The sequence below is a fragment of the Crinia signifera genome, chromosome 1, assembly GCF_055691185.1.
Source record: "Crinia signifera chromosome 1, ASM5569118v1, whole genome shotgun sequence".
In the NCBI taxonomy this organism is placed as follows: domain Eukaryota; kingdom Metazoa; phylum Chordata; class Amphibia; order Anura; family Myobatrachidae; genus Crinia; species Crinia signifera.
The window spans coordinates 152,218,645-152,340,540 of record NC_139217.1 but is presented as its reverse complement, the minus strand read 5'-3'; the positions used below and the strand labels follow the sequence as shown (position 1 = coordinate 152,340,540).

Sequence of the window (121,896 nt, the reverse complement as noted above, 5' to 3'; positions counted from 1 at the left end):
AATGCATCTCTCCTTATGGAAAGCATCATTTTTTGAAGGCTTATGTCTATACATAAAGGAAAAGCATTTCTGCATCTGTGGAACGCATTTCTTGTCCTTCCACCACTATGGAGCGCATTTGATCACTTCTGCTTCTGATGACAGACGCTGAAAGGATTCTAACATACTTAGGGCTGCCCTGTTGGATTGGGACTTAATATAACTATTGGGAGCAGAATCTGTGCCTTTCAAAAAGTATTGTTTTTCCTTAAATGTAATTTAAGATATTGAATTGCTTTTGATATTGATGTGGCGCTCTTTATTTTTGTTATTTCTTCTATGTTATGCCAAGTTTTTTCTCCCTGTACTGTTCCATTGTACGTGCTGCAAAACACTTGTGGCACCTTATAAATAAAATTATAATAATAATATGTATTTCGGATGGACTGGCCACTTCCGGCGGATGTCCCTCTGACAACTGGCAACCACCTGTCAATCACTTTCCAGCATTCAAAAAAGCTCCATGGAGATGGTGTCCTTAGCTTCTAATGAAGAACATTAAGGGTCCGAAAACACGTTTAAGCAACTAAGAATATTACCTCACTGTACCCTGTGGAGAGCCTGGGATATTTATTGCTGTCTGACATCTATTTGCTTTCTGGAGGAGCCGGTGCCCAATGTTTAAGCTGATAGCAAGTATTACTCTTTGCAGTCATCCATATTTCCAGTGTTTTATCATCACACCCGCTTAGGTGTTTCATGCTGTATTATACTTTTTCCATGTGAGTGTAGACCTGTAATAAAACCCTGTCTTTTAAACATACAGCGTTGCACGATTGTTCACTTTTGAGTTTCAAGAATACTTTGAGGTTATTATCAGTGCCAACCAGAGTGATCGACGTAGGACCATAGTGTCCATATCCTGCTATGTTTACTCCACAAAATATGTGATTGATATACCTCATTAAACACTCATGGTGTTTGTACAATCTATGTTTTTCTTTTTTTTTGAGTCTCTATCTAGAGTTTTTCGTGTGAATACTGGATTCCTCCTTTAATTACAGAATTTGCACATGTAAGAAGAGATTTCATTACTCTTTACTATTGTGGAATCGCTCAGTGTGACCCCATTTGTTTTTCTTGTACTTACCTCTAGACTTTGGTGAAAGGTTTATATTTGTTTTCACTAGAGCTGAACTCCACAGGTGGCGCTACCTCGGAGTGTTTGAAAAATTTGCATATGATTCCACAGAGGTGTCATGAGCCAAGTTTGACACCCATATCCTGAATCACCTGCATTTATTTATGTAGGGATGCCATTAGATATGGTGGTGCCCTCGACTTACAAAAAGCACTCCAGCTGTTATTGAACTATACAACATAGCATGCCCTGCAACAGTATTTGGCCATGCAAAAACGGTTGCAGCGAATGCTGGGATGTGTGGTTGAATAACAGCTGGATTGCCAAGGTTCTCTATCACTGACCTAGACAGTGTTGACCCTTTATACTATAACCATAATGCATATAGATACAGCAACACTGGCATTTTTTTATGGATGCTACACCCATGTCCTGAATACCCCTCCAGAGTCCAGTACTGACAGCAGCTGTGTAGAAATCACAGAGAAAATGGCGTGGCGGAGTTGCGCATGGGCAATGGTAAAATCAAAGGGTAAAATGGCTGCCGCACCAACATTTGTTAGACCTGCATTTTTCTGGATCCCTTAGAAACTAAGCTTTATTTCTTAACCATGTTTTTCCTTTTATGTCACCAGCTAGCCTCATCCATCTCTCAACCCCTGCACCTGTCATTGGAAATCTTAACCTATTTTTAACCTTTAACTACGTTATTATACAGTACTCCCATCTTATCAACATTATTGGGGTATGAACTTCGCATTTGTTATAATACAGTCTCCCAATTTGTGAAAGGTTTGGAATTTATATTGGTATAATTATTCCTGGTGCACACCTAAGCACTGGGCCACAAAGGCCACTCAGTGTGAAGTTCTTTATCTGAACTGCATATTGTTACATGCAGAAAACCTATACTGACAGGGAAAGGTGAGCCATGCGATCTAATTCCCTAAACGTTTCCATACAGTACGTTTTTCTGACCACTTGTAGAGTAGGGGAATGCAGTGCCCTGATTAATAGAGAACATATTCAAAAGTATCTGTATGCCAATTTTTTTTCAGGAAGGCATGAAGGCTGTTACGATCTTACACATGAGCCCCTCCATACAGTAGTAGACAAATGTAGATATCCAGAAACAGTGACAACCATTCATGTGACCATTCCCTAGTATTAATACATGCCGCAACATCAGCTATTGGAGAGCTAAATTAGAATATCTTTTTCTTAATACGTGGGGGGAAAAAAACAGTGAGAGTCCTGGCCAAGAGGATGAAAGGCTGTAAATATAGGGAACATCCTGTAGTAATTAAGATGGAGACTGTATTATACCTGAGGAGACTGCTAAATTATTTCACAAACATGATTACAATTTCTAATAAAGCCACCCCTTCAGACCCCACCCTTCAGGAACATTAATGAATCTTCAGAAGGAGCATCATAATTAAGTTGTTTTCCAAAAAATTAACCCCTCTATTTGTAGCATCAAGGTTCATAAATCCCCAGGTCGTTTTTGTTTCTCATGTAACGCCTAAGGTCTGTAGGGGTCCCCGTGTAGTCCATATGGGTATACACTTGTATTGACTGTCGGAATCCCGACTGTCGGGGAGCCGTCCGGCACCCACACTTATAAAGTGTAAATTTGCTCTTTGTGGAGCGATGAAGTGAATGGTAAAGAAATGGCCACAGTCACTAGTGGGAATCCCTACTTTAGTGGGTCTGATATACTGCTAGTGGGAGTTACACTAATTGTAGATATTATGCTTTTAGTGGGTCTTGTACTATAAGCGGATATTACACTACTAGAGAAAATGATGATAAATGCGTTCATTGGACATATGCACATCTTATTTTACCTGTGGGGTGCATGTTACTGTACGTGATTCAATAATTCAATTACTGTATATAAACCTAGTATCCAAACATTGTGTGTCTGTATCAGGAAAGATTTTTGCTTTCTCTTGTCTTGTAAGTTAGCTAAACATGTGCTACAGCAGAAAGCCAAGCAAAGGAAATACTGTTGTGTGTCTGTTTCTGATGCAGCTGTAGAAACAGAACTTTGTGTACCTCTGATTGTGCCTTAAGGTCACTCTGCACTCTCCCTAGCCAGATAAAATATTTGGCAGGAGTAAAGTGTCAGGAGAGAAAACATCCATTCTCTTCAGCCTAAGATGATCTCTTCAGAGAGCAGAAATTCAGCTGATTTCAGGGTAGATCTTGGACTTGGTTGGCAGGTACATACCACCTGAGAATATACTGGTTGTTATCAAGTATGTTTGATCCTAACTGGCATGTTTGGCACTATGAAAAAGTTGAAAAACCAGTTTATTTTGTCTAAATGTCACAACTTTAACATGATCTCAAATGGCTGTATTTTCCATAAACTTATGTACAAAGCTCAATTCATAACTTTCTGTCCCAAAGGATAAATCACTTGTTATAAAAGCACCTTTTTTTTTGTTTTAATTATATAAGAAGGTGATAAGGTTTGCTATATATATTGTAAATTGGATCTTTTTGTTGACCACATTAGTTTCCATTTGAGAAATTTGAGCTTTTCAATGCCAGTCAGCGAAGTTGCCAGCTGTCCCTAGCCAGTTATAGGATTTACGGATTAGTTCAGAGACATTTGTGTGCCTGTACATGGCCCTGTTTTTAATACTGAATGTAACAATCTTTTGTTTTCAACCATAGATGCAATGATGATAATATAAAGAATGCTTTTTGGCTATATAATTTAAATAGTACTTTAGAATCATATTAATTCAACTTGATTTTATGGGTATTGCAATGCTCCACAGTCTGCCAAGACAGATTTTCATAGCTATGGTATACTGATTCAGCAGCAGTTTGTCCATAGAAGCAATTATACTGTAAGACTTCTGAGAGTTGCAGTGAGACTCTGAGGATGTCCCCGGACTAATGCCCTGACTTCGTTGCCCCTGCCTGAGGTTGACAGTTGCGTGCAGTACTAGGCTTCACCTATAATAGCCGCGTTTGAAGGAGCTGGTTATGCCGGCAGGTCTTTGGAGGGGACTATGCAACTGCCAAAGCAGGAGGTCAGCAAGGGGAAATACTAGCTAAACCCCTACAACAGAACGGGGAAACCCCAGAGGCCTGAAGGGACCAACGATGCTCAGAAGATGAACTTATCAAGCACAAATGCAACAATGCACAACGGGTGTAATATAAGAAATATAATAAGGCAACAATGCACAACAGATGGTATGTAAGGAAAGCGGCAACAATGCACAACAGATGGTATATAAGAAAAGCAGCAACAATGCACAAGAGATGGTATATAAGAAATACTGAACAGAGTAACTACTGCAGGGGGAACCCCTGACTTATCTGGGAGATGGCTTAAGCTTGTAATTTCAATGAGCACTCAAAAATGGCACCAAACTCTAGGAAGGCTATCAGTAGCCAGAGCAGCACATTTCGTCATAGATGCATAAGTTGGGCATATCTATAGGCAGATCTCATGCAGTATTCAATATTTATATAAACAATTTCCTGTTTATTTAGATGAAATTTGGCTACTGATTGGCTGCCTAGATTTTGGCGACATTATTGAGTATATTAGGGTCCTAACTGACAGGTTAGGCTATTCTTTGGGCCTTGGATCTGTTTGCCATGTTATTACCAGTTGCACGCTTGCTTTTTCCTGAAGATGGTCTGGTTAGGACTGAAAAGTTAAGATTAAATTCACTCCGATGGTCTGGAATAAATTCATGGTCAGTTTTAAGTGCATTCTGTTGGTCTGATGAGTGCTCCTCTTTCTTTATATAGATTGGTAGATAGATATATGTATATATAGACTGATCTCTCTCTCTCTGTATATATATATATATATATATATATATATATATATATATATATATATGTATATGTAATTATATATATTCTGTATTTTTATCTATATTTGCAATCATGTAATTACCAATTTAAGTATACCTCTAGAAAAAGAAACCAGTTTTCATGATAAAGAAATTATGTCAATATACCTTTAAGATAGACATTGAACCACCCTTGTATTATTGCTAGATGAATTAACGTGACATATGAAATTGTATAAATTGTTTGTTATTTTTGTATTTTGTATTTTATATGTGCTATTTTATGAAATTATGTATATGTAATGATTAATGTATATTATATGTATTGGTGCTATAGCTAAATAGCTCAAGGGTGCTGCCTAATTGAAATGCCGTGCTAGATAGAAATAAATAGTATATATCTGAGTTTTCGTTTTTTAAAATGGCCGCCATGTGAACTGGGGACAAAATCACCCACAAAATGGCCGCAGTAACTACTATTAGATATACCATCTCAACGGAATAATCACTGTAATCAGTATGTCTAGCCTCTAGTGAGGAGAGAAAAACTCGGCACTCCCATAAGGCAGCGCTCGTAATGACGCGATGTTAACAAGCACCAATCAACACTGCTATAAATATGCATGAAGTCTGTGACTTAAACACACCCACTGACGAAGTCCCTATAGGACGAAACGCGTTTGGGCGGAGCTGAGAGGACGCTTGCTGTGACGCGGTGACGCTGTGACGCAGCGAGGTCCAGGAGCCAGGCTGGAGAGAGAAAAAACGTGTTTTCTGCCAATGCGGTGATATACTCTGTCATACTATGTTTTATGCGAAAACTGTGTTATAGCGATATAACACATCTACTCTTGTGAGTGTTTTTTACCCATCAGTAAAGGATTGTTGTTTTAAAATCTAAAATACTACACTATGGTGCGCCTCCTTTCTTTCTACTTTTCTATGCATACAGCTTGGGCTAGTTGGAAGAGCCATTTGTAAGGAGAGCAGCACAAGCCTGAAATAAATATCTCTGTTGCACGCAGCGGGCGTGCAGCGGCGGTGACGGGGCGGCGGCATCTCACGGCCGCACGTCCTCCCCGTCACAACGCCAGGCGGCCAGGTTGCCTAGCAACCGCAGACGCTCTGGCGGCCGGGCGCAGGGATAATGCGTCAGCCCGGCGCCTAGCAACCCGGGACGCCGGGGAGCTCAGGCAGCCGGAGGCGGCAGGTCCGTTGCCCAGCAACGGTGGACGCCGCCGGGGACAGCTACGGAAGCCTCCTGATTAGGAGACACAGGGGAGGAAGTCCTCCTGTCATCACAGCTGCCTCTCGTTCGGCTGGGCGGGCTGGGCTGTAGGTACTCCTTTATAAGGAGGCCAGCCCAGCATACCCCTGCCGGTTATAGCACCTGTCACTGTGGTTTCCGGTCTCCTTGCTGCCCAGCATTTGCAGTGTCCTGTCCTGTCTGTTCCCAGTCTGGGACCCCCCTCCGGTCCGCGTGAGTACCCCTTTTTTGGGGGCCTGCTTTATTCTTTGACATTTGCTTCCCAGCCCTGGGATTATCCTTAGTTTTGGGGGCATCCTCTGTAGTTCTTAAGAGGTGCCCTGGGCCTTCGTCCCAGTTCAGTTCTCCTTGTAGGTGTCGTTCTATCGTCACCCCTTTTTTATCTTTCGTGTTGTGTGCCTTTTTTGTGTGGTGTATTTTTTGTGTATGCGACTCGGTCGCTGGTGGTTAGCGACTAGGTCGCTGGCGCTTAGCAGCGTAGCCAGGTTGGCAAGTTGCCTTTTTGTTAAAATACCAGTTAGGTCCCGTAGCTAGATCTCCTTTTGGCTGTACCCTTAGGAGGTCCCGGTTCCTTGTACCATCATAACTCCTGGCTGCACCGGAGCCAGGGCGGGCTTAACTCGCCCTTCCAAACGTGGCGGCTACAGGCGAAGCCTAGCTCCTGCAGGAACCGGTTACCTGGCTTTGGGGGTCAACAGAGGTAGAGTAGGGTTTCGCTGTGGCTGTCCTAAACAGCAGTCACGGCTGCGGGTTAACTCCCGAAACCATAACATTATAACCGGCCTTAAAAACATAGTCAAAGAGGGAGGGTTTAGTATTAGGGGATTGATTCTGTTAGAATTGTCCGCCTCGTGCCTCTCTGCTTTGGCTTCTTATCATGAATCCTACTCCATCTAATCCAGCCCAGGCCTTCGCCAACCAGCTACAGAACCTTACCCAGATGGTGCAGGATCTGTCCTTACGGGTAAAATCCCAAGAAGAGCTGGCTCAGGGTCCCTCAGTTCCGGCTCCCGAGCCTAAGATGAGCCTCCCGGACCGATTTTCCGGTAATCGGAAAGATTTCTTTAATTTTAAAGAAAGCTGTAAGCTTTATTTTCGTCTCAGGCCTAGGTCATCAGGTTCCGTGCAGCAACAGGTGGGATTGATCATATCATTGCTGCAGGGGGATCCACAAACCTGGGCCTTCGGGCTTAAACCCGACGATCCGGCCCTTCGATCAGTAGATGCCTTTTTTAAATCCTTAGGGTTACTATACGACGACCCTGATAGAGAGGCCTCAGCAGAAAGTCACCTGCGGGCCTTAAAACAAGGAAGGAATCCGGCGGAGGCATATTGCACGGAATTCCGCCGATGGTCCAACGACTGCGGTTGGAACGACCCGGCCTTGCGCAGTCAGTTCAGGCAGGGATTGTCGGAGGTAATCAAGGATAGCCTGATTCAATACCCCTCTCCCGACACTCTTGATAAGCTTATGGAGCTTTCCATTAAGATTGACCGTCGCCTTCGGGAACGAAAGTCAGAGAAAAGTTCTACTCTCCGACCCACCTCTCTCGGTTACGTGCCATCCGAAGAGGAAGAAGAGCCCATGCAGATAGGGGCCTTCCGAATTACTCCAGACGAGAGAGCCCGCAGGATGTCAGCAGGGCTTTGTCTCTATTGCGGCAGCAAGGGACATGTCTTGCGTACTTGCCCGAACAAACCGGGAAACGCACGGACCAAGTGAATTATGAGAGGGTTCATCTTGGTCTCCAGCTTATTTCCTCTCGTAATGCATTATTGGTACCAGCTTGTCTTAAGGTAGATAACATTGAACACCCCGTATCCATTTTTATTGATAGCGGGGCGGCTGGAAATTTTTTGGATATTTCTTTTGCCTCTAGGCTGGGAATTCCCCAGTTAGAGCTGGATAGAATGCTCATTATGCGGGGTCTGGATGGCGGCCCTCTTCCCAGTGGAACTATCACAAGCCAGACTCCACCATTGCTACTTCGTGTGGGAATTCTTCATGAGGAGACTATCTCCTTTTTCCTAACCTCTTGTTCCCTGGTCCCGGTGGTTCTAGGATACCCCTGGCTCAAGAACCACAATCCACATATTGATTGGCAAACAGGAGAGATTATACGTTGGGGCGATCAGTGTTTTGGGTCCTGCGTTAACTGCCCCATTCGGGCGGCGGCAGTTACCTTGGAGGGGATTCCCCCCAGTTATTTAGATTTTGCCGACGTATTCTCCAAAGGACAGGCAGAGGTATTACCGCCTCACCGTCCGTACGACTGTGCCATCGAACTTCTGCCAGAGGTACAATACCCGAAAGCCAGACTCTACTCATTGTCTGGTCCCGAGACTCGTTCCATGAACGAGTACATTCAAGAGAATCTGGATAGAGGGTTTATCAGACCATCTAAATCCCCTCTAAGCGCGGGGTTCTTCTTTGTTTCCAAAAAAGATGGGTCTTTAAGGCCCTGTATTGATTACAGGGCCCTCAATAAAATCACCGTAAAAAACACTTATCCCTTACCATTGATCTCGGTTCTCTTTGATCAGTTGCGCTCCGCCAAGATATTTTCCAAGATTGATCTTCAGGGAGCGTACAACCTCATACGTATTAGAGCCGGGGACGAGTGGAAGACAGCCTTTAGTACCCAAACAGGGCACTACGAGTATCTTGTGATGCCCTTTGGGTTATCCAATGCACCTGCTGTCTTCCAGGACTTTATCAACGATGTCCTCAGGGACTTTTTGGGGAGGTTTGCGGTCGTCTACTTGGACGATATTATGATTTATTCTAGTACCCTGGAAGAACATCGCGCCCAGGTACGTCAAGTCCTGCAAAAACTCCGCGAAAACCATCTTTTCGCCAAACTGGAGAAATGTGAATTCGAAGTGCCCGAGATATCCTTTTTAGGGTATATTATTTCTTCAGATGGTTTTCGCATGGAACCCAAAAAATTGCAGGCAGTCTTGGAATGGGTTCGTCCCTCCAATTTAAAGGCCATCCAGCGATTCTTAGGATTCGCAAATTATTACAGACGATTTATCCGGTCTTTTTCCGATGTAGTCGCTCCCATCGTGGCCCTCACAAAGAAGGGAGCGGATCCTTCCAATTGGACCCCGCAAGCGGAGCGGGCGTTTGTAGCACTGAAAGATGCTTTTGTGACAGCTCCCATCCTCAGACATCCAGATCCAGAGCAACCCTTTATCATTGAGGTTGACGCATCGGAGGTAGGAGCAGGTGCTGTGCTATCTCAGAAGGGTTCCAATTCCTCATTCCTCTTCCCATGTGCCTACATGTCCAGAAAATTCTCATCGGCAGAGGCCAACTACGATGTGGGTAATCGGGAGTTGCTGGCCATTAAGTGGGCCTTTGAGGAGTGGAGACACTGGTTGGAGGGAGCTAGCCACCAGACATTGGTCATTACTGACCATAAAAACCTGCAATATCTGGAGTCTGCCAAGCGTTTAAATGCCCCACAAGCCCGGTGGGCATTATTTTTCACACGCTTTAATTTTCTTATCTCTTATAGACCGGGATCAAAGAACATTCGCGCGGATGCCCTTTCCCGCAGTTTTATACCCAGACAAGAATCAAGGGTTTCCCCAGTGCCTATCCTTCCACCATCTGTTATCCATTCTGGTCTTACCCAGACCTTGAAGGATTCACTTCTCAGGGTTCCAGATGGGGCGCCCAGTCAGAAACCCGATGGGTGTCTGTTTGTTCCACAGGCCTTGAGAAGAGAAGTGTTGGCAGAATTTCATGAGAGTAGGATTGCAGGACATCAGGGGGTCAAAAAGACTTCGGAACTCCTCTCTCGCAGCGTCTGGTGGCCCGACATGGCTAGTGACACGAGGGACTTTGTTTTGTCATGCCCGGTATGTGCGAGGCATAAAATTCCCAGGATAACTCCGACGGGGCAATTGGTTCCATTGGCCATTCCGTCCAGACCATGGTCACATATTGCCATGGATTTTGTGGTTGATCTGCCCATGTCTCACGGGTTCCCGGTTATCCGGGTAGTCATTGACCGCTTCAGTAAAATGGCTCACTTTGTCCCATTGCCACAATTACCAACAGCTAGTGGTTTGGCCAAATTGTTCCTTCTCCATATCTTTAGGCTCCATGGTTTGCCTTCTGACATCGTGTCGGATCGAGGCCCTCAGTTTATTGCACGTTTTTGGAAGCACTTTTGTGCGGCACTTAAGATTAAACTGAGTCTAACCTCAGCCTACCATCCCCAATCCAATGGGGTAACGGAACGACTTAATCAGTCCTTGAAGCAGTATCTGCGCATGTTTGTTTCCAAGACTCAGAATGATTGGGCAGACTTTCTTCCCGTCGCGGAGTTTTCCTATAACAACGCGTATCATTCCTCTTCAAAGATGTCTTCGTTCTTTACTGTCTATGGGGTTCATCCCAAGGCTAATGCACTGGGCCCAGAGGGTCGTGTTGTCGCTTCTTCAACCACGGCCCGGCTCAGAGAGATATGGAGGCAAGTTCACTTAGCCCTCAAAGGAGCTGCCTTTCGGGAAAAAGTCTTTTCCGATCGTTCGAGACGGCCGTGCAATTTTAAGGTGGGTGATAGGGTGTGGTTATCGACCCGTAACATTAAACTTCGACAAGTGTCCGCCAAGTTTGGCCCGAAGTTTATTGGTCCATACACCATTATAAGGAGGGTCAACCCAGTAGCCTTTCGACTTCTTATCCCCAAATCTCTTAAAATTGCCAATACCTTCCATTCCTCGTTACTCAAACCAGCCATCTGCTCCAAGAAGTTTCCTCGGAGGATGGTGCAGGGTAGATCACCAGTGGATGTCCATGGTCACTCTGAATTTTTGGTGGAAAAAATCTTGGACTGCAAAGTGGTACGCGGGTCTCTCCGCTTTCTAGTCCATTGGAAAGGATATGGGCCGGAAGAAAGGTCCTGGGTCTCGGACGGGGATCTGCACGCCCCAAGACTCAAAGCAGAGTTCTTTCGGGAATTTCCCGATAAAGCTGCTTATAGGGGTTTGTTAACCCCTCCTCGAGGGGGGGGTACTGTTGCACGCAGCGGGCGTGCAGCGGCGGTGACGGGGCGGCGGCATCTCACGGCCGCACGTCCTCCCCGTCACAACGCCAGGCGGCCAGGTTGCCTAGCAACCGCAGACGCTCTGGCAGCCGGGCGCAGGGATAATGCGTCAGCCCGGCGCCTAGCAACCCGGGACGCCGGGGCGCTCAGGCAGCCGGAGGCGGCAGGTCCGTTGCCCAGCAACGGTGGACGCCGCCGGGGACAGCTACGGAAGCCTCCTGATTAGGAGACACAGGGGAGGAAGTCCTCCTGTCATCACAGCTGCCTCTCGTTCGGCTGGGCGGGCTGGGCTGTAGGTACTCCTTTATAAGGAGGCCAGCCCAGCATACCCCTGCCGGTTATAGCACCTGTCACTGTGGTTTCCGGTCTCCTTGCTGCCCAGCATTTGCAGTGTCCTGTCCTGTCTGTTCCCAGTCTGGGACCCCCCTCCGGTCCGCGTGAGTACCCCTTTTTTGGGGGCCTGCTTTATTCTTTGACATTTGCTTCCCAGCCCTGGGATTATCCTTAGTTTTGGGGGCATCCTCTGTAGTTCTTAAGAGGTGCCCTGGGCCTTCGTCCCAGTTCAGTTCTCCTTGTAGGTGTCGTTCTATCGTCACCCCTTTTTTATCTTTCGTGTTGTGTGCCTTTTTTGTGTGGTGTATTTTTTGTGTATGCGACTCGGTCGCTGGTGGTTAGCGACTAGGTCGCTGGCGCTTAGCAGCGTAGCCAGGTTGGCAAGTTGCCTTTTTGTTAAAATACCAGTTAGGTCCCGTAGCTAGATCTCCTTTTGGCTGTACCCTTAGGAGGTCCCGGTTCCTTGTACCATCATAACTCCTGGCTGCACCGGAGCCAGGGCGGGCTTAACTCGCCCTTCCAAACGTGGCGGCTACAGGCGAAGCCTAGCTCCTGCAGGAACCGGTTACCTGGCTTTGGGGGTCAACAGAGGTAGAGTAGGGTTTCGCTGTGGCTGTCCTAAACAGCAGTCACGGCTGCGGGTTAACTCCCGAAACCATAACAATCTCCTGGATGATATTTGTGATCTACAGACGATCAGCTCTTTAAGGATACTCTTTGTTGCATATATATATATATATATATATATTATTTTGGAATATTAACAGACACAAATGTTTTGGGAAATATTGGATGGATTAAATTTATTTTTTGCTTCAATTTGTTTTAGCTAGGGATTCTTGGGCTACAAAAAAAAAAAAAAAACCACCGGTGAGACATCTGCCAAACATTATATATGCATTTTACTGAAATTATATGCACCTGTTTTACTGTATTGTATGATATTTTACCATCAGTGGTTATGATAGCTTTCTGCCGGGAAATTGGTAGTAGGAAAATTTATGTCTGTGTGCCAAACGATGAATGTCATTTACATACACTATTTTCTAAAGCCAATATCCATGGACAGAGTAATTGTAATTTGCAGCACGCAACATCCTAAGGTCCTAACTGTTATAAAATAAATTCTCCTTTCTTGTACTTTGTGTTTTTACTGTATAAAGGTAATCAAAAATATAGAATGATGGTGCATATTAATTTGTCTAATAAGCAAGATACTCAAGTCCAGTGTAAGCTGCTGACAGTACATGGAACACAAAGCAGAGTTATTTACTGTGGCACAGTTGTAGAAGACTTTTGGCCACACAGCAATTGTGTTAATCCAAGAAATATACAGGTTTCCCTATAATGAAGGAAAATGGGCAGTTGCCTCAGGCAGAATGTTCTGGAAACAATATGGTGTGGCAAAATATACAGCTATAGTAATAATAAAAAAATGCTCTTTTACAAAAGGTAGCAAGCTGGGGGAGGAAGAAGGAGGACATTGTCAGCAAAGCCACAGGTTGTTACACAGTAAACGACATTGCATGAGCAGAAGAGCAGACAAGTAGACTGTAGGAGTCATGTTCAGAAGCAGAGGTTGGTACAGTATACTGTAATAGAGCCACAAAAGAAGATTAGCAGCCTAGGTAAACATGGAAGATATAGTCAATGATCAAGATTGCAGCATTACAAAAAGGAAGCACCAGAACTAAGGTACAAGGCAGAAGCAGTGGTCTATTAAACAGCATGTAGCTCTTGGAAGGATCAAGTGCTGCAACGTGGGTCAGGTTTTGTTAAATAGGCTAAAGGCAGGTAGCAAGATGTGGTAATGAACAACTGATGGATTTGAACATGAGCAAAACAAATAAAGTAAGTAAACCTGTATCTGGAACAAACCATGTGTCAGGAACCTCAGTTCTCACACTGCTCGTGCCTTACCAGCGCACTGGTATATTCTGTGCAGCAGATCATCTGCTGGCCTGCTCTGTGGCTACTGGTATGATGTCTATATGTTGCAGTCCCGTGTGGATGCCTGTTACCCATCACCCCTGCAATGTCCAAGAGACATGGGTTCCACCATGATACCCTGGATCACCTGACCTCTGGAAACCTGTCCTCTGACACACCTGTCCTCTGACTCCAGCTTAGTCACATGATCTAGGTAAATGCAGGTATTCTTTTATCTGGTCTTGTGCATGCTGCTGCAAGCTACAGTCAATTAGCATCCATCTGGTAAGGGGGGGTTATAAGCCTGCCTCCCAGAATGTTCCTTGCCTTGAGCAACTTGTTCCAATGTAAGTTCTCCAGCATCAGCTCCCAAGGCTCCTAGCATTCTCCAGAGTTCCAGAAACCAGTGTCCTATTATTCTGTCTACCTTGTTACTTACCTGCTGCCAGACACTCCCGCTGGTAGCATCTCCAGTGTTCTAGTCTTCTGTGCCCATCAGGATATCTACACAGGCTCCCTATACCATCGGTTTCCAGACCAACTCTACCATTGGCTCCCAGACCAGACCATAATTTCCCAGACTACCTACTGTAGCTTCCAGTTTCCTGCACCCTCCACTGGCTCACCCAGGTCACTACTATGAACACAATCAGACAAGTTCATGACACCATGTTGCAAAAGGCACAAATGCATTTATCGTTTTTGCATGCATGGTAAACACTGACTGCTTTTGTATAAATGTTTATTGCAACTCTGCAATTTAGACTTCTGAAATCTAAATTTCTCAGTGTAAATTCATTTTTCCAAGTTGAACATTTACAATACTTGGGGCTGGATGTAAGGATGCCCGAGTTGTCAGGAGGTGTGGGTTCCCAACCAAACTCAGATTTTTTTTTAAAGCAGCAATCATTTGCACGGCATTGTTTGCCTATTTAATGTTGCCACTTTAAATGTCCGAGTTAAGCCGGGAACCCACATCTCCTGTTAACTCGGGCATCCAGGCTCTTGGTCTTTTTTGCTTCACTTCCAACTCAGGATCAGCCGCATTGTGTTTCTTTTTAGTCCTTGCTCCAGATACAGGGGATAGCAGAGAAGTTATAAGTTTCCGCAGACCAGTAGAAGTGGCTCTACATACTCAGAAGAAGAGACAAAGGACAGGGTACTGTCATCAAATTTTGTGGGGCATCTTGACCCATTGCCATATACAGTATCTGGAAATTAGGGTACCAATCATAGAAGCAACCCATTGGTCCCTAGTTAACTTGGTCAGTAGTTAACTTTATTTTTAAACATAAAAAAGAGACACAGGGACACTGGCTAACTGCATTCATGGGCACTCAGTTAACTGTTGCCTTGAGCTGATATTAAATAGTGGTTGAGTTGGTCAATCAGATTGGCCAACCTAGTGTTTCCCCAGTATCCCAATTCCAAGATTTATAAGAATAGAATCACTAGAAATGTATATAGAAGGGGGTATTCAATACTCAACAATTGGCACAATTTGCCATTCTAGAATGGCAAATTGCTTTCATCTTCAAGTGTTGCCATACACCCCATAAAGATGCATAGGAAAACATCAGAGCTACCGGCATTACCTTATATGTGAAAATGTGGCAGCTGTTGGAAAACTGTAAAACACATTGTGATGATTTTAATTCTCAAGAAAATCCATAAAAAAAATAAAGAAATAACACAAAGACTGCATACAAAGGATAGAATAGTCTTTATTTGTATATAATTAGGTATGAGCAGGGCCGGCTCTACCATTAGGCAGCTTTGGGCATCTGCCTAGGGCACCGGGATCTGGTGGGGCTCCACCAAGTCTGCAAATCAAAAAATCAAGGATGTCTATGAGGATCCTTGCTGTACTTAATACAGGTGGCGGCTGTGGAACCTCTTAGACCTCACCTCCATACTTTCCCTTGAGACATACTTCCCTACATTGCTGCCCCCTCCTTCTTGTACTCTGTTATGGGTGGCAAAGTGGAGGGTGCAGAAGGCCTCCAGGGAAAGCAGGGGACTTGTCCACCTTCCCGGGGGGGCTGGGAGGACCATATAATTTTTTTGGGGGGAGGGGGTTTGAAGTTTTGCCTAGGGTGCTGAGAAGCCTTACACCGGCCCTGGGTATGAGGGACATGTGCATGCATCTGACTGTGTAATGTTTAAAAAAAAATCCAATAAAGATCAATTGCTCTCCACCACTGAAAAAAGACGTGATACTAAAATTTTTAATTTTAATATGTACACTTTACAGGAGGAATCACTTTTGAAAAACTTGACCTTAATAGTAAATCAAACACATGTAAAACTTTGTAAATTAGAAAGCTGTCCCTGAGAAAAAGATTTAATTCGTAAAAATATTATAATATTTCATAATAGTTATAATATTTTATAATTATAATATTACAAACACTAGAGTCTGTAAAACAAAATCTTTACACCCCAACAGATCAGATAATGTTGTTTAGAAACTTTCATTAAGTTATTCCAGAATAGGAAGCCACATATCTTAATAATGGTAATAAAACATTGCCCACTTTCTGTGTATTGCCTAAAAATACGGATGCAGTTAATTCTCTAGATCAGCCTGTAGCAAGAAGAGATATTTTTTTGGATGAACATTCAGAAGAAATTATTTTCTACTATACATTTGATCCAGGCTGGTTTCTTCTGGTTTAAAGATACATTTTATATACCAGACATTGGTACGGCAGTGGGCATCTGATATGATTTCCATTAAGCCATTATCTGAGGTCATTTTAGTGGCTGCTTTTGTGTTGTTTGTGTAAACGCTCCTCCTAAAATGGTCGTCTACATCACATAGTCAAAATGATGACAAATACTTGTATTAAAGCATTTGACATGTTTTTTTGTGTCCCCTATGGTTTACTTCTCTTTTGAAAAAAGAAAAGAAAAACAATACAGGAATTTTGGATAACGGATTATTCCGTATTTTGGAATATTTTTATATTTCAATGATGTATCTTGAGGTATCTTGCATTTATGATGTATAAACACATAAACCACATTAAATTCACACAAATATATTTTATTTGTTCAAAAAACAAGGTTTCAGAACATGAAACAAAGGGCCTTATTCTGCTTGGTGCGGTCCGTTCCGAATTCTTTCGTAAATGACCGAACGCATCCGTTTGGACGGACTCTCTAAGAAGAGGGAGTGTCTTCGGACTACATCCAAACGTGCGTGCGCGGTGGGAATACAAAGATTGTGCACGGTCTTACAGCGTCCGAAAGGACGGGAAGCTGGCCGTATGCACCGATTCGGTGTATTTTCGCAAACCTCACTACTCTATTCGGAACTCATACATCTGCAACATGACACACTTATGCAATTAGCCAACCTCATAAAAAATGGATTATTTTTAAATGTAATCAATTAATTCCTAATTGATATTTAAACACATTACTAGCACTTTAGATTAACCCTTACATTATGTTAAGTGGTATTAATTCATTGTTGCCCCTTTACCTGTCTTAGTGGTTCCAATTGAACCTGTGAAAAGAGTGTAATTAATCACTAATGAGTAGAGGAGTGGATTGTATTGTGGTCAGCTGAGAGTGCTTCAGGTGCGGGAGTACTAATTGGGTGAACCGAATGCCCAGCGCATGAACAAGTGCTCTCCACAAACTGAAAGTGGAGACGGACTAGTGAAGCTGCAGCCTACCTCAGTGGCGTAAGTTCATACCAGGTGCCCGGAGGCGACAAAGATTTTAGTGCCCCCCCCCACACATACACACAACTACACATACATAGCATAATTGACCCCCAGATCTACAGACAGTACCTGCGACCCATAGATAGCATTGGTTACCCCCCCCCCATACACTACAGATAGTATTGATGGCTCCCAGATCCTACAGACAGCACCTGTGACCCCCAGACACTACAGATAGCATTACAGTCACACACATGCATGCATACATACATACATACATCTATGCATAATTAACTCACATATATAAATAGTCAAACACATGTATGCATACATATACAGTCACACCTACAGTATGCACACATTTATACAGTATAATAGTTACACACACACGCACACACAGATATATACATAGATACAGTTACACTCACCATGCTGCCGAAGGTCCTGCCGTTTAGCCCTGCCCCCTTTTCGGACTGCTGCTCTGGAGCCTGCTACTGGCTGTTTCAGAAAACTCTTGGGAGGCTGGGGAAGGGGTTGAGCTGAGATAACCAGCTCCAGCTCCTTCCTGATCTGGCTGCTGCAAAAACTAAAAGTAAACGGAGCTTCCAGCAGCAAGGGCTGCTAGGAGCTGTACGAGTTTACTTTCAGTTTCATCTCCTGCAGTGTAGTGTGTCACCATGACCCGGCTGCTGCTGCTGCAGGTCAGATTACTTGTCCTGTCATCCAATAGTTGTGGGCAGCGCTGGCTCCTTCTCTCCTCTCCTGTGACAACTGCAGCAGCGGGTGGTTACCGCTCACTGCAGAAGTCAATCACAGGCTCTTGGTGTCGGCTCCTCTGTGCCCCCCCTAGTGGCTAATGCCCGGCGGCCAATGTCTCCATTGCCTCCGGGAGTTACGCCACTGGCCTACCTAGTGAACTGTGGCAGGCTGGCTCCTGGCTGAAGTCTGCAGGTAATGTGTGCAGAGACTGGGGACAAGTGAATAAGGGTGTGTGTGACATATACTGTGAGGGAGTAGTGCGCTGTGTGTGAGAATGCAGTGAGGGGAAGTGAGGGGAACAAGGGGCCTGATTCAGGATCGTTCACTAAGTAGCAATGTTTTGCTGCTTAGCAAGTGGAACACCGCCTGCCGAACCCCTGTATAATGTGAATAGGGTCAGTTTGTGCTGTGTAATGTGAATATGGATCACTACAAACTGTGTAATGGGAACGCCCAGTAGGCGTGATGAACACGCCCCTCCAATGGTGCACCCCCTAAGGAAATGGGCTGCGCACGCCTATGTATACAGATAAAAAATATATATACAGACAGAGTTCATAGATACAGAAATTATGATGGTACTTTGTACAGTTATGAGTATACACATGAAGAGATATATTCAATTAAAAAACAGGGCAATTTCTAAGCCTTCATTGAGACCCTCCGGGCTCAATGCATTTAGAGCATATATCCAATATGACTCTCGTTTAAGAAGCAGCTTGTATTTATTGCCACCTCTTATATCTAGTTTGATTTGTTCTAAAGCCATAAATTGCATGCCTCTCGGGTCACTATTATGGTACCTTTCGAAGTGGCAGGGCACACTGTGGTTGGACACTTTGTTTTTAATGTTGCGATAGTGTTCTAAGATTCTAATCTTAAGAACACTGTAGAGTTTTATTTTAGGGATCATATATCTCTCTTATCCCAATAATGGTTATTGAGATTGAAATATTATATAAAATATATTTATTATATCTGGTATTGATATAATAACATATATATTTGACATCTGCAATTATATTCTAATAGACCTTACAATACAATATGCAGAGTACTTGTCATAATTTGATTCCCCAAATATGAGAGTTCGAGACTTGTAATTTTAGCTCCAATTGGAGGATTTTATTTATAGGCAAAACAAACCATACAAAATACATTAACACAGTAATTTATGTATATGCTATTATATATATATATTTATATACGCCTCCTTGCTTATATTACATAAAACGACATTAAACAATTGACAGACAGACTGCTACAATACTGACATAACTTATACCTATACCCATAAATGAACATTCATAACTACCATATTTACTGTTAGTCTCTCACTCCAGCCCATTGCTTTTGGTTCCGTTCTCTTTCCTGCTTGTGTCTCACATCTCTCCTCCTGACTCACTGAATGGGTTTCTTGCTGACTGTCCGGTGTGTCTGTGAGTGAATGTCTACTCTATCTCTCTCCTTATATCCCAAATACATGGATTGAAGTTCCCTGTTCTCATGACGTTATTGAATTTATGGATGCTAATGGTGACAGGGTCTCCTGCTTGTCTGGACGCTAGTGGTAATCTCCATTGCGAGATTTCCTCCCTGTGCATCAATCTATTTTACACTCCTGTTGTCAAAATACAACAGTGTCCTGTCTGTCCTGCAATGTAACTTGGATGATGTACTAGCAGTCTACATTCTCCAGATGGCTGGGGTCTGGCCCATAGTGTATACATTGCTTAATTAATAAATATAGATATATCTGGGGAGGGTAACAACACTCTACTGTATCTGCTTAATAGTATGCCTTAGACATTTTGTCTCCTAAATGAATTCAGTTGCATTTGATATGTTACAAAGTGGTCATTCATATTATTTAGTAAACCCAAAAGCTATACTACGATGTCTAAACATTAAACTCTGATATCCTAATTATTAAGCTATTCCTATTTTTATATACACATACATAATATATACTATGGTTAAAATCACATTACATTAATGATGGTATAAAACAATATCTATATGCCTATATGGTAACAGTCCCCCGCTTGTGACCATGAGAAATTATTTTGATTGGTCACACAGTAAAATACCATACTTGCTTCATATATATTTCCAAACTTTCTTTTTCAAACTATCCTAAACATAAATTAACCATTGGTATGAAATATCCTTAATTTAATTAACCTATTTTACCCTATAATAACTAAATTTGACCAGGACAGAAGTTATTTATATTCAGTATTCATGAGGAAAATATTTTCATTGCTACAGACAGTTATATGCCATGCCACAGCTTGCCTTGTCGATCTTGTTTGGTCGATGTGTGAGGACACTTTCCTTGTACTGTTGCTCACAGTGATTTCCTGGCTGAGGGCTGTCACTTGTGTGGGTTGCAGTTCTTGGAGACACTTTACATTTGCAGTATGGTGGACGTAGAAGTAGAATTCTTCTTCGAGGCTGTTGACTTGCTTGACATGTTGCTTTACATGTATAGAGGGAATGTGTGTGGCCCTTGGAGTGCTGTGGTCTTGATAAATTTCTTCACCACAGTTTTGAAAAACACAGGGCCTTTGATAAGCCTCATTGATGCAGTCCTTAGCAAGTTTGCTTTGTATGTCCTTTACGATTATCGCTGTGATCGTGACAAGTGTCCTTGTGCGTCCTTTAAGATTATCGCGCTGCAATCATGATAAGTGTCCATGTCTCTCTTTAACCCCAACCTCGTTGTGTTGAATAAAACAGTTTGTGACGTTGAATACAGCAGTTGAAACTTTAACCAAGTATTTTTGCTTTACTTGTTGATAAGAACATTTATCTTCAGGCATTGGCAGGTAAATGTCTGGGGTAGATTCTAAAGGATCCACTCCGTTTATACTAAATTTCCTCACTGAATAATAATTTACCATTCAGTCTCTGATCTCTTACCTACCTTCCTATATACTATCTTATCTTAAACTAAAATAACCATACACCAGCTAAATCCAATAACTAACAATAATATTTTGATTTGACATACCTATGACAACATCCTATCAATACATATTTTGATTTAACGTATCTATGACAACATCCTATCAATACAACAAATGACCCTTATTTTGCTTCAAACAAATATTAAATATCTGTTAAGAATGGGTTTGGCTATATCTGATTCCTTCCAGTGTTGTGTGATATGCAGCCATGTGCATATACAATAACTACAATATTCCATCTATGCTATTATTCATTCTCTTAGACTTGGTTAAGTCTGTATTAAGAGATTGGTCCATCTCAACAACTAACAAAACGTTTCTCTTTTACAATTTGATGTAAGGCATACCATTCTTTGTCTGATATTTAAATTAGTTTGAAGCTTTTTAAGAAGGAAGCGTATATATAATCAGCATATATTCATAAGAAGAAGATGAAAAAAAGCATACAATATTTACAAGGTATATACAGTTACATAAGAATGAAGATCATATGTGTAAATTGATCGGCAATTAAAAATGTATGTACAAAAGGATTCTGCATACTTGGTGGTGAGAATGATGCACACTGTAAATGGAATGTGCATGTGTCACAGTGTCCTGACAAACAAACAAACAATGATTGCTGTAGTGAGGGGGTTAATGAACTTCTCCTGAAGAAGAGAAAAGGGGATTTTGTCCATGTGTCCAGAAAACAAATAATAGTTGCTGTAGTTAAACCTTTTCCTTCTCTGAAGGACTGAAGAAAGAAAAATAAACTAATTAAAAAAAAAGTCCTTTGATTTTTGTCCATGTGACAGTTTTTGGATTCTCCTTAGCTTAGGCCACAGATACTGGCTGTGCAGGAGACTGTCTGTTTGCATAATTGCAGCAATAAAAGGGTTAGTAGAACTTGTTCTTTGGTGTGAATTGGAGCTTTGTTTGGGGTTTTGTATCCATTATTATTGAAGCTGCTTGTGCAGAACTTGTAACCTAAAATTGAAACAAAAAGAAATACAATTACTATTATTGCTATTTCCATACTTTTGTGGCATTGCTGCTATATCTTTTGTGCTATCTACTAGTCCAACATTGCTGGCCATGTTTTCTGGTTTGTACCATTTCTCTCCTCTATGTAATCTTTGCTGCAGGTATGATGCAGGTTACATTTAATCTGGATCTTGTATCCATTTAAACATGTGGCAGTTCCTTACACCACCCAATAACTAGATTTAATCTATAAAGTAAATGAACAATACTCCCTGTTGTCATTGCCATGATGCATCCTATCTTGATTTGCTTTTGGTGGTCCTGCGGGTCTCTTCAGTCTGGAAACTTGGAGCTTCTGAAAAATATACTTGTGGGGCGAAAAACTGGTTAGTCTGTGCCATATATGCTTGGTATGACTCGGAGCTTCATGTTTGACCAAACCTAAAATAAAATGGTTAGGACTCCAGGACATATAAACCTTCTCATCCTGGTGATGCTTTTTAGCATTCCTGTACTTCTGTGTGGTGTTCACAGATTGACAATCTGCATGTGGTCTCTCTAAGAGATTGTGGACATTTGCTCCACCACTAGATGTCTCTAACTGCTGTGTGGGGGTTACAGAGATAGTGGAACCTTTTGTGTGATCATGCATGCTCAAATTCATGCCATTGCTCAGCTCAGACATATTTGTGGCTGAATACATTTGCTCATTTAATTCTGTGACAACTTTACCTACAATTGGAGTTTGTGTATACAAGGTTATTGCCAGTTCCCTTTTCCCTGAGGGCAACACAAGTTTCTTTGTCACAATAGGGACTATGAGAGTGGATTCTGCAGAATCACTCTCCTTCTCATTGTACTGATCTCCCCCCTTAATCAAAACAGTGCAGGGGATATCTCTCATTGCTCCTGCCTTATTTGCGGTAATGTGCGCTTTGAGGATAGGTACATCGTACACAGTATTACGTTCTCTCTCTATTACAGAGCCCTGATTAGCATCTGTGACCATTTCAGACTTTGTAGTCTGTTTGTGAATGAGCCCCTCTGTGGTCTCATCCCTGCTCCTAACACCTTTGCTGGGTGCTTCTGTGATCCCTTCATGAGAGATCTGGACAGTTTGTTCACAATCTGCCAGAAAATTTACTTTTGTCTCAGAATTCTTCTGAGTACACTTCTTAACCTTTAGGGATTTTAAGAAGGAATGCACCTTTGCATTAATTTTCAGGCATGCGCTCTTAAGACGTGAACCTGATTTCTCTTTACATTCCTGCTTAACTTCTAAAGTCGCTGCTCTGTGCATTTTCCTAAATGTTACAGCAACTCTTTGCATTTTCAACATTGCACTTATTTTACAATGCTGTATTTATACTTTTGTACACAAGATATCCTCCCAATGAGAGTGTCCGGATTCTCAAAGTTAACTCTAATATCTGGTACTAATTATCATTTATTTGGAAATGCTCATTTCCATTCTATTTTATTCTAGGCCTTACAATTATCATGTGCCTATTTAGTAACATACCCCACTGTGATCTTGCAATGTGTCAGCAGGCTAACCAGCCTTTGTGCTGAACCTAGTAAATGTAGTATTAGTTAAAAATGTTTCTGAATAATGCCATATTATCAATATCTAAGCGTGCACTCCCAGATAATGGTAACAATGGAATATCAGTTCTGTTTCACTAATACGTTATTCTAGGTCTACAAACAATGCAAGATAAAAATACACAATAGTATTACGTTTTCCTAGATACATCCTCACTGTGATTCTGTAGGTTAGGTAGCCAGCTTCACGCATCTGCTACTCCTTATAAATATTATAATCATACAATCAGATACCAAAATGTACAAGTCCTGCTGCGGTCGCCATTGTAGAGTTTTATTTTAGGGATCATATATCTCTCTTATCCCAATAATGGTTATTGAGATTGAAATATTATATAAAATATATTTATTATATCTGGTATTGATATAATAACATATATATTTGACATCTGCAATTATATTCTAATAGACCTTACAATACAATATGCAGAGTACTTGTCATAATTTGATTCCCCAAATATGAGAGTTCGAGACTTGTAATTTTAGCTCCAATTGGAGGATTTTATTTATAGGCAAAACAAACCATACAAAATACATTAACACAGTAATTTATGTATATGCTATTATATATATATATTTATATACGCCTCCTTGCTTATATTACATAAAACGACATTAAACAATTGACAGACAGACTGCTACAATACTGACATAACTTATACCTATACCCATAAATGAACATTCATAACTACCATATTTACTGTTAGTCTCTCACTCCAGCCCATTGCTTTTGGTTCCGTTCTCTTTCCTGCTTGTGTCTCACATCTCTCCTCCTGACTCACTGAATGGGTTTCTTGCTGACTGTCCGGTGTGTCTGTGAGTGAATGTGAGTGAATGTCTACTCTATCTCTCTCCTTATATCCCAAATACATGGATTGAAGTTCCCTGTTCTCATGACGTTATTGAATTTATGGATGCTAATGGTGACAGGGTCTCCTGCTTGTCTGGACGCTAGTGGTAATCTCCATTGCGAGATTTCCTCCCTGTGCATCAATCTATTTTACACTCCTGTTGTCAAAATACAACAGTGTCCTGTCTGTCCTGCAATGTAACTTGGATGATGTACTAGCAGTCTACATTCTCCAGATGGCTGGGGTCTGGCCCATAGTGTATACATTGCTTAATTAATAAATATAGATATATCTGGGGAGGGTAACAACACTCTACTGTATCTGCTTAATAGTATGCCTTAGACATTTTGTCTCCTAAATGAATTCAGTTGCATTTGATATGTTACAAAGTGGTCATTCATATTATTTAGTAAACCCAAAAGCTATACTACGATGTCTAAACATTAAACTCTGATATCCTAATTATTAAGCTATTCCTATTTTTATATACACATACATAATATATACTATGGTTAAAATCACATTACATTAATGATGGTATAAAACAATATCTATATGCCTATATGGTAACAACACGTTTAGTCTGTCCAACATATTTTTTCCCGCATGGGCAGATTAAGAGGTAGACTGTGTAGTCAGAATTACAGTTTAAAAAACTGTCGACACTCAGCTCCTTGCCACTTCTATCTACAATAGATTTTGTGCCTTTCATTCCAAACTGGCACATCTTACACCTGCCACAAGTGTAAAAACCTTTAAGTGACATGACTGAGGATGATAATTGCGGCAGACTAGTTGCGGCATTTTCTATAGATAAGAGACTAGGAGACGGTTTAGTTGCGGCATTTTCTATAGATAAGAGACTAGGAGACAGTTTAGTTCGCAATGTTTTAGCTCTCCTAAACACTAATTCTGGGCGGTCTCCCAAAGCTTTACCCAAAATAGGATCCATCTTGATGATGGGCCAGTGTTTATTCAAGATGGTTCTTATTTCATTGCTTCTGACATTAAATTGGGTCGTGAAAGGACAGAACATGGATTTTTTCTCCATTTTTTGGCGGTATTGTATGTTCTGACTTCTGTCCAAAGCACGACACTTCTCTTTGGCATCATCTATCAGTTGCAATGGATACCTTTTCTCTCTAAAACGAGTACAATAAATTTCTGCCTGATCTTCAAATTGCTGTATTGTAGTACAATTGCGCCGTACTCTTAGGAGTTGCGAATAAGGCAGGTTGGACTTCCATTTTGTCAAGTGGCAGCTAGTAAACTCCAAATAATTGTTACTGTCAACTTTCTTAATATAAGTACATGTATCCACTCCTTTGGACCCCTCCTTGGAGGTTAGTGTAAGGTCCAAAAATTCGATACTCCTTTTTGCGAATTTATATGTAAAACTTAAATTGAAGGTATTGACATGAAGATACTCAACAAACTTTAAAAACAATTCTTCAGGCCCCGCCCATATTAGCACTATGTCGTCAATATAGCGTTTATAGACGGTCAGGTGTTAGGCAAAGGGGTTATTCTTGTAGATATGCTCCTCTTCCCACTCCCCGAGATAGAGGTTGGCGAACTCCGGGGCACAAATTGTGCCCATCGCCGTCCCGCATGACTGTATATAAAATTGGCCCAGAAAGGTAAAATAGTTATATTCCAAGACAAATTTCAAACATTTTAGAATAAAATTCCTTTTCTCTCTTGAAATGGTCACATCTCGCTCCAACACTGCAGCGATACAACTCAAACCTTTAGCATGGGGGATGGAGGTATATAGGGAATTGATATCCACTGTACCCCAATTCCATCCATCCTCCCATTCAATGGTATCCACTAATTGTAAAACTGACATAGAGTCTTTAATATATGATTTCAACTTGGGCACATACACATTTAAACACAAGTCCACATATTCAGATAATCGTGAAGTCAGTGAATCGATCACCGATACAATGGGGCGGCCAGGGGGTGCGGTCTGATTCTTATGTATCTTAGGAATATAATATATTGTTGCAATACGGGGTTGATCATGATTTAGATAATCAAACTCTTGTTTTGTTATTACTCCCTCTCTCAATCCTTCACACAAAATATCAGAAAGATCCACTAGGAATTCCTTAGTAGGATCCCTTAAAAGGGGTCTATACGAAACTGGATCTCCCAAGAGTCTCATCATTTCAGTGACATAATCTTCCCTATTCAAAAGAACCAGACCGCCCCCCTTATCTGCTTGCTTAATAATTAGTTGTTTGTTATTAAACAATTCCTTTAACGCCTTATTTTCATCGATTGTTAAATTATGTTCCCTTATTTTTACATCTTCACGTAACTGTTCAAAATCATTTTTAACAAGTTGAAAGAACATGTCTATGTTTGGCCCACGAGATTCTACGGGATCAAAGGTACTAGGCCTTTTTAATCCCGATGTGTTCGGCACCAAGTCTTGTGTAGTCGACACCGAATCTTATGTGGTCGACATGTTGATTTCAGTTACCTGCTTTTCAATCCTGCTGGCTTTGTCTCATGCTGCTGACAAGCTCTAATGTCACAATATGCATGTATTTCAGTTAACTGCTGGTCAATCCTGCTGGCTTTGTCTCATGCTGCTGACAAGCTCTGTATAGTTGAACTGTGCTGTGAGATCTGAGCTCAGCTAATTAGTTACACCTGGTGAACCTCTCTTGCTGGGAAGCTCTGTGTAAACTGAGCATGCTCAGCCCATTGATTAATTCACCTGTGAGTTCCCTGTGCTTCCTATAAAAGGCAGTCTCTGGCAGAAAGAAAGCTGCCAGAGTATAGGTTCACACCAGCTCCAGCGTTCCGGTGCCTCGTCCTATTCCAGACTTCTGATTATAGCATCTGACCTCGGCTTGTTCCTGACCATTCTCTTGCCTGATCCTCCGGTACCGTGTCCAGTGATTCCTGTGTATGACCTTGGCTTGTTCTGTGACCATCCTCCTGCCTGCTCCCTGTGTACCGCATCCTGTGCCTTCCTGTGTATGACCCGGCCTGACTCTGACTAATCATTGCTGCATCCATTGGTATCATTTCTGTCCACCTGTTACTAACCCGGCTTGAAGTTTGTGACAGAATACTCTGGCCCAACTGGAATATGGATGCTGTTAGTGGCATGTCTCATAAAGAACTCCTGGAACACCTGCTGGTCCGGGTTGACAAGCAAGGACAGTACCAAGCTCTGATTATGCAAAGCTTGCAAACTCTGCAGCAGCAATTGGACCTCGCTCCACCCTCTCCAACACCAGTGATTTCTGATCCGGAGTCCATTAGGGTGCCTCGTCTGCTAATACAGCAGTTGCAGGAGCTGCTGTCTAACGTCCTCACCCTTGTCACCAAACTGCTCGGCGAGTCTACTGTGGGCTTGGTGCCTGCAGAACCCTCAGATTCCACTCCGGGTACCCCATTGGCAAATACATCTGTGCCCTTTAAGGACAAGTACGTGAGTCGGCCTCGTCCCCAGTTGTCAGATGAGGAACGCCAGCAACGCAGGTCCTTAAATTTATGTTTTTATTGTGGAGGCCAGGACCATTTGATTGGGGATTGCTCCCTCCGAGAGGCCAGGAATAAGGTTATTGCTTCTGTGCCCACTCAGGAAGAGTTTCATGGCTATCACTGGGGTCCAAGAACCAAGATATTTTTACCTAAAACAAGTAAAATTTTGATCCAGGCCCCGAGTAAGGGTCCACAGTCTTCATTTCCAGCCCCAGGAGGGGGCGTCTCAGAATGTCACAAGCCTCAGGAGGGGAATCCGAGTATCAAGACCCGAGATGAAAGTCCAAGTATCAAACCCAAAGATGGTATTCTCTCTAGCCAGCCCCAGATGGGGGTCCTGTCAGTTCAGCCCAAGGAGGGGCTTCCGAGTATTGTGCTCCAGGAGGAGCTTCCGAGTGTCTTGCCCAAAGAGGGGGATCAAAGTGTTTCACCCCAAGTGGACTCTCACAGTGTCGAGTTCCGAGAGGGGTCTCAGAATGGCGAGCCCCAAGAAGGGGTACAGAGTCTTTTTCCTCAGAAGGGGTCTCGGAAGGTAATTTTCCAGGAGGGTTCTCAAATTCTCAAGCCGCAGAACGGGGTTCAGAGTGTCGTGCACCAGGAGGGGTCTCAGACTGTCAGACTCCAAGCAGGGTCTCAGAGGACCACACCCCAAACAGGGTCTCTGAGCATTGCGCCCCAGGAGGGTTTCCCGAGCACTGCACCCCAAGAGGGGTCTCTGAAAGTGGTACCCCAAAAAGGGTCTCTGAGTACACTACCCCAAGAGGAAACTCAGAGAGTTGCACCCCAAAAGGATCCTCTGGTCGCCACACCCCAGGAAGGGTCTCTGAGTGTGGCTTCCCAGGTTAGGCCACTGAGCACTTTGCCTCAAGAAGGGGCTCTATATATCACCCCAGAAGGGGGTTACGAGTCAATCGCCCCAGAAGGGGGTTCCGAGTCAATCGCCCCAGAAGGGGGTTCAGAGTCAATCGCCCCAGAAGGGGGTTCCGAGTCAATCGCCCCAGAAGGGGGTTCCGAGTCTACCGCCCCAGAAGGGGGTTCAGAGTCTGTCACCCCAAGTGGGGGTTCCGAGTTTGTCACCCCAGGTGGGGGTTCCGAGTTAATCACCCAAGAAGGGGATTCTGAATCAGTCACCCCAGAAGGAGGTTCCAAGTCCAGCACCCCAAGTAGGGGTTCCGAGCCAATCACCCCAGATGGGGGTTCCGAGTCCTTCACTCCAGACGGGAGTTCCGAGTATGTCACCACTGGTGGGGGTTCCAAGTCTGTCACTCCCAGTAGAGATCCATCTGCCCTTGCCTTCGGGCATGAGGACCCATCTGCCCTTGCCTCCGGGCATGAGGACCTATGTGCCACGGCCTCCGGGCTTGTCTCCGTGGCCTCCGGGCTTGTCTCCGTGGCCTCCGGGCTTGTCTCCGTGGCCTCCGGGCTTGTCTCCGTGGCCTCCGGGTCTGTCTCCGCGGCCTCCGGGCCTGTCTCCGCGGCCTCCGGGCCTGTCTCCGCGGCCTCCGGGCCAGTCTCCGCGGCCTCCGGGCCAGTCTCCGCGGCCTCCGGGCCAGTCTCCGCGGCCTACGGGCCAGTCTCCAAGGTCTCCAGGTCTTCCTCCGTAGCCTCCGGACCTGTCTCCAGTACCATCAGGGTCTCTAAGGTTCCAATACCTGCCATTCAGGAAGATTTACCTGCCTTGCTGGAAGTCCCTACCCTACCCAAACTGTCCTCCCAGTCCATTCTTCAGGGGAATCCAGTTCAATTAGATCCATCTAAAGAGCCTCGGTTCGTCCAATTTGATGAAGATCTCAGCCATTTCCAAGCCCTAGCAGACTATTATTTAGATGCTATGAACTCTGATCCATCCTCTGGGGTTAATTTGGCAAACATTGTCAAGTACTTAGTGTTGTCATTCAAGGGAGAAGCCATGGAGTGGGTTAGTCCACTCATTGAGACTCATGATCCCAGGCTAAAAGACCTAATTTCTTTTTCCAGGGCTGTGGTTGAAAGATTTGGACCAAAGACTCCTGGTGAGAGGTCTATCCTTTCTGCACCTGAGGTCAGTCAGAGTGGTGAGTCAGCTAGACTACATTCTAAAATTCCCAGAGTATCTCCAAAATTTTTTTTGAGACACGACTCCTTGGATTTAAGAGGTGGAGTTATATGTGTAGGTTCTTCCAAGTTGGTGGTGGATCCTCAAGAACTCCCTACACTGATCATGGACAAGGATTCAAGTTCAGAGTGTGGCTCAGATCATGATGTCACTGCTTTGTTGGGACGTCCAATATTCTCTACTGCCCGTTTTGTAGAGCCAAAGGCCACATCTCAATCAACCAAATCCAAACGATCTTCCAAAAAGACGAAGCACCGCAGACGACCCTAAAAAATTCCTTGTGGGGTGTTCGGAGCCCACCCCTAGAGGGGGGAGGTAATGTCACAATATGCAGGTATTTCAGTTACCTGCTGGTCAATCCTGCTGGCTTTGTCTCATGCTGCTGACAAGCTCTAATGTCACAATATGCATGTATTTCAGTTAACTGCTGGTCAATCCTGCTGGCTTTGTCTCATGCTGCTGACAAGCTCTGTATAGTTGAACTGTGCTGTGAGATCTGAGCTCAGCTAATTAGTTACACCTGGTGAACCTCTCTTGCTGGGAAGCTCTGTGTAAACTGAGCATGCTCAGCCCATTGATTAATTCACCTGTGAGTTCCCTGTGCTTCCTATAAAAGGCAGTCTCTGGCAGAAAGAAAGCTGCCAGAGTATAGGTTCACACCAGCTCCAGCGTTCCAGTGCCTTGTCCTATTCCAGACTTCTGATTATAGCATCTGACCTCGGCTTGTTCCTGACCATTCTCTTGCCTGATCCTCCGGTACCGTGTCCAGTGATTCCTGTGTATGACCTTGGCTTGTTCTGTGACCATCCTCCTGCCTGCTCCCTGTGTACCGCATCCTGTGCCTTCCTGTGTATGACCGGGCCTGACTCTGACTAATCATTGCTGCATCCATTGGTATCATTTCTGTCCACCTGTTACTAACCCGGCTTGACGACCACGCTCCATATTCCACAAGCTACCACCACTCATACGGTGAACCTGACCAGGGGGCCGCGACTGACGTGTCGGGTGCCGCAGAAGCCCATATCCCGCTTGGAGGGGTCACTGGCAGAAAACCCCCGGCACGGTTAGACTCCGCGCCTCTGTGTCAGGTCTAGCCAATCCCCGAGTGGTAGTGCACCCCAAGTTTGTGACAGTAAGGTGGCGAATGTACAAATTAAGGTCTACATATAATGTAAACTTATTGACCCCTGCAGCAGGTGAGAATGTGAGACCTTTCTTTAAAAGTTGTAATTGAGTATCCGTTAGACTGATATCTGACAAATTAAATGTGCCTGTTACCTCATCTGTAACTAATTGAGGGTTCTCTTTTTGAAAATGGGTGGTCTTTCTCCCTCTTTCCCCCCTTCTTCTCGATTTCTTTTCCCCCAACGATTGGGTGAGGACGTCTCTCCTGTCTGGCCTCTCTGGCGCTGGACTAAAAAACTGTCAGAATCTGAATTTTTAGATTGTCTCAGTGGCCAAACTTTGATTTGCCGTGTGAGTGGGTATAAGGAGGCGGTGAGCCAGCGCTAGGCCAGCCCTCTGATGAAGTTGATACGAAACGCGTAGGGGCGTGGCCTAGCGCAGGAGAACACCACCATTTGCTGTGTCGCTGTCTGTCCGGGAACGGAGTGTAACCGGCTCCAGCTTTCAGGTGCTTGCACCGCATACATGCTGTTTGACCGCGATGATTAAGAACCGCCACCGTTGGTACGTGTACCCATTCCTCTGTTTTATGTCTTATGTCTAAATAAACCTTTTAAACGGATTTCACGCACTATCAAGCGCACATCTCTATTTTTCTAGAAATCTCCTACCTGCTGGATACAGGTTAATTTACCCCATAGGAGACGGAGCTGCTGGGACTAATATCCTAAGTGCTATACTGAGACTGTCCTAAGAAGGATTGGACGATTGGTGTCGGACATTTAAGGTTTTATTTCTGGACATTTCTGCATTTTGTTCAGCGCATTGTTCTATTTCTCTTGCAATATATATATATATATATATATATATATATATATATATATAAAGAAAAATGACAAGTGTGAGCAGCGCTGTTAATTAGAGTCCAAAATGTCTGTAAGAAAGTCCAAAGTCAAACTTTAGCAAGGATGACCGATATTGTGCACCAAGTCCAGGTTAATGAACTGCAGCAACCTCTCTTAGGGGGGGCATCCAGGGTCAGGATGAAACAAATATCTAAAATAAACAGGAGAGAGAGGTGCGCCTCATAGTGCAGATCAATGGATATTTATTAAAGAGTTAAAACACTCCAGGTAAAAAACACAGTTGCTCGTACCATGAATTAAAACGCTGTGGACTGATTACCACATGATATAACACGTTACCCACGGCAAACAGCTCCTCTGGAACCACGAAGTCCTTAGTAGCATGTATCGCTGCAGACACTGGGTTGTGCCGCAGAAACCAGCAGACGGTTGGACGAAGGGACACCAGAACAGGAGAGAAGACGGGACGTGATGGAAAGCGGGTATCACAGGCCACGCCCTAACGCGTTTCGTCAGAGACTTTGTCAGAGGGCGTGGCTCTGTGACTACCCGATTTGAATATAACAGGACAACAACCAATGAAAACACAGTGGGTGTCTGACATCACTAAAGGTGTACACAATATAGTAACGTGCTGATTAGCAACAAGTGCATGAATGGAAACAAATGAATTCAATGCACCCTTTCTTTTACATAGTACTGGCGTATTACGACGGGCTGGAGTGATATATATCATGTCACAATCCTGTATGCATATACAATTTTGAACAAAACAATTAAGAACATGATTTAAAACATGTATAATAAAAAAATATATATATATGTGCAAAAAAAGGCGCACATGAAATATCATTAAAACAATACAAAACAGAAAGACATAATATACATTAAAAAAGGTGAATAAGTAAAAGATGTTTATCAATAAAATAAGGACATATAAGCAGTGAATTAATTGAGGAAAGGAGTTATTTCATAACCCTCATTTAATCCGTATGGGGTTAAGGTATTTAATTTAAGAATCCAATAAGTTTCTCTACGTGTAAGCAACTTATCCCTATCGCCTCCCCTTTTGGGGATAGGAATTTGTTCTATGGCTCGGATCTTCATACAGCCAGGGTCACTATTGTGAAAGTTTTTGAAGTGCCGGGGAATGCTGTGGTTAAGAAGTCCATTCTTTATGTTACGCTGGTGTTCGAGGGCACGGATCTTAAATGCCCTCTTGGTTTTACCCACGTAATGTAGGTCACAACTGCAGGATATGATGTAAACCACATAAGTGGAATTACAATTAAGAAATTGATGGGGTTTAATAAGGGACAATTTGGGATTACTAAGATCTGTCCCCTTTGCAATATGTTTACAAATCTTGCAGTTATTGCAAGGAAAACACCCCTTAATATCCAAAAAGGTGTTAGAAACAACAGTATTGGTTGGTTCCAGCTGACTTTTGGCAATCATATTTTTTAATGTCTTTGCCTTCTTGAACACAATACTGGGTTTATTAGGCAATTGTTTACCCAATACAGGGTCTAGTTTAAGTATATGCCAATTTTTATCTAAGATGGTCTTAATTTCTTTTTCTTTAGAATTAAATTGGGTAACAAACAAACAGTCATTTCTTTTAACCACAGGTTCAGATGAAGTTTTATATTCCAAAAGGTCTGTGCGTTCTAAAGCTCTTGCTCTCTCGCGTGCACGAGTTACAGTATTTTTAGGATACCCTCTTTCATCAAATCTAGAGGTGTAAACCTCAGCCTGGGAATCATACATGGATATATTAGAACAATTACGCCTCAGGCGGATGAACTGCGAAAATGGAATATTTTCCTTCCAAGATTTGAGATGGCAGCTCTCAAATTGCAGGTAACTATTAGAGTCTACGGGTTTAAAGAATGTAGAAGTCTCAATAGAAGTAACCTCAGGGAAGTTCTCCACATTTAGAAAGAGATCCAAAAATTCAATATTTTTCTTGTTAAATTTATGGGTAAATGTGAGATTATAAGTATTACAATTGAGAACATCGACAAAGGAATTGAATGATGATTCATCGCCATCCCATATAACGATGATATCATCAATATACCTTTTAAACAATTTCACATTCCTTAGCAAGTCAGGGGTCAGGGTATTCTTCTCCCAGTCACCCATGTAGAGATTGGCCAGACTTGGGGCACAAATCGTCCCCATCGCCGTGCCCCAAGTCTGGAGGTACCAATCACCCAGAAACTCAAAATAGTTAAAATGCAACACAAAAAAATGCAACACAAATCTTAAACAATCACAAATAAAGTGTTTTCATTGGTTGTTGTCCTGTTATATTCAAATCGGGTAGTCACAGAGCCACACCCTCTGACGAAGTCTCTGACGAAACGCGTTAGGGCGTGGCCTGTGATACCCGCTTTCCATCACGTCCCGTCTTCTCTCCTGTTCTGGTGTCCCTTCGTCCAACCGTCTGCTGGTTTCTGCGGCACAACCCAGTGTCTGCAGCGATACATGCTACTAAGGACTTCGTGGTTCCAGAGGAGCTGTTTGCCATGGGTAACGTGTTATATCATGTGGTAATCAGTCCACAGCGTTTTAATTCATGGTACGAGCAACTGTGTTTTTTACCTGGAGTGTTTTAACTCTTTAATAAATATCCATTGATCTGCACTATGAGGCGCACCTCTCTCTCCTGTTTATTTTAGATATTTGTTTCATCCTGACCCTGGATGCCCCCCCTAAGAGAGGTTGCTGCAGTTCATTAACCTGGACTTGGTGCACAATATCAGTCATCCTTGCTAAAGTTTGACTTTGGACTTTCTTACAGACATTTTGGACTCTAATTAACAGCGCTGCTCACACTTGTCATTTTTCTTTGTGTTTGTTCTGTTGGGTCATTTGTGTGAGTTCAGCAGCTGTTTGACTGCCTCAATCTCAGCATAATTATGTGGAGACATGGTGATTTAAACACTGTTAGATCACAGGAGTGCAGTCGTATTTTTAATGAGTCAAACAATGTGTTTATTCCTTCTGCCGACCAGCCCAATCAGGCTGATCTTATAGGTAATTTAGAAAAGTTACATATAAAAGAAGCCAAACTTTGGTGGGACCTTAAGAGTCTAAATAATTATATTGAGTGTAAACGAATCCCACGTGGGCTCCGCTTATTGAAAACTCCTACTATAGGTTCAGAAAACGAACAGTTTTTAAAAGACTGGAACCACATCCTAGATGAGTGTTCCCTAGAGCTCATGAGATTGCTAGTATCTGAAAAGACTAAACTTTTTAAAGAGACAGAGAGACAATTACAGGTCATAGCTGTTGATTTAGAAAAAAATTTGGACAAAGAAAAAATTTTAGCAGCAAAAACATCGATTGAGAAAAAAGTATCGATAATAGAATCCAAAGTTATCGAAACTAAACAGAAAAAATTTCTGCGTGATAAATCTGATTATGAGCAAAATATTGTTCGCACTTGGTCTCAAAATAGAGATACTATCCAAAATAAGAGTGAGATACCCCCTGTAACTCCCCGCACAATTAGACCTAATAATAAAAATGGTGGTCCGAGAGATAATCACTATATAAGGAATGATACTCATAATATACAAAATAAACATTATGATTATGGATATCAACATCAGCGCAGGGGTTATTTTAACCAGCGTAGAGAGTATAATAATTCTAATGATTATTATCCCCGGAACAGTCATAATTAGAGACAGGATTATATGCATTTGCATATTTGCATATGCATTTGCATATTTTTCCCATTCTCACTGGTTATTGCATATTTTACCTAAAATCTAGTGATGCTGCATATTTTAGGCCCCGTCCTCTTCCCACCCGCGAGTCACAGCACTGCTTTGCCCTGCTGCTGCTGCTGGCCAGGTAGTGGTAGAGTGTGCAGGCTGGGGCAATATGTGTGCAGAGTGGGGAACCTTGGATGTACGCTATGTCTGACACTGCTCTAGGTTGCCAATCAATGTTGATAAAAGTCAGTCAGGACAGATGCCATTACGAAGCTCCTGAACCTTTGCCTGTCCCTGCCCTGGGACTTTACACCAAGAGACAGACTTCTGCAGCAGAGGAGGCGGGCAGAAGGGTAGTAACATCACGCGGTTGCGGAGAAAATGCTGTGTCACAGTGAGTATGCGGCGCAGGGAGGAAGCCTTCCACTGCGCCGCCCTCACACGCTATGCTGACATTTGATCCATCGGCGCTGGAGATGAGGGTCCGTGCAGTTGATGCAAGAAGAGCTTTGGACGCTGCAGTCTGCTGTAGCAGCTAGCATACTGACATCTGCAGATGCTGTGGGCCTATTTTTTAGGTTTATTTGCAACTAATTGTTTTCTGATTTTTAAATAAATAAGTTAAAAATTACTTTTTATTATTATTTAATGTAGCATATTTTAACACTTTTAATGCATATTTTAAGTATTTTTCATGCATATTTGCATGCATATTTCAAGCTTTTTTTGTTGCATATAATCCTGTCTCTAGTCATAATAATGACCGGTACAATACCAAAAACCCTGATGGATGGACAGTAGTACGTCCCAAAAATAGAAATAATAGAAATCCCAATATGAGGGACCGCAGACAAAAATTTTGGAATCAACCTGTCTTTGACGAACCACATGGATTCGTTCATGATAATCGCTTTGAGCGACTTTATTCTAAAGATGGTGAAAATGATCAGCATTTTTTAGATCCAAAACATCAAATACTAAAAAATTTACCCAGAACCCCAATAAGCATCAAAAGAAGATTAGGGGAGGGAGGGGATAAGGAGCTTCCACTAAGAGAAGCAAAGATCAGAGTGTTATAAACACTATAATTCCTGTTACTGATAAGGTCTTGGATAATAGTGGGATTTATAATCTTTCTAAAAAAATACTCACTCCCGTTGAAAAATCACTTCTTATGAAGGGTCTTTCTTTTGCACCTTCAACTCTTCCTAATAAGGTCGACCTCCAGATAGATTTAAATCTTTTTGTTAGGAAGTTGACGCTCAAACGTCATTTTCTCAAAAAAGATGGAGAAACTAATTCGATGGTAGACAAGCCTCCAAATATCGATAATTCTGGCCTCAAACTTAAGTCTACTTTTTATCCGCTTGAATCGAAGGGCCCATATCTGGATATGTTTTCTGAATTAGTTAAGAAATATCTTGATAAAATCGATAACACTAAGAATAATCCCTCAAATCTTACTTTCAAAGAAAGGGGTGCCTTAAAAGATTTGATGAGTGATTCATCTATAGTAATTAAAAATGCCGATAAAGGCGGTGGCATTGCTATAATGGATCGTGAATATTATGTCACTGAAGCATATAATTTATTATTAGATGATGTTTCATATAGAAAACTTGACAATGATCCTACACAAATGTATATAGCAGAATTGGAAGTATTGTTAAAGCGTGGTCTAAGTGAAAAAAACATTAACTTGGATGAATTTAAATACCTTTACAATACTACACCCTCATTTGCCACCTTTTACCATTTACCTAAGCTGCACAAGAATCGGGAACGCCCACCAGGGCGCCCGATTATTGCAGGTGTGGGGTCCTTGACCTCCAGGTTGTCTGAATACGTAGACACGTTTATTAAGACCTACGTGCCATCCTTAGACACCTTTGTGAAGGATTCCACACATATGCTTAAAATATTGGAAAACATCGAATGGCGTGCTGGGTTTGGTTTTGGTACAATCGATGTATCCTCTCTTTACACCAAGATCCCACACCAGAGGGGTATCGATGTTATTAATGATGTACTCACTAACAATAGTGGTTTATCTGATGTGAAAATCCAATTTATTTGTGATTGTTTAAGATTTGTGTTGCATTTTAACTATTTTGAGTTTCTGGGTGATTGGTACCTCCAGACTTGGGGCACGGCGATGGGGACGATTTGTGCCCCAAGTCTGGCCAATCTCTACATGGGTGACTGGGAGAAGAATACCCTGACCCCTGACTTGCTAAGGAATGTGAAATTGTTTAAAAGGTATATTGATGATATCATCGTTATATGGGATGGCGATGAATCATCATTCAATTCCTTTGTCGATGTTCTCAATTGTAATACTTATAATCTCACATTTACCCATAAATTTAACAAGAAAAATATTGAATTTTTGGATCTCTTTCTAAATGTGGAGAACTTCCCTGAGGTTACTTCTATTGAGACTTCTACATTCTTTAAACCCGTAGACTCTAATAGTTACCTGCAATTTGAGAGCTGCCATCTCAAATCTTGGAAGAAAAATATTCCATTTTCGCAGTTCATCCGCCTGAGGCGTAATTGTTCTAATATATCCATGTATGATTCCCAGGCTGAGGTTTACACCTCTAGATTTGATGAAAGAGGGTATCCTAAAAATACTGTAACTCGTGCACGCGAGAGAGCAAGAGCTTTAGAACGCACAGACCTTTTGGAATATAAAACTTCATCTGAACCTGTGGTTAAAAGAAATGACTGTTTGTTTGTTACCCAATTTAATTCTAAAGAAAAAGAAATTAAGACCATCTTAGATAAAAATTGGCATATACTCAAACTAGACCCTGTATTGGGTAAACAATTGCCTAATAAACCCAGTATTGTGTTCAAGAAGGCAAAGACATTAAAAAATATGATTGCCAAAAGTCAGCTGGAACCAACCAATACTGTTGTTTCTAACACCTTTTTGAATATTAAGGGGTGTTTTCCTTGCAATAACTGCAAGATTTGTAAACATATTGCAAAGGGGACAGATCTTAGTAATCCCAAATTGTCCCTTATTAAACCCCATCAATTTCTTAATTGTAATTCCACTTATGTGGTTTACATCATATCCTGCAGTTGTGACCTACATTACGTGGGTAAAACCAAGAGGGCATTTAAGATCCGTGCCCTCGAACACCAGCGTAACATAAAGAATGGACTTCTTAACCACAGCATTCCCCGGCACTTCAAAAACTTTCACAATAGTGACCCTGGCTGTATGAAGATCCGAGCCATAGAACAAATTCCTATCCCCAAAAGGGGAGGCGATAGGGATAAGTTGCTTACACGTAGAGAAACTTATTGGATTCTTAAATTAAATACCTTAACCCCATACGGATTAAATGAGGGTTATGAAATAACTCCTTTCCTCAATTAATTCACTGCTTATATGTCCTTATTTTATTGATAAACATCTTTTACTTATTCACCTTTTTTAATGTATATTATGTCTTTCTGTTTTGTATTGTTTTAATGATATTTCATGTGCGCCTTTTTTTGCACATATATATATATTTTTTTATTATACATGTTTTAAATCATGTTCTTAATTGTTTTGTTCAAAATTGTATATGCATACAGGATTGTGACATGATATATATCACTCCAGCCCGTCGTAATACGCCAGTACTATGTAAAAGAAAGGGTGCATTGAATTCATTTGTTTCCATTCATGCACTTGTTGCTAATCAGCACGTTACTATATTGTGTACACCTTTAGTGATGTCAGACACCCACTGTGTTTTCATTGGTTGTTGTCCTGTTATATTCAAATCGGGTAGTCACAGAGCCACGCCCTCTGACGAAGTCTCTGACGAAACGCGTTAGGGCGTGGCCTGTGATACCCGCTTTCCATCACGTCCCGTCTTCTCTCCTGTTCTGGTGTCCCTTCGTCCAACCGTCTGCTGGTTTCTGCAGCACAACCCAGTGTCTGCAGCGATACATGCTACTAAGGACTTTGTGGTTCCAGAGGAGCTGTTTGCCGTGGGTAACGTGTTATATCATGTGGTAATCAGTCCAAAGCGTTTTAATTCATGGTACGAGCAACTGTGTTTTTTACCTGGAGTGTTTTAACTCTTTAATAAATATCCATTGATCTGCACTATGAGGCGCACCTCTCTCTCCTGTTTATTTTAGATATATATATATATGTTTGAAAAATAAGGCTTTTACTAGCACAGCAAATATTTTTCAGCTTTCCCAGTGAACGTTGTCTCTTTGTGTATTGTCACCCACTTGCTGTGTCGTGTAAGATTTCCTATTAAACCTTTTTTATTACTTTTTTCTTAAACAGGTTTTTCTAATCTTGATATACAAAACAGTTACTGGAAGTTTCTGACCCATGCAGAGATTGAACTGGGAGTAAACCTATGAAAATGTCAGGTAATTGCTTCCAAACTCACTGAGATGTTTTAAATAAAGTTTGTGATGTAAATGATAAAGGGAGGTTTATAGCACTAAAAGCCAATTAACCTATTCTTCATGGAATCGTTTAAGCATGCATGCAAATATAGCACAGAATAGTGAATGTGTGATCGATTTGTAAAACAAAAATAAAAATCTCAGTTTATATTTACTAAATTTGTGCAATTATCAGAGCCAAACAGCAGGATTTACTATATTTGTAGTTTGGAGACAGAAAACTGAAATTGATTCTGGTGTGTGTCAGTTTGTTAAGTCCAAAATCACATGTTTATTATAAGAAACCGCATTGGGTTTACATCAAAAAGATGTTTTAAAAAAGAAACTCATCTGTGTTTAAAATGTTTAATTGGCTCTCAAAGCATGCAGGATTGTGTCCTCACAAATTCTACTGCACCTAATTTCCTATGATCTATGATCAGTGGGCAGGGGAGATTGGGGAAAGGAGAATTGCATTAAGGTGCCCATATACGTTACAATTATTGTATACAATATTGTATACAATATCGCATCTCGGTTTTGCGATGAGATGAGATCTAGTACAAAAAGTATGTGCTGCACATATGTTTTGTACTAGATCTTATCTCATCGCAAAACCGAGATGCGATGAGATGCGATATTGTATGCAATAATTGTAACCTTTATGGGCACCTTAAGGACATGGATACTGATAAGGGAGTTCTGAGGGGCTGGACATCAGAGTTTTAAAACAAAATTACAAAAAAGTAATGCTTAAAAGGATTCGGTATGAAATCCCGACGGTCAAAATCCCGACGGTCATAATACCGACAGCAATTGACAGAAAGTCAAAATCCCGACATGGTCAAAATCCCGACATTTAAAATCCCGACATGGTCAAAATACCGACAAGGTCAAAATACCGACATTTAAAATCCCGACAAGTTCAAAATACCGACACATAGAATGTAGACAGGTGAAAAAGTCAACATGACTTTCGGGCGACAGCTCGCGAGGTCGATATGGGCTTTTCACAGTTTTTTTTACCTGAATGTCGACACAGTCGACATGGACACAGTTGGAAGTCAACCGCAGCCCCTCGCATAGCTCGCTGCGCTCGCAATGCTTCGGGCACGGTGCCTCGCTACGCTCGGCACACTATTTTATTCTCCCACCACGCCCTAGTGGATGGTAGGGCATGAAATACCGCCTGTCGGCACATGTCGGGTCAAGAAACAGTGAAAAACCCATGTCGACCTCGCGGCCTGTCGCCCGAAAGTCATGTTGACTTTTTCACCTGTCTACATTCTATGTGTCGGTATTTTGAACTTGTCGGGATTTTAAATGTCGGTATTTTGACCTTGTCGGTATTTTGACCATGTCGGGATTTTAAATGTCGGGATTTTGACCATGTCGGGATTTTGACTTTCTGTCAATTGCTGTCGGTATTTTGACCGTCGGGATTTTGACCGTCGGGATTTTGACTGCATCCCGCTTAAAACATATCTATAATTATACTTTTCTGTGCCTTTAAAAAAAAAAAATTTAAACAAAACTGTCAAATTAAATATATTATTTATTGTCAAATTTCGTTCAGCTTAAAGTTGAAAAATGTGCCTAATAGTAGTGTTCACATTTCATATTATGCAACACAGTATTATTCCAGTCTATATGCCTCAGTCCTTTTATGAACCGCAGTAGTGCCTTATTCATATTATGTCACATTGCGGAGCTGCCAGTCAGTGCCATATTTAATATATAGTTATTAGGCACAACCTATTTGAAAATTGCCAATTGCCAGTATACTGTAATAGTAAAATGAGAGGGAGGAATAGAGAAAGGGAGGGAGGGAAAGAGAAAGGGATGGAAGGTAAGAGAGAGAGAAAGGGAGGTAAAGAGGGAGAAACTAAGCAAATAGGAGGGAGAGAGAGAAAGAGAAAGGGCGGGAGAGCAGAGAGAGAGGGAGGGCAGAAAAAGAGTAGGGCAGAAAGAGAGGAGTGCAGAGAGATGGAGATGCGCAGAGAGGGAGAGAAAGAGATCGCTTCTGTGATCTGCTGACCCCCCAAGGCCATTTGTGGCTCTCCATGACCCCCCCACCACTGCGATTCGTGGTTCCCCTGTGACCCCTCCTCCCATGATTCAGAACTTCCTGTGCTTCACAACCCCCTATGACCCCCCTCCCACTATCTGTGACCCACTCTCTGGCAATTTGCGCCCCCCCCCCCCACTGTGACCTGCGAGGGGAAGATACCGTACTGTCCACAGCAGGTGCCACCCCTAGGCATGTGGCTTACAGGCCTAGTAGGAAATCAGGCCCTGCTCCCTGCTGTCAGGACACATTATTCAGTAGAGTTCCCCCAATTCACATTATGACATAGTGTTCTAAGTTTATATTGTACCACATTACAGTGCTCCAGTTTATATTATGTAATGTTCTAATGTTCTTTAGTTAACTGTATCCCACATTACAAGGTACAGCGATGTAACTAGACCAGTGGCTCTCAAACTCGGTCCTCAGGACCCCCCACAGTTCACGTTTTCTTGGTCACCCGACAATTGTATTCATTACTGACTGAGGTGAGGAGACCTGTAAAACAAGCACTGTATGGGAACCCTTTGAACTAGACTTTGAGAACTTGTGAACTAGATATATTCTAGGCCAGAAGGCAAAAGTTTATGCAGCACCCAATAGTAGAAAATGTATATAACACATGTAACTTCATCAGGGAAGGGGCCTCATAGTAGCTGCACTCCTTGCACCTATGGTAGCTACGCCCTTGAATTGCACAGATATTAATCACATATGTACAGTACTAACATATGCAATTATTAACACAAAGGGAAAGCTGCCCCTTGTCATCAGTGCCATTCTCTGGGCTTTGTGTACTGGGAGTCCATCTAGGCATGCACAGAAGAACATGGCGGCTGAGGTGGATGCTGGGAGGAATCTGATTGGAACCCTCTTAGCTAGGAATGCAGAAAAAATCCCATGGCATAACCCTCCACGTGAGAGCCCTGGTGTCCAGGTAGTGTTTCATATTTTACAAATTAGAGCCACAGAGCCATTTTTAAGTTTAGGATGGCTGCACCAGTAAGTGCATTATTACCATGTGCCCTGGTGCTGGCTAATATTAGTGAGAGTGAGGCAACAGGTGTCAGTCCGACATCAGAGGAGGAGCGAGGAAGAGCTCCTGAAGATAGAAGATGCTTGAGAAAGTCCTAGTGGGAAGTGGCCATGCAACAGAATTTAAAGGCCACTGCCCCCAGATGAAGATGCCAGAAGAATGCCATGGATAGTAACCATGCAATAGAACTTAAAGGTCACCACCCGCAGGTGATTATCAAAGAGTAAGACTTCCTCCCCAGGGCTTGCAGCATTGGCGCCTTCTTCTTTCATCTTCTCCCCTGGCAGCCATGCAAAAGAGCTTACACAGCACTGCACCCCAGATGAAGATAGAAAGGGATGCCACCAATGCATCATAACTCTCACTGCCCATGTTACATCTGCCCCACCTGCAATGCAGCATGGTTTTGCCCATTTTGAGAATAAATGTGTCATGCGATCAGGTCTAAATTTGGCCCAATAACAGTGATTGGCTGCCAGCAGAGTAACAGCCTGGTTGGTATAGCTATGATGTTACACATAAGTGTATAATGGGTGTTACATTTTCTTTTTAAGGCATTCAAAATGTCAACAAATCGATTTAAATAGGCTGAAAAATGTAAGATTGGGAACATGCCATAGATTTTTTCCTCTGCAGTGTTTAGATTCACACATTTTATAAAAATGGTTTATAGATTCCTGGTTGATTCATGAGATGCAGACAATTCCAGACAACACAGAGATACCTATAAGAAAGCCACCACCTGCTGCTGAACATGGGGCACTACAGCAGACACAGCATGAAGCCCCTCCACCTTCCACCACCAAACATGATTGTAACTTCTGTAGCATCCAAAGGGACTTCAAGAATTCCCCAAACCAGCCAAATCTGCAAATTACTGCCAGATTATCAAGGGATATATGATACCAGAGCATTCAAACAAGTGCAGACGCAGTTGTATAGCAAATCCCGAGGAGAGACTGGACATATATTTAGTATAAATGACTGGGGCTCTAAAGATCTTATCTGAGTCTGTCAGTGAACTTTACTTGAATTATATTGCTTCTGTCTTCCAGTTACACGAAGATTTATTACTACTTGTGCCTCCTTTTTCATTGTTGGCAGCACATCAGCAACATCTGGGTCAGTTATTCCTCCAATGTCTACACCAGGGTGGCAGAGGTATAGGGTAAACTAGGGACATCCCTAGACAACCGTGCTGTAAAATAAGGAAAATTATATAGTCTATGTGTATTTTGTTGTTGTGTATTTCTTAACAGAACTAGTAATAATAACCAATGAGCGTTGTACAGACTTCTGTACTGTACATCTTAACTATTGCTGGATTATTATTTTGTCTGGCTTACTAGCAAGCCTCTGTCTGTTCCCCACATCCCTTCTAGTATCACGCCCTGCATCCTCATTGTCTACAGGAACATGTATATGTCTTTTCTGTATAAGCCAAGTTGTGCAGTAAGCAACATGTAATAGGTACAGAGTATCAGCCACCTTTAAAGGGACACAAAGAGACTCAACCTCATTCATCATGGTATTTGAACTTCTTTAATAGTTTATAGGTCTACTGTATAACCTCCTTAGAGGTAACTTGTGCCCTTGTAAATTTGGGCAAAGCAGGAGCATGTGGATTTAATTACTTGAAATAAAACCAATAGTTTACAAACTTAAATCTTAAATCATGGCACCTTATATTATTAGCATTTGTTCATGGCATCCTTAGGCTAAAGTTTCCTGTTGACAAATTCAAAAAGTGTTCAATTAAGTTAATTGTGTTTACATGTCACCTGTAGTGTCAGTTATGTGGTGGTGGTCCAGATTGTGCTTCTGTTTGTCCATAGATTATATCATTGGCAGCCTCCACCGCTAGTACATTTGATTTGGTCCTGGATCACCATATATTGCAATTAATGCATGTGAAATATATAACAAATTGAGTGTCAGGTGATGTTTGTTATTAAATGCCCATTATCTAACTCTCAGGCATTCCCCCTCTCTCATATTCTTTTAACTGGATTGACTAGCATGACATTATCCCGGATAGCCCGCTGCCACGCTCATGGTGTCACACTAAGAGAGTCATAATCATTATAATGGATAATTATCAGGCACAGGACATTGGGATTCCTGAGAGATTATAGAAATCTAACTTCTGCTTATGATTGTTAAGGTGCATACACATGGAAAAATGTAGCAAATGATACAATCTTGTTAACGATTTCCTTAGAACTGGACAAACGATTTGGTCAATCTTTAACGATGCTGGAGTGGAGTGGGAGACAGTCAATCAGCTTTACCAAATTGTTCATCGTGCATACATATTAAATGATTGATACACATTGTTAAAGATTCATCTATGATCTTTTTGCATGCAGGAAAGACCATAGACCTCTACCAATGACCAGCGGGTACGCGCATCGGCATCAATATCGTTCATGCACACGGAACAATTTGAGCGATTGGTAGTTTCAGTCAGTCAGGAATGCCCAGATCTTTTGCCAAATCTATCCATGTGTACGCACTTTAACTCTTCTCTGTAAAAGCAGTATGGATGCAGCAGCTCTTTCAGTACGCTTAACACTGCAGTAAAATTCAAAATGTCACCTGTTTAATGCCTAACACTTGTGAACACACAAATTAAATGATCCTATTATTAACATGATGTGTAACACACTTAATAATTTGTGCAGCCAAGAAATTTCATAGGAGCGTGATATTAAAGGGTAATAATCATCCCTGCTCTTATAATTCAGGAAGTTTCTGAGGCAAAACTATTTTTCATGGCCGTCATAGCCAAGCACGGTCTAAGGAGCTGGACTTGTAAAACCTTTTACTTTTAATTATAGCTCTATTAACACATTTATCCTTTTTAATATGACTTGCAGTTGCTAGCATGTTACAACAGTCAGTGGCCTCCTACAGTGTACACTGACATGAGCAAACAGACTGACAAGTATCGACAGCTTGGTAATGGCTTGTTGAAAACAGAAAATCCAACAAAACCTCCACATTGTTTGTGCATCTTATTATCCTTTGATGTTGCTAACTGATACCAGCATTTTGTCGCTGAGCAGTGTAGCATATGACAGTTATTTTCAGTAAAACTGTTTTCCACTATACAGTGTTTCCATATATATGGACATATATATGTCTATTGATTTATTGCAGAGCTAAGGACATCAAAAACAGATGCACATGAATGTTGTTATTGTTAAAGAAAATAGAAACATTTATATTATACATTCTGAATATGATGGACCGATAGGTATTTTTTTCATACAATATAGACACTGGTTGTGAAGGGAATATAACAATTGTAAAGCACAACGCAATCTGCTGCGCTGAATAAGAAACTATAAATAAATAGCTGGAAGTGTAAAGAGCAATAAGTAAGGTGTTCTGCACTAGACTGGTGTAAAGCTGCTTAGTTAAAAAGAACAATAATAAAAAAGGTATATGTAAAAAAAATTGCTCTATAGTTAAAGTAAGCATCAAGTAACAATTTATAGTAAAATACATTAATTTAAGTAGCAATAAGATTATATATGGGAGTGGGTATAAATCCACAGCAGGAGTCCATAGGTCAAGCTGGTAGTTCTAAAAAGGGTGTCCCAAACTAGCCCTACTTTTTTGTCTTGGGTGGGCCTTGGGCATCCCTCTTCACGATAGATGAAAATACGTAGACATCAATGGAGTCAAATGCTTTCTGTAGTGCAGGGGAATTGTCCTGACTAGTTTCTGCTGATGCCACCTTGTAATAATACCCCTTTTCCACTAGCCAAAATAACCTGGGATTTTGCGTTGGGACGCGCATTGACCAGTTGTTTTTGCTAGTGGAAACGCAAATCCCACGTCCACAGACCCGTTATTCCAACCCAGGTGATTTTTTTTTTAATTGGTGGAAGTGCCAGTTTGAACCATTTGCTTCTCACAATCACTTCTCTTTTTTCACAGTAAGTAATAGACCAAATAGGAATATTTTTTGTCAGGTGGGCATATTCTAATACCAGAGATAGGGGCACAATCCAAAAGAGAAAGAGAGAGATAGAGAGAGAGAGAAAACAGCATAGGAAACCACTTCCTGTTGATGTCATATTTATTTAGAGGTTCAGGAACTGATTTCCTGCTGGTTCCTGTTGAAAATTAGCACTGACCAGACCTATGTGAGTGATTGAGCTTGTGTGTACATGGCCACTTTTAATGACATGCCTGAGGCACTCCCATAAGATGGACCATCTCCTTATGGGCCTTATTCTGGTTCACTCTTACAGGCATATTCCTTCTCAAATGGACAAAACCATGTGCACTGCAGGTGGGGCAAATGTAAATTGTGCAGAGAGAATTAGATTTGGGTTGGGTTTTACTTCAAAGTGAGATCTATATTGCAGTGTAAAAATAAAGCAGTCAGTATTTTCCCTGCACAGACAAAATAAGTCACCCAAATCTAATTCTCTCTGCACATGTTACATCTGTCACACCTGCAGTGCACATGGTTTTGTCCATTTGAGAAGGAACGTGAACCAGAATAAGGTCCAATTTGAGCTAAGACACCTCCCTGTCACTGCTCAGGAACGTACAATTATTTGTGCTTGCCTCTCCAATAGTATTACTGCAACTCTATACAAACACAATCAGGATGTATGCGCAGTGGCAAAATATTGATCTACTACATTTGATATCCACTCCCACGGATGAGTACTCCACACACCAATGCAAGAAGGTACTGAACTTCTCAAAAAATGCAAGTCATGGATCACGTGAATGTAACGGATCACATTCATATGCTCGTCTGGCCTGTCCTGTAAGTAGCAGGCTGCAAATATGCAGAAACCCACCAGCCAATTATCGTAGGACCTGAATGCCTCTATACCGTCTTTCGCCTTAGCTTCCTTAAAAGCTTTTTTTTAATCATCCGTCAAGCTGAACAGGTCTATGAAATCGCCCTTCTCAATCTTCACCCTACAACTCTCCCTCAAGCCTCGCAACACTGCGGTGTAATCACAGTGCACTACCCCAGGAAGGTTCCGCCTCTTTCTTTCCCTATGCGAAAGCATTGCCACCTTCCAGCACTTAGTGCGGCAAGCCTTCCTCCCCGCTTCCTTCCTGGCGTATTTGGCAGCACTCTTACGGGCCTTAGCAGCACTACCCACGTCTGACAGCGGAGGAAGGCCTTCAACGTTTTCCTTGTCCTCTTCAATAGGCTCGTCCTCAGTTATTACATGCCCTGACAGCCTAGAGACCCCGCGGGACTGCCTCCGTGTAGCAGACCGCCTCTGAACCCTAGGTGCAGGGCCAGCCACAGAAGCCTGTCCCCCATCGATCAGGGCCACTGTGGACCCCATATCCCTTAGGGCCCTTGCAAATTGGGAGCACCCGGGGACCTTGTTATCTATATCCCCACTGGCCTCCTGCCTACCAGCCCGGACCCCCTGGTCTGTTGGGGTAACCACCCTATTAGGGGAGCAAGGGCCCCTGCCACTGAGGACAGCACCACAGAGAGGAGGGTGGGGTCAAACCCAGAGGCGGCTGCCCTCACTGTGCAACCACTGTCAGACCCAGTGTAAGGGCCAGAGCGTCCATCGTGTCGGAAAGCCCGTCTGCCCCTTTGGCTGTCACCCCCATTTCTCTCAGCCACCCACCATCTCCCCAGTGCCTGAGGATCCCTTGCTCACCCTGTTACATCAGGTGATCACCGTGAGATGGTGCCGAAGCCCGCCTCCCACCGACCGCCGCCTGGGTCCTGAGCACGGCAGCGGCAGGCAGAGCAGGAGCCAATGTGGCCATCACTGCCACTGCCCACCCCCTCCCGGCCATGACAGGAGGCATAGGCTGCACCACCACAGCGCTGTGGACACGGCCGGACACCCTGTGCCCGCCGAGAGGCAGCCCCCCTCTACCCAGCGATCGCGGCCTAGTGGGCGCATGCGTGTCCACCGGAGCCACCATTTCACCCGCGGACACGGAGCGCCGAGCATGCTGACCGGGAGCTGGGCTAGGTGAGGCCGCCAACAGGGACACTAGCACCGGGCCATCTTACTCACCACTCAGGCCATCCTCTGCCACAAAGCGGGCGGGCGGCCAGGCGGAACGCCGCGGGCGGTTGGCCTTGCGGAACGCTGTGGGCTGGGGGATGCGAGCACCAGTTACCGGGACATTCTGCACAGCACACAGTATGTATTTATTAAGGGATGAAAATGCTAAGTTTTAGCTAAGTTTGCCAAGTGAGTGAGCTACTGTAAAACCTAGATAAGCCTGAGCAAGAGAGGACAGCCACTCATCAGAAATTTCTAGTAAAAAGAGGAAGGCTCCTCCTTTTCCTGCTTTGATATCTCAGCCAACACTGCCATCCCCTGCTTCCTTATTGAATGTCCGAGTCACATGCTTCCCAAGGTATACACAGCCTTGGATGTTTAACCCTCTCCATGCCTAATGCAGCTATTACGTTATTTTTAATGGTTTACCTGACGCTTGCACTGGACCATTAAATTACTGCAGCTGTTTTTTTATGGTTTACATTGTAACCACACCCAGTTTATATTGGGTTGCCCCCACCTTTGCATGACCTCATTATTGTGTGCCTGCAAACCTTGCACTTATGATGAGATTGCCTTAAAACTGGAAGAGCAAGCTTAAGTGTGGGATGCACTAACATCCGCAGACCTTTTCCGCCGCACATCGCCGCCTACCACATACATAATAATCACATATGTACTAACATATGCGATTATTATCACAAAGGACAGCTCTTGCATTAAGAGCTGCCTTTGCAACGCAGCCGGCGATGTGTGAGAGGGTCCCCCTTCCTCCTGTGCCCAGCTTCTCCTGCTGCAGGGCCAAAGTCTCTGCCGGTTCCTCCTCCCTGCACCCGGAAGTGGAAGTATGGGGCTGGGGAGGAGGAGGTCACTGGTCCGGGAAGCACAGCAGGAGGCTGTCCGGACACAGACGAGGGAGGATTGGGGGCGGGGGTCAATGCAGGGTGGCGAGAGTTGCTATAAGAAGCCCTTAGGCTTCTATGGGGTATCGCCAGTTTTTTCTGGTGATACCCCCGTCGCAGTAACCCGATTGGGTTTTAGTGCATTCCAAAATGCGGTAAAAACCCAATAATGGGGTTTGGTAATATCTGGGCGCCCGATTTTTTTCATTGCATCGCATCGAATCGCATGCAATATAGTGGCATACAATTCATGTGATGCGATTTTTCATTGTAAAGACCCGTATTTTAATTGTATAGTCACCCATGGGTGATTTTATACCCCCACTATCCAACTATGCATGGAGTTGATGTTTTATAGTGTGGCAAGCGCAGCGAGCCACCGAGCCCGAAGCCTGGCGAGCGCAGGGAGCCCTGCAAGGGGACGCAGAATACATGTAAAGTAATCCGCGTCCCCTCACGGGGCTCGCTGCGCTCGCCACGCTTCGGGCTTGGGGGCTAGCTGCGCTAGCCACACTATATAAAATCAACTCCATGCGTAGTTGGATAATGGGGGTATGAAATCACCCATGGTTGACTATACAATTAAAAATCTTGTCTTTACCATGAAAAATCGCATCGCATCGCATGCTTTAAGTAGTGGCATGCAATGAAAAATCGGGCGCCAAGATAATACACAAGTACCTGGGTTTTTTACCACATTTTTTCTTTAGTGCATTCTGCCCTATGTCTGAAAGTTTTGCAAAAGAGGTTCTCAAATAAGAACCCAGAATTTTGCAGAAGACAAAATCCCTTAGGGTGCCTGATGCAAGGTAGTGATTGTCTTGAAAAATAAAAATAAATTCTCAAAAACATATCATGTAGCCCAGCCGGAAATAATCTAAGTGATTCATGGCTAATCCACCAATATAACCAGTACTTGCTACTGTTAATAAAAAAAATTGCATAGAATTTCACAGATGTTGGAGTATCTTGAAAGCAACAAATCTTTCTCCTGTTCGATAGTCTTATCTGGGTAAGCAGTGGCAATTTTACCAGACGTTATGAGGCCATAACTCTTTCATTGCACAATAATTTGTGGGTGAATTTATATATTTTATTGTTAGAACGTATGGAATGTATGTCCGTTTTGGCACATTGTACACCATATTGAATACCTTTCTTCTATTGAATTGTTAAACTTCTCATATGTTTTACTATTTGCTGCATGCCATTGTTATGCACTTTACAGATGTATACACTTGGCAGACAGATTTTGTAATGATTTTACAAAGTGAGCTGTAAAAAGTCATATCCTAGCCCAGGACATTGATTCTCACTATTATGTAGTTGCTAGGAGACATGTGTCTAACACTGTGTGGAGGATACAATCACAGCTTTTTATGCATCCATAAAGTGATTACATTAGTGTTCATGAAACTTGGATAGATGAGAAATTAGAGTTCTATTGCCAAGCTAAACACCAAAACATGCGGAATGCCTGCAACAGGTGTCTTGGAATCCTGGAGCATAAGGTGTAACATAAACAGTACAAAATTAACACAATGTCAAAACACTATTTTAAAGGATAGCAATATTAAATAAAATAAAACTAATATATGAAAGAATTATCTGTAACATTCACAAATATCCGTGTAAAATCAAAGTCCGTGACAAAACTGAAGATTGCATAATATTTGTCAGTATTTCAAAGCATGAATATGAATACTGTATGAGGGGAAAAAAAAGTTTAACTTTTAACTTGTTCTTCATGACTCAGGGTTATAAAATAAAACCCTACAAATTCTATTTTCCAGTTTGGTCCTTGTAGGGTAAAAGCAAACAAAAGAAAGCACATCAATAAATTAAAGAACAATTACCTTTATTATAATTTTTTTGTTTTTCGTAGTGCACTGTGGGTCTGGTTCAGAGTCACATGCAGCTTCATCTACTGGAGGTCGTCTGTCTGCAACTTAATGCAAATGCCGCTATAAGCTACAGGTGTGTGGATTGGATTTCCTGAAATCCGAGCTGCTCTAAACTTTCGGGATCTGTGTCTTGAGTGTTCCCGCCAGACTTGGATTCCAGATCGAGGCAAAAGTCATACTCTAATCGTTGTAGTCTCGTGGGTTTTAAAATCTATTTTAGGGACCCGCGGAGGTGACTCGGCGCCATTTCACTCTGCTCATGCACGCTGCTGTATGCTGTGCTCTGCTGATTCAAGTGGTTCTGTGACTGTCCATACTCACCGCTAATACAAGTGGATGTTCTGTGTACAAGGCATGCTGCTGTATGATGGTTCAAGTGGCTTTGTACAGACTCTTAGAGGGAATGGTCTAGATGTGATATCCTCATTTGACTTATTTTCTTTGGTTCATCCTTGGGCTAAGTACTGTTTATCGATTGTATCCCTGAATGTTTTTTTTTTTCAATAAATGTTTGTCCAATCTTATTTTAAATGAGTTTATTTTGTCTGCCAACACCACTTCTAGTGCTGACACTGCACTTTTACACCTCACTGTGTACCCATAACATACAAATAATGTGGACTCTGCATGACATAGCTCACTGTGTACCCATAACGTACAATTATTGTGGACTCTCCAGGACATACCCCACTATGTATCTATAATGTACAAGTAATGTAAGTCTGCAGCTTGTTCCCAACTGTGTATCCATAGTGTACAAGTACTGTGACTCTCCAATCCATATACACTGGACGCCATATACACTCAGGTCTAGGAGAGTGAAGCGGCAGCACATCCTGGCTGCCTAGCTGACTGTCTGCCTGCTCACCGCCCACCTGCCTTCCCGCCATTCCAGCATCCAGTCCAGCATGTCTTGTCCAGTGATAGTGTGGTCTGCTGTATATACTAGTCCAGTCCAGTGAAAGTGCTGTATAGTCCAGTCCTGTGCCAGTGATACTGCTGTATAGTCCAGTCCAGTGAAAGTGCTGTATAGTCCAGTCCAGTGATACTGTGTGTGTAGTTCAGTCCGGTGATATTGCTGCATAAGTCCAGTCCAATGGCACTGACGTTAAAGTACATTGGTACTGCTGCATTAGTCCAGTAATATTGCTGTTAAAGTCCAGTGATAATGCTACTGTACATAAGTCCAGTCCAGTTATATTGCTGCTTAAGTCCAGTCCAGTGGCACTGAGGTTAAAGTCCATTGGTACTGCTGCATAAATCCAGTAATACTGCCGTTAAAGTCCAGTGATATTGCTGCATTAGTCCAGTCCAGTGATCCTGCCTTTAAAGATTATGGAGAACCAAACTTAGGAGGATAAACTAGTGAAAGAACAAGATCCACTTCCTCCTAGTGCTGAAGCTGCTGCCACTAGTCATAGTGACATAGAACATGAAATGCCATCAATGTCGTCTGGCAAGGCCGATGCCCAATGTCATCGTAGAGGGCATGTAAAATCCAATATGCCAAAGTTCAGTAATTTGAAGAAAAAAAAAATGTAAATCATTTGGGAAGCCAAAGCTTGCCAATATGTCATTTATGAGTGGCAAGGAACGGCTAAGGCCCTGGCCTATGTTCATCATAAATAGCGGTTCAGCTTCACATGACGATCTAAGAGAGTTATACTGTCATCAAAAACTGTGCCTTCTAAAGCTATGGTATCACAAATCCCCAAGGAGAGTCCAAGGGTGTTGGTGGTTGTGATGCCTGACCTTCCCATCACTGTACTGGAAGAGGTGGCTCCAGGGACACCTAAATCCCTTGATCCTGTTGTATCCAAGCACCTGTAAACCACACTAGCAAGTCACTCCTCATCAATTTCCTCCTTGATCCGGATCAGAGGTAAGGGGTGTACACATGGAGAACTTTTAACAGGAGATTTTGACTAGATAGTCAAAATCTCATAGAAGGTTAGCCAAAATCTCCCTATTTTTCTCCTGGTTAGTCAATATTGTCTAGCATAGATTGCTTAGCATAGATAGACTGTGCAGGCAAGGCAATTTTGACTAGATCATAGACTATCATTGCTTAGACAAAATCACTTAGTCAAAATCTCCAGTGCATCTAGCCAAAATCTCTCCCAAAATTGTTTAGTCAAAATTGATTAGTCAAAAATGTCCATTAGCCGAAAGCTCTCTGTGTGTACACCCCTGTAGTCTTACAGGACATGTCACCAGCATGATTGACTCCTCTTCTATCCGGCATTCCTCCAGAGGATCCTGCAGCGCTAACAGTCATTTGCGATGAGAACGAAGTACGACAGCAGTCATCCTGCAGCCATGACAACTCTGTTGGTGTTAGACATGCATCCAGTATACGCCATCAGTAGAGTGGGATTTAGACAAATTGATGGAGGTATTTTGTCCCCGGCACCAAATCCCATCTAGATTCCACTTTACTAAGCAAGCGATACTCAGGATGTACAGAGACGACCAAAACAGTTTCCTCAGTGCCTTCAAAAATGTGGTTGCACCCACTGTCCACTTAACCACGAACATGTGGATATGTGGTACAGGGCAAATTAAGGACTATATGACTGTGACAGCCCACTGGGTAGATGCATCGCCTTCCACAGCAACAGCATCTCTGAAATGCCAACTCCTTCCAAGGCAGGCTACGCTGTGTATTACCAGTTTTAGTAAGAGGCACAATGCTGACAACCTCTTAGAGAAACAGAGAGAAATCATTGCGGAGTGGCTTACCCCACTTAGACTCTCCTGGGGATTTGTGGTATCGGACAACGCCAGTAACATTGTGCGGGCATTACATATGTGCAATTTCCAACATGTGACACATTTTGCCCACACAATAAATTTGGTGGTGCAGCATTTTCTTAAAAGTGATGGGCATGCAGGAGATGCTTGCGGTAGCCCGCAAAATTGCAGAACACTTTGTCATTCTGCCACTGCCTGCCGAAGACTGGAGCACCATCAAAATCTCCTGCCCTGCCATCACCTGTAACAAGAGGTTGTGACGTGCTGGAACTCCACCCTCTATATGCTGCAGATGATGGAGGAGCAGCAAAAGGCCATTCAAGCCTACACAGCTACCTACAACATAGGCAAAGGATCGGGGATGCACCTGACTGCAGCCATTTGAACTTGCCACATGTGAAGTCAGTTTCGACACTGACTGCTTGAGTCAGGTAATTTCCCTGATCAAACAACAAATTTGTGCCTCACAGTGGCACTACTAGTAGTTATCCCACCAAATTTCTAAGCATTAGATACTTCCCTTTTGCAATGCTTGAGAGATGGTATGCTTTATTCTCTCTGAAACTCAAAATAGAGCAAAATAGTGCACAACAACGTCAGAAGAAAGGGAATGAATTTTTATTCCTCTATATGCACTCACATTTGATTTGAAATTGACAGCTTTGAGATCCTTTGATAGGACCAGTAACTTTGCTCAGGCTCCTCCCTTGTGCTTTATTTCATACACTCTGGGGAACTCAAAGCAACAGAACATCTTGGGAGGTGTCCGAAATGCGTTGGAAGGCTGCACTGGACCAGCTAAATAAAGGGTGGACTCTCATGCAGCATTACAAGTGGGACCATCCTGGGACTTTAACATCTATTTCCACCTTATGCCGGAGACAAAACATGGGGATTTACTATGTGAATTGCCTCTCATTCGTGATGCATTTAAAGAAACATGCTTCTTGTCACCATTATTTTTTATGACTGTGTAAAAAATAGATTAACATTATAATCCCCCCCAAGACCCAATAAGAGGTAGGTTACTATTACTGCTCTTTGCATTGTGAGAATGGTCAACTAACATCACTACTATCAGTGGTAATAAACAATTATAGTGCTCATTGTGTTTACTATAACTTAAATAAACAGGTCCCACATGGTAGCAGGGCCTGATTAAAAGGTCCAAGTGCCCTTTTTTTCTATCCAACTATTTTTATTGATTTTTTTTACATTTTAAATTACAAAAAATATTCAACCATGACAGAATGAAAGTAGTCTGTGGTCTCTTGATTAATTTGTAGAATACTCCTGGATTTAGTCATAGCACCAAAAAACATTACAGGATTACATAACTACACAACAGTGAGGGAGCCTATATGCCTAAAACCAATATTATATACAGTACCATAATGTATTAGTAACACAATAAAACAGTATCACATTTTTAGTGGGTCCATTTCTTACTCCCATCTCTGTGGATGGTGTAACTGAGGGGTAGATTTATTAAGCTCGGTGAAGTGATAAAGTGTCTGTTTTTTATCACTGGCCAATCAGCTCCTAACTGTGAAGTTACAGGCTTGGTTTGAAAAATGACAGGTAGGTATTGATTGGCCGGTGATAAAAACCAGACACTTTATCACTTCACCTAGCTTAATAAATCTACCCCTGAGTAACATAATAGGCAGAGCAGGTCCAACTTCTACGCAGATCTTTAGAAGGGAGACCAACCACCTATCCCATATTTTCTCAAATTTAGCCTCCACCTTAAGACATATGTATGTGAATTTTTGAAGGCCAACAACCTCATAAACCAGTATTATCTTTGCGTCAACATGGGGCCCGGCAAGGCCATCCATAATCAGAGACCTTTGCTAATGTGCATAGGTTGATGAAATACCGATGTGTTTATTTGTCTAAAGTGTCTTCTTCAAAAGCAGCCAGTGTGCATACTTGGGGGTAAAGACTTCCATGTGAAGCTTAGTGACCGCATCCCAAAATGATGAGATAACGGCCAAGACCACAGCATGTGCCAGAACATACCACTCAGCAAGCTGCACTTCAGGCATCTAGCATAATTTCTGCCTTCTATGCTCAGCATAGCCTCCAGGGTAATATACACCCTATGTAACACAAAAGGCTGGATTTGCTGACACCGAACTGTGGTTGCAATTACCCGTAGCCTGTCAGGGCAGCATCCCACACCTCCTGGGATAAAGGACCCATATATTTTTCATTGTAATCTAAGATGTGGAACATCATTATCATGAAGTGAGCTACAGTAAGATCGAGTAAATCATGGAAATGGAGTTTCTAGAGCCAAGTGAGATCATTAGTTTTTTAAGAAGCTAGACATGTATGCATGGGGGGGCACTTCGGAAATGAACCATACATGCGTGTCTGGGCTGAAAATAGTGGAAAAGATAATCAATAGGGATAGAAAAATGTACTTGTAGCTGTTGAAGTGTTTTAAAAACACCCTCCTGATACAGATGCCCAATAGTGAATACACCCCTTTTACCCAAAATGTCCCGCAATTGGATTCCAGATAATTCATGTAGCTATCAAGTATGGAATAAATTAGGCCTTAATTTAATTTCTCCCCTGTCACCTGCAAGGTGCCCCCCCCCCCCCCCCCCCTCAGTCCTAGCACCCTAGACTGCAGTCTAATGCTTAATCAGGCACTGCATGGTAGGCATAGCAGTTATTTGAGTACCATCTACAAATCTTGCCATTAGCTGTCACTCTGAACCCTAAAAAGAATTAGATTTTCTTTAAAACCATAGCAATTGATTTCTATGGATATATGGATTTGAGACAAGCAGTTGGTGTAAAGGGAAAGATCATTCTTGCCTGCCTTGTACATTTTGGCTGAGTGGTTTATTTTGCCAGTAATTAGGATATGTTAGCCAGTATGCTGGCTTCATGAACACTTGTACATTTTTATGACAACTAGCCTCATTAGCTGTGCTGGGAAAAGTACTTTTGCAAGTTGAAGATTATTTTACCATGTGTAATTCAAACTATAACATTTACAATTTAAGGCAAAAGTCAGTTTTTGTCATTTAGGTATCTCATGTTGCATTAGTTTATTTAACTATTGAAAAGCCCGGATATGCCATAAATGGAGTTTCCGATCTATGAATAAAAGGATAAAAATATAAACTATGGGACAATGAATAGTATAAACTTTCATGGAAGAACTAGATATTATATATTATTGATCCGTGTAAATATTTCACTTGGACATTTAAATGCTACATTCGTACTTAGTTTTCCACAGATTCTACAAGTTTCCGTTAAAATGATGCTTTGTTTTAGCGAAAGTTGAGTATGGATTCCAGTTTTATAATGTTTCTTTTTTTGGTAGAATTTAATGTTTATTATATTATTGTGCATTTTCCCCATATACATATTTTATTTTCTTTTTACTTAATACAGGGCAGTAAAGAAACAAAAAGTTGCCAGGAGTTAGGATCCCATATTATACAGTCCCAGAAATCCAACATTAGTGAACACAGTCACATTGATAGAAAATGTACAAGGAAGGGTACAGGATAGAGTAATACGCATATGTGATTCTCCTCCTTAGAGTGTAGCATTGGAGAGCTGTGACAGCATAGCCCAACATGTTCTGCACAATCACTTGAAACTGAAAATTTAAACCTAATTTGTGACGACCCTTGCCAATTAAATTCTTAAAGGGGTGAGTGGGAGCTTAAATCTTTCCTTCCTGACTAATGGATCCTAATATAAATACAAGGACTGCTCCAGTGGCACTTAGTATTGTTGGATAACTAAATAACTAAAGGCTAAGTGCATAGCTTAATATAACAGTGGGTACATTTAATATTTAGAATTATAAGCTATGGAAATGTAATTTTAAAATGATGCTATTAAGCTGGAATTTGGAATGTTATTATTACAGACATATTAGGTTTCATAACTAAGATTTGCATAAGAAAGACAGACAGACCTGTTGGTTTAAGATGACAAGCTAATTCCATAAATTATGTCAGAATAGGAAATTAGATGCAATACAGAAGCTGCATGACAGATCCATTTTGAACAGTAAAGATGGCCATACACATAAAAATGTATTGTCCAATCTGGCTGGTTAGAACAAAAATCTGGTAATATCTGAACATACCTCCCAACTTTGTGAAGTCATCGGGGGGGGTGACACCTGTGCATGGCAAAGGCGCGTGCCTGAAATGTGGGGTGTGGCCTGGTGACAAGGGGGCATGGCCTACACATTGCACCATTCTGTGAGGCCACACCCCCATTTTGCTGCTGTAGGTGCATGGCCAGAGGCTCTGTGAGCTTCTAGCCATGCCCCCAGCCCCTCTGGTTGTGGGAATAGATGCTGTGCACATGCGCACAGCGTCTATTCACCGCTGCTCTGCGGGTAACAGGGAGGACTCCCAACAGCCCCCCACCGCAGGACACTGCTGTCCATGGATGGGACACGGGAACGTTCCTAAAATATGGGATGTTCCCATGGAAAGCGGGACAGTTGGGAGGTATGTCTCAATGACCATTTTTGTCAGTTTCCAGCATTTCAAAGCAAATGGTCACCTATCAAGTGGTCCCATAGGATACCAGATTTTTGTTCCAACCAGCAAGATTGGACAATAAATCTTTAGGTGCATGGCGAGATTTACTTGTTTCTACAAATTAAACTATGCAAAAATGAGACATGGCAAAGGACATACATAATCATATAAACGAAATGCTAGATACAACTTCAGTCAATGAGTCTAGAATAGAGTATAATGTACAGTAACCACTTAGCTATAATTGCAGTCTATGAAACACATTAAATATTGTCATAGAAACAAGTCCTGAGGCACCATTAATACAAGAATTTGTGAAAATTAGACTTATTGATGATCATACAAGAAACTAATTTATGGCAACATACAAAGTAACCAGGGCCGCCACTAGTAATGTTGGGGCCCGGGACTGACCTTCAGCCCAAGCCCCCAGCGGCACCCCACCTCGTGCGCACCGGCACCCCCCCTCACGTGCCGGCACACCCCCCCCCTCGCGCGCTGGCACCCGCCTCCCCCCCAATTACTATTACTTACCAGCGGTGGCAGCAGCGCAGCATCTTTTCCCTCCGGGACTCGGGGCTCGGAGCACTCACTGCGCTCTGCATCCTAGGCTCGGTGCTCTGCAGGCTGCACTGTGTATTGTGCACGCCTGGCCGCCGGTGCCGGGGGGTGGGGGATTTGTGCGGGTGCGGGGGGGGGGGGTGTTTCGGGTGCTGTGTCACTGTGGGCAGCTGCCCGGGCTCTCCTAGAGGCCGGGGCCCGGGACAGCTGTACCCCTGGCACCCCCCTGTCGGTGGCCCTGAAAGTGACACGTGAATAGTTTAGATTATGTATATAAGAAAGTTAAAAACCACACATTACCTGCATTCATATGTAACAAAAACAAGTTGTAGTGACCTGGATCTCATATTCGCAGCAATTATGCCGCTAAAGCATAATTTCATAAAATAAGTAACTGCAAAGGCTCTAGATAACTAGAAATCATAAACAATGGCGCATGTGACCCTTTGGACTTACCTAAACCAGGAGGTAACAGATACAAGAGTGTCTTGCTGGTACTGCTTTTAAGTGGGTTTGACCTGGAACTTTAAACAACAATAATATTCAGTGAAAGTGTGACGTGGATACATGAAATAAAGAACAGAACCCTGTCTGAAATCAGACACTTGCTGTGTGAAGTAGCAATGACTGTTACCCACTTGCAATGCAGACTATTTCCCAGAAAGGAGATAAGCGCTTCATATGAACCTTGGCATTATGAGAAACCTATCATAATTTAATTGGAATGGGATCATTCGTCAGACTGCATTTAGGTCTACAGTCATTAGGTCGACCCCACTAGGTCGACTGGCAGGAAGGTCGACCTGACTTAAGGTCGACATGGGCCAAGGTCGACATGACTTAAGGTCGAATTTGCATAAAGGTCGACATGAGGAAGGTCGACTGGTCATAAGGTCGACATGGGTTTTTCACTGTTTTTTGATCCGATTGTCGACACAGTCGACATGGACACAGTTGGCAATGAGAATCGGACCCTCGCATCGCTCGCTTCGCTCGCAATGCTTCGGGCACGGTGCCTCGCTGCGCTCGGCACACTATTTTATTCTCCCACCACGCCCTAGTGGATGGTAGGGCATGAAATACCGCCTGTCGGCACATGTCGGCTCAAAAAACAGTGGAAAACCCATGTCGACCTTATGACCAGTCGACCTTCCTCATGTCGACCTTTATGCAAATTCGACCTTAAGTCATGTCGACCTTGGCCCATGTCGACCTTAAGTCAGGTCGACCTTCCTGCCAGTCGACCTAGTGGGGTCGACCTAATGACTGTAGACCTAAATGCAGTCTGACGAATGACCGCATCCCATTTAATTAGGGATGTGCACCGGCCACTTTTCGGGTTTTGGGTTCTGATTACCTTGAGGTTTTGGGTTCTAATGGGTTTTGGCAAAACACCTCCTAAGTGTTTTGTGTTTGGATTTTTTAGGTTTTGGCTTCTGATTTTTTTGTTAAAAACGCATAAAAACTGCTAAAATCGCAGAATTTTGGTTTTTTTTTTGCTCCTACGCTATATTAACCTCAATAACATTCATTTCCACTCATTTCAAGTCTATTCTGAACACCTCACACCTCACAATATTGTTTTAGGGCAAAAGGTTGCACCGAGGTAGCTGGATAACTATGCTAAGCCACACAAGTGTGCGGCACAAACACGTGGCTCATGTAAGAGTGACACTGCAGCGGTAGATACTTCAGTATTAGGCAGTGGGCCCCAGACCAGACGGTAGATATGGCAGTACTAGGCACCAGACAGGTAGATAAGACAGTACAAGGCACAAGACAGGTAGATACGTCAGCAATACTAGTATTGTGCACCAGCAGAATTGATATAATAATTAATTTTATATTAGGTACTGCTTGGCAGTGGCACTCAGTGGCACACGTCAGTGCACCAGCAGCATGGAATTATTTTTTACAGTCCCACACAGCACAAGTATTATTTTTAAATTAAATTAGATATAGCAGCCTAGTATGTACTAGGTAGGTACACTAGGTAGGCAGTAACACTGCCAGTGGCAACAGTGGACTGAGTAACTAATTAATACTGGCAGATTCAGTGCAGGCAGCACCAGTGGACTATATATATATAAATATAATATAATTAATTAATTATTAATATATAATATAATATTACAGGCACAGCACAGCACCAGATGTAGGCCCCAGCACAGAGGAGACAGTGGTACTACAGGTACACAGTTAGACTGTTCTCCTAAGCAGAGAGGAGAACAAACAGAGTACACAGCAGCACTGAGGGAGACAGCCCCAGCGAATAAAATAATTAATTACAGCACAGCACACCAGAGGTAGACCGCACAGACGAGACAGTAGTACTACAAGTACACAGTTAGACTACACAGCAGCACTGAGAGACAGCCCCAGCGATGAAAAAATATTGCATTCAAGGTCAAGCTTAAGTTTAAGCCCCAGCAGCAGCACCAACACACCCTCTCCCAACCCACTACTAGACTGGAGTGAAGATGGCGGGCGCAGCAGCCGCTATTTAAAGCCTCGCGAAATCCGGCGCCGGGAGATGACGTTCTGACCACGCGGACGGACCTGAGTCAGGCGGGAATCTCCGAGCGCTGCTCGGAAACCGGGCTCGTAATGATGACGTCCGTGGGGGCTCGGATCTCCGGAATCCGAGTCTGCACATCTCTAAATGTAATACATCAAAATGTTTGTGCCTGCTTCAGAAGCGGACACAGAAGTGTTCACATATGTGTCTAATGCCTTTCGCCCATATATGAGTATATGCAAATGCTGTTATAAAGTTCTCGCCTTGTGTATATCCATGCATCCCAATGTGCAAGGAATGAGATGCCCACTATCAGCCTCTGTACACTTTCAGTAGTAATAACGAGTGTTGTGTATTTAGATTAGGGATGTGCACCGGTCACTTTTCGTGTTTTGGGTTCTGATTACCTTGAGGTTTTGGCTTCTAATGGGTTTTGCCAAAACACCCCCTAAACGTTTTGTGTTTTTATATTTTTGGTTTTGGGTTCTGATTTATTTATTTTTTTAAAGCATAAAAACTGCTAAAATCGCAGAATTTTTTTTTTTTTTTTTTTGCTCCTACACTATATTAACCTCAATAACATTCATTTCCACTCATTTCCAGTCTATTCTGAACACCTCACACCTCACAATATTGTTTTTAGGGCAAAATGTTGCACCGAGGTAGCTGGATAACTATGCTAAGCCACACAAGTGTGCGGCACAAACATGTGGCTCATGTAAGAGTAGATACGGCAGTACTAGGCACCAGACAGGTAGATACGGCAGTACTAGGCACAAGACAGGTAGATACGGCAGTACTAGGCACAAGACAGGTAGATACGTCAGCAATACTAGTATATGTGCACCAGCAGAATTTATAATAATTATTTTTTTAAGTATTATTTTTTAATTAAATTATATATAGCAGACTAGTATGTAGTTGTACTAGGTAGGTACGCTTAGGCAGTAACACTGCCAGTGGCAACAGTGGACTGAGTAAATAATACTGGCAACCTCTATTCAAAGTATTCAATGCAGGCAGCACCAGTGGACTATATATAATTAAATTAATTAAGTGTTAATGATATAGCAGCCTAGTAGGTAGAGAAACTAAACTACTGGGTAAGTAGGCAGTAGCACTGCCAGTGGCCACCACAAAAGGTAGTTACACAGCACCAGTAGCAGACTATTATACACCAGCAGAATTTATAATAATTAATTGTATTATTATTAGGTACTGCTTGGCACTCAGTGGCGCACGTCAGTGCACTAGCAGCATGGACTTATTTTTTACAGTCACACACAGCACAAGTATTCTTTTTAAAGACACAGAACGCTGGCGACACTTAACCCTCTCGTATTTAGGACGAGCAAATTTGGTCAAAATGATCCTGTTTCCCAGAATATTATACCCATTACAATCCCTTCCAATTTTGCTAACCAAAAAAGACGCCTTATTTATTTATTTATTTATTAACAGTTTCTTATATAGCGCACACAGATTCCGCAGCGCTTTACAGAGCATAGTTATAATCAAAAACACATAACAAATTACATTACAAGACAGTTTAGGACAAGTACATGGTTAATATGGATAGTTGCACCAGGGGACAGGACACTGAAGCAATCATCAGGGTGGCAGTGGTTTATATATTCTAAGAAAGGCACATGAGGAGAGAGGGCCCTGCCCGTGAGAGCTTACATTCTAAAAAGGGGAGGGTTAGACAGACAGGGGTGACACAGAAGGGGAAGAAGTGGGCATAAACAGTAGGTTAGGATAAGAGATGGTCAGGTTTTATGCAGGAGGGTGGGAAGATGACAGCTTAGTCTTTGATATTTTAAGTCTAAAGAAGCGCTGAGTCATCCAAGAGTAGACAGCAGAGAGACAGTTGGAGATATGAGTGAGGATAGAGGGAGAGAGATCAGGAGAGGAGAGGTAGATTTCAGTGTTATCAGCATAGATGTGATAGCGGAAGTCGAGTGAGCACATAAGCTCACCCAGAGAGGACGTATAGAGAAAGAGAAGAAGAGGGCCAAGAATAAAATGTCGGGGGACACCTACTATCAATGGAGCAGGAGAGGTGAGGTCATTAGAGGTGCAGCTGGTCATTTTCAAAACTGACAGTGCAAGTACAAGCTTTAACAGTGATAGTAAAAGTTGTTTGCAGATGTAAAATGCTGATGTTATGGTTGAATTGCCAGATTAAGCAGCCAGGAGTAGTATGTTGTGTGACTCAAAGCAGACTTTGAGATTGATAAAATTATCCGCACATTCATTTGGAATGGTAAAAGGGCTAGAATTAGTATAGTCAAATTACAACAGCAAAGATCCAATGGTGGTGTTAACTTGCCTAACATAAGTTAATATAGTTATGCCTCTCACCTACGTTACCTCCGCGACTGGATACATGGAGAAAATATCTACTCCAATACTGCTCTAGAGGGTGCTTTCCTGACTGGTATCAATATTATCTCTTTTTTACATCTTCTTGATGAAGAAATTCCTGCACCAATTCGGGATAACCCACTCTTAATGACCACCCGAAAAGTGTGGCACATATTACGTCATAAACATACAATAAACTCCCATACATCATTATTCCTCCCCTTTGTAAGTAACCCTTCTTTCCAGAATGGGCTTGCTTGTACCCCTTCTCCTTATGGGACAGACAGGGTTTGAAAACTGTCAGGCAACTAATGGATTGTGAGACTAAAAAAACGCTACAGTTTGCACAGGCTGTGGAGAAATTCCCAATGCTAGAACCTTTCCCCATGGCTTATTTACAAGCCCAACACTATGTAGCTAGCCTCTCCAGGACACTTTCCCCGAAAGATTATAACAACCCACTGGATACATTATTAGCGACACCGAACCCCTCTTTCAAGGCGATTTCTGTGCATTACCTATTCCTCCATGTCCCCATCAATTACGAGACCCAGCAAACAGGATTAGCACAATGGAAAAGCCAATTCCCATCCCTTACCTTCAAAAAAATATTGCGAATATTTGATATGTCGGTTAAGCTAGTATCAGCAACATCTTATACAGTTATTTTTAAATGTACTCCACAAAACATATTTATCACCACACCGTAGATATCTTATGGGAACGCTAGCGAATCATTCCTGTCCTAGATGTGGCTCCCAAAGGGCAGACATATTCCACTGCTTGTGGGACTGCCCGATAATAAGGAGATTTTGGATCCAGGTTTGGAGATTCGTCAATCAACATCTAGTAAATTGCCTACCTCTGACACCTGAATGGGCGATATTCGGCATAACACCGGAACGTACTCGAATAGCATTGGGGGTCAAAAAGTTACTAATAATAATATCTGCAGCTGCAAAAAAATGCATCCTCCAATTATGGATTCAACCCAAAGCCCCCCCGTTTTCAATGTTTTTAGATAAATTGTCCCATATTTTTAGAATGGAGTGGTTGGAGGCTTCATTACAAAAAGAAAAATTTACGGAGAAATTTTTCGAAACGTGGGAAAGCTACATAGAGACCCTGTCAGATTCTATGAAGGAACAAATATGGAAGTGTTTCAAGAACACCCTGTGGTATGAAACACGAGTGTGTGCTCAGGACCCCCCATTATTACTTGCTGCATATGATGTGCTCCCTTAGTTGGGACTAGGAAGGGTATAGGCGCGGATCCAAAAGTACTACCTTACCTTTTATGCGTTATGTCAATTGTTTGTAACAAAAGACACTACTGCTAAATGTTTGTTTATTCTCTTTATGTAAAAATATATGTGATTGCAGATCATGATATACACAATGGAAACCCATTTACGATGCACATTTATTGTATGTCATGCTTCAATAAAGAAAAATATTGTTTATAAAAAAAAAGTATTCTTTTTAAATTAAATTATATATAGCAGCCTAGTATGTACTAGGTAGGTACACTTAGGCAGTAGCACTGCCAGTGGCAACAGTGGACTGAGTAACTAAATAATACTGGCAGATTCAGTGCAGGCAGCACCAGTGGACTATATAATATAATTAATTATTAATATAATATATAAAATTACAGCACAGCACCAGAGGTAGGCCCCAGCACAGAGGAGACAGTAGTACTACAAGTACACAGTTAGACTGTCCTCCTTGCTAGGGAGATCCCACCCTAAGCAGAGAGGAGTACAGAGTACACAGCAGCACTGAGGGAGACAGCCCCAGCGAATAAAATTATTACAGCACAGCAGCACACCAGAGGTAGACCACACAGAGGAGACAGTAGTACTACAAGTACACAGTTAGACTGTCCTCCTTGCTAGGGTGATCCCACCCTAAGCAGAGAGGAGAACAGAGTACACAGCAGCACTGAGAGAGACAGCCCCAGCGAATAAAGTATTGCGTTCAAGGTCAAGCTCAAGTTTAAGCCCCAGCAGCAGCACCAACACATCCTCTCCCAAACCACTACTAGACTGGAGTGAAGATGGCGGACGCGGCAGCCACTATTTAAAGACTCGCGAAATCCGGCGCCAGGCGATGACGTTCTGCCCACACGGACGGACCCGAGTCAGGCGGGAATCTCCGAGCGCTGCTCTGAACCGGGCTCGGAATGATGACATCCGTGGGGGCTCGGATCTCCGGAATCCGAGTCTGCACATCTCTAATTCAAATACATTATTGGTATGGCCTCCTACGTGAGCAGCAGAGCACCTGTGTATGTAACCACTTTTGCCAGCACACCCATAACACATATGATGGACCACTGCAAACCCACTTCCTTTTTAATACACTTCTCCCTGCATGCTCCTGAAATTACCATTGCAACTGTGGGGATGAACGAGCAGCCGTCAGAAGTCATTTGCTATGTCCCTCACCAGCAGTGGATATACCCCTCATTCAGGCCTTTTCGGGGCCAAACGTTTATATTCCTGAACAAAAATGCAGCAAGCGACTAATCCAAGCAGTAGAAAGTATTCTTGTTGTATTCAGTGAAAGGTCCAAATGGATTAAAGTCCTCCAAACGGAAATGTCCAAGGTGACTATAACCAATGTTTGGATTTTTGTGAAAGACCTGAGAAATTATGTCAGCTCTACAGCTAAATGTGCTCATACATTATAGCTGCAGTTGTGCCAAACAGCTCCCCATGGTCCATCAGGTCGCATGTGACTCTTCTAGAAATAAATCTTTTTTGCATCCTTTCCTGTGATCAGTCACACGTATACACAAGTGTGGCTTAGCAATTATCAGCTCATTCTCCTGGTGCATCCTCATTGCATCACATTGTGACTAAGATGCAATTTCAGGTAAGAAGATGCCTGGAGCATTAGCAGAGTTGCAAGGAACCTGGCAGATCACTGGTGCATTGAGAATAGCTACATGAGGACCCATATGTTGGTACCAAAGCGAAATTTTACACTAAAACAATATACCATGCTGTTTAGTTTGCCTTCTGATATCCCATATGAGAATACACAATCAAAAACTGGGAATATAGGGCCTGATTCAGTCACTTGTAATTTTGCAAAATGTATCAAAATCACAACTGCTGGTGCTAAAGTGGCAGGGCTCTATTGCTGTAATATCAGTGAACCAATGTTTTCATACCCATTCGCAAATATTACAACAATAGGGCTATTTAGCCCACAACAAAGATGGCCTCCGATACTTAAGTTAAACCCCCTCACTGGTGTTAATAAACCCAGCTAACGGACAATACCACTACACTCTCCCTAAAGAAGACCGAGGTGGGGAGACGGGACCCCAGCCCTCCGCACCACCACCCAGTGGACTCATTGATTGTGAACTCACCTCTCCCCAGCTGTGCCCCCCTCAGAGTTCTGCATATCCCAAGACTTTCTTTATCCATTAATACCCCCATAAATTTCCTTTTCTTTTGCATTTTCGTTATTTTCAGCTTTCTGCCAATGTTATATATCGACTTTGTGATAATTGGCACTGTGACCAGATTTTTTAGTTTATCGAGGAATTAAACACTTGATGCATACTGCATATTAGTACGTACCATTTATACCTCATTCCTACATATGGGTTATAACACACCAACTTCTTCAGTACATATTTGATCTAGAGTGCAGGTTTCCTTCATTTCTTGTTTTAAACTGTCGACTAAGTTCATATTTAGCATATTATTTAATAGTTAGAATTGCCTATCCTCAAAAAAAAATAATAATAATTTCCCAAGCAATATGGATATTTCATATAACTGTACTGAATTGGTATATGGTTGATGTACATAGGCTTTTCATTGTATATTTTTTTTTTCATGCATCTTAGCTACAATATTCTTTATGTTAAATTTCTATTCTTTTTACAGTTTTCCAGCTGCTGTGGAAAATATTTAGGCACTAAGCTCATCCAATATAAATATGTCAAAAGCCAAGACTTATAACAATACATTCTAAGCCTTTGGTAATAACAGGTAAATAAACACACGTTTACTGGGAATCTTTTTGTACATATCAACATTTTTCACATATTTAAACTTGAAATAATTAGTTTGTAAATGAAAACACATGCAAAACGTGACCACATTCCTCTCAAGAGGAAAAAAAAAAGATTTTAAGGAAAATGTGCTGAATACATTCTATACTTTAATAATTTTTCCCCAGATGTACTGTTAAGAAGCTAATTAAGATGCAGTTTAAGAAAGAAGCTTTTAATAATCCTTCTCACTCTCACCTTCTGATGTCGGTATCGCAGAGCCGTTCACATCCTTTTTTCTGTAATCATTTGTATTTTCAGTCTATTGGTCTATCCTGCCTGCCTGTAATAAGAGGTTATTTTGTGCTTTTCCTCAATTTCTCTTATTATACTAAATAATACTGGCATTCTTCTCACAGAATAAATGGGTGAACATTAGACACCAACATGACTGCACACATCCTTCCCAGTACAGAAGCAACTATAACCCATTTTGTTTCTCTGGTAGATACTGTAGGTAAGTACTTAGGCGGGTGGTCCTTGGCTGACCAAATACAAAGGTATTACCATTATTCCTCCCCATGTAGACTACTGCTGTAATGAATGACCCCTAGCTCCTCTCTGGTGGACCCTTCCTTTCACACAAAGCAATGCCACCAGCATTTCTACACATTGTGGCTGTGCAGTCTGGGTGCAGGACAGGGTAGTTGATCAGAATCGTTAAGTGGAGATGAAGGTATGATCGTTTTAATAAAGGAAAGGCTAGAATCAAGAGGCTAGTATGATTGGGTTTTATAAGTAAAAGGTTAATAAACTTGCATATATTTATTGTTATCAAATGAATAATATGATATGTTTGACTGTCGAACTGGAGACACAGAATGGGTGATTGTGGCTTCCTAATGTTCAGAGTAGGGTTCCTATGATAAAAGACAGGTCCATGTGTTTTTCATTGCATCCACGAGCATACCAGATTGTTGGGTGCATTCAGGGCTGGATTAAAGAAGTCGGTGCATTACTGGGAGTTGACTAAATCCCATGAGACTTTGTACAGAGGTTGAGAGGTTTGTGCTGAGCTCTGCTTGATGGAGCTCCTCATATGCTTCTCAGGCCCATGGAGGAAAGCAGCAGAGGTCTTGTCATGGGAGGGTTTTTAATCAGAGGCAACGCTGAGCCTGTCAGGGCTCCTACAGAGTAAGGTACAGAGGGACATACTGTACAGAGGTTTTTCATGTGGTAATATATATATATATATATATATATATATATATATATATATATATATATATATATATATATATATAAGTATATGAAATGGGCACTCACCAGGGTCTTAAATTCAGCAAAAAAATGTATTCATGAAATGATAATACATCCGACGTGACGTGACGTTTCGATCAAAGGATCGTCATCAGGAAAATAACAACACAGGTAGCAGGTATCATTTCCAACAACAGGCAACCTGGTATCCATCCATGGAGGAGATACAACTGTATAGCCTCACCGGGCCAGTTTAAATACCCTCAAACAGGAAGTTATCACTGCACTTCCTGGTGCAACATCATAAACGGTACAATCTCGTGTATATACATATAGAAGGGATAAGGCAATCTGCTAACATAAGCAATAAACCATAAACAGCGGATTGTACCACAGTGTAAAAAGAAAACAACAATTGTCAGTAAAAGCGCTGTTTAGCGCTAATCGCTCAAGTCCCGCTAGACCGGAAGTAGAACTTGCGTTCCACCGGTCCGTATAGCGGAAGACTTCCGCGTGTCAGGACTCTCAACCTCTTAGACGCTAGACCGGAAGTAGAACTTGCGTTCCACCGGTACTAGCGATGGGGAACTTCCGCGTTCCATTAGGCACGTAATGCGCAGCGGTGTAAACACCAGAGGCTCTATATACATTCCAGCGGGTCAAATAGACACAGCATCAAGTGTCTCATCAAAGTAGTGGGTGACCACATGAGTCAATGGAAAAACAATCCGCGGGGAGCGAGGGATAATAAGCAATTGGAATGATGTTTGGGTATATATAAACCAGCCCGGGTGGCCTCACTAATACTGGCACAATACAAGAAAATAAACAAATAAATTTGTCCATATATCACCACTTGTTGATATACAGGACAAGTAAACAAAAATACATAAAAATTCATATACATAGCATCTATAATGAAAAAGTGACATATAAGTCCAAAAAATATGTACAAAGTGTATTTGTCTTAAATGATTTATATATTGTTTGTTTTTATAATTTTTATAATTTTATAATTTTATAATGTTTTGATATTTTAAAAAAAAATTTAAAAAGTTTTTTGATGTGCAAAATACCCCAAAGGGGTCATCAAAAATTGGCACCACATAGGTGGATATTTTATAGAAATAATATCAATGTGAGACAAGTGTATCGTAATCACAGAGTATTAGCAAAATCAAATTAATATAAATATAAATATAAATATAAAGAATGACCTGGAGACACCGAATCCAACCTCAAAAGTAAAAAAATCAAAACCAAGGCAACTGGAAAAATAACCATAAAAATGAAAAAACGGGAAAAGGGTATCAGAAGTTATTATCGCAAAAAAATGGACAATGGATTCGCCTCATTCAGGCCTTTAGGGGCAATGGTGCCCAGCTCAAAGATCCATTTGGCTTCTCTTTTTCTGAGCATGGTATCCCTGTCACCTCCTCTCACGGGCTTGGGGATATGGTCTATCAGCATGCATCGGAGGCTGGCCACACTATGGCCCATTTTAGCAAAATGCTTAGCGACGGGTTTGTCCGAATTTTTTGCGACAATCGCCGCCCTAATAGTGGTCCTATGATTGGCCATCCTCTCCCGCTTAGTCAGGCCCACATAATACAGCCCGCATGGGCAAATAAGGATGTATATTACGTAATCCATTCTGCAGTGGAGCCGATGTCTGATGGTAATCTTTTTCCCACTATGTGGGTGGGCAAATGTTGGTCCTGTCATCATGGACCTACAAGTAGTGCAATCGCTGCATCTAAAACAACCGTTTTTAGGTCGAGGAAACCAGGTGCCTGTGTCCACTGCAGGTTGGCAGAGAGGTCTCATCAAGAGATCTTTAAGATTGCTTCCTCGTCTGTATGCACACATAGGAGGTACTTTACTAACCCCAGTAAACGCCGGGTCAGTGGCAATTATTGGCCAAAACTTAGAAAGTTTCTGTTTCCTAGTGTGTGCCCCTGTGTCGAAAGTGTTGGCATAAATCATTCTTGGTTTTTTGTCAGCTGTATGGGGTACTAGCTGATCTGCTGAATTCTTGGACCTTGCCTTGGTGAGGCATCTAGAGAGGGTGGTATCGGAATAGCCACGTTCTTTGAATCTGGAGTACATATCTCCAATTTGTTCCTCCATTGTTGTTATAGCCGTGTTGTTCCTTAGAACTCTTAAAAACTGAGACACTGGTAGGTTCTCTTTCAAATGTGGAGGGTGGTGGCTCGTTGCATGGAGGAGGGAATTTCTATCCGTGTCCTTGCGGTAAAGTCTGGACCCTAGGCCACACCCATCCTTGAAAAGTGTTACATCAAGAAAATTAATTTCAAAACAACTAAAAGAAAAGGTGAAGCGGATCGGTGTCTCCAGGCCATTCAAACAAAAAAGCATGTCCCTCAGGTCACTCTCACTCCCCAGCCAAATCAAAAAAACATCGTCTATGTATCGACGGTAATAAAATATATTCGTGCCATAATTCGGAAAAATATGCTGCTGTTCATAACAAGCCATGTATAAGTTGGCATATGCAGGTGCCAAATTCGACCCCATTGCGGTGCCGGTCTTTTGCACAAAATACTTGTCTTTGTACAGGAAATAGTTTTTTGTCAAAACTAATGTGGTTAACTCAACTAGAAACTCCGTGGGGGGACCTCCACGTAGATCGTCCTGCAGTGTATGTCTGACCACATCAAGACCCTCCCCATGGGGAATCACAGTGTACAAGGATGCAACGTCCATTGTCACTAAAATAGCTTCAGGGGGTATGGCTGGGATCCTCTTAATACTTTGTAATAGATCACCAGTATCACGTAGATAACTAGAGGTTTTGATAACATAAGGTTGTAGGTGGTAATCCACATACCGTGCCAAAGGCTGCAGGACGGATCCCCGGGCCGAGATAATTGGTCGGCCAGGGGGATACGTCATGCTTTTGTGGATTTTTGGCATTGTATAGATTATTGGACAAATGGGGTAGTCCACCTTCAGAAAACCACACACATTTTCATCAATCCACCCTGCAGACATTGCTAAATCCAAAGTGCTGTCAATCTCTTTTTTGACCCGCATTCCAGGGTCCCCTGAAAGGCATTGGTACACCAAGCTATCATTCAGTTGCCTTAGGATTTCTTTATCGTAATCTGCCCAATCCTGGATGACCAACGCACCCCCCTTGTCGGCCTGTCTAAAGACCAGGGAGTCGTTGGCCATCAAGGATTTCAAGGCTTCACGTTCAGGCGTCTGCAGATTATGGAATTGTGGGCGTGAAGAGGGCGGATCCCTTGAACAATCAGTAAGCCTCAAAAACGTTTTTATACTGGGGTTGGCACTAGAGGGGTCAAACATACTCGGTTGTTTGAACAATGGTATCTCTGTTGTATTTAAACCACCTTTAAAAAATTCTCTGAGTCTGAGCTTGCGCCCAAATTTGTAGTGATCAACAGTGGACTGAAAAGGTTTTTGGTCACAAGTAGGTACAAACGAAAAGCCAAAGGACAATAATTTAGTCTCGCTATCAGTTAGCGGATGACTCGACAGATTGATCACTGAATCCATCACTTGGGATTCCTGCCTCGTCTTTTTATTGTTGTACCGACCCCTTCTAGAGGGATATCTTGTTCGTCCCCCGGTCTCCCCCGTTTTTTTGCCCAGGTATCCCGAGAAAAAGACCCAGTGGGGGGCTTTTGAGATCTCTGGTCGTTATCCCCTCTCTCAGAGTCGGAATTGGACGCAGAGGTCGACGAGTAATTTTGTCTAAATCGATTTTGTCTAGAGCGGTTCCTATTCGGGCCTGAATCACCCTTTAGCCACCTATAGACTTGATGGGAGCTATAATCACTATTAACTGTGGCCAGTTTGCGTCTCTTGAATGCCACCAGTTCTTGTTCGAAGGTACCTATCTGTTCCTTAAGCTTTTCAGTCCACTTACTTTTTTTGTCAGATAAAAGTGTTGCCAAATATTTGGAATTAAATTCCTCTATATCAGCTCTAATTTTATTCAATTCTACCCCGACCTCTTCGATCACTAAAACCATGAGATCCAGGGCACACTTATTCAGCACCCCACACCATCTAGCGCAGAACGCTAGGTTGTTGCGCCCGATGGTGGGGGTGTTGGACACCCTGAATCTCCTTGGTATTCTTTTGCTCCTATAGTACTCGGAGAGGAATTGACCGTGAAGGGTCAATTCTACTTCACGTTTCTTGAGCCTGTGCAGTCTGAAATATAAGTCATTGGGGGTATCATCAGGTAATTTTGCGAATTCTAGAGCATTAAACAACACTTTCTCTGCGTCGTCGTCTGTAAGAGATACTACATTGTTCTCAACCTGGCGGTACAATGCTTCATCCAAAATATGAGTAGGTACGCCCTGAGACATACCTAACAGAATAAACCAATATTGTATACAGCACAATAGTTAAAGCAGTAACCGGGTGAGAGAGTGACCCTAAGGACATGTAAAAAAATAAAACAAAAGAAAAGAAAAAAAGAAAAACAGAAAAAATCAAAACAAAAATTGAAAAAAGAAAAGAAAAAATGCCAGTTAGTGGAAAAACAGTAAATGTCCTCCAGGGGGGTCCGGAAGTCCGTGGTTTGGTTATTAACCCAACGGGGTAAAAAGAGGTCGGTGCTGGGCACAAGGTGTATCACTCCGGGTCTGGAGAAACCACCACATAAATATTTGGAAGAGTCCGCACTCAGGGTAGATCGTTGTCATAGGGGGTGCTCCAACAGATGAATGAACATCACACGGATATAGAAGTATATGAAATGGGCACTCACCAGGGTCTTAAATTCAGCAAAAAAATTTATTCATGAAATGATAATACATCCGACGTGACGTGACGTTTCGATCAAAGGATCGTCATCAGGAAAATAACAACACAGGTAGCAGGTATCATTTCTAACAACAGGCAACCTGGTATCCATCCATGGAGGAGATACAACTGTATAGCCTCATCGAGCCAGTTTAAATACCCTCAAACAGGAAGTTATCACTGCACTTCCTGGTGCAACATCATAAACGGTACAATCTCGTGTACAGTATATACATATAGAAGGGATAAGGCAATCTGCTAACATAAGCAATAAACCATGGGAACAGCGGATTGTACCACAGTGTAAAAAGAAAACAACAATTGTCAGTAAAAGCGCTGTTTAGCGCTAATCGCTCAAGTCCCGCTAGACCGGAAGTAGAACTTGCGTTCCACCGGTCCGTATAGCGGAAGACTTCCGCGTGTCAGGACTCTCAACCTCTTAGACGCTAGACCGGAAGTAGAACTTGCGTTCCACCGGTACTAGCGATGGGGAACTTCCGCGTCCCATGAGGCACGTAATGCGCAGCGGTGTAAACACCAGAGGCTCTATATACATTCCAAGAAAAAGACGAGGCAGGAATCCCAAGTGATGGATTCAGTGATCAATCTGTCGAGTCATCCGCTAACTGATAGCGAGACTAAATTATTGTCCTTTGGCTTTTCGTTTGTACCTACTTGTGACCAAAAACCTTTTCAGTCCACTGTTGATCACTACAAATTTGGGCGCAAGCTCAGACTCAGAGAATTTTTTAAAGGTGGTTTAAATACAACAGAGATACCATTGTTCAAACAACCGAGTATGTTTGACCCCTCTAGTGCCAACCCCAGTATAAAAAGTTTTTGAGGCTTACTGATTGTTCAAGGGATCCGCCCTCTTCACGCCCACAATTCCATAATCTGCAGACGCCTGAACGTGAAGCCTTGAAATCCTTGATGGCCAACGACTCCCTGGTCTTTAGACAGGCCGACAAGGGGGGTGCGTTGGTCATCCAGGATTGGGCAGATTACGATAAAGAAATCCTAAGGCAACTGAATGATAGCTTGGTGTACCAATGCCTTTCAGGGGACCCTGGAATGCGGGTCAAAAAAGAGATTGACAGCACTTTGGATTTAGCAATGTCTGCAGGGTGGATTGATGAAAATGTGTGTGGTTTTCTGAAGGTGGACTACCCCATTTGTCCAATAATCTATACAATGCCGAAAATCCACAAAAGCATGACGGATCCCCCTGGCCGACCAATTATCTCGGCCCGGGGATCCGTCCTGCAGCCTTTGGCACGGTATGTGGATTACCACCTACAACCTTATGTTATCAAAACCTCTAGTTATCTACGTGATACTGGTGATCTATTACAAAGTATTAAGAGGATCCCAGCCATACCCCCTGAAGCTATTTTAGTGACAATGGACGTTGCATCCTTGTACACTGTGATTCCCCATGGGGAGGGTCTTGATGTGGTCAGACATACACTGCAGGACAATCTACGTGGAGGTCCCCCCACGGAGTTTCTAGTTGAGTTAACCACATTAGTTTTGACAAAAAACTATTTCCTGTACAAAGACAAGTATTTTGTGCAAAAGACCGGCACCGCAATGGGGTCGAATTTGGCACCTGCATATGCCAACTTATACATGGCTTGTTATGAACAGCAGCATATTTTTCCGAATTATGGCACGAATATATTTTATTACCGTCGATACATAGACGATGTTTTTTTGATTTGGCTGGGGAGTGAGAGTGACTTGAGGGACATGCTTTTTTGTTTGAATGGCCTGGAGACACCGATCCGCTTCACCTTTTCTTTTAGTTGTTTTGAAATTAATTTTCTTGATGTAACACTTTTCAAGGATGGGTGTGGCCTAGGGTCCAGACTTTACCGCAAGGACACGGATAGAAATTCCCTCCTCCATGCAACGAGCCTCCACCCTCCACATTTGAAAGAGAACCTACCAGTGTCTCAGTTTTTAAGAGTTCTAAGGAACAACACGGCTATAACAACAATGGAGGAACAAATTGGAGATATGTACTCCAGATTCAAAGAACGTGGCTATTCCGATACCACCCTCTCTAGATGCCTCACCAAGGCAAGGTCCAAGAATTCAGCAGATCAGCTAGTACCCCATACAGCTGACAAAAAACCAAGAATGATTTATGCCAACACTTTCGACACAGGGGCACACACTAGGAAACAGAAACTTTCTAAGTTTTGGCCAATAATTGCCACTGACCCGGCGTTTACTGGGGTTAGTAAAGTACCTCCTATGTGTGCATACAGACGAGGAAGCAATCTTAAAGATCTCTTGATGAGACCTCTCTGCCAACCTGCAGTGGACACAGGCACCTGGTTTCCTCGACCTAAAAACGGTTGTTTTAGATGCAGCGATTGCACTACTTGTAGGTCCATGATGACAGGACCAACATTTGCCCACCCACATAGTGGGAAAAAGATTACCATCAGACATCGGCTCCACTGCAGAATGGATTACGTAATATACATCCTTATTTGCCCATGCGGGCTGTATTATGTGGGCCTGACTAAGCGGGACTTTCGAGAGAGGATGGCCAATCATAGGACCACTATTAGGGCGGCGATTGTCGCAAAAAATTCGGACAAACCCGTCGCTAAGCATTTTGCTAAAATGGGCCATAGTGTGGCCAGCCTCCGATGCATGCTGATAGACCATATCCCCAAGCCCGTGAGAGGAGGTGACAGGGATACCATGCTCAGAAAAAGAGAAGCCAAATGGATCTTTGAGCTGGGCACCATTGCCCCTAAAGGCCTGAATGAGGCGAATCCATTGTCCATTTTTTTGCGATAATAACTTCTGATACCCTTTTCCCGTTTTTTCATTTTTATGGTTATTTTTCCAGTTGCCTTGGTTTTGATTTTTTTACTTTTGAGGTTGGATTCGGTGTCTCCAGGTCATTCTTTATATTTATATTTATATTTATATTAATTTGATTTTGCTAATACTCTGTGATTACGATACACTTGTCTCACATTGATATTATTTCTATAAAATATCCACCTATGTGGTGCCAATTTTTGATGACCCCTTTGGGGTATTTTGCACATCAAAAAACTTTTTAAATTTTTTTTAAAAATATCAAAACATTATAAAATTATAAAATTATAAAAATTATAAAAACAAACAATATATAAATCATTTAAGAAAAATACACTTTGTACATATTTTTTGGACTTATATGTCACTTTTTCATTATAGATGTTATGTATATGAATTTTTATGTATTTTTGTTTACTTGTCCTGTATATCAACAAGTGGTGATATATGGACAAATTTATTTGTTTATTTTCTTGTATTGTGCCAGTATTAGTGAGGCCACCCGGGCTGGTTTATATATACCCAAACATCATTCCAATTGCTTATTATCCCTCGCTCCCCGCGGATTGTTTTTCCATTGACTCATGTGGTCACCCACTACTTTGATGAGACACTTGATGCTGTGTCTATTTGACCCGCTGGAATGTATATAGAGCCTCTGGTGTTTACACCGCTGCGCATTACGTGCCTCATGGAACGCGGAAGTTCCCCATCGCTAGTACCGGTGGAACGCAAGTTCTACTTCCGGTCTAGCGTCTAAGAGGTTGAGAGTCCTGACACGCGGAAGTCTTCCGCTATACGGACCGGTGGAACGCAAGTTCTACTTCCGGTCTAGCGGGACTTGAGCGATAAGCGCTAAACAGCGCTTTTACTGTCAATTGTTGTTTTCTTTTTACACTGTGGTACAATCCGCTGTTCCCATGGTTTATTGCTTATGTTAGCAGATTGCCTTATCCCTTCTATATGTATATACACGAGATTGTACCGTTTATGATGTTGCACCAGGAAGTGCAGTGATAACTTCCTGTTTGAGGGTATTTAAACTGGCCCGGTGAGGCTATACAGTTGTATCTCCTCCATGGATGGATACCAGGTTGCCTGTTGTTGGAAATGATACCTGCTACCTGTGTTGTTATTTTCCTGATGACGATCCTTTGATCGAAACGTCACGTCACGTCGGATGTATCATCATTTCATGAATAAATTTTTTTGCTGAATTTAAGACCCTGGTGAGTGCCCATTTCATATACTTCTATATCCGTGTGATGTTCATTCATCTGTTGGAGCACCCCCTATGACAACGATCTACCCTGAGTGCGGACTCTTCCAAATATATATATATATATATATATATATATATATATATATATATAGAAGCACTCACCCTCCTTGCAGAAGGTTTTGGGAAGATCAGGGGCCCCTGAGGAAGACTGTGAATATCAGTTGAAACGGCTGTTGGGCCGTGTCTGTATACCATCTCATGCCTTAAATAAATCTACATTGGACTTCTACAAGTGTGTGCCGGTTCTTCCCAAAACCTTCTGCAAGGAGGGTGAGTGCTTCTTTATCTTTACATTACAGGACTTTGCACCACAAAACGTGAGTTCTTTTATTTTCAAAATTGAGTGCTGTCTTACATGACCTATATATATATATATATGTAGGTTGCTGGTTGTTCGGCACTCTATGTAAAGGGACAACTGCGAACTGGGGCCTTCCTGTAAGAACAATATGCAGACAAAATCCAGGGGAGCCTTGAACAGGTAGAGCCCAGGAAATGAGGCGGCACTCAGTCGACTTGTGTAGAGAGTAGATTTTATCTGGTATTGCAGATTTAATACATTGCGATATCCGTAACGTTTCGAGATGTTACGGATATCGCAATGTATTAAATCTGCAATACCAGATAAAATCAACTCTCTACACAAGTCGACTGAGTGCCGCCTCATTTCCTGGGCTCTACCTGTTCAAGGCTCCCCTGGATTATGTCTGCATATATATATATATATATATAGTTTAGTATAAAGAGCACTCACCAGTCTTCCAACTTAGATGCAGGTAAAATTTATTGATACATCACCATAATCTCAGTGAATAATGTCGACGTTTCGAGCCACTGCGGGCCCTTTGTCAAGACCAAAAAGATGGATGGGTCACAGCCCCAGAAGGTGAACCCTCGGTGCAAAAATGGCTCTTTTAACTCCAGCAGTCAAAGAGAAATCAGCTGATTAGTGAATAGTTCAAGCTGATCACACTATATCCATGAATGGGATGCAGCCTCCTCCAATACTCCCAGGACTCATAGGAGAAACGAATGATCTGTTAAAATAATGATCAGGAGGGGCGCTCCATAGTGTATCACACAGGATTTTAATAAAAAGGAAGTATAAAACACATCCAGATGAAGCAACAATGTACCTGTACCAAATGTAAATCTGCTGTGGGCTGGGTACCACAAGTTTCAAATTGAAAATGCCAGGCAACCCCCTACCGCTGATCCGGGGCGCTGCTGGAAAACACGATCTTCCGCTGAAGCAAGCAGCGTGTCGGGACAACCACGCAGGAACAGATGCGGTGGGGGAGCTGGACAAGGTGAGAGATGCCATCACAAGCGCCACCCTAACGCGTTTCATAATGCAACTTCGCCAGAGGGTGTGGCTTGTGACTGACGGCTCTCCATACTTAACACACTGATCCACCAATCAGAACACAAAGGCGCTGCTGTACACCTGTTATCGTAAACATACTAGTAATATAGGCAGGTGTTATAAATGCCCACAAAAAAGACTCCAACCTGGAGCCTAATATAAAGATAATTACAAGAATTTTAGCTTGAAAAAAGCTAAAATTCTTGTAATTATTTTTATATTAGGCTCCAGGTTGGAGTCTTCCCTAATTGTCTGTAAGCCCAAATCATGGGGGATAACAGTATATAAGGACGTCACTTCCATAGTGACCAATAGGTGTTGAATATTAAACAGGGTATTCATAATTTTTTCGAGATGAAGTTAGTTGTATCTTTGAGGTAGCTACTGGTCTTTTGGACCAGTGGCTGTAGAAAGCTATCCAAATAGATGGCAATGTTGGAAAATCGCAAGCCCCTGGCAGATATTATCGGTCTGCCAGGGGGCTGCTGAAGTGTCTTATGTATCTTAGGTGTTAAATATAGGATTGGGCAGATTTGGAAATCTGTCATAAAATAATTGTATAAATTTTGATTTATCCATTGATTGATCAATGCGGGTATTGCTATGGGTAGTAACATCGCACCCTCATACGCGAACCTGCTTATGGACGTGTAGGAGAGGACCCACGTACACCCGCAGTTTGGGGGTAATTTGACATTTTACCATTGATTTATCGATGATATCTTTTTAATTTGGAATGATACACAAGAATCTCTGCAAGAAATGTTTGCCTACCTGAATGCATTAAATTCATCAATTAGATTCACTATCAACATTCAAACTGAATCTATAGGGGGGGGGGGACACATGGAAAACTAAGCAAATAGCTTAGTGGGTGCCCAACTAACATATAAGTACCCACTATGAACATTCAAACTGAATCTATAGAGCTTCTAGATGTCACTGTGTACTCTACTGATGGTATTTATGGTCATAGGTTGTACCGCAAATCCACTGATCGCAACACGTTGCAGAGATCAAAGAGCTTTCACCCAGTGGGACCGAAGTGTAATTTACCTACTGTATATCTCAATTTTTGTGTGTATTACGCAATAATTCAGATTCTGACAATGCAGAATCACAATTGCAAGAAATGATCCTACGCTTCCGCTACAGAGGATATGATAAACCATCAATCATGAGATGTTTGCAGAAGATCAGAAAAATACACAGCACTCGCAACCAGAAGCACAAAAAGCAAGTGAGTGACCCATTTGTGATCACAACAACCTACAATACAGCCAGCCACAAATTGCACAAAAATATTAGGCAGCATTGGCACATCCAATCTACAGCCCCGCATTCAAGGGTAAATTGCAGAATAAACCCCTTATCAGCTATAAGAGAGGTCGCAATTTAAAGGACCAGTTGATGAGACCAGAAGTAACACCGACCAGCAGTACTAACACTTTGCTGACAACCCCTAAGCTGGGCTGTTAAAAGTGTACTGTATGCACGACGTGCAGAAGTATGAACACAGGTTTGTCATTTCATCATCCCTGCACGGGGTAGAAGATAGAGATACAACATCGATTGTCTATATATTAAGGTGCCCATGCTCTCTAACCTACGTGGGTAAGACCACCTGCCCATTTAGGCAACGTATGGCAAACCACAAGTCGTCAATTTCGACTGCACTACAAACAGGTGTAACAGATAAACCAGTGTCCAAGCATTTTCTATCGGAGAAACACCCTCTATCTTCACTGCGATGTATGATCATCGATAGGATTCCGCCCCTAGCTAGAGGTGGCAACAGGGCAAAATTGCTTTTACGACGCAAGGCTATGTGGATTTATAAGATGGACACCATTTGGCCACGTGGTCTCAATGACTCAATCCATTACAACATCTTTTTGGATGATTAGTTCCACTATCTCGATCTGGCTCTTATAGGATACTTACTTGCGGTACAGCCTATGGTTATTTCTAGATATGAATGATGCTTTGAAATCATATGGCTAAACTATATAGCTGCCTTATGAATTATTTTGCTTAATATGCCTCAGTTTTGTTTTAAATTTAGTATATTTAAGTTTCCTTTGATATAGTTTTTGACGTTTTTTCTCTTTCTTTTTTTGCACTATTCTTTATATAAATCTATTCAGGTTTCAAAAATGTCAATATGTCACACCATGACCCCATAAGGTTTCTCTTATGAGATATACAATCCCTCTAATAATGTATCTCATATATTTAGCCAGATCTGTCACTCATTCCCTGTGTGTATAATGTTCCCGTCCAACCTTCTACACAAACCCGCCCCCCCCTAGGGAAAAGACCAGTGTGATACACACCACCAACCCCTTGACATCACCTCCCCCTGCCCAGCCAGGGCTACAGTACACCCCCACCATCCACCAGTACTCCACAGCCACCACGTGACACCTCCCCCCGCGTCCACGGGGCCCATGTGCCGCCCCCCCCTCCCGCAATTCGTGGGCCCCCGCGACCCCCCTCCCACGATTCGCGTGCCCCCCGCACACCCCCTCCCATGATTCATGGCACACCTCCCCACACCCCCCTCCCGTGATTCGCGGACCCCCTTGACCCCCCTCCTGCAATTCACGCCCCCCCGCGATTCACGGCACCACCCCACCCTGCATTTTGCGGACCCCTGCGCCCCCCGCGATTCACGGCACCCTCCGCCCCCCCTCCCACGATTCGCGCCCCCCCCCACGACCCCCCTCCAGAGATTCGCGCACCCCCTGCCTCGATTCATGGACCCCCACAACACCCCCTTCCCACAATTCACACCCCCCTCCCTTGATTCACGGCCCCCCCGCGCCCCCCCTCCTGCAATTCACAGCACCCCCGCGACCCCTCCCGCATTTCACTGGCCCCAGCGAACACCCCACCCACGATTCACGGACCCCCACAACCCCCCTCCCGCAATTTGCGGACCCCCCTTCCCGCGATTCACACACATGCCCCGCAATTTGCGGACCTCCCCCCGTGAGATTCCCGGACCCCCGCGCCCCCCTCCCGCAGTTTGCGGACCCACCCGGCCCCCTTCCCGCAATTTCCCCCACCCCCAGCGGACCCCCGCGACTCCGCTCCCACATTTCACGGACCCCCGTGAGAATTGGAGATCCTGTACCGCCACATAAGGTGCCGCCCCTAGGTGGGAAATCCCTACATAGATGGCAAAGGAGAACCGATCAAGTTTCAAAAATTTTTAAGGTGCCGGGAAACAGAGCATAGCTCCACCCCCCCACACCCGGAAGTCCTGCCACCGAGTTCTGATTGACCCACGGCCGATTCAGTCAGATACAACAATCGATGGTTATCCAAATAATATTTTACTACTATCGATGGCAGGGTGCATAATTGCCATCAATGCCAATCATCGATGGCGTCTGCACCAATGGCCATCCCTACTCTGCAACAGCCAAAAACCTTTACTACCCCTCATGCCCACACAACCCTATCACTGCCCTGCCTCCTGTTCTCCTGCCCCATAACTTCCGCCAGTGGGGACCAGCTCACCCTGTGTTGCCAACATTCCCCTATCATGCTTTACCACCCAGCCTCCTGCTCTCATACACCCTAACTCCCACCCACCCAAGAGGAGACACTGACTCACTGCCATTCAGGGCCCTCACCCACTGGCAAAAGCTGCACAGTGTCCCCCACCCTCCTCTTTAGTCCCCCTTATGCCCACACACCCATATCACTACCCGTCCTCCTGTTTTCCTGTGTCGTGACCTCCGCCAGTGGGGAGCCGCTGACTCAAAAACACCCTACTATACTATTGCACACACAACTAAACAACACACACACACACCCACACCCACAAATGTCACTGTACCCTCCACACTATCAATGTACATCTTACTCTGTAACCATTTTTGAAATAAACAAAACAATACACACCCCCTTCCACATCATATGCTCTCTATTTAACACATTTCACCTATAACTCAAGTTGCAATACAGGGCATCTTTCATACAATTCTAACCATATTTCTCACAATACAAAAGTTCACAAATTAAGGGGGTGCAGCCCCTTACGCCGGTGTGAAGAGCGCCCGTAGGGCTTGATGAATCACCTAGTTTATAATATTTGGCTTGCTCAACACTGAGCCACATTGTGTAGGCTGAGCTATAATAATAAACAGTCCCAAGTATACATCAGAACGCTGGATGCGTTCCAAATTGCGGTCCAGTGCCTTATATGACACTTCTGGGTTCAGATCATTACATAGTTCCTAACTGTGCTTTCAGGTTGCGTGTCACAGCCCAGCCAGGTACTTCCTGGATCGGAACACAACCAATCACGCACAAGGCATGTGAGCAGCGCTTAATAAATTAAACCAATTAGATGAAATAGTTAGTATTATTTTACTTGAAATAAAAACAGATAAATATGTACACAATATACAAAATACAAAAAGATGCACAATATTAATACATAATGGGGAGCTAAAATATGCCACAGGATTGTGAATATGGGTGGATGGCCCAGGGGAACAGGGGATAGAGGGTGTGTGGTGGATCACAGGTAAGTTTACTTTACCAATTGTCGAGTGACCTTTCGATCCAGGGAAGTCCACTTTTTCCAAAGCAGGTAAATTTGATCCTCACTATTTGTCACGGTGTTAATTAGCCGTTGGAGGGATGTATCATAGGCTTCCGCTTTCTGCTGATGTTTCTGTCCTGGTGGTCTATGTTGGACTATAGCCAACAGGATGATCCAGGGTGTGGTGTCCGCCAAGAGTGAATTACCACTGGAAGGAAGGCTTCTGCTCACAGGGTCCTCTCACAGTGATGACTGGATGGAATGGGTCACTGGAGGTCTCAGGAGCAGTGTCCGCCACAATATTTGCTGTTTTTTAGCAAGGGGGTGTCTAGTATCCAAGGGTCCACACTGGGCAAGGTGATCCACAATAGTTAGGTCCTGGGCAAAATGGCTTTGCTATCCACCTAACGCGTTTCACTGCCATCTGCAGCTTTATCAAAGGTGTTTTAACAGTGGGTCTGGTCTGGGTATATCTCACTAATAGGCAAACAATCAGCATGTGTGTGCATCAACAATATACAATTTAAGTATACCAAAGCATAAAAACACATAAAAAATCTATCAGCAGGAGACAGGCATACATTTACTAGAAATCCCTAAGCAATCAGTGATACAATTAGTAAAGCAAACAAAATAATATTGTAATATGCTAATCAGGAGGGTCACATAATCGGAAGGCATGTACTCAATTCAAACATATATTCATATATTTCTAGCTCATTGGTTGAGTTGAGACATAGATGGTGATGGGATACTGTATATCCTTTGGTGATCAAAAGTGTAGAAAACGAGTGTTCTAAGGACTATAAAAACAATCTATAAAGAACAGTGGAACGCATTTGCGTTTCAAATGCCGGTTTTAATCACTTCCGCCGTCATACCGGAAGTGTATGTATGACGGCACGGCTAAGGGCATAGGAGGAGGAGGAATATAGAGATAGAGAGTGCGCGCCGGGGAATAGGTACCGGTGCGCATAAGACACTTCACATTTCACAATTTATTTTGGTTCCGGATCCCTTCAGTTCTCAGCGTATCACTTGAACTACCAATGATTGGTCACATGACCGGACTCCCAGTGCTATGAGGAAAACCACTATTGGAACGTATATGCGTTCCATAGAGAATAATATGGAGCGCAATACTGAATATAGGATATGATTTATTAGAAGCAACAGCTGTTGGAACGCACATGCGTTCCACAGGGGCCCATACACAGCACATTATAGGGTATTCAAATCACCTACCAAAAAGGGGATATATAAATGTAAATAAATAAATAGACAAAAACAACATAAACATGATTATGGATAATCCCCATAAGGAATACATATAGCATAGATTTTGACAAATTATTATTGTTTTATATTTCGAATGTGATTAAACTAATAGGCAAATCCTGTAAATTGATTCACCAGAGGATTTTTATGAGTAAAACAAGATTAATTACATTATATTAAATAAAATGCAGGTGGTATATATATATAAATATATATATATATATATATATAATCAAATACTGTTATTAAAGAACAATATTCAATTCCATGGCCTCATTTAGACCCTTAGGAAACAAGCAATCCATCTTACAGGTCCAGAAAATCTCCTGCCTACAGAGGGTTCGAAATCTATCACCACCTCTTTTGTCGGTGGTACATGCTCCAGGCCTATAAATTGGAGATCCTTTGGATTATTTTTGTGGCATTCAGAAAATTGCCGTGATACACTATGCAGTAAGGAACCTTTCAGGATATTCCTACGATGTTCGAGGAATCTAGTCCTGAGGGGACGTGTTGTACGTCCAACATATTTTAAATCACATGTACAGATAAGTAAGTAAATGGTGTAGATCGTATCGCAATTAATGAACCCACGGATCTTCATATTCTCAGTGGGTGTGTTAATGATCACGGTTCTATTTTTCATGTACTCACACGTAATACATTGGGTTCTGCCACATCTGTAGCAACCCACAGGTTTAGTGGGTAACCAACCAGCTGCTATGGCTGGCTGGATTTCCTCTTTTGGATGATCTAGGAGGCAGCTAGGGGAAAGAAGATTTTATAATGATTTATTTTTACGAAAATTATGATTTTTATTTATAATTTTCTGTATATCGTGATAATTTTTATTGAACGTGGAAATAAAAGAGATTTTATTCATATTCTCAGTGGTCTGTTTGTCTGATTTGTTACCACATAAAAGTTAGTCTCTATCCCTTTCTCTGCTTGTTTTGTATGCTCCTTGAATCAATTGTTCGGGGTAGCCACAATTTTGGAATGATCTCATAAGTTGTGAGGCTTGTTGGTCAAATGTTTCAAGTTCAGAGCAGTTGCGTCTGAGTCGCAACATCTGCCCCTTGGGGATATTTTTGATCCAGGGGGGATAATGAGCACTCCTAAAGTTTAGATAAGAGTTGGTATTTACTGATTTTTGATAATTGCTACTCTGGATTTGTCCGTTTATTATATTAAGAGTGATGTCTAAAAAATTAATAGTATGGAGGTGACAGGTGTGAGTAAATTTCAAATTAAATTGGTTGGAATTAAGGTGAGATACAAATGTGGAAATAGAAGTGTCATCCCCATCCCAAATGAAAAATAAATCGTCTATATAACGGCCATAGAGGACCAGATTCACGCCAAAGATGGATCCCCAAATAAATTGGTCCTCAAGCAGAACAAAACTATAATTGCATGCTGTATTGTATGTGTTACATTCAATAAATTATATATAAAAAAAAATTGGTCCTCAACCTCTCCCATGTAGAGATTGGCATAGCTAGGCACGATTCTGTCCCCATGCCCGTCACCTGTAAGTAAAATGTGTCCTGAAACAGAAAGTAATTGTGTTTAAGGATAAATTAAATAGAATCTGTGAGGAATTGACATTGTTCCACTGTTAGATCACCATCATCTCTTAATCTTTTGCAAATTGTATGGACCCCCAATTCATGGGGTATATTTGATTATAAACTTTCCACGTCTAATGTCAAAAATTGATAGGAATTTTTCCATTTGATGTTTCTAATCATATTGAGGAAATTAGGGGTATCTTTGATGTGTGATCTAAGAGTGGACACCCGTGGCTGCAAATAAGAATCAACAAACTGAGAAAGGTTAGAAGTGAGGGAGTGAATACCGGAAATAATGGTGGGGAAGTGAGGTGCTTGTGGATTTTAGGTAAGTGGTAAAAGATGGGAACAGAAGGGTTCCTGGATCGGATATATGCGTGCACGCTTCCGGCCTGTGCCCCTAAGCTTCCTAGTTGCGGAGCTGATTTCAGTTACATGCCGCGTAACAATATCCACTGGCGTGCGTTCCACCGGTGCGTGCCAACGGCTACAGGATGACCGCAGCATGCATCTATGCTTTAGAGGTAATTTATGCTTTTTTTTAATTCAACAGCGCATTAGATTCTATTGATACATATGCTCCGGGTGTGTATATTTAAGCTGTTAGCTGAGTTATAACCTAATAAAGAATGCTGCTATATTTATTTTTGAATTGCTATTGTAACAACTTCCGGGTCATGGTGCGCATAAATATTGATGTATCTTCTGTACCATTGCTCTTGACAAACGTCCTAGTGGTGGACCGAAACGTCGACCCTCTTTATGTTTGCCATGCTACCTGATTAAAATCACATGCTTTTGCTACAAGTCTGGCGAGTGTCTCCAAATCAGTATATATATATATATATATATATATATATATATATATATATATATATATATATATATATATATATATATATATATAAGGGGAAAAGGAAAATAGCGCACCAAATGAGCGTTAAAATAAAAGTACATTTACTATAAAATCAAGCTCACATAAATGTAATTTTACAGCAAACAGCTTGCCAAACATATGAAATCCGCGACCGCAGTAGGCAGGAGACCGGGACTCGTCACCACCGTCAATGCGTCTCAGGCGGACCAGGAACGTTCTGCACAACGATGTTTGAAGGAGACCATACCCAGGGGCTGGCTGGCAACTTTCAGCTTGGGGGCGACACACGAGCAAGTGGCCCCTCTTCTTCTGCCAGAACATATATTGGGAATATGGGCATCACAATTCTGGAGGCATGGTTTGCTTAATGTTGGTAAGGAGCAACAGGGTGGGTGTGGGGGGATAAAGCAGGACTGAGTGAAGAGGGAGGATTCAGGTCAGATACTGTACCTTCACTTATTGCATAGGGGAATGCCCCGTGATAACCCCAGTGACAGCGATGTGTGGTCCCGTGCGTCACCATCACCTGACTAGATTTATACTGAATGCAGTATAAATCTAATCATCAACAGAGAACACTGGCTGTGACAGATCGCTCAGCACACATCTCGGGTGCATTGCTGTGTGCTGAGCGATCTGTGCCTAACTAGATCACTCAGCAAAAAGGCACAGTCGCCCCATGTGTATGGGGTGTTAGTGTAAAGAAAGGGGCATACACACAGGGTGACCCAGCCTCCGCGCTAAGTGACGGGCAAATAGATAGATATTTTTTATTATATATATATCTCCAGGAGTAATGGCACACACCGATGAACTATCAAAGCAGAATTCCTTGTGCATATATGTCAGTATGATCAAATCAAAAAGATCATCATCCTGCAGACAAATAGTGTCTGGTTGACAGCTGTTTCAGTGCAGCACCTTTGTCATGGACCACTGACTCAATGATATGTGGCACCATTTATACATATATGAATGCAGAAATTAAACTCACCTGTATCTCACCAACCACACTGCAGTATGGAACCGGAAGCCCGAAGACAGAAACTACATCATACAGGTAATGGTGTCTCATTTCATTGAGGCAGAGGACCATGATGAATGTGCGCAAACGGCACTGGAATAGCTGTCGACTTTTTTTTTGCATGATGATGGGCTTTTTGCATTGACCACACTGACATATATGCTAATTATTTCTCATTGATACCTCGGGTCTATGTACAGATGCAGGGACACTACGCTTTGCCACTGAGCGCCCTAGTAGTGGCTAATATACACAAGACTCCATTCTACATTGGGCTAAGGCTAGACACAGCTGTGTATAACTACATGTGCCCGGGTCGCGTGGCTACATCTGTAGATGATGGTTTATGCAGTACATGCACTTTAGGTTTTGCTGCTAAACTTTGTATATGTTTTTGCTAAAGTCTTTTTTTGCATGAATACTTTAGATGTGCTGGTTCTTTTGGAACTATATATAATCTATGGGCTCTCCATTAAAAAAAGGTGCAGTCTATTCACATACTTAGCCCCCCAACCCCCCACACACACACGTCACACACATATTTTCCATACACTCACATACAAACACAGTCCATAAACACAAATATAATTACGAAAAAACAGCCCCCACATACTGCACACACCACACAAATAAATGAACACTGAAATGAGTGCCATAGCCACACTGAACATATAATTATTCCCCCCTATGCATGGCACTTGCCTGTTTCTAAAAGGGTGGAGCTGGCAGGAGGCTGGGTGGTTGCTTGCTGGCCAGGAGGAGATGAGTGCTGTAGAAGAGAAAAGGCTGGGAGACAGGAGAGGAGGGGCCAGCATGTAGATGAGCTCAGCTGATTGGCAGCTGGTCCCAGGGGACTGGCTGGCTTCAGTAATCACGTCGGACTGGACAACAGCTGACTGAGTAGATCAGGAACTGTGAGTGTGCATGTGACTCTGACCTAACTGCTCCAGCCCTGAACTTCTGCATCTGTGGATACGCTGGGCAGAGGTTCAGACAGAGCTGCTGGGAGAGCGCTATGTGTGTCTCCCGGCTGCAAGCTATGAGCAAGTGCAGCATGCCTGCGGCCCCAAACAGCTGCACTGTACTGGCCTGGGGGGCAGATGGCACCCTGCCCCCCTGCCCAGCCCGCCACTGACCATACCCAAATATTGCAATCTGGACTCTAAGGAGAACACAGGCTCCTATATATATATTAATCACCCCTGCAGTTACCCAATGACCAAGTTTATACTGCCTCTACTCTGTGTTTTGACAGTGTAATATTCTCCCGTGCAGTTTGCGACCAATAATGAGAAGTGGCCTGTGCCCCCCGAAGGCTTAATCCGGCCCTGGGCGCATTACAAAGATTATACTATGGGAGATAAACCACTAAAAGATCTGAGTTATAACTGAGAAAATTTACACATGTTGTAGTATGATATACCCTATATGAATAGATCGACATGGAGGATGCACTTCAGTGGGCTGTATGCAGTAAGAAGGGCAGCAATATAGCTGTAGCCTTGCTCATTGCTGCTTTAGTCTCCATAAGAATCACTAAGGCCAGGGGCATAACTAGAACTTTGTGTGCCTCATAGGAACATTTTTAAGGGGTCCCCTACTTTAAAATGCCCCGGGGGGAGGGGGGGGGGGTGCAGAGAGAGTGAGGAAAGTGAGAAACACAGAGGCTTCATGGAGGAAGATTGAATGAAAGAGAGTGAGTAGCAAGAAAGAGGGTGTCTGTGAGAGAAGGAGAGAGGGAAAAAGGGATGGGTGCAATCGGGAGAGAGAATTCCAGGGAGAAAGAGAGATGAACAAGAGTGTCAGGATGAGAGAGAATGAAAGAGGGTGTTAGGGAGAGAAAAGGGGGTGTCAGGAAAAGAGAACGAGAGAGTGTCAGGGAGAGAGGGGAGGTCAGGGAAAGAGAGAGAGAGTGAGAGACAGAAGGTGTCAGGGCGAAAAAGGAGGAGAGACCGTAAGAGAGGGGGTGTCAGGGAAAGAGAATGAGAGAATGTCAGGGAGAGAGGGGTGTCAGGGAAAGAGAATGAGAGAATGTCAGGGAGAGAGGGGTGTCAGGGAAAGAGAGAGAGAAGGTATCAAGGTGAGAAAGGGCATAGGCATGCGCACATTGAGTGTTAAGGGTGCACAGGCACCCCCTAATGCTGTGCCCCCACCCCACACTTATTGCTGCTAGTAATACCAGCAATACCTTTTACCAAAAACTTTTGCTTTTTAGACCTGTATTCCATTAAAATAAGCGCCCATCAATCCATTATGTGTGTTTTGCATTATTATTTGTATTACACCATTGTCATATCACTACATACCTGTGTCATCCAGATATGATTTTGACTTTATTTGCACATACTGTTACACAGAGTAATTAGAAGATTAAAACTGAAATATGCAGGATATAATGGTGTGGCTGAGAGACATTTTATATTGTAGTGAGTGCACGCCTGATTGGCGGTGTTAGACAGACCCAATGGCGGTGTTAGACATGCCCAATAGGTGGTGCTAGGCACACTGCTTTGACAGTGCGTCCCCTAATAAAATATGCTTTGCACGCCTATGAGAAAGGGGGTGTCAGGGAAAGAGAGAATGAGAGAGAGAGAGAGAGAGAGAGAGAGGGGGGCGTTAGGTGGAAAAAGGGATGAGACAGATAGTGAGAGACAGTGCCAGGTAGAGAGAGAAAGGGGCAGAGAAAAAGTAGAGGCTGTGAGAGAGGGTGGAAAGAGAGTGGAGATAGACAAAATAGAGGACCAAGATGGGGAATGGGGGGGCTGAGAGAGAGTGAGGTGGTGAGTAAGGGAATGGGGAGCGGGTAAGGGAAGGGGTCTGGTAGCAGGAGTTTAAGAGGGGGACAGGTAGGCATCACTTTTTACCATTCCTAATTCCCTTCCATTGTAATGCTGGTTGCCTGCTTCCCTTGCCCTCTTCCTGGTCAACTGCTCTCCACCCCACGCTGGTCTCCTGCCCACAGGGCTGCAGTCTCTGGCCCCCTCGCTCACACAGCCACTGTTATAATTTACCTGTTTGCGCCGTTCCCCTGCTCCCAGCTGTGCCCGACTCCTGCTAGTGCCGCTGGTCCCCTTTTCCCACCTGCACTGGTCCCCTGCTCGCGCTAGCGGTGCCCCCTGCTCCTGGCCGCGCCAGTATCACATTCCTGACCTCCAGGTGTTTGTCACCTACTCCCACCTGCACCGGTCCCCGTGCACCCGGTTGCGCCATTCTCCCACTCTGCCCGGCACTGGTCTTCTGCTCACAACCTTCTACCACTGCAGGTCACTTGCTGCCACCACTGTTCTATTGCACCTGTTGGCACTGGCCAGATCCCCTGCTTCCGCCAGCGATGTTCCCCTGCTCCTGGCCACGTCAGTGCCTGTCCTGGTCCCCACATTGCTCGGGCTCTTTCCTCCTACAGCCAGTGGTCACTATTTAACTATAGATGGTGCAGGGGAAAGCCTTAGGGCCCCCCAAGCCTCCGGGCCCCATAGCAGCTATATCCCTGGCTCCCTCTATAGTAATGCCACTGACTAAGGCGTACAAAGGTGCACTAAGGTGTACTAAGGTCTAAGGCATGTAATTACACTGCTTCACCGCTGGGTGGCGATTGCTCCACTAATTAAAACTACAGTAAAGTGCTGAGATGCCGCAGATGAATTTGGCACTACAGAATACAATGTATAGGCATTGTAGCAAAGCCTAAAAAGTTGCTCAGTGCACAGAACAGTAAATACAGGTCTTCTTAAAAAATTAAGTATAATGTCCTCGTTTCTGAGCTCAGCTCCATTAGAACCCTAGCGTAATTACCATCTGTCCCTGGAGATTTATTTATCTTGATTTTCCATAGTCTTCCTTGGTTAAACAAGTATTAAGTAACGGTATGTTATAATTTCTATTGTTTTGTAATATTCCCACCATTTGTTCCTTTCTAGTAAACACTGAAGGAAAAAAAGCATTACATTTCTCTGCTTTTTCTTTATTATAATTAATCAATCCACCTAACTCACTATATTTTCTTTTTTTTTTAATTTTTAAAAGCAAATCTTTGTCCTGCTTTCGATTGCAATTTGCTTTTTATTTTCCATTTTATCAGCTCTTATTGCCTACACCTGTTTGGAACCCATTGCTTTCAATATGCTTGGTAGTCTAGTAGTCCTCTAGACCTTCAAGTTGTCCCCTAGACCTGACAAACCACAAACCCGGACATTTCAATAATACCCCAACTCCCCTCACTGAGACTGAGCATAAACCCCAAATCCTCCATCATGCAAACAACTCAATACCATAATCCCCTGAATATCACAAATATCCCCTGTGCAGCCCAGAAACACCTCAGAAATAAGTTTTTGTAGCATTGGGTAATCTGTGAACAGGCAAAGGTTGCTTATGTGAATGATAGGAGAGGGTGGGGCCACTACTCTGGGCAAGGCCACATCTTAAAAAAAAAATCACTAGCCAACAGGTGGTCTCATAGGTGCGCCGACCTTCTGGGAATCTTCCCTTACTATCTGGTAACTTAACTGGTTCTGACACCAGTGGTGCTTCCAACAGTTGCTTTCGGGTCCCAGTGGTCAGGTGATAAGTAGTTTTGATGGAGACATTTTATGTGCAGCTTTCACGTAAGAACACACACATACAGTATAGACACACACAGTGGTGCACTGGGATTGGCTAGTCCTGAAGGGGTTCTATGCCTGTGATTTTGGTTATTATAATAGTTTAGCTTGTCATCAGAGTAGGATGTTTTGGCTGTCAACTGATGGGAGTAACATGACCCATGGATAGTGTATTATCGGGCATGATGGTTGTGGTTTGCCAGGCTATGAGGCATCCTTATAATAGTTAAATACTGTAAGCAGGAATTTTAAATGAATAGCTGTGTCCAGGGTTGGACTGGGCTGCAGGGGTACATGGGAAACCTCTGGTGGGCCCCAACTTCTCCTCTAGGGATCAGGTTCCAGAATGTGCACTTGAATTATACATTACACTGCACAGGACAATTTTGTATTTTCTTCAGTGCAGTGCTGTTATCTATCTGGTACTTTGTCATGCATGCATTAACATTATTGGTACTAGTGTATTATAATGGCGCCCACGATGTTCATCTTAGTACATCGCATGCATCGCATGCGATATAACCACATGCGATGTGATCGGATTTTTAATTGTACAAGCACCCTGATGGGCGCTTTCAATGTTAAATGCACCCCCATTGTCAACGCCACCCCCACTATCAACGCCAACCCGAAGCGTGGCCAGCTCAGCAAGCCCGTGAGGGGTGGCGATACGCGTCCTCCGAACCCTTTCATACTCCCACTATCCACGTCGGCGCGGAGTTGACTTTAGATAGTGTGGTGAGCGCAGCGAGCCACCGAGCCGGAAGCGCGGCGGATGACTTCACATGTATTCCGTGTCCCCTCGCTGCGCTCGCCACGCTTCGGGCTCATATTCTGTGTCCGCTTGCCACGCTTCTGGCTCAGTGGCTCGATATATATATATATATATATAAAAATCCACGATATGCCGGCACTCTCCGAATAGGGCAGAAACAGGGTGCCTTCCCGAAAGCTGCATACAACAATTCCAGGGGGTGGGCGGCACTCAAATAAAACACTCAGCCAATAGATAAGACAATGCTGTGTATTGCGCACCAAGCGCTTTCGGGAGTTACCCCGTCTTCAGGGTACAGATGACACAGGAGAGAAGCTTCTCTCCTGTGTCATCTGTACCCTGAAGACGGGGTAACTCCCGAAAGCGCTTGGTGCGCAATACACAGCATTGTCTTATCTATTGGCTGAGTGTTTTATTTGAGTGCCGCCCACCCCCTGGAATTGTTATATATATATATATATATATATATATATATATATATATATATATATACACGCAAGGTCCCCGATATCTATCAGGAACACACACGGCACTGCAGCATCTTCAACAAAAATAACTTTATTCGCCTCGACGGGCCATTTCGGGGATAACACCCTGTTCTCAAAAAGGATCAAAAGCAACGCACACAAGTTACATAAAACTCAACTTTTAAAAAGGATCAGTGGTGCCAAACTCCCTCATTACCGCTAGCGTCCATCCACAGCTGACCGTGGCTCAGACGCGCGCTCCCAGTGATGACGCAAGCCGCTCACACCAGCTGTCATAATCACCATAGCAACGTGTCCAAACTCCCCAGTCGCCATGACGATAGACGCTACAGCTCCATGGTCAGCTGGCACTAGCGTCAGCAGCACCGCACCTGGGGACACCAATGGAGTCTCTCACCCCACCATTGATGTTAACCCACATGCGAGCCACAAACACCGGCCACCGACCAGCCCACCTCCATATACTGGGACCCCCGGCAGAGTCTCTCACTCTCCATTGGGGATGGTCAGCAGCACTGGTCGACTGATCAGCTGTCAACCACGGAATTTGGTTCTGGGGGAGATCGGCACCCAATAATCCTGCTTACAATACACAAAAAGTATATACGCCAAACAGTACACAAAAAATACAAAAAATATCATCATCATAGAACATTGATACAGAAAGAGCAGAGACAATACATATAAAACACATAAATACACATCATACATAGAGACATATCATAATTGGTCTACAGAAAACCTTGTACATTGTTCCCAATACAAATCATCACTAAATCATGATAATTAATCCATGATTATTAATCCTAACTACCATAGCATATACATTTATAAGAGCTACTGCATAAAACTGCTCCAAACAATTCTCTCATTTAAACCTGCTGGTGCAACAATCTTCAATCTATAAATCCAGCTAGCCTCCAATTTTAGCAATCGTTTATTTCTATCGCCCCCACGATTAGACTCAGGAACATGGTCAATCATTTCATATTGAAGGGACGCTAGTGAATGTTGATTGTTCCTGAAATGCACAGCCACTGGTTGGTCAGCATCCTTCCCGGCCAAAGCTGCTTTAATGGAGGATCTGTGCATGGCCATGCGTTCCTTAACTTGCGAGACGTCATCCCTATATAATAGAGACCACAAGGGCATACTATCATATAAACGACAAATCGTGTATCGCAAGTTAAAACATGTCTGATTTTATACATTTTGGAAGAGTGCGGATCTTTAAACTCATGGCCTGCAATCAAGTGACTGCAGGTGACACAACGTGGACAGCGGTAGCAGCCTGGTTTTTTCACCTGTACATGAGGATTGTTAGCTACAGAAAAACCTGTGACATCTGTATGAACCAGAATGTCTCTTAGGTTCCGCCCCCTGGTAAAAAATGAAAGTGGGCGTACATTCTTAAATCCTGGTAGGTTACTACCGGATGCTAAAATGGGCCACAAAGCTTTGCTGGCATAAGGAACAACTTTACTGGAAGTGTCATACTGAGAAATAAAGGGGAACACCTCACCAGTTTTTTTTAGCAGTAGTCTGCAGCAGATCAGATCTTTTTAATTTTAGCGCTCATTCTTTGGCAGCCTTCAATGTTGAAAGAGTATACCCTCTAATGTGAAATTTATCCACAACCTTATCCAATTCCTCTTCAAGTTTAGACGTATCGCTACAGATCCTGGCTACTCTCACCATTTGGGAGTAAGGCAGACCCTTCTTTAACGGTGGTGGATGGTGGCTACTAGCCAGAAGCAAGGTGTTGCGATGTGTAGGTTTGGTGAACAGTGATGTAGATACCACACCACTGTCCAGCGATACTGTGACATCAAGAAAGTCAATAGATTGACTACTAGATGTAAATGTACATTTGATGGGGGTATCAAGTGCATTTATCTCTTACATCATAATTTCAAACAACTCTACCCCTCCATTCCAAAACATGAAGAGGTCATCTATGTATCTACAGAACGCCCAGATGTGCTGGCTAAACCTATGCTGAAAGAACACCTTCTTCTCAAATTCAAACTTATATACATTAGCATAGGCTGGGGCAACCGCCGCTCCCATAGCACACCCGGACGTCTTTAGATACATAGAGCCATCAAAAATAAAATAATTTCTGTTTAGGACCAATTGAAGGAATGTGAGATACAGTTCAACATCAAAATTAAACATATACAAATCACATAGGAAATTGCGCATAGCACTCAAATCCTGATCATGTGGAATGGACGTGTACAAACTTGACACGTCCATTACACACATGATTGTGTGTGCCTGTATATCCCCACATTGATTTTTTTTTTTTTTTTTTTTGCACAACATTTTTATTGGTAAGCTGCTCAATCAGAGGTCTGTCATTCAGGTGCCAACAGGGAGGGGTAAATCTGGTTAGGAAAGAAAAACAGTTTGTATCCCTATTGCACACTGAATGAGAAATATACATATAATAATCAGACAATACAGAGATCTTGGTTGCATATATCTGCAGATATAGGGTTAAGCCCCCAGGCCGTACGTCAAGGCGTCTCTGTCACTGGGGGTCCCTAACACTGGGTATGGGTCTGGGGTGTGGGCCCCCAACATGCCGACACAGGCTGACTACTCCAGGGCAGCACACAAATGAAAATTAGTAAGTGTTAAATAAGAAGCACATAAGTGCTATGTAGGGAGGTGAAGGTGTGATTAAAAAAATGCAGATATATGCAACCAAGATCTCTGTATTGTCTGATTATTATATGTATATTTCTCATTCAGTGTGCAATAGGGATACAAACTGTTTTTCTTTCCTATCCCCACATTGAGTGATGTGATTTAAAAAGCTGGTAGTGTCCCTCAAAAAGGTAGGCTGCTTGGCGATATGGGGCTGTATGAGCATATCAAGTAGTTGAGACACCGGCTGAAACAAACTCCCCCTGGCAGAGATGACAGGTCTGCCAGGGGGGTTGTCTCGGTTCTTATGTACCTTAGGCAAGGTATACAGAACCGGTATTACTGGACAATTCGTTTTAAGAGCAATAGCACATTTTTGGTTCAACAAACCCTTTGTTACCGCTTGATCAATGACTTGTACTAATTCAACTTGATATTTCTTAGTAGGATCTGATGGCAATTTACGATACACATTAACATCTGCTAACTGTCTATAGACTTCAGTACAGTAATCACTCAAGTTCTGTATGACAATCCCACCCCCCTTGTTGGCGGGGCGGATTGTGATACTTTTGTCACTACTTAATGATTTTAATGCATTCTGTTCTGGTCTAGACAAATTTCTATGTATCACATGTTGAGCAGTGTTAAAAAGGATCATCGAGTCATCTATTAAACGGCAGTATGTTTTTATTGAGCTATTGAAGCTCACAGGGTCAAACTTAGAAATGTGCTGTCTCCTAATAAAGGCAGCCACAGTGTCCATCTCCTGACCAGCAGGAACATGTTGAAAATGTTCCTTTAATCTCAAATTTCTCCCCATCTTTTTTAGATTACGTTGCCATTCAAAATTATCATGTAAGGTAGTATGAATAAAGGACAAACCCTTACAAAGTACCTGTCTCTCCATACATGAAAGTTCTCTGGTTGATAGATTAAAAATCAGTTCTTCCTCTGATTTGTTGCTCTTAAAGAGCCTCTCGTTCTGGCCACCTCTTCTCGTTCTCTTGTCCCTGGAGGACCCTTTCTCCTTGAACTTACCCCTAAAGGGGACATGCTGCAGATGGATCATCTGGCTCTGGCCAGACAAAGTCGCTGTCACTCTGGGAGGATGACCAAGCCTGGTCTTGTTTGCCTCTCCTATTCCACCATGAGTTAGTGTTTCTTTTAGGCTGGAACTTGCGTCTGGGATTACTTTTGCCGGATGTCCATCTATAGACCAAATTTTCCTCATAGTCTTGTTGGACAGTAAACAGTATTGATTTCTTGAACTTGACTAATTCCGCCTTGTACAGTATGTGTCACACTGGGTCTAGAGCTTATTCCACAATCGTTCATGTTCTTGATTTTTCAAGATGGCATTGTGTTCAATTGTAAATGCATCCAATTTATCGTGTGTGGTTTTTAATTCACGCCCTGCTTGTTCTATTACAAGGAGCATTAGGTCCAATCCGCACTTATTCAGGATGGCTATCCATCGGCGGCAAAATTCTGGACTTGACCGCCCTATCGTGGGCACATTGTGGACACGAAAGCCACGTGGAATTAGCTTCTCGCGGAAGTAGTCTGACAATGATTGTCCATGTAAGAGAAAATCCATCTCCCTCTTACGCAACTTCAGAAGGCGATGATAAACATCCTCACCATTGAGGCCAGCATCATTCAATGATTCAGTAAAAAGAAAATCTGTTGCTTCTTCAGCAGAGAAGCTCATGCCATCGCATACCATCGCATACCTTATTTAGTGGTATGCGATGTGATGGGCGCCGTGATAATACACAAGTACCACATTACCACATGTAATGTACCACATGCAATATTGGTCCGGCACCCATACTATTCATCTCAGTTCAGTGTGCGAGTTCCACATGTTTACACACACACACACACACATATATATTTGTATTTTTTTTAATCAAGAGGCCAAGCCCATGTGCTCTGTAATGGTTAGGCAAATCAGTGTGTTGGCTGCCAACACCTACTCTGTAGACTGCCTTCTATACTGTACATGGACCACTACCACTGCATCCCTCGGTGGGCCCTTCATGAATCAGTCCGATTCTGGCTTTATCCATTTTCTTTACACTGCCTGGTATTATGTCTATTATTGTATGATGGTATATAGCAATGGTTCTGAAACTTGGGCCCGTGGCACCCTGGGGCTCTTACAGGGGTGCTCTGGGCTGGTGGTCCAGGACCAATTCTATTATTTATGGTCAATGTAGAATCAGAGCTTCCAATTACAAAATATGTGGACAAACAGAAGCCTCTCTTGTCTCTCACCACATAACTTAACCTAGAGAAGACTTATTGTATAAGCACAACTAATATTCTAGGGGGGGGGGGGGGCATGATCTAGAAATGTTTGGGGACCACTGACATATAGACTAGAATCCTAGCATTCCTATCTGAGGTCATGTGTCAGTCATCCCTCAATGAGAGACTGCAGGTAGCTAAAGGCTATGACCTTCATTAAATTTACAACAGGTCTGTGCTGTGTACAAGTCAGTCCACCACAAATACATGTCTCACAGCGCTATCTATGAACGTCATTAGCAACTTTTATTTTAGGTTTAGTGGTCCATTAAATTGTACAATAAAAAAGTTCCCAAAGATATATTGGGCACATTGTTACTCTAAATAACTTGTTGCTTGTATGCTTGAAAAACTACAATGATTCACATACAGCAGAAAAACTTTCACTGGAGTTTAGAAACATGTGTGAAAGTCATTGTTTTAATGAAATAACCTCTTGCTCTATATGACTGGCGCAGAAAAGTATAAAGAAGTGCCATAAAGCGTAGGCCCCAGGCACTCAATGTCCTTCTTAGCTTGTAAAGCACCAGTGCCATTAACCCTTTCCCGCCGGAACTGGGCTGGGGTCTTATAAAAGACAACATGGCGAGGATTTCTGCAACCTTCAAGGGGTTACCTAATCTCTTGTAACAAATACTTGCTAGTCTATGCTAGAATAATTCTCTATGCATACAATAAATACCTGCACCAACATCCATGACAGCACATTAAAAAGTAGGTTCTGGTAAATCATTTGCATTAGATTTACTCATTGGAAATCAGGCGGAAATGTTTATTCAGTCACTTGCTTTTAAAAGCCCTGTCTTCCACCTATTGTCATGATGGAAAATCATCCCACGTTAACCTACTGGAATATTTTAAGAGGCTGGTGAACTTTTGTGCCGTACTACAGGATAGACATTAGTAAGATGCGTTTGTTCCCTATTGTGGTGGTCACTTTCATCACTGCAGCTTTGGTAGAATTCTAGTCACCAGAACCCACATACTGTAAGAATGTGTGGATTTGTTTATACGACATGGAATGATTTGGTTTATGTATATTTTGACAAAGTATAATGAGCTTCCTGAAACCTACATGGCTTAGGTTAACACTCCCTGTGCCCCATCACTCCTTCCTTATTGTACAGGTTGTTACTATTGGCACCTACTGTACTTGGGATTATTACAATGACAGATGTTACATGAGCTAGCTATTATTATTTATTAGAGGTGAAGTGCACTCTGTGGGTCTGAGTCAGATCTAGTGATTATTCACACTGTGCCTATGTCTGGGCTGAGCATACGCCTCTATGACCAACTACAAATGATTCAGGGTTTGATTTATCAAGCAGTGAAAAGAATGGCAACGTGGAATCATTGACCATAGCAACCATACAGCTTGAGGTAGCATTTATCAAATACTTTTGAATCTATAAGACTATAGGTAGAAGCTGATTGGTTGCTATGGGCAACTTCTCCACTGGTACTCAGGGGCAGATTTATTAAGCTTGGAGAAGAGATAAACTGGAGATAAAGCGGAGAAAAGGTAAAAGGAGATAAAGCACCAGCCAATCAACTCCCAACTGTCTTTTTCAAACACAGCTGATTGGCTGGTGCTTTATCTCCTTTTACCTTTTCTCCGCTTTATCTCCAGTTTATCTCTTCTCCAAGCTTAATAAATCTGCCCCTCAGTGTAGTAGCATAAATGGCTAATACCATTCATTTGAGTGTAGCGCATGATCAACCATCTATAATCTATTTTGCCAACCATATGCAAGTTAAAAAAACATTTCCACCAATCACAGTCAAAGGGGGATGCGGCTATTGAATCTAGAATGCGGAAAATGACAACTTCCGCCCACTGCACTAAGGGCGCCACGTCACTTCCGCCCACAAGTATACATGGAAACAGCTCCGCTTAGATCGCGGAGTTTCCATGACTCATCAACGATACCCCATTACAAGAGGGACGTGGTCCATGGTATATATCAACCACAGATCACAATATAGATTAATGGATCGGTCACCTGCATTACACATACCCCTTCCTGGTTCTTCCGGATCACGTGACCCACGGGGATCACGTGATCCCGCAAATTTATTGAAGTGTGCATATACAAAATATATTTTTTCTGCATTTATAAACATAAAATTAAGTTCTATATAATTCTTTCTGTGCCTTCCTCCATAATGAACAATATGTATTATGACATGTATTTTTATGCATTTTATGTGTTTTTAATCAATTGGTCTCACATCTGTGATTCATTCTCTAATCAACTAAGGGTATAAAATGGATAACCCTAGTCACACCAAACACTCCAGCTCCTGAAGAAAGCGTGTGAACACGCCGAAACGCGTTGAGAAATTTACAAGATCCCAGTTCTAACCTACATTTGGAAAAATACCCCTTTTTCTCACCAGTTCTAGACCATTGGTAATTCACCAGACCCTTTTCCGGACCAGTTTCAACACCATCTCATTGGCTTTCGCCATTGAAGTCCCACTCTGCAGCAATCAAGCTTGGTATAGAGATACCTAACAACTGCAACTTCTACCAAACGAGTGACGGACAGATACACACCACTGGGCAATCACCGGGATTTCGACATATCACCAAGGACACTTGAAATTGTCTGGTAACTATACAATAACTGGTGTTATTTTGGACATAAAATTGGTTTCCCCAATACATCCAAATGCTAGCTGGACAAATCCATTTTTTTCACAATCAGACTTTTAATGTCAAAAAAAAGTGTATTTCTAAATACAAATACACCTGATTTTTTTAAAATTTCCTTCAGTAAATTTCCCCCTTAATCTAATTTTTTTTTTCATCCCATGAGAATTCTCATATAATAAGTAGTATGTAGTACAGTAGTATGATTTTTTAAATAAAATTATTTTTATTGGAGAATTGTTTTAAATTCATTTCAGAGATAACCCAGTGCTTGTGGTATGCCTGCCAGCCTCATTTCCCCTTGCAACAGAGTGGGTGTAACTGGACAGTAACTGGGTGTTCACACCTACGCTAAAGCTACAGACAGGGCAATATTTTAAATGATATGCACAATATTGATCAGTTATGAGCAGTGGTGGATTAAGCCTTCGGGGGGCCTGGGTCACTTGTCATTACTTGGACCTACTTGTCATTACTGGCTGCAAACTGCATGGGAGAATATTACACTGTCAAAACATAGTTTACTCTATGTTTTGACAGTGTAAACTTGGTCAATGGGTAACTGCAGGGTGGGGGATATATATATATATATATATATATATATATATATATATAGGGGTCGTGAGGACCGGCACTTAGAGCATCCAGCAAAGTAAATAATGAGGTGCCTTCCACAAAATAAGTATAAGGTGCACCTTACTTTTTGTTTGCTGTTGTTTAAGTTGATGTGTCAGTGGTCTTGAGGAAGGGGCGTGTTGCTCCGAAACTGTCGACCATGCAAACTGACATCGTTTTTACCACTATGATTTAATACAAGTTCATCACGTTTGATTTGAGTGCCGCCTCCTGTTTTCATTTATTTGAAGATCGTCATTATATATATATATATATATATATATATATATATATATATATTTCTCTTTCCTCCGTTCTGGTGACACAGCTCAACCTTTGTATGTAGGAGGGTCCGCAGGAGCAAGGCACCTATGCTGACTTCTTTGAGAGGCAGGCCCTTCTGCATCCCAGCATTCCTCAGTTCCTTTTAGGTGCCCACCGGAGTGGGTGCTGTGCTGACTGGCTGCTGACTGCAGCCATTTTGTGTAGAGTAGCTAGGTGTTTTTTATTTTATTAATATTCACTAGTTAGTGCAGGTATCCAGTGTGTTACTTCCACAGGAAGTTTACACACATTGAGAGCGCAGCAGAGGCTGACAGAAGCGCATCCTGTGAGCTCTCTGTGTGCAGAAAGATGCAGCTGCGTCTTCTGCACAGCGCTTCAACCTCCATTACAGAGAGGTTTTCCTGGGCCCCGGGGGTGTCCTGAACCGGCTCCCTGCTTTGGGGGGATCGTGGAGGACAGACCCCGCGATGGCGGCTGCCATCTTAAGAGGGTGTATAGGCTGAAATCCTGAAAAGGAAGTGAAGCCTATCACAGGCTGGACACTTCCAAGTGGTCCCGGTCTGAGGGGAGACAGTGGAGGTGAGGAGAGACACTTATTAGAGAGGCTGATGGAGGAAAGGGTGCCAACAGGCTTCCTCCTCGCTGAAGCAGAGACTGGGGGGCCCATTTATCAAGCAATATTTGCGGCTAAATCCCTGAAAACACACGTTTTCGGGGTTTAGCCGCAAATATTAAGTATCACCTAAATGTATTAAAGGGGACCGATCCCTTCTGCGATCCCCCCCTGCAGCGCCGCCGGCCGCATCCCCCATAGGTTTCTATGGGGGATGCGAAGCTGCCCGATGTATCAACATCAGGCAGCCCGGCATCGCAGCCCTGGGCTATCGCCATTCTAATGTGGCGATAGCCCGTTGTAGCCTATGGCTACATATCGCACTGCCCAAGCGGCAGTGCGGTCACAGGGGTCGGCGGGGGTCAGCGCATAACCGCGCATGCGCAGACCCCCCCCCCCCGGCTTCCGGCTCTGGGTATCACAGCCCTGTCCCTGCGTCCCCATAATGATACATCCTGGTGGTATTAAAAGCAACCGCAATGCGATGCCCGGCGATGACACCACGCCGGCAGCGCATATTAATGATAAATGCGCCCCTAAGTCTCTTCTTACACTCTGTTCTGGTGCCTTTTTCTCTCCACACTGTGGAGCTGAAGTATGGATTGCACTGCAGAACTGAGTGAATGTCTCTCCTGGGCAGTGCCTTCCCTGGTGATCGCTGAGGATCCATTGCAGCAGAGCAGACAGATAAGTACACTGTACATTATTCTGAGCTAATGCCTGACATTGGGCACTGTGTAATCATGACTAAAAGGAGTAATGCTGCTGTTCATGGGGAGGGAGCTCCGGCCATGTTAATTATCTCCAGATTTTGTGGTATTAATTAACAGTTGATGAGATGGATCAGGGGGATTTGTGCCCCTCATGTGAGTCTGTGCCCAGTGGGGCTCAAGCCCAGGTGTCTGAGTAGCCTGTACCTGCGTGGACGGCTGCCCTGGGGAGATCTATGAAGGCCTTAGCACAGGCTTTGAATAGGCAGAGAGATGACCTTGTAAAATCTCCTAGGCCTTTTTCCTCCTTTCAACCTTCTGTGTGCTCTATTACCCCATATCAGGGGACCCTGCTTTACTTCAGGTTAAAATTTAGCTTTTATTCAATATTTATAAAAATGGCTGTGAAATATAAAAAACACATTTAACACAAAGTGATATAAAGACACAACAAAGACAATCAAGTGTTTAAAAAAAGGTGGCGAGCAGGTGGCACACTGTGATAAACACTTTTTATTTACAGTCTCAATAATTGTTTTTTTATTAGTTGTGAACTTGCTTTACTGTGGTGTATAATTTGTTTAAACGTATTTCCCTTAGTAATGGCTAAATAGCCTGGGAGTTATTTGCAACATTTTGAAACCTTATATATCATGTAGAGAATATATATATATATATATATATATATATATATATATATATATATATATATATATATATATATATATATACAGTGCTTGAAGTGGAAATTTTAAAGTGGGGGTATGGAAAAACAAAGGATCTAGTTATGCGCGCACCTAAGGCGCGCGCGTGCTCTGGGAAAGTGGGCGTGTCTTTAAGTGTAGCGTACCACACCACATACTCTTTATACACACTAGTAGGGCCCCTTATACTATCGAATACTAGTGCCCCTAACACATTGTGCCACACGGTATGAGCCAAAATTCAAGGACAAAGGGACAGGGAAAGTGACAGCAGAGAGAGAATGACAGCTGAGACACAGAGAGAGCCACATATGTATATTTGGCATCAGGGTGTGTGGTATAGGTATATTGAGCATCACGTTGTGTGGCAAATGTATAATGGGCATCACGGTGTGTGGCATATGTATAATGAGCCCATTATGAGAGTTTAGAGAATAAAATCCACAACACACCTACTCAAACTGTCACTCCTTAAACTCAGCACTTGAAACAGATTGTTACAAGTCTTTCTCTGCTATAAAACATAATATATAATGTTTCAAAATGTTGCAAATAACTCCCAGGCTATTTAGCCATTACTAAGGGAAATACGTTTGAACAAATTATACACCACATTAAAGCAAGTTCACAACTAATAAAAAACAATCATTGAGACTGTGTAAATCAAAAGTGTTTATCACAGTGTGCCACCTGCTCGACACCTTTTTTAAACACTTGATTGACTTTGTTGTGTCTTTATATCACTTTGTGTTAAATGTGTTTTTTATATTTCGCATTTTTATAAATACCCAATAAAAGCTACATTTTAATGATATAGGTGCACCATATTAAGGACATACTGTTCTCTCCCTTCTCCTATACCAAAATCTTTAGTCCAGAGGTCGCACACCTTCATGAAACATAGACAAGTATTTTTGTGACATTCCAATAGAGGGTCCTGTTTTCCAAATGTTTGTCCTGTGCGATTGGCCCATCTCTTGTTTCTCTTTACTTCAGGTTATGCAGGACACTCCTGTCCATAAAATGAAAGTTTTCATGGAGCAGTTTGCAAGGCTTGTGAGGTAACTTTCCCCAGGCACCCCTTATCTACACCTCCCCTGCTGAATTTAGATTCTGATAATGAAGGTGTGTGTCCTGAGGATACCTTTTGGGTCCAGAGAGAAGTACATGAGTCTTCTGTCCCTGTCATTGAGGATTTGATTCTAGCAGTTAAGTAGTCTTTGAATCTCTCAGATGAGGATAAAAGTACCAGCGCAGAGTATTTAAGAGACTGCGCAGGGGTACAGTTACCTTCCCCTCGGATGAGGGCATGATAGCTTTACTTGGGGAAGCATGGAAGATGCCTGATAAAAGGCTTCTCATGCCCAAAAGGTTTGCAAACATGTATCCCATGCCAGAGGAGCACATAAGATTGTGGGAAAAGACCCCTCTGGTGGAGGCGCCTGTTGCCAGGTTTTGTTAATCCACTGCCTTACCTGTACAAGGGGGTGCTGCTTTTAAGGATCCCGTAGACAAAAATATTGAAGGCTGTCTTATGGCTGTGTGAAGGGGTATGTTTTACCTTATGTCTGAGTTTCTATAAATAAATAAAGTGGGTCGATACCTGGTGTACTCAGCTTCAGTCTGACACAGAACTTTTGTTTTGACTGAAAAGTTAAAATGAGCTGCGGAGTTCGGCTGTGAAGCTGGGGAAGAAGGCACCAAGATTGGGTCAAAGGTGCCAGCTACCTCCGTGATAACCAGGAGAGCTCTCGGGCTTAAAGCTTGGGAAGCTGACAGTGAATCCAAGAAGTCTCTAGAGGCTCTGGCTTTTTAGGGAGAAAATATTCCACTATTATACAGGCCACGGGGGGAAAGAGCTCTTATCTTCCCGCCAAGTCTAAGCATCCAGTGTCTAGGCTGGAGCTTTTAGGCCATCCTTTCGCTCCTCCTTTTGAGGGGGTGCGTCCAATGGAGGAGTAACAGGTAAGTTACTGGAAAGTTTCCCTCTAGCATAGGAATGGCTCCCGGATCCTGTTTCAGGACCTTGGCAAAGTAACACCCTTCCAAATGTGAGTATAAGTCCTCGGCATGACGGGGCGGAGACTCTCCGCTTTGGAGTTAGAGTGGGGGTCGCCTCCTGTAGTTTCAGGATAGGTGGAATCAACTGGATTACGAGATCAATCTCTGGGGTGTTCCCCCAAAGAGATTTGTTCCTACACCCCTACGGTGGAGAGCCCTCTTGGAGGAGGCTCGTCATTTCTCAACAAGGGGGTGGTGATCCCGGTGTCTCAGGAGAAAAGAAAGAAGGGATTCTATTCTATTATTTTCTCATTCCCCAAACCAGATGGTTCCTTCAGACCCATTCTAAATCTGAAGTCTTTAAACCTACATCTGTGGGTGGACCACTTCAGGATGGAATCTCTGAGGTCAGTTCTATTAAACAGAGAACCTGGAGAGTTTCTAGCGTCAGTGGACATCCAGGACATTCTGGAGCTTCGGGCAGTTTGGAGGATGTTTCTACAGGTGGAGGATCTCCTGAAGGGGTCACCCATATGCATACAGTCAGACAATGCCACGGCTGTGGTTCACTTAATACATCAGGGTGGTACTCGCAGCAGGATGGCTATGCAGGAAGTCTCACTGATATTTCAATGGGCAGAGGTGAACATTCCAACTCTGTCAGCTGTGTACATTCTGGGGATCCGGAATGTGGAAGTGGACTTTCTTAACAAGGCAGATCTGCTGGAAGGAGAGTGGACATTACACAGAAGTCTTTCAGGAATTAGTGACTCTTTGGGGGCTCCCAGAGATAGACTTGATGGCGTCCAGACTCAACTGTCAGGTCCCCTGGTTCTGCTCTTGGATTAGGGATCCTACCGCATGGGCAGTGGTTCCATGGTGTTTCACCTTCGCCTATGTGTTCTCTCAGTTTCCTATGATTGCTCGGGTTCTCAAGAGAGTGTGGATACAGGCAGTGCAAGTCATATTGATTGCTCTGATTGGCCATGGAGGTCGTGGTATTCAGAGATACTGAGGTTGTCGATGGATTTCTGGCATTTTCCTCTTTGGCCAGACTTACTCAAACAAGGACAGTTTCTACACCTGGACTTAGCTCGTCTCAATTTGACGGCCTGGCTTTTGAAACCCACTTATTAAGGAAGAAAGGTTTCTCAGATGCTGTTATCCAAACCATGCTTAGAACTTGCAAGTCCGTATCGGCAGCTAATTACTATCCTATTTGGAAAAATTATATCAGGTGGTGTGAGCGTCAGAAAGTACACACCTCTAGGTTCAAGGTCACTAGACATTTGGAGTTTCTCCAAGATGGGTTTGCAGCAGGGCTTAGCCTGCAGTCCTTAAAGGTACAGCTGTGTGCCTTATCCATATTTTTTCAAAAAAGAGTGGCTCTTTGGCCAGAAGTACAGACATTTTTACAGGGAGTTATAAGACTCAAGACCCCATATAGGCAGCCGGTGGCGCCTTGGGACCTATTTCTGGTATTGTCGGTTTTACTAAAACCTCCATTTAAGCCTTTAAGGTCGGCTGATCTTAATTATCTTTCGTGGAAACTTATTTTTTGTGTTAGCCATGGCTTCGGCTGGGCGAGTTTCAGAATTGGGGACCTTGTCTTGCAAGTCTCCATTTCAGTTTTTTCATGATGATAGGGCTGTTCTCAGAACAGTGCCAAAGTTTCTACCGAAGGTAGTATAAAATTTCCATTTAAACCAGGAGTTGTGCACCCAGTGTTTTGTTCTCCAGAGGAGAGAAGAACTAGGGACAAGTTGAAGTGGGGGGGGGGGGGGGAGGGATAGACTAGTTTTGGGATATATTTTATCCAAAACAGAAGCAGTCATATCCTGTGGTGGGTCTCCAAATTAGTTTTGGCTAAGGACCACTAGTTTATCGCCTTCCTATACTGTAGTTCGCATAGTTCTTCTTAGCTTAAGCGTAGCTAGAGGGTTAGTGTTTGGGGGATAGTATAAGTTGTTCTGGGATCCAAGTATGCCTTAATTGGGGGTTATACAGGGTTACTTACCGTTTGAATCCCTTTCTCTGAGTCCATCCTGGTGACACAGCGATCTCTCCTTTATGCTCAGTAAGTAATGCCGTTTCATGTGTTATCATGTTATATGGTTATCATGTGATTGTGCATATTAATATGTTCAGGCATTGTACTGAGTAATGTATCCTAGTGTGCTTTAGAAGTTGAACTGAGGAATGCTGGGATGCAGAAGGGAGGAGCCTGCCTCACAAAGAAGTCAGCATAGGTGCCTTGCTCCTGCGGACCCTCCTACACCCAAGGTTGAGCTGTGTCACCAGGATGGACCCAGAGAAAGGGATTCAAACAGTAAGTTCTTACAAAAATCCACTTTTATATATGTATGTATATATATATATATATGTATATATATATATATATATATATATATATATATATATATATATATATATAGACATTGTAGGGGCTCTGCACACACTAAATTAACTGATAATAAATAGTGGAGATTTGGTTCATGAATTGATCAATGCATTTAAGCCTGCAGCCCCCTTCAAGGGACCCCACTTTTCTGCAGGTCCTAACACTTTCGCTGAAAATGGCTACAATACACATAGCTATCACATCAATGTTTGATTCCAGGCATGCTATCTGGTCTGAAGCTCACAGCACACTTTGCTTTTATAGGTGAGCAGCTACCAACACACCTGTCACTAATCATCTAGGGAAATGGTTAACATAAGCTATGGAATCTTAGTTAAAAACAGGGTGCATGAGAGAATGTGACCACAATAAGACTAATTAAAAAAATTAATCTAATAAACAATATATACACTTAACATCGGCACTCACCTTTCCTAGTTTTGGGGTGCCCTATGGCTTGTGACCACATTGTTTAAACAGACATTGTAGGGGCTCTGCACACACTAAATGAACTGATAATAAATAGTGGAGATTTGGTTCATGAATTGATCAATGCATTTAAGCCTGCAGCCCCCTTAAAGGGACCCCACTTTTCTGCAGGTCCTAACACTATCGCTGAAAATGGCTACAGTACACATAGCTATCACATCAATGTTTGATTCCAGGCATGCTATCTGGTCTGATGCTCACAGCACACTTTGCTTTTATAGGTGAGCAGCTACCAACACACCTGTCACTAATCATCTAGGGAAATGGTTAACATAAGCTATGGAATCTTAGTTAAAAACAGGGTGCATGAGAGAATGTGACCACAATAAGACTAATTTAAAAAAATAATCTAATAAACAATACATACACTTAACATCGGCACTCACCTTTCCTAGTTTTGGGGTGCCCTATGGCTTGTGACCCCATTGTTTAAACAGACATTGTAGGGGCTCTGCACACACTAAATTAACTGATGTGTATTGTAGCCAATTTCAGCGATAGTGTTAGGACCTGCAGAAAAGTGGGGTCCCTTGAAGGGGGCTGCAGGCTTAAATGCATTGATCAATTCATGAACCAAATCTCCACTATTTATTATCAGTTAATTTAGTGTGTGCAGAGCCCCTACAATGTCTGTTTAAACAATGTGGTCACAAGCCATAGGGCACCCCAAAACTAGGAAAGGTGAGTGCCGATGTTAAGTGTATACATTGTTTATTAGATTCATTTTTTTAATTAGTCTTATTGTGGTCACATTCTCTCATGCACCCTGTATTTAACTAAGATTCCATAGCTTATGTTAACCATTTCCCTAGATGATTAGTGACAGGTGTGTTGGTAGCTGCTCACCTATAAAAGCAAAGTGTGCTGTGAGCTTCAGACCAGATAGCATACCTGGAATCAAACATTGATGTGATAGCTATGTGTATTGTAGCCATTTTCAGCGATAGTGTTAGGACCTGCAGAAAAGTGGGGCTCCTTGAAGGGGGCTGCAGGCTTAAATACATTGATCAATTCATGAACCAAATCTCCACTATTTATTATCAGTTAATTTAGTGTGTGCAGAGCCCCTACAATGTCTGTTTAAACAATGTGGTCACAAGCCATAGGGCACCCCAAAACTAGGAAAGGTGAGTGCCGATGTTAAGTGTATATATTGTTTATTAGATTCATTTTTTTAATTAGTCTTATTGTGGTCACATTCTCTCCTGCACCCTGTTTTTAACTAAGATTCCATAGCTTATGTTAACCATTTCCCTAGATGATTAGTGACAGGTGTGTTGGTAGCTGCTCACCTATAAAAGCAAAGTGTGCTGTGAGCTTCAGACCAGATAGCATACCTGGAATCAAACATTGATGTGATAGCTATGTGTATTGTAGCCATTTTCAGCGATAGTGTTAGGACCTGCAGAAAAGTGGGGTCCCTTGAAGGGGGCTGCAGGCTTAAATGCATTGATCAATTCATGAACCAAATCTCCACTATTTATTATCAGTTAATTTAGTGTGTGCAGAGCCCCTACAAAGTCTGTTTAAACAATGTGGTCACAAGCCATAGGGCACCCCAAAACTAGGAAAGGTGAGTGCCGATGTTAAGTGTATATATATATATATATATATATATATATATATATATATATAGATAGATAGATAGATAGATAGATAGATAGATGGATAGATATAAAAAGAAGTATATAGAGTGCACTTTTGAATGTGCCACCACCAGCATACAATTCTTTTGGGAATTTACAACCATTCGCTGGATGAAAAATCAAATTTCTTTTAATAAGATTTCCAACTTTTTTAAATTTTCCTTGTACAGAATTCATTTGCAGCTTATAATGATTCAATATTCCAGAATTCATAGACACTTAGCATATATCATACAAAGAACCCAACGCGTTTCGTCATTTCGACTTCTTCAAGGGCTGTATATCGAAATTGCTACTATAAATACCCAATCGGTCATGAATATCCGATAGCTTGAATTCTTTAAAGAACAGGTATAATTCACTCAAATCCAAAGGTATTCACAAATAAAGTGTAGCTCAGAGTCAGGACTGTCAGAGCCGTAATGCTTATTCTGTGAGAATCAGAGGTAATTAACACACTTCTTATCCTCTCCTAAGCTGCAAGTGCTTAGTAGCTTAGGATATTCATGACCGATTGTGTATTTATACTAGTAATTTCGATATACAGCCCCTGAAGAAGTCGAAATGATGAGACGCGTTGGGTTCTTTGTATGATATATGCTTTTATATATATGCTGTATTTGCATACTGTTTTGGCGCAATTATCAGGTTTAAAAGTGGGCTCTGTGTCCTATGCATGTTGCCTCTGATGAAAACTGCCAAGTAGCAGTTGAAACAGCTGTCAGGATAACAGCTGTCACCATTGCAACCATGTCTTTGCATTAAAACACTATTTTTCTTTCACCAACTGTGTGCTGGCTCCAATTCCTTTCCCTGAAGGGGTAAGTGCTCTTGTTCATTTTCTAAGTCCCTGGCACAGGCTATACTTACATCATCACTTGGAGTGCTTCACCTTTGAAAAACTGTACTATATATACTATATATATATATATATATATATATATATATATATATATATATATACAAAGCAAGGTCCCAGGAAGTCCAAGAACAGACACGGCACTGCAGCTTCTGATGAAAACAATACTTTGTTTATTTGCCTCGACGGGCCGTTTCGGGGCATACACCCCTTTCTCAGGAGAATGCAAATTCTCCTGAGAAAGGGGTGTATGCCCCGAAACGGCCCGTCGAGGCAAATAAACAAAGTATTGTTTTCATCAGAAGCTGCAGTGCCGTGTCTGTTCTTGGACTTCCTGGGACCTTGCTTTGTATGTATTTCTACAAAGGCACGCAGCCTACATTGCACCATTGGTGATAGTGCCGGTCCAGTTGGATATATATATATATATATATATATATATATATATATAGACGGCTTTGGTGCCCGGCACAACCTCCTAGTATGTTGCTTCGCTGGGTGCCCTTAGCAGGGAAATGTATAGACGGCAGAACGCCACGGCACTCCAGACAATACGATGGTGCAAATAAATCTTCTTTATTGAAGCACAGCAGTAGAAAACAGCAACGTTTCGATACTATATGTATCGTCTTCAGGCTAAATTGGCACAGTGAACACACAGATATTTAACAAACTGATACACCAATGAAACTCAGTGAATCTCCCGCCGGGAGCGTGGGGCGTGCCACGGATATCACATGATGTCATCATCCGTCGACTCCGGAGTTCCCGGGGCGACCGTACTATACATCACAGGATTACCATAGTAACCAATATAACAAACATATCTAGACTAGAAAGTGCAATGTGCATAGTAAAAATACATACAAAATATATAAATATACAAATGTATAAATCATATGAGCAGCACCCAAATAGAGTAGGATACCACTAATCAAACAAATATAAAATACAAATACCAGGAATAGAATAACATAACATAGATCCGTAGCGGGAGGTATTATATAGTTGCGTCGATGTATCTAGACCTACAGAGGCGAAATAAATTACATGAATGTCCACTTGAACACCAAGCAAATATAGGTAGGCATGTTATAAGCTGATTTTATCATACAATTATAATAACACATTTATCCCTGAGTGCTCATTCATCCCATATGGTGCCAGGGTCCCCAGTTTAGCAATCCAGCGTGCCTCGCAGCGCAACAACTGGAGAGATCTATTACCACCCCGTATCGATGCGGGGATGCAGTCAATCATACGATATTTAATAGACGATACGCTATGCTTAGCATTAATAAAATGATGGGGGACAGGCTGGTCACTGGTACCACTGATGAGAGCATTACGTATGGCCGACCGATGGGTGGTCATACGTGTCTTAAATGCAGTGTCAGTTTTCCCGATATAGGACAGACCACACGGGCATAAAATTTGGTATACCACGTGTGTAGAATTGCATGTCAGGGTATGTCTAATCTGAATAGTCTTGCCAGTATGTGGATGCTCATTTATTTGACCAAGTCCTGTGAGTGCCCCCACTACCCCCTTGGCTATATATATATATATATATATATATATATATATATATATATATATATAAATATATATATAAATATATATATATACACCACATAAAAAGCCTGTATCCCTCTGTATATTCTAGTGGACCTCACAGGCTCAGCGCTGTCTCTGATTAAAAACCCTCCCATGACGAGGCCGCTGCTGCTGCTGTCTTCTATGCGCCTGAGAAGCATGTGATGAGCTCCATCAATCAGAGCTCAGCACAAGTTTCTCAGCCTCTGACCTCTTGTGCAAAGTTTCATGGGTCAACTCCCACTAATGCACTGCACAGATAGGTGAAGCTGCAGCAGTACCCCACTCCCATGCACAAAACCTATATATATATATATATATATATATCTGTTCATGCAGTTCATACTCTGGTTATCATCAACAGCATACTATTGGATGTGGCCACTGGTGATATCCTTTGTAAAGTCCCAGAAAGTTCCAGGGAAAACATGTGCGACATCATATAATTTGTTGTGTTGTCTAGTTTGTACCCAGCTTTAGTGTTCTGGGGGTGTGTCATGGGGGTGTAGGCATTATTATGGGTTATCAGATTGATTTTTTAGCAACAGGTATATTTTAGGGACAATGCAAATACCAGCTCCATAGAGCAAGCTATTCTCAAATGCACAAGGCTAGAGGTGTCGTGGCTGAACAGCGCAATTCTGAATATGGTTTAATATCTATTTATTAACAAACCCACTATGCTATCATAAACTGTGACCGAATTGCATTCACCTCAGCATCAGGTCATGTATAGACTCATTACTCAATAACCCAAATCTTTGAGACCAATTAAAGAATATTACATATTTTGCAATAACATATGGGATGTATGCTCCACTAACACATAACCAGTATTACCTTTCTAACCACTTTACACCTGTTTATTTTGGGAAAATTCCATTATGAATGTTTTAACACCAACTATAGTAAATTAGGCCACATTAAACACTATTACATAACTATTATTACCTGTAAGCTTTGCCAGGGTTTTAGGCTGCTTCTGCCGAAGTTTGTTCCACTTGGACTTTGGAGGAGTTTCAGCAGTTTCCTGGCATATGCGCCACTTAGTAGATCAGTGTCTGGTCATTAGTTCCTGATTGCTATGGTATTGCACTGACACCAAGCTCATCACTTACATCATCAGTGCGCTCCATTGTCAGGATATACAGTACTCGTCATTACAATGTAAATTGTGATGTCAAAAATAAACATAAATGAACATAAATGAAAAGCCAGTCCTTTTAGTATTACTAATAGTCACCCAGTGGATAGAGAATAATGGTACCCGGACTCATGATTGATTAATTGTAGGTCGACAGTCATAAGGTCGACCACTATTGGTCAACAGTCAAAAGGTCGACAGGATCACAAGGTCGACAGGGCCAAAATGTTTACAGGGTCAAAATGTCAACATGGTGAAAAGGTCGACATAAAAAGGTCGACATGAGATTTGTTAAAAAATTTGAGCCAACATGAGCCGACAGGTGGTATTTCATGCCCTACCATCCACTACGGCGTGGAGGGAGAATATAATAGTGTGACAAGCGCAGCGATGCACCGTGCCCGAAGCATGGCGAGTGCAGCGAGTCATGCAAAGGGGACGCAGTACACTTCGATGGTGTCCACACCGACCTATGTTGACATAGACACCAAAAAGACATGAAAACTCAAGTCGACCTTTTGAATATCGACCTTTTGACCCTTTCGACCTTCTGATCCTGTTGATCTTTTGTCTGCTGAACTTTTGACCCTGTCGACCTTTTGTCTGATGAACTTTTGACCCTGTCGACCTTTTGAATGTTGACCTATAATGGTCGACCTTATGACTGTAGACATAGACATTGTAGATCTAAAATACCATAACTGGGAATAATATTGATACTCACATAGGGCCTTATTCTGGTTGACTTGCAAAGCTTTGAAAGTTATTGAAACGCCGCCTGCATGCCCGTCCGCCCGCCACCCCTCGCACACCGAGTTCCCCCGCATGCATGCAAATGGATGTTTAGCATAAACATCCATTCACAGCTTGAATGCGGGGAAGAAATCATTCGATGGTCAGGGACCATGATTTCTACAGTGCTCGCAGATGTAAGACACCTCTCTTGTGTCTTACATCTATGAGCACCCTTTGCAGGAAGCAGGCGGGCAGCTGACATCCGCTGACGTCATCGGCAAATCACCAGCCTGCTGCCCCACACCAACACTACTAGGTGTGAACAGGATGGCAAACAAACAGTTCACTAATCGGCTGCACATGCTCCTATATATATGCGCATGCACAGTTGTTCACCATTGCTCTCCTGCACGAACACGCAGGGGAGCAAGGTGATTAGAATAAGGGGCGTACTGCATATGCTTACATGAGCATGATAATGAAGACACATATAATGGTATCTTTAGGCCCCATTATAACGGGAACCACAATCCGCCCAACAGTGCAATGCTGTGCACACACTAGTAGATCGATTAATCTGCAGATATATCTACAGACAGATAGTACAGTGTGTTTTCCATACCTGCTGCCCGATCCGTCGGGACTGAGATCAAAACTGGGAAGGACATTGAGCTGTCAATCACCAGCATCTCCTGCAGCGGGTGTATGGGAGGTGGGCGGATCACCCGTACACACAGAATGATGTGCTGATATATCTTTAAATATTAGGCATCAGCTGTTTTGCACAGCCGATGTGATATATCTGTGAACGACACTGTACACAGAAAAAGCGATGGTACACACTTGCCGATAGTCCATTGCTATATTGGCAGTTCAATTGAATGGCTGATATATCGGCCAGTGTGTAAGCACCTTTAGGGAGCCAAGTTGATGAACCCAGAATCGCCATCATGTATAAATTCTGAAAAACCATGCTTGATGCTTACTAAAGATTTGCTGGTGTCACACACACACATAAAGGCTTCTTTGTTCCTTTTCATGGGCCCCACAGAAAACATGTTTTTTACACTCAGCATAATATGCCAAGTTTTATATGAAAATTCACAAGCATAGGACTGAATGAGTATCATAACTTGCTGAAGGTCTTGTAGCCAGGTGTCTCCTCTGTCTATTTAGCACCTGGATTGATCTTTTAAATATGCCCTCTCCCAGGTTAAAACTCATTGAAATATCTCTTCACACACCTATAATATTTTGCTTCGCAGGTAGGAACACTATTAGATGCTCAGGTGATTGCAGCTTACAGTTAACTCCTTATAGCTGAGTCAGTATCAGGATCTCATCTTGCTCTCAAATGAGTGAGGCTTTTGAGTAAATGCAAATGTTCATCTATTCTAAAGGTCACTTGGCAGGTGCACTTTGTATAACGAACTGTCACATTTTAAAATTCCACATGTGACCTGGAAAACAGGAACTGTGTGGGGTCCCGAGGACACAATCTGAGAAACTGTGAGGTTGATTCTGACAACTGCCAATAGTCCTTCATCTACAGTTCAGAGTAATTTAGTGGGGCAGCAAGGGATAAGAAGCTGCCTCAGCATACCTGAATGTGGGGGAGTCTAGTTTTTCTGGAACTGTCCCGCTGTCCCATCAGTGGGCAGGAGTGTCCAACTGCGGAAAGGGTGGGGGAGCTAGGCGGAAAATCTTGCTGCTCTGCACAGTGGGGTAGCCTGGGGACAGTCCAGGAAGCATCTCGGAGAATGCTGGGCACAACCCAAAGTGATACAATCTTGTGGAGTCATGAGATCCTGCCCCTTTTCCAGGGCACACATGGCCCCGATCAGAGCCAGAATATAGGAGGGATGACAAGGGCAGTCATCCCAGGGCCCCCATATATTTCTGGCCACCACATACTGGCTGTCCCCCACCTGCTAGCGCAACAACCTATCGCCGGGTGCCTGCTGCGATGCACATTATGGTAGCAGTGCACCAGGTTCTTTCCCTGTATGGGGACTGTTGAGAAAGAGAGTTGGGAAGCAGATGGGCATGGGGAGGAGCAGCCCCCATGTCCAGCACACTTAAGGTGCATACACACGGGCTATAATCGCTGGCAATATGGTCGCTGAGCGACCATATTGCCATCGTTTGGAGTGTGCACCGCGCACTTCCGTTTTTAGCCCCCTTATGATCACTGGTCGCAGGAGCCTGCGACCAGCTGATTACCTCTGCAGCACCGCTGGCAGAGGTTCCCTTTCATCAGCAACCATCTCTGGTCGCTGATGAAAAGGAGAAACAGGAGCAATATATTGCTGAGCAATATATCCCCCCATGTGTAAACAGCTTTAGAGTAGACAGGCTGCTGGCTAGCAATGGCTCCTCCCACCAGAGTCACATGGTAGGAAACCTGCACAGAGAGCTCTGCTGGCCCGGGTTCAATCCATGACACCCTGTCAAAACTGTGCTGCTGCCTGGCCTAGGACAGGAGGAGCCCGGCAGTACATGGCATGGTTAATGTCTGCCCAGCTTTACAGAATGTGCACATGTATTTCAAACCGAACATGCATCTGAAATTACACAGATATCTGGATCAGTAACATTAATGCTTGCAAGCAATTCTGCAGCTCAGAATAACAGCATAAACCTTGGGTCAATCTGAACATGCACTGTGTTTGTGTTTGGCTTGGATGCATGGGGTGATATTTAATATGATGCGCTTGTTGAATTTTTGCGATTTTTAGGCAACAAAATGGCATTTTCGCACTTTTTGCCGAAATTGCTTACTTAATAGGGTGCGCTAAGTCGCGTAAATCGCACATTTTGTGCGATAACTCGCACTTTCTTACTTGCTGGTTTCAATTAAAATTGTTATCGCATCCAGATGTTTTTGCATAGGAAAGTATACAAATTGCTTATTTCATGGAATGCGCAAATGTAATTCGCATTTCAAAAGTGTCTAACAATCGCCAATGATGCAGACCAAGTCCTGATGGGCGAATTGACCCAAGAGCAACTTTGGTCAGAAATGGTTAATTTTCACACAGGTGTCCTCATTTTTATTCATAAACTCCCCTACATATACCCAAACATCATTAAGGACACCTATGAGGGTTTGATAGATGGAGATTGTGCAGAGTGGTGTGGAGTTGGCTGTTTGTGACTTTGATCATTTGGAGGAGCTACGCAGGAGGAGGGAGGAAGCTGCACGCCAGATCCAGGTGCTTCACGTAGGTATCGTGCTAGGCTCTACCTGGACTCCCTCTCTGATCCGCAATAACCTTTTAAACTTATATGAGCAGCTGAGAGATTATTTGGAGCATTATGGGGGTGCCAACTATGCAGTGTCTGGGCTGCAGAAATTAATGTGTGCCCTCTACTTCTTGGCCACAGGTTTATCCCAGTCTTTGAGCTCATGGTCGTTGGGGGTCCCACAAGCCACTTTCTCTAAGCATTTCACTCATGTGTTACTGGCTTTCAAGAAGATGTGGTGCACATATATCAGATTCCCACGTTGTGAGTCCGAGTGGCAGGACCTTAAGGTGGCTTTCTATCGGCTCTCAGCATTCCCAAATGTGCTGGGAGTCATAGATTGCAGCAACATTGGGCTTCGGGCACCGCACGTGAGGGGACACGTCTACGGCAATCGGCCTGGGCGTTACTCTCTGAACGTGCAGGTGGTATGTGATGCCAACCTAAAAATACTCAGTGTGGTTGCAGGATACCCAGGGAAACTGCCATGATGCCTATATTCTGCGTCACTCAGCCCTCTGGGACCGATTCCAGGACCACCAAATGCCAGAGGGCTGGCTACTTGGTAAGTACATTTTAATATATATAAATGTTTGCCCAGTATGTATAGTGCTTCAATCTGTTCATTTAGATATTAAACAATTATTACACTCCTTTGTAGTGTGCCAATAGTGTGTAAACTATACCCACAAATGTATCTAACCCTCAATCACTTTTTAAGCTGATGTCAGTCTGCCTAAAATATGGGTATGCTTGTTTATAAAACCACTAATTACCTACAGTAAGTGCACCCTGTACTATAGTGCATTTCAGGTGCTTGGACAGATCATCAGGTATACTGCTTTACCATCCAGCAAAAGTAGTGATGATTGTCCAGGCTTGCTGCATGATACACAACATTGCCCTTCCCCAACCATGTTATGTGGAGGATGGCAATGCAGCAGTCATGCAGGAAGCTGAAACTACCCAACCTACGGTAGTTAGGGGTCCTGCTTTGAAATCAGAGTAAATCAGATCCTGCACATCTCTAGAAATCATAAGGCGCTATTTCTCAGGTAAATGCATTTCTAAACTATCCTACCATGTACCTTTGGTGTAAGTGTGTTTACATACCACAATCCATTTGCCATACATTATCAATAAAATTTAGGGGAGTAGTCAGAGCCCAATGAAAGAGCTGCTTAACCTGAGGTATCCCTTGGTGATGACATGCTGGTAAGTACATTTTTACAATGCTGTATGGCAATTAAATTAAAAATGACCTAACACACCAAATTAGTTCAACACCCTCACTGCACAGTACCATAGTGGATTACAGCATTTTAGTTTAATTACCCAAAACATTAGGATTGAAGACACCACAGACACATTTTACTGTAAAGAAACGTCTTTACTAATGCAAAAAATTCTATTATGGTCCAATTACTGAGCCATACATTTTCACAAAAATATTATGCATGATATAACTGTATTAGAACAAAAATAGACATGTGTTTTTTGGCATAGCTTAGTGACCTAGAAAAGATCTGGCTTGCTACATCAGGAACCCCTTATGCATTCCCTATGATACAGTGACTGTATGATATAAGTCTTTTTTCCGGGATAATTTTTGTTTTTTTATGAGAGTGACTTTTTAGATGTGTTTTTCATGTTTTTTCAAATAAATG

At 42.7% G+C, this 121,896-nt stretch overlaps 1 long non-coding RNA gene across 2 annotated transcripts; it reads left to right on the top strand.

Moving 5' to 3' along the window:
* The first annotated feature begins 3,133 nt into the window (after window positions 1-3,133).
* On the top strand, window positions 3,134-52,515 carry LOC146026680 (uncharacterized). Of its 2 annotated transcripts, none has more exons than XR_014454518.1 (3): window positions 3,134-3,348; window positions 40,018-40,106; window positions 52,042-52,515. It is a non-coding gene; the product is annotated as an uncharacterized LOC146026680 (long non-coding RNA). The 2 variants fall into 2 exon arrangements; XR_014454517.1 differs by lacking the exon at window positions 52,042-52,515 and adding an exon at window positions 43,902-45,474.
* The last annotated feature ends 69,381 nt before the right edge of the window (window positions 52,516-121,896 follow it).